Here is a 144,179-nt window from a genome sequence, read left to right on the forward strand (position 1 = left end):
GGCCCCATGGAGGTTTTTCAACTAACTTGCTTTGACATGAATTGGACAGTAGAAAATTCATTGGACCTCAGGCAAAACCATCACTTTTTGAATTGATTAGTTAAGACTATTGCACACACACACAGAGCCCAAAAATTACATTGGATACAAAAGAAAAAAATCCTGAAAGGGTATTTGTTGTAAAATTTAGGTTAGCTACATGTTATGTTCACTAAGCTGTTGCCTTGGAGGAGTCTAAACACAAAAGCCTGCAAAGAGATTTAAGGGACTTATCTGTATGGAGAGAAGGCAAAATCACACTAATAAATCAGAAGAAGATAATGAGGTCTTTGAGAAGCCCTCTATCTTTGACTTAAGTTGCAGTCTGCTGGATGCCAGAAAAAGGGAATATGATTCTTCACTGAAAAAAAAAAAAAAAAAACAAAAAAACAAAACACCAAACAAACAAAACAAACCTCAACAAACTACCTGAAAAACAGAAGGTCTTTATTTGCCATTAAAACAAGCACAAGATGGTGAAACTGAACTGACTCTTATATTATGACTGTAATTTGTTATACGGTCACTAGGCTAATGTCTGAGCCTCAGCAATCTGCTGACTGCTCATAAAAAACATTCTATTTAGCAACAGTTTTGCTGATACTGTATACCAGATTTGCTGTATTTTCTTTTCCTTTCACTTTATTGCAAAGGATCTTTATACAAAAATAGAAAGCTTGCTTCTGAGGAGTTCATCTCTTCCTTCTGGCGTTTCCGCCCCTGTTATCACAAACAGATGATCAACACAGGGTATCATCTGAGAGAGCTGACAAACCCTGCTGAAGCAGAAGGCCTTGCTGATGATTCAGAACAGAATATTCTTGCAGGAGGACTCACAGACCAAGGCTTCTGCACACTGGCCTATGTTTCCCATAGATTTGCTAAGTAATCTGTCACCTCAACCGGTGTATATATGTTTGTGTATACACACACATTCTTTAATCCGTATGTGCCCTACATATAATTATTTCTTCTTATTATTACCACTAACAATAAAAAAAACAAGCAACTGTTTGGCTTATTGCCATTGTCATTAATCCTGCCACAGTGTGGGGGAAAAGGTTACTCAGATCTAGTTCAAATTAGTTGTCGTGGATTTTCCCACATCTATTGCATCAAGCACCCATCCCGCCACTCATCTTCCATTGGGACACCTTCGACATCCGCATCTGTATACTTTTGATTTTACCTGCTGCTGCTAAACAGAGGTCTGGCAATAAAATGGATTCCACCTGATTACAAATACATGCCAGTAACTTCTTCATAGGATATCTTACCACCTTCTTCTTACTGGCTGCCTGTTGTATGGGTGGGAGTTGTAGGTTCTTAAATGATTATTACGTTGCCATAAATTGTCACCATACAGAAATGTTTATCTGGTTTTAAAAGCTGCTGAAGGTACTATTGAAGTAGCTGGACACTCCCTAACCAAATTCAGCTACGTATTTTAAAACAAAGAAACCTGCCTGACTTTGATTGTCACTGGGAAACTGAATTAAGGCAATACAGTGAAGATACCCTCAACCCAATGTAAAAACATGCTCAGTAGAAATTCTGCTGTTACACTAACTGCAATTGCAAAATTGTCTCATGACATAGGCCTTTGGAAAGGTTTTTGCTATAAAAACCTCAGTCCAGGTTCTCAGATAGCAGGGACTGCTGCACAGAACATCCCAGAGCAGTTAGATTAAGGGTAACAGCTGGGTTACTGATGAAAAAAAAGCCTCATTTTACAAACTTGCCAAAATCAAAGCTCCCACTGATGTCTCATTTTCTAAAGACTGTAGTGATTCATCATGGATATTTGACCCACAGTTTTTGCCCTTTTAAGTTGAAAACTGTCTGCTGCAGCCACTGCGTTAGGAGAAGAGCCTGGTTGCTTAAAGCTTGAAGGAAAGGATTAAGCCCTCCACAGAGTTCCAGAAAGAATCCCAGCAGGGGAAAAGCACTATTGGAAAGAAGGAAAGCAGACTGGCAGAGGCCAGACTAAATGTGGTTCCTTTATATCTATGCTTGGCAAAGTTTGGTGGCTTTTTCTGTTAAAATCAGCTACATTTACCAATGAGGGAGCTGTGAAGCTAATAAAAATATAAGACAACCACCTGAAACCCAAACACACCAAATGCCTAAAGGGTAGGTGCCAGCTCAGTCAATGTTGTGATAAAGAAACTTTCTTGAGCAGAAGTTCCCCAAACCTCACTTTTTTTTTAGCAAAGGGAAGAACAAACCTGTTCAGGAAGCATCCTTTCTGTGACAGACTCTGCAGATTTCATTTGTTATTCCACTTCATCCAAAGGAGCTGAAACCCACTAAAGACCATTGCAAGCTGAGGGCCAGCACAGTCCAGTAGCAGCCCCAAATAGCTGTAAAGGCTAGAAAAGAGCCGTGCAAGCAAGAGTATCACTTCCTATTCAACTACCGTTCAACAATAACTCACAGTGGAGTTCTCCCCGGTGGAGAACAATGACTCCTTCTGTCCAGAGGGAGCTGTAGAGGCTCCAGAAAGCCTCATCCCTTCTTACCTATCAAAATCCTCTGAGGCAGCCAACAGACTCCAAGTGGGGCTCATTTGGACAGGAAGAGTAACAACTGACTACTCCAGCAGGTCCCCACCCTTAGAGGAGGCCAGCACACTCTAGTTGAGGGGAAAGGGATAGCGCACAGGTTGTTCAGGCTTTCCAAATTGCTCTGTAGCTTTTCTGCTTTCTTCCTCCTTCAGTAAAAATCTGTTCTCTTATGGTCTTTTATTTAACACGGTGCTGGCAAAGGGGAAAATGCTGCTCCTGGGAAGCCTAGGCTGTCTGATTTTATAGGAAAGGCTTTGGGATTAAGTGAGTGAGCCATAGTAGTTTATGTTTTTTAATTAAACTGAAAAGCTGCTGACCCTGCTGCTCAGTGCCTGGGAGAAGGTTACGGCTTGTCTTTGTCTTTGCATTTTAACAGTTTTCACCAATTGCCTCTTCTACATCTCTCAGTAAAGCTGGTGGAAGTTCACACAACTAAAACAGAAAATATTTCAACAACATTGTGCTTAGCATCCCATTCTTTTCTCCTGCTATATTTGTGGGAAAATAATGGAAATCTAGCATGAGATCTAAAGTTCCAGAAATGTGGTGTGGAGGCCTGACCTCCGGGATTCAAACAGGGACATGACCCTGAGAGAGACCATCAGAAGCCTATTCTGAGAAATGAGGGATATTGTGGTTGAGCTCTGACACATCTGATGACAAATTTCAGAGCCACCAGAGAATCTGACTCAGTTCTCACCACAACTGTCGTGCTTGGATGGGATCCAGCAAAAGAGATTAGCACTTGAAAACTAGTTGCTAGAGATGTAGGTGGGCAGCAGATTACAGTTGCCACCTCAGAAGAAACTTCATATTTGGAAAAGCATTTGTAATTTTATCACAAAATTCCATCTGCATAGTACCCCAAATGTAAACAGTACTGCGTACTGGACCTGCTATATAAGAAATGTGCAACTGCATTGCTAGCACTCTGTCATGAATGCATCACTACAGTCTAGAATTAAGCAACACCAGCACCAGATGACGGCTATACCAAACAGCCAGTCACTGGCTTACACTGTCTTCTTCCATCACCTCAAGACGTGATCTGCTCTCAGAAGGTCCGATAGTTCAGATGTCCAAGGAAAACATAAGAAGAGGTGTGGGTGACTTAATAAGTGTGACTTTTCCTTCTGAGTAATGGTCCAATTCAGTGGTTCTTTCAAAAAGAAGAGTCTTTCCACTGATGTCAACAGAAGTTGACCATCATGCCCTAAGGCAGAGATGGTGAAACTTCTCGGTCTCTGTGGCTATATTTGTTTTAAGAAACAGTCCAGTTTCCTTGTTGATAACTCTAGGCCAACATGCTGTCATAGTTTGCCATGGCTGTTGAGACAGGGACCGGCCCATACTGCAGGTCTAATATATCTTTGAAGGTCCTTGCAAATTTTGTAAACCAGCTTATTGCTGTTTAATGATGCAGTTACAGTCAAGCACAAGAAGGCAAATGCTGTACAGCAATTCAAGGAAAGGAGGCCATGGAAAGAAACAACGGTTCTAAAAAAAGATTAGAAGAAAGTAAAGGGAAGTGGTTGTAAATAGTAGAGAGTTGCTTGATGAAGCCTCTTTAAGCAAAGATGCAACTAAGAGTCTGACCTTTCCCTCACTAAAGCCAACAAGATGCATTCTCATAAACCTGGTGATCAAAGGCTACAACTACACAAGCAAATAGAGCAGAATTGCATTTTCTGGCTCAGAATTTATACCATGGTTTGCATCCCTCTCCCACACCCCATCTGCCTCTCTTTTCTCCCACAAAAGAGTATCCCTGTCCAAACCGCTTATTAGGAATAATCCTGAGCCATGCTGTGCCTGAACCATGTCAAAGCACTACCCAGTCTCATGCTAGTTGCCATTGACCAAAACCATGCCTGGGTGCATGCTAGCAATTAGATGATCAAAGGACAGTGCTCTAACCTGTGCCCCAGCCCTCCCCTCACCTGCTCATATAGGCACTAGCAGAAAAAATGGGACAAAAGCCTTGTGAAGACCAGCTATAGTACTCCTCGCTTCTCATCATTAGGTGTTAAATTGTACTGCTGTCTGCTCCTCAGGAGGCTTCAGGTTTCATCTCAGCTTTGGCTTGAGGCTCCACTTCATTCATTCAGAAGCTGTGTTATTGTGGAATGAGATCACTAAAACAAAACGGTGTGTTCACACCTTTAAAATTTCAATAATAAATAAAATACTACTCAATTAACACATACCCCATAAATAAAAAACGTCAAAAAGGTGCACTTGGCCAAAAGACCCTTTGGGGACATAGATTAAGCTTGGGGTCCCGCTTCTAAGAAACTGTGCGGCAAGGAACAGTGCGGTTACATCCACAAGTCTAAGCTTGCTGGCCAGCATCTTTAACCAGCTGTTTGAGATATTTGAGGAAAAACACAGAAAGCATACTTCTAGAAATTATATACATTATCTTACAACAATAAGTTCTGTTTTGAATTTTAAGCTTTTAGTATTTCTGTGGAAATAAAAAGTAAAGACAAGCATTGTGAAGACAAAACAGCACTGGAGTTTCCATTTCTATGGCACTTTATAAATGCTGCCATTCCATATGGTGACTTTTTGCAAACTGCTTTGAAAGGAAAGGAAAGTTTTCAAAGCAAAAGTAGTGGCCACGTTCCAAGCAGAGGAAGCAAGGAGTTTTCAAGGTATATTTGAGATTTACAGCTCTACACTAAACTTTGGCACAACTCACAGCTGCTTTTTTAATGGAATGATCAGTTTGGAGGTTCTTTGGTTGTTGGTTTGATTTTTTCCTTCATGTGATTCTAGAGCTCCCTCCTGACACAGTAATTTTACCTTTCTATTCCTTTGGAAACAGCTCTGAAAAGCATATGATTGTTATAGAAAATGACAGACCTTAAACTTGATAATTTTGGGAAAAGAATTAAAGACTAGCATCAAGATCAAGTAAATTTTCAGGACAGAAGGAGTCTCTGCTACTGTACATGATTTGCCATGACCTCCTGCTTCCACACTGTTTGGATGTTTGCATTTGTTCAGCTGTGTTTGATCTCTTATCGCAGCTGGCTATCAGCCTGCTGCAGCTGCTCCTTCTTGACCTTTCGCTTGAAGTATATTTTCTTCCCAAAGCCTGCTAGGACGCACAGGGCTGAGTTGCACTTCCTTGGGGATGACAAATGACATTGGCAAGACCTTCAATACCTGCAAGGAGGCTCATCTCTAATGCAATATACGTTAGGAGGAACTGAGTTGCGTACAGCAGAGCAACAGGAGTGCAGAGGAAAAGGGGAAAGATCTACTGTTTCTTACAGCAAACTGGTGAAACGGAGGAATTATATTAGACTAAATACGTATATATTAATACCTTAAAATATTTGTCTATATTAGAACTATGTTTAGGGCTATACTGTGGAAGAGGAGAAGCACAGCTATCAGGCCATCTTATAATAAACTTACCTACAAACAGTCAATGGATCTCCAACCCTTGGACACAATAACAAAAGAAAACTTTGGAAGAGGATCCTGTGGTAACACTAGGGGTATGGGGATCATTTTTCTCTTCTGCAGACAAATGATGCTTTCCAGTTCCTAGTTTTCTACTGTCTGACTCGGAGATTGCTACGCAACACTCAAAGCTGCAGAAACAAAGCGGACCAAATATCCAGTTCTCTGGATTTCATCTACCCAGACTGGTGGGACTGTAAGGGGTCACTTATGTCATTGTGGTGTTGCCTGTAGAGCAGTAGAGGGAATGACAGAGGTCACCAGGAGCAGACAAAGAACCACGCCATTTCTGACAGAGCTACAACCATTCTTTTCCTCAGGCTCCTCCGGAGCCACTTCAGGTCCTGTGGGTGAGAACACACCAACCCTCTCATTGTATCCCTGGTCTCTGCCAGAGGGTGCAGAGATTGAGGAAAGAAGTTGTAGTTCAACACCTTATGATTTTTTTTTTTTAAATGAATTTAAATGTACAATTTAGGCTTTTAGTCCCTGCCTATGCAAAGCAAATAATTTGCATATAGCTGGGGTCAGGCTAGGCAGTCCCTCTAGCAAAAGGATCTGCAAATTTGAATCTTCCCTGGCATTTCCAAATCGGTCAGGGAATAGGGAAGCCCTGAGCTCAGCACGTTTGCAGCTCTGAACTAACAGGTACAAAGCAAGTTCAAGTTACAACACTTCAGCCTGTGACCTGAATGCCCATGTGTGTGCATTTGTGGGGGAGGGAGCAGGCAAGGAGTAAGCATCTCTCCACCCCAGTATGGAAGAGCAGATCAAAGGACAGCAGAGGTGCCAGCCATTGCCTGTGAGGATCTCCTTGTTTATGTATTTAGCTAATAGGCCTGGCTTCCATGTTCAGGACTTTTTCCAGGGCTGTACTTGGTTTTGAAAAAGAATTTTCTCCAGAGGCACACTGGGAAAGCCCTGTACTTCCTCTCTGGCACTTCTCATCCCTCAGGGTCATCTGAGCAGCCTCTGCGTGATGACCTCCCTGCCCAGCTGCAGGGATGCAGGCATTGGTGGCACTGATCTCTGCCAAACTTCCCAAAGTCTGCGCTTCACCAGGTCCTTCAAGCTTCCTCTAGGATAAGACTTAATGTCCCACAAATCAGATGTTCAGATTGCAGCTTTCTCATCTATAAAATCGAGGGACAAGCAACAACTGTCTGGAGAAACGCAGGAAGTAGCTGCTAGGAAACAGCAAGGCACAAGGACAACACTGACACAGGGCCTATGGGAATGTAACGTTTCCCAACAGATGATTAATTTACAACGGCCTAGTAGGATGGAGGGGAGAGGTATTTGGACTGTAATACTACTGGGAACATCTCCCTCTTTTCCTTCTCCTGTTGCTGGCAGTCTCTTCCCTTTCTGCCTGCCAAGAAGGCTCTTCTCTCCCTGGTGACTGCAGGGTAGCTCACAGCAGATGCCTTCTGAAATGTGCTTTTTTACTCATGAAGCTCAAATAATCTCTGCTCTTTTCATTATACCTGGAATCCCGCTCAATGACACTATACAACCAATGGAAACATCATGATTTCTCTATTGGGGAGGGGGAGTAATAATCTGCTCTGAAAACAGCACAGCCACTCATCTGAGCCTTACCAATAACTAAAACCAAAAATCAAGTCAGTCTGCTGAGGGTGATGCAATATTTCTCATTTTGTCTTCCGTAGGGGAATTAAAGCAAATCAATATAGCCCTGCCAGTTCCTGGGCTCCTTGGTTTGGAAGGCTCCTAAGGCAACTCAGTGGCCAGTCTAGCCACAAGTCAGTAACTCGTACACCACACCAAGAATTTTGGCGTGAGCACCAGAGAACACACTTGCGTGCACACATCTGTGTTTTGTAACAGTCTCTGTTAGTCAGTGAACAAATGTTAAATGTTAAACAATCCCTCAATTTCAAAAGCAGAAATTGCTATGACTAGTGGCAGCCTCTTCCACCAGAATAACCACATGTTGAAGAGCTCCTGTTTATTTATCCAGATGGCACCAGACTGCTCACTCGAGGAACAAGCTGTAGATCCCAGTCACATCTCCATCAGGAAGCCCAAGAGCAGACCCACTATGCACCCGTCGGACCAGGATGGGGCTGTAATGGGCTCAGTCCAGACACCGCTGCCACCAGGCCAGTCCATAGCCATGGGGCTGTCCATGGTCAGGCCAGGAAATCCCATCAGTGGGTCAGACTCAGTCAGGGACACGGGGGACACGGACATACCTGTGGGGCAGCTCAGATGACGATGAGGGTGATAGTCACAGCAGAAAGGCAGCTCTCTGAGGAAGGAGGCGGAGCTGCTGAGGCATCCTCAGCTCTCATCAACTCCCAGCTCTTTAATGTTACCCACACAAGGCCTTCACAGCTTTTGGGGAACAATTCTGAATGTTCTCTGTTTGGCTGCTTTTTTCACTGTTTTACATGCTAGAGATACTTCATATGTTTTGAAAAACTAACACACCGTCTAGCCCAGGTCACCAGGCAACAAGAACAGAGGATGCTCAGCTTTGAACTCACAGTAGGGGTATGCCCCTCTGCTTCAGCTCATAGCTGGGGAGACGGACACTGTCATATACATGTACATGGGATGCTTCTGCAGAAAACTGAAATGCAAGCATCACAGTTTGTACTTTTTCTTGACTCCACTTTTCTAAATACAGCCAGCTACCACACTAGGAGAAGCAAATTACTTAATTTTATAAAAATTTTATGGGTTGCAGGGGAGTAAGTGACCAGTGAATCCAGGCAGCAACCTACATATATTTCATTTCTATTGACCCAATCATCAATATCTTGTTCTTGCTGTTTAAGCATTCCTCTAAATATTAGGTGGCTAATGAACTTATGCCTCTTTGGTGACCTCAAAACATTGATGACAGGGAGATTGGAAGTCACTATCGTTTTGCATTTCTCATATAGCTTCCACAATTTGCTCAAGATTACTCAAAATACACACTGAGAGAAGTAGGCTAAGTTTTGGGGGGAAGAAGGCTTAGGGGTGGGTTACATATATGCAAGGGTTTACTTCTGAGCATTCTGACTGTAATTCAGCAAGACATCTAAGCACATTGCAACACAGCAATATGCAGCTACATATATGCGCAGAATTAGATGCAGCTATAAAGAGCTTCCAAAACTGGAACACATAGCACTATAACTCCACTAAACAATGAAATGCAGGAGGTGAAAATGCATTTTATAGTTCAGTTTTTTTCCTGTCAGCATCCCAGGAGCAAAAGGAAAGAATAAAGAATATGTGAAAGATGAAGTGCTAAAAGCCTCTTTAGAAAGGGTGTTTTGTCCTTAAAGAAAAAACGTACATCTTAAAAAAAAAAAAAAAAATTAAAAAAAAAATCCCCATCTCTCCAACATTTCACAGTAGACATTTCTTGATAATTTATGGTTAAATGTAATGTTCTGAAAAGCACAAAGGTTCATATGGCTGGGAGACTGGGAGAAAAAGGCATTTATATGGTTATACAAAAAATTTGCAGTTTATTGTGTATCTTGGGACCACATCCTTGGCAATATCCCATCCCAAGCTTTTTAAGTTCTCTTACTGATTTGATGGAAGTACAGTGCATGTAACAATGACATATATGGTTTATCAAAATTCATATATTTTCACAAGCTGGACACAGGCCTTCAAGATGTAGGAGAACCATATTTCAGAGTAAAGAAAACAGCTGGAAAGATGCTGTTCTGAAATTAGTCAATTTTCGTAACATTTGTAGTTATACAGGAGCCCTAGTTTAATAGGAATACTAAAAAAATAACTCCACCTTAGAAACTGCAAAGGCTTTTTTTTTTTCTTTAATCACTTATTTGAAGTTATCCAATCTGCTACACAAAGTTAAATTTTCAGACCAGTTAATCACAGGGAGGATTTTTTTAAAGAATTTCTACAGGAAATTCAAAGCAAAAGCCTTGTTCCTCTAAGAACGTTACGAGTTTCCTGGCATTTGCTTTGGTGCCAACAGGCGAGCTTAGGAATGCCACTATTTCAAGAGAATTGGATAGAGAGCAACTCATTTTTCCAAGGCAATAAATCCTCTCCAGAATAACAGACAAGAGGCAGGTCTTTTGCTTGACATGCAGACCTATATGTTCTCGTCCAAGAGGTGGGCTGGAAATATCAAACCATCAGTTTGCTCCAGTCCAAAAGCCCATAAAGTTCCAAGAAATCTCTCTGGAGCTCGCCTCAGAAACAGAATCCCAAAGCAGAACAGAAAGGATAATTAGGAATTTCCTTTGCCAACACATACAACATCTCTTTATTCTATAGCTAACACGGCCTCCTTTCCTATTGGCAGTATGTACAGAGTGAGACAACATGAAGGATTACAGATAAACTTTTTGTTTTTTTCCTTTGATTAAACAATGCTTGACAGACTTCCTTTTCTGGAGCCAAACAAATAAGAGCTAGTGGCAATGACCATGGTGGAGCTCTGTTGAACTTTTTTTTTTTTTTTTAAAGGTACTGAATGCACAAGAGAATAACATCACAAAAAATCTCATAAGCAAGCTGGAAACAAATTCAAACTTTCCATAAAGGTGACCAACATCCTGGCTCCTTTAATTTGCCCACACTTAATCATTTCCCCCCTTATTTCTTCTTCTTCAAATTTCCTAGTGTAATTTAGATTTTTTGTAGACCCTTAGCAATAACAGGCTGGTAGAGATTCTGCTCTTTCTTACAGAAAGATGTCCAACAGGTTTACAAACAAAAACTTCCTTGAACTTTGGTCTGAGTCTTGAATTTTCTGTAAGCCCACCATCATGCCCAAGCAATTCATCCATCATGGCCTTACTTGTGCATGGATAGATGACTAGGATTGCCAAGAGCTTACAAGAAGAAGAGGTGAAAGACAAAACTGCTGACAAACACTGGGCAGTTTTGCCCCTGAAAGATATAGCTGGAAAGAAAGGGCAATGCTAAATACAGTCCATCAGGCCTTCTCATTAACTCAGAGCTCTTCTTGTCACGCACTGGTTTTGTCCATCTGAGCTAAATGCACACATTTTACTGTCTTCAAAACTTATATGGTGATTGTTTTTGCAATATCTGGGCTGCTTGCTACTGTTAACGTATGTCTCCTTACAAAACCTCTGTGAGCTAGGAAGTGCTGTTATCCCCATTCTGCAAATATAGGCATAAGCACCAGCAATGCTGAGGGTAAATGGAGCTTGCTCCTAGTTCTAGAGTAGCCACAGCATTGCAATCCTCAGCTTGGGCAAAAATTAAATAGTCGGGTTTGAAGCATACCTCAAATTCCTATAGGAAGCCCGTTAAATTCAATGCTGTCAGGTCTCAGGGTAGTTCCACAACCATCAGGCCAGCCTACCTCGTTTCCTTGAGTTTAAAACCTGGTTTGATTATACTACAAAATCTGCCATGAAAGCCCTTCATTTTATTTGCAGTATCTACGCAGAGGATGGAATACATTTGACTAAACAAACTTTCCAACCAATTTAAACTAGGACAACTCTTTCACGAAGATAAGACTGTCTTCAGAGTCCATCCCAATAAACTCAGCCCCAAAAAAAGTGGATTGTGGATCGTTCATACTATTGGCAGTAACAACGCATTTTGGCTCCAGATGAAGTTATTGCATTTGAATAGTCATTTGAATATCTGTACTGAAATTCAGGAGCCTGCGAACAAGACGACTCTACACAGTTTGGTAGGAAACAATGCTTCACAGTGGGTGCTGCGGAAACACTCAGGAGAGGCAATCCCAGCTCAGCACACACCTAAGGTTACGCACATGGATAGAGTTGTTGAAGTTAGTGGGTTCATTCAAGTGTTTATCTGTTTAACTTTCAGTTGGGTGTGGGTCAGAACAAGAACAAACAGTGAAATCTTGATGTGTTGCAATCACCAAAGGTCCCACTGAAGTCAATGCTGTAAGGATGCCACCTGTGTTAGCAAGAGTCATGCCTGGCAATGCCTGCAGACTCAGGATGCTGTCCTTCATGCTGCTGTCCCAGTCTGTGACAGTAATACTGAATACACACTTTTGTTTCATTACTTACCCCCCACCCCCCACCTCCATGAAATGTTGCAGCTGAGACACACAGTTTAGGTTATTGCATGTCCAGCGATTTTCTGTAGTCCTGCAGAAAGTCGTGCAAGTTATATTAAAAAACCCTTTCTTTAGGTACAATATATTACCTTATGTTTGCCATGCTCTTATAGTACGCACATGAATAGTTACAGCAACTCAGATGCTCACTGTTAACTTGTTATGCCAGTGTGCTGGCAAAGGGCAGATCTCCCAGAATGTATATGATGGTGTTATCCGTCTCCCTGCCCATCACCTACCTGCTGATAACTGACAAATACCTTAGGTGCTACATCCACTTTAACAGGTAGGGAGCGGAGGACTTTTCTAAAAAGCGTCACACAGCATGACAGGATTAGCCAGGGCGCACACCAGGTCCACCAAGTCCAATAGAGACCCTTCAGCATGTGACTTCTTAGTGACCTTTTCTGTTCTTCTTTTCTTACTTACTCCCTGTATAGTGATCGGTTCATGTCACAAATCCACTTTCAGAATCTAGTGAGGCTAGGCACTCTTGCTGGGCAAGGCACTCTTCCATCTTAAGACTCAACAGTCTCAAAAACCAAGTAATGGTGCAGTTGCTAATTAACGAAAATTCCCCAAGTCAACTAGCCATTAGCATGCAAAAAGCATGCAGCTAGCTTGTCTGCAAGGTCCACAACAAGGTCCATGTCCTGGTAGACCATATGTTGCACTCAGGGACATCTCTACAGATATTCGTCTTAAACTGCATTCCAGACACTGGTTGAGTAGCCAAGGAAAACACAGCTTCAGAGCTGATGTTCCTTGTTCACTTGGTTTATTTTAAAATGCACATACATGCATACAAAACTCAGTAGATAGTTCCAACCATATACCCGTTCGTCTCTGATCAAGCAAACAAAGACAAGATCCCTACTGTGCAGAAGGCATAGACTTAAGTATCACATCAAACTTGTCCACTGGAGCAACCATAATCATCCACCATGAGCAACAAATCCACTCCAAATGATAATGCCAAAAGCTTAGAACAGATGCAACTTTCCAAACAGCACAACACTGCATAAATAATGATCTCCTAAACTTACACATTTTCTAATAAGGTAGAAACTATTATTCCATTGTCAGACTCATTCATTGACTTTAAAAGAAAATAGTTGGAAGGGAAATGGTCATCAGCAATTAATGCTTCACAGTAGCTATCCTATGTAAAATCTAAACCCCTGGTTTCGGGTGCTTGTATTTTTCTGCCAATTCCCGATTTTGAATTAAAAAAAAATATTTTCCACGGTGCACAAGCTATATACAGTGTCAAGCCCCAGATACATACATCTGAAACTTATTCCTGCCACATGGTTTTGTTAAACATTTCAACAATCATTTCATCTCTGATTTGTTTCCTTCTGTAGAGGAATGGGGGTCCAGAGCAGCACAAACAACTTTATGCTTACATAGCACTACGAGATGTATGCAACAGTAAACGCAAGAGGAACTAGTATGAACAGTGATACCAGTGCTTGACACATTAAAGCAACACATCTATAACTCGTGTGAAAATATTATCCCACTATAGGCTGAGTTGTCCTCTCTACTTCCACTTCTTCCCAGTGGGAGCTGGGGCTCTCAGGGAGCACACAACACAGCCTTTCAAAGGCTCGAGCGACAACTGCATTGCTCGACCCATTTCTCCTCTCTGGATTTACTCCCTCTTTAATCTGCTGATTCTTGTTTTGACACAGAGTAGTAGTTCACTTCAAACCACATCTCAGTGCTTCAGTCGCCAAAGCATGGTAGTAGATCAACATAAATCAACAGAGATAAGATGATAGTTGTTAAGAGCTACAGCCGGCACCAGTACTCACAATAATTCAACAATCCACACAAACAACAGCTACATTTCCTAGTTTTATGTTTTCATAAGTTAATGAAGAGAGATAGGTTTCCCCTGAGAGGTGCTGAAGCTCCACAAAGCGTTATTTACCCTTCTTTCAAAAGCATAATTTTTGCCAACGGAAATTACTCAGAAAGCAATAAAACATGTTTTTCTAACAAAACGAAGTCCAAATCCTGCTTCCTGGACCAACATGAACTTTTCAATGGAGGACAATAAAGCTACCTCTTAAACCAGGGAAAACATTATTTGGGCCTTTCTTTGAACCTTACAACAGTGGTAAATAAATATATAGAGACACACATTTCACATCATTATGCTTTGGAATCTGCACAAAGATTCCTTAATGATCTCAGTTTGATCCTGCCTGGTACATGCTGAAAAGCTTTCTCTGGTCCACTAATCCCAATCAAGTAATGGCTGTCCCAAATATCTTTCAGCAAAAACACTCACATCTTTGTCAGTGCTTTCAAAGAATTAGCTATAGATCAAACTAGTTTAGATACAGCTTAAAAAAAAAAAAAAAAAAAGAAAATTAAGAAGCCTTTTTTTGTGCCTGTATGTTTTAAAGCTGTGTAAAGAGGTTTTTTTGTGGCTCATACAGGGAAAAGAGTATTTTTATTACTAAAATATCTGCCTCTATACCATGGAGCTGTTTTCCTTTAACTGTATGATCCCAGGTCTGCACTAGAAATTTTTACCAGTTTTGTACTGCAAGGTGTGGGCAGGATGATCTATTTCTTTTTTAAGTGACAAAACCGTAATGACTTTTCAGTTATATCATTAAGGGGAAAGTACTTCTGTTACGTATTGCTTAGTCGTATACTTGCAATGAAGTTCTGCCAGCAAAATTGTTCTTTTGTCATCATAAACTATTTTTACACTAGATGAGTTTAGCATTCTGGTTAGAGACAAAGCTTTTCTAATGAGACTATGAGGCCATTAAAACTTTTCTTATGAATGAATTGCTGCACTGTTTTGAAACAGAAATTTATTTCTGTTCAAATGAGCTCTTCATAGAGCATTTTCCCATGTTATAATCTTAGCTATTTGATCCCAACAAGCAATAAAATACTAAGTATATTTAGTTCTTCTCGTGTATCTTCACAAAGAAAGACACACAAAGTTTTATGTAACTCATTTTTTAAAGTTCAAAATCCTAAGAAACAAATAAAATTATAGGCAGTCTCTAGCAGCAGTAAGGACCACACAGAGGCCCAGGGATGACTTTTTTTTCCTCTGCACAAATATTACCTTTCTTGATTAACAGTCAAAGAATATTAGCCAGATATGGTTGCTGGCTATTTAATAGACAATTATTACAGTTCTTCAGAAAAAAAAAAAAACCCACATAAGAAACAAATACATCTCAATAGGAAGTGTGTCATATTAACGTAATTGCCTGATGTCCCAGATTCACAGGCACCAAAGACCACTGCTACCAGCGGAACTGGGAAAGGCAGAACAAACAGAGCTCTTCCACCACAATAAAAACTGATGATTAAACCAAAATTGTGTGTGACCTTTCACGGGCCGAATGAAGTCTTTTAAGCAGATGACAACTCTGACCTGGATTTCTAGCATCTGAATTGTTTGACTTGTGTTTTAAAAATTTGCACCTAGATGCAGACGGATGCAGCAGCAGGGACAGCTGATTCTACCTAAATAAATACCCACAAGCATTTCTGAAATTATAAACTTTTGAACACTCCAGAGAAAATTTGATTCTCCAAAAATTATGACATCTACTAGACTCATAATTTCACTAAGTCTGTTCAGCCAGCAGCCATGGTGACAAACCAAGTCTTGCCCTTTGCAGGCATTTGCAGTGACTCCTGATGGTTTTTTGGTTACCACCAGGCATTTTTGGTACAATGGGTAAAGTTCTCCAAGCATCAGTAAGAAAGTCCTGGGTACTGTGTGTGCAGATTTTGTGCTGAATGTGGACTGAGATGGGGGCCCACACTGTACGCGATGTAGAGTCCTCTAGCTACGTACAGATGCTGTTCAGTACCACCATGGCCCTGACAGAATCCGAGCTACACTTCACAGGCTCAATGTCTAACATGCTTTCATAAGCAGTCCGGCTGCTCTTCTTTTGCCATGGAACCTTTTGGAGTTTAGAAATTAAAATAAAATTAAAAAAAAAAGAAAAAGAAAAAGAATAATTGTTTACCTTATAGTAACTCTGCAACTTTAAGGTGAATTGTTAACTTGGATTCTACCTTTTGGGGCTTATTCAGCTCAGGTAAGTAAGATTGGGCTGCTTTGGCATTGCCCAAAGGAATGTCCTGCCCCACATGAATACCTTATCTACCCCTATTCCTTCAGGATTGAAGGAGCCCAGAAGCATAAGGATTTAACACCAGGGAAAAGACTTACTAATCTGTGCAAACAAAGCTTCTCAAAAAGCCTGCTTGCTGTAGGTTAAGTAGCCCTTCTGTATTCTTTCAGCAGTTACCCACATGGATCCCACCTACCAGTTATTTTAATGCATAACTCCAAGCGCATGAAGGTTTCCTTAAACATGATCTTCTGAAATGGGCATCCAATCTAGAAGACCAGGCCACCTGAGGAGCGTTCAGAATATGAACCAACACCTGCTCGGGTGCTTCGGAAATTTCAGAAATGTAGTTGTTTCTCAAAACAGGCAACTGATGGTCTACAAAGGATACATCCATTTTTTAATATGTTTGTTCTGCCTGACAAGATTGATTTGCCAAGATGTTCTGAAGACCAAGAAAACACCAGTTTCAGATCCATCCAGCCTCCAAAATGGAGCTCCTCCTCATCTTTGATGCAATGTTTTCCTGTGCCATTGCTTCTCAGTGCTGGTATATCTTCAGATAGACAGGGACGTTCACTTATTAGGCAGAGAGGTTTTAGGTCTCGGATGCTGACAGGAAGACTAGGTGGTTAAAGAAAGTCTATCCCCTTATTTGAAAAACATTTTAAAGAACTCCCCATTTATTACAGAAATTTTTTTTTTTAAATAAGAGATAGATCTAGGTAAAAGTTTTAAAAGTTATGATATGTAGAATGGCAAAATCATCTTGAAAATATCATGATCAAAAGAAAGTTCACATAAATGAGAAGGAATGTACTAACCAGCTAACGCAACTGAACTGTAAACTCTATGAGACCCTGCATAGCACAGTTACATTGAATGGCAGCATAATCTAATTTAAGAATAAAACCAGGGCCAGTCTTCCAGGTTTGGGGTCTCAAGTGGGAGACTGAATATCTTCTATAACAAACACATTGTAACATCTCCAGTAATTGTGTTTAAAAAATTTTCTAATAATAAAATAAGTTTTTTTAAATGTTCTCTATTTTGCTGCAAAGACTTACTAAACATGTTAGAAGAATACAAAGGAACGCACATTAAAATGAGAACAAAATTGAAATAATAAGAGTGAATAAATAAGATCTACTTATTTTTTAAAAAATCCAAATTACAGAAAGAGTCCAATAAATTAAATCATTTACTCCTTGAAAGAGAATTTTACTGTCTCATTGGCACTAACTCTTTCAATGCTCAGTTAGCCATTTCTTCATCAAAATTACAAGTAGAAGAATTACTGGTGTGCTCAGGCTGTCTTCAGATCTCCCATATTTTTTCATTAATGTTAATATGCCATTAGAACATTCTGCACTCGAGTTAGTGACTCACGACATTAGATATAGCCCTAAAGCAATCAAAAGAGTCACAAATATCTCATAGCACACTTTAGTAGCAATGTCCTGTAAAATACCCTTTGCATCTGAAATTCATCACTTCCTAAGCAACCTCATAAAAATGTTAACTTTAGAGATGCCTGCAGCAATGCAGGCTGTACACAAGCCCCTCTTCCACAAGTCACTTCACAGTGCTGTTATTAGCATTCATGAGTGGTAGAGCTGGCTGGTATGGAGCAAAGCATTGACTGTCATCTCGTCATGTTGAATTAGTCACCCCTGATATGAGCTAGTGAATAATGTAGTATAAAGTGAGCACTTCTGCAGGTAATGGCAAAACATCAAACCGACAGTAAGGTCATTACTGAGTGTAAAGTATGATACTCATTTAATAATTCTGACAGTGAATAGGGCCTTTTAAATGCAATAAAAATAACTGTTATTTTGTGGCATCTGATTATGAGGCATTAGAGAAATCCAGCCTTATGAAAAAGGAATCAAACAGCCACATTTAAGATACTTTTGATGGTGGAAGAAGAATGTAAAGATACTTTTGATGGGGGAAGAAGAATGTAAAGATACTTTTGATGGGGGAAGAAGAATGTAAAGATACCTCCCGTTCCATGTTACACTACCAAGTGCTGAATGCTATAATCGACCTGGAAAGGAGATTAGCAGATGTTATCTGTAAATGTCAGCCAATTGCACACCTTTCTGCGGGCTCTACTAGGTTTTTTACATGGAAATCTTATTTTTCCCTCAGTACTCATTCCACTAGCATTATCAACAGTAGTGTTGATCTGTAATTTATCATTGCACACTTTCACACAACTGCAGAGCACCCACTCCATGTACACACAGAGACTTCCCCACATAGCACCAAATCTGATATGGAAATAAAAGAGATTCTTAAATTGTGTGACAGAGACCTAGGAAGAAAGTTCAAAGTATTCTAGGAGCTGTGTATTGTGCAGGAAAAGTAGAAGAACAGATTAATATCTCTGATTACAAAATGGGGATTAGCTTTAAATGTTTCCACTTGGATGGGTAATTAACTGAGATAATGGTTACAAATACATGGCCTGAAGTTTTGTGTTCTTACCTTCCATGTTAAAGTAAGGCTTGTATCCACAAGGAAGAAATGTTCTCAAAGCATACTTACCACATTAATCAAGTCTTTCCATGTGGGAGGACAAATTCTCTCCTATAAATTGTGAAGCTCTTCTTCTGGCTTTTCTCTTCAAGCAGCAGAAATCCTACAGTGATTTCGTGTAGAGAGCTTGATGGCTTGCTACCATATGAGCTTCAGCAAGATTAATCTGACTTCAAAGCAGGCAATGCTGTTTCAATACTCATTTGCATGGAATATTGTAGTGAGGAAAGAAAGTTATGCTGCATAGCTTACTTGAACATTAGTCTTTCATCCGTCAATTGGTAGGGCACTGAAAATAAACTTTGGTTAAGAAATAAAAAAATGCAGTTTATGAACACGACTCCCGTAGGTGGGTATGACTCAGTATTTGTATTTTTTCAGAAACGCACATTTTAATAAAAGCCCACACAAGTGACTGACAGGTTATTACCTTGTTGATGTAAATAGGATAGCTGGACTGGAAACTAGCTAACAGATCCTTACGTGGTAGAGGCAACAGATGAACTCAGAACTGCACATCTCATCTCAGCAGCCCAGGGGAACCAACCAGAACTTCAGACCTGGCCCTTATCTGTGGAATATTTTCTTATTCTGTACTTTTCAGATTCACATGGTTTAAGTCAACACATGGCACACAACATTCCAGAAATTTGACTTTATCTTCAGACCCAAACTTGGCCGCTCCTGCCCAGAGCTAGTGATGAGGGCACTAGGTACATCATGCCAGGGATGTAACAAAGAAAAGTCCATCTTTTCCCTGGGACCTTCCCTGCCCACTCCATGCTTCTGAGAAATGCAGTCATCAGCAGATGCAGAAAGGCTGCTGCTCATCTTGAGTTCGCAGCTGGGGACAAATTGGCATAAACATAATCAGAAGATGTTGTCACTCCATTTGGCAATAAAAGCTAAGAAGGAACATTCCTCCCCCAGACATTCAAACTGCTCCATATGCTCTTCATGGTAAGCTAAGTGGCTGCAAACCCCCACCTATTCACCAGTCAGAAAGTAGCTGAGCAGAGAAAGAGTCATAATGTGCTACGGCTTCCAGCTGCTACCCAACATCCTGACATTTCTGGAGTAGGTGTACATTTGGTGAAATAATACCCTTAGGCGCTCTGCAGAGAATAAGGTTGTTTTCCAGAGCAACTACCATCAGTCTCTGTACACACCACAAAATTGCTGTAATCCTCATTGTTCTAAATGACTGCCTCAGACTTAGTAAAAACACTTTGGTTATATCAAATAAACATGAAGATATTAAACATACCTGCTGAGAGACTGGAAATGCGAGATGTGAGATACAGCAAGCAGAAAAGCAGCAAGGAGGAAGCAAGGAGGGACCTTCAAAAATTACAGGATGTTTTGTGTCTAAAACACATTTCTGAAAACAAAACAAGGAAGAAGCATTTCCTGTAAAGATGACATGACAAGAAATTGTAAGAGAAAAGGCATCACATAGGAAGGAGACAGGAAAAAATACAGCAGGAAGAAAAAGGAGGGAATACGGCAATAACTCAGATTGCAAGCAACTGTGAGAGGTTTAAATTCCAGAGGTAATGTTCATGGTCAGGTTAAAACAGAAATAGATGCAAAATGTATTCGGACTCTGTTCATCCACAATGATCAAAACTATGCTAGTTTTCTTTCCAACAGTTTCTAATACCAGTACACAGCGTCTTACCTCTGTACAAGGCTTGTATGGCTATCCACATCTTAACTACTAGACTGTCTGGGACCTTTCCTTTGCTGATTTAGAGGGTACGACTATGAATTGAGCCTGCACCTTTTACCAATGGCCAGGCATTAACTACAGTGGTGACTTTTGAGGTGCGTGCATGTATGTGTGTGTGGTGGGGAGGAATAATGAGGGAAAGCACAGCAACAAGCTCTTGTTCTGGGCTGGCTTGTCTGAGCCAGTTTCTATTCCAGTTTCCAGACCAAGAACACACTGCTTGTTCGTGGTCTGTGGAGACCTAACTTGTTAAAGGCTTTTTGGCTCTCTTCCTCATTTCCACTTGCTAAATTGCCATAAAAAGCAGTTATGTTATAGCAGGGATTTTCACCTTTGGCATTTCTGAAATGTCTGGCCTTAAGCCTTCTTGTTTTTCATATTACTTCCCTGTGTCAGCAAGTGGTGTAGCTTCAAGCAGCATGCTGTGTAGTCATGATTAGAGGAAAGTCCTATGGCACTGTGAACTGGGAGGCCAAGGAGCAAGTGTGATCCATTTCTGGTTTGAAAAAGTCCCTGCTTAATCATTACGCTTTCAAGGCAACCTTGCTTAAGAGAAAGGGGCCCCTTAAAAGAAAATTCTGATTTCTCGGTCCTGCTGGTGTGTCAGTGGTGCTGGCACAGAGAGACTCAGACCCTTCACTCTCGCCCCAGCCCCAGATTCTTCTTCATCTTATACGGTGGTTTACCTCCAAATTCACAGCTAAAACTCATTGGTAGAAGTTCCTTATTCAGAGGTCTGCTAAATCTCCTCACAAGAACAAGAGGCACAAAGGATATGATGGGGCACCGTAGGAAACCACATCTTGTAACCACTCTTCACAAATATCTTCATCAGATAAATCAGGAAATAAATAAATCTTTCCAGAGTTGGCAATGGGTATAACTCTCACAATAAAGGAAAAAAAAAAAAACAAAAACAGGTCTACAAAGTGCAGGCACGGGAGATGTTCTTAGTGGGAAGATACAAGTTCAAACGTACTGGAGATAAATAGAGTGACCGGGCAAGAGGTCTGAAGGCAGAAAGAGATTTTCCTCAAGGTGGAGAGGATGCTTTTACAGTAGCTTTTGCTTTTTATTCAAAACTGTTTTGCTTTGTGCATGTTGTTTAGCTACTCCTGTTATTCAAAACTTGCCTTGCCCATAGACCAACACAACGTTCCATTGTACCGTAAGAGATCTAAATGTCCTCTCTTTACTGCAACATGAGTATCCCCCCATCCACTTCGAGATCAAGCACAAGTTGATCACATAATGCTGGGCTAATACTAATGGTACATATTGTAAAAACAGCCTATGGCACTAAATTCAGGTGTTGCATACTGTCTCTCTCTAGCCCAAGCAATCTCAAATTGAAACAATGCATTTCTTCAGTGCCTGCTCAGCTTTGCTCTTGCTTTTCTCAAGAAATATCAATTTATTTCCTTCACTTACACTTCATTTCTGCACCTCCTTAATGACATCCAAAAGGGGAAAATGAAATAAAATAAAATAAAATCAGCCAGGCTACAGTTACTTTGACTGAGCTAACCATAACTGCTAACGAGTACAAAAAGTTTTGGGAAACCATCACCACAAGAAATGTAGTTAAACTAAAAATATCGCAATACAGTTTGATTGGGACTTGATCACTGTGTTTTAAACAAAGGTTTTTCTTTTATTGTTTGTTTTCATGCAAAGGTCACTAGAAAGTCAACTATCATGTTCTGTAAGTCTAAACTCTGAAAGATCTTGCAACTTCTTACCAAAACAGTCTCATAACTTCTGTTTTACGTGGGGGAGATTCATTTAACCTGAAATCCACCGTTACTATCCCTAATTAAGAGGTTCGGCACTCCAGAGCACTTTTCATAGAATGGCTTAATTTCTGCTTCTGTAGATGATTTGAGACAAAAGAAGGTCTCCAATAATTAATGTTCAGTAACTGAGGGGGTTAGGGACAGCATATGAAGAAGATCAGGGCTAAAGAGATCATGCAGTTACTATAAACTATGTAAAATAGAGCAGATGCAATCAGTCATTTGCGTCAGCCTGCTTTACTTTTTCATACACACTTGCACATTCATACTGCTATTGTACATCTCCACTAAAAGCCAGGCACTTATGTCCTATACTTATCCTTCTGATTGCCAAGGTAAAAGAACCTAGCTCTCTCTTCAGTTACCAGAATTTCCAAATCACAGTCACGCTTTTTTAAGAATATAATGGGTTTTAAAAATGGATGTTTTACATAAATTCACACAGGCATAGTAGTGTTAGTGCGTTATTTTCATTGAGACAACACTAAGCTCTAGCTGCTTTGAACGGCACTTCAAGTACATAGATGCATATTAAAAGCCACTTGCTGAAATAATCTAAATAAATTCTGATTATGCTTAAAGAAAAGCAATTTCAGAGCAGTAAAAATTGATAGTCAGTCAAATCTTTTTATTCAGCCATGGCACATGAGATTTATGTTTTGATGTCTATTAGTTCTTCAATTGTTTTTCCTTCAAGCATTGATTTGTTGAGATTTGATAGCTCTCTGGGGTTATTATCAATTACTTGAAAATAATTTGTCCTGAAAAAATTGTCAGTGCTCTTAATAACTGGCAAGTCTGAGTGCTTAGCTGCATGATTCATTAATATCAACTGTTAATAAGAACTCCTCACTAAAAATACTAAAAGTTCATTGCAGTAATAACAGCCTATAATGCAGAATCTTTTCTCATAATAACTGTCTTTATATAAAGGTCTCTGTTTCATACAGATGTCAGCAGTGGCAGAAAATGCTTCCTTTTTAGGAGGATGCTGGTCATGATTTCAGTCAAACTGCTAAGCAGGAGGGTATCTGCATGAGCAATGGAAGACATGGCTTGGATTGGTACCTAGTTCACCTTATCTTGAGTTGGGATTAGTTACACCTGCCTTCACCCAGCCTATTCTTAAAGACTTCAGTGACTGAGACAGCCCAAGGAAGTCATGGCAAGGCTTCATCATACTTGTCATTATAATTTTTTGTGTTTAAGCTGAGTCCTTCATGGTCCAGCTTATTTTTTCCTTATTCACCATAGACATCAACAAACAGTGATATTTTTTCCCCTGTGCAGTATATTCCTGTTACTTTGGAAGATCCATTACTATTCTTTTCTTGAGGCTAAGCAACTTTAATCTTTCCAGTCCTTCCTCAGTAGTGAAATTTTCTACATCTGAAATGATTCTCGGTAGGAAACATGTCCATCTCAGCCAGAAACCTGCACAGGGAAGCAAGTCCAGCCAACTTTCATAGGTATCATTTTACTGCAGAGACATAGCGGGAGGTGCTCCAAAAGCCCACTGCGACTTCTGAATGCAACAGGCACCCTGTGTGTAAGCACCTAATACATGACTCCATACATTTATGTAAAAACATACATATAGAGTTAAAAATGAAAGCCACATGTCAGTATGAGAGATTACCCAAGAAAACAGTGATAATGGAAAAGTAGGGATAATGAGATGAACATAAGCACTCAGTATGCAACGAGGGTTACTGTGATTTTTGTGCACGTCAACAAGTCAGATGAGAAAAGCAGGGAAACTTTATATATCTCAGCATTTGGTTCTACTATGACTTCAGCAGAGTGCTGTATCAGATCATGACACCCAAATATTCACATTTCAAAGAGGACTTTAAGAAGAAATTAAAAATCCAGAAAGTTTCAAACAAGAGCTGCTAAAATAACTAAAAGATGAGAAGCATCAAAGAATCCAGCTTATTTAGTTCAGAAAGTTACTCAATTACATCCTTTGGGATTATAAATACATTGAGGTCCTGCAGACAAAGAAGTATTGAGACAAATGATTGGAAGCTGAAGCTAAGGAAATAAGATTCAAAGTCAATTCAACCCACTAGTGTAGGAGACAAGACTGCTCAGAGTATTTCACTGGACCTATAGATCTGCCAGTTGACTTTCAGGTGGTAGACTCTGTGCATTAAATGTCAAGGAGCTACACTTACATGAAGACTTGATTAAGTTAATGTAGCAATTTCCAAACTTTCTGAATTTTGAAATCCTTAATTCACTGGGTTTTTGTCAGTCTATAATTTTTCTTTGTTGAGAACAAAAAAGGAAGGTAAGAATATGAAGTTTTATATTGGAAGAGCCACTTGTCAAGTTGAGAAACTCAATTCCAGTCTTTTTCATCACAAGGAAAGTAGGATTTTCTTCATATGCAAAAATACTGAATAGGTAGAGAATAGTTTAAAAAACAGGGAAGAGAAGAAACAAAGGCATTACAGGATTTGACTCCAGCCTCCACCTATAGCACAAAAAAACCTGACATGAGCCTTGCTGACAACCAATAAAGCTTCATTAGTGCTCCTTTCATTCACCTGTTGCAGTCCTCTGTGCTTCTCTATTTCTTCTCAGACTGGAACAATGTGCTGACATACCACCCAAAGCAGCATTTCTGACCTCCTCTGAAGCATCATACAGCATGTGAGAAAGCCTCTTCTGATGCCACAGTCTTGCAGCCAGGCTCACAAGAAGAGACAACTCAGCAGACACCTTCCCCTGAACTGCTCATTTCTGCACATGGCCTGGCCAGACACCATTCCTGAGACAGAAACGTGCTGTTGTGCTTCCCACAGCAAGCTCTGCACATGCTCCTCCAGCATCTGCTCACAAAAACCCGCATCCCCTTTCTCCAAAATTACATTAGTTTGTACAAGAGTCAGGATGCAGAAATCAGGCTTGGTACTGGCGATTTGCTGCTAGAAGTAGCTGAAAGATTATTTTATTTTCCTGAGCTGGCACAGTTCCTCTATTGTTTTACCTTATCTTACCCAACTCTCATTGACTTCTCTTAATTTGATTTCACAGATATTTAAGCAAGCCACTAACTGCTGAAAACTTATCTATGAGATAGTACTTTAAAGTGTATCAGATAAGGGGGATCTCAGGTGGGTATGAAATGGCTTTGACTGTCCAATGTGCTGGCTAACAATTAGCAAAAGCCTGTGGGAACAGAAAACTGTTTCCAGAGATGTGTCCGACTGCAGTTTTACAGACTTCTGCAGAAGCGCAGAACAGATAGTAAACTTTAACCCAGTTTCTAAATTGTTTTTAAAAAACATTAATATGGGCTAAAAAGTAAAGACAACTGTTCGCATCCAGATCTAATAAAAAGGGTAGAAAAAAACCTGGACAGTGATTCTGGCTTCATGATGAAGCAAAGCTAGAAACAGGTCTAGATACAACATTACAGCATGAAATCAGAGAATATGAATATTGCAAAGGAATATATAAATAAAATATAACCAATGAGAATCTGTTAGTAGATCAGATTCTTGTTTCCAAGCAGATGAGCTTTAAAGGGAAGATCTTTAATAAGTAAAGTTTCCCTAGATAATGAGAGACACTATGAAATTGCAGTAAGAAGAGAGAAAAAGGGCGGGAGGCGGGGAGCCAAATGCAGTGGAACAAGGAGCAGCAATTAAAAAATGCTGCTATATAATGCCAGAGCATTTAAATAAAACAGAGGATTGCAGGGGGTGAGGGAGGGGAATCCTGGGAATTCTCCAAAAGCGGTTTAAATCCACAAAAAAAATAACATGTATGAAAGACATTCTTGAACAGTGTAATCAAGAAGTTGAAGGAACCACACAGTAATATTTCGCCAAGCTACAAAAAACAACAGACTCATGTAACTACGCAGTTTCCAGAGATGAACAGATGGCACTAGTAACAGAAATGGGAAAGGCAATAGCTGAAATGAAAGCACAGAAAGTTGACGCAAACTCTACCAAACAGTAGAGACTCGCACAAACCTGATAAACAAGTTTGTACGCAAACACAAGTCACAAATTAAACAGGGGCAGAGACAACACACCGAGGAGAAAGGGGCAAGCAAGCAACATGGAAAATAAACCAGCACTCAGTCAATAGCAAATGTACAAGGTGCAAAGAGAATACAAAAACAAAACCAGTGACGTTGTGTAGAAAACTTAATGGAAAAAGCTTATACATAAAATAATTATGTCAAGGGTTTCAGAAACAAATTCATCTGTCAGTGACTTCGAAATTTCTCATATAAGACGTTAATGAAATGCAAAAATAAAAATTAAAAGTTTGTCAGCCCCAAGCAAAAAACAAAACAGCAATAAATGAACAGGAAACTAGAAGCCAAAGAGAGAAAATCAACACTTTTTTTTTCCATGCTAAAGTACTAAATAGTGCAAATTAAAACTGTACAATAAGATGAGACCGGGATCTTTATTATAAACAACAGTTAAATACATGAAAAGGTATAAAAGGTTAAAATTTCACAGAGGGTGGAAAAGTCACAGCTTCCAACTAAAAGAAAGTGCATATATTAACTTACTTGCACTTGCACTAAACTTAAGACATACAACAACTATGTCTTAATGTACATTTTACAAATGTAAAATTGAATAGAATAATAGAAAAAAGATGGTTATGAAATCAGTCACAAGTTCAGAACTGAGACATTTATTTACCACTGACCCTGAAGAAGTAAAAATGCCACTGCAGATACCGATCCTTAGCATTGTGAGTGCAATAATCATTAGGATTTTAAACTATCTGATATTTTCTCAAAGACCTCCAAGTATGTTCACCACCTGCGACAACAAATGGAGTAAGCTTCTACAGGATACTGCCTCAGCACACTGTACCCTGACTGTTGATAGGAGCTGGAAGCCAGCTACCACATCCTGAAAAATAAAATGGTGAATGAAAAGGCAAGCAGCATACAGCGTGAGATCAGCCAGGCAGAGCAGAAGTACCACTCCAGCAAAAGGCAGTGAGCTGCTGGATTGCATATCGGCTTCGTTATCAACAGATGGTCAAGAAATACTTGGAAAGAACATCTTAAAACAAATGTCTGCTTGACACAAGTCTAGCCAGAATTTTTAAGAGTGGGTAAAAACTAGTAGCAAAGGATAATAGCCAGTGAGAAGAGGCTCAAGAACATTGAACTCACAAACAAATGGAAAGTGCCAGCCGTCCTGCTTAATTGAGAATTTTAAGGCAGGCACTAGAAGGAAACAGGAAAATAAAGCAGAGGTATCCAAGCGCTCGTATTCGTTTTTCTGTCAGGCTAACGCCGCGGCGGGAAGAATTCTTCTCTGTGCCCATAAAGACAAGAACCGCAGAGACAAGCTGAGCCAGTTTGAAGGCGTTACTTAAAAGGTAGAGTGGATCATCGAGAACAAAAGTGTTGTCAAAAGTCAGAGCCACCATCAGAGAGAAGACTATTTCTGAAAAGCCAGAATTGCCAAATTCAGCCAAGGACACTGGGGTAAGTGGTCATGATACTTGCAGAAGTCAAGCCAGGTGGCAAAGAGATAATGACAGCTCATAGCACTAGCAGCAGGTCATGGAACAAAGCTGAAATGGGATTTTGATGTAAAATTACATGGATCTACCTCTCTATAATATGAAACAATATTCAAAATCGAGAATTTAGAGTATTGCTGATCCCAGATAAATCTTTACATAAATAAAAAGAAAAAAAAAAAGAAAAAACCCAACAGCATTTCAACGGAACAGTATCACAAAACGGCTGTTGTCTTGCAGTGAGTTTGTAGAAATATGTGCATATCACATTACGACCATATCACCATCACATAAGGAGGAAAACCAAATCTTCTATTAAAATCCCACAGAATGCATTTTTTAAATTGAAAGAAAAAAAGTGCACTTTTGGGTTGAGAATCTCTCCCTCAATGACATTAATACCAAACTATTTCAACAGGTGATATCAAGACAAATGGGTATTATCTATGGAGCTCACTGGCTCCAGCATGTCTACAGAAACAACAGTAGGACTGATCATTCAGAAGAGAGATGACTGCAAAGATCATGATCTACAGTGCCCAAGAAGTCCAGGCCTGCTAGAAGTACAAACACCTCTTTGTCAGCATCAGTCTTTCTCACTGGGACAAGTTGCAGCATATGTGGAAGAGCTTCTTTCTAATTTCCCTTTTGCCTAGAACTGAGCACTTCAGTGAAATACCATTAGTTTGGAGAGTGCTGTGTTTCTTTCAGGTTAAAGACTATTATATATTTGTCAATACAAAATTAAGTCAGCTAATCTACCCTAACACAACGTTATTTGGTTTTAAATTTACTGTCTCAAACAAATATGACAGAGGGACAAGTTATGCAGTCTCCCCATACAGGGTGCTATGATCTCACATAAAGAAACTGGAAACAACTTTCAGGACTTTGTACTTGGTGAGGACAGCGCGTGTGCAAGAAGAAACAGGACCAGGACACTGCACTCCTGTGTCTCACTCTTGTTTCACATAGAACAAGAGAGAACTAAAGAGTCTATGGGATAACTTACCTGTTTGATATGCTTTTAATCACAGGAGATCGAGTCAATTTTGCCTGGAATTTACCATGCGCATTTGGAAGCATTTTCTATCATGGATGCGAGTGTGGGGAGGTACATGTGAAGGGAATCGGTTCCTGATTTCAGTCTGCTCTCCATCCTGCTTTTTTATGCTTAGCTGCCTATAACTCCATACCATTACCTAGGAGTTACTGTAACCTCCACGTCAAGTGACCAAGAGCTGGTATAAATAATAAAGTGGAATATGACTTTCCTCTTTCCATTTCTTTGTTTTTAGCTCATTCTAGTTAAATATTCCCTGGCCTTTTGTAAAGTGGATGCACTTACAGAGCTTAAGTAAATATAAAATTGTTTAATGGAAAATAATTGATTTTTTTCCCCTTTCTATTCAAGCAAGCTTTCTGGTACTATATAATTTACACTTACTATCAAAATACCATCAGACAACCTTAATCCAGATCTTGGTATTGTTGTTATTACTGCAAGGCAGTGTTTCAGTCAGTCTTGAGTAATGCATTAAAATACGTGCAACTTGATTTTTTTCTCCCTCTCAGCCTAATCCAAAATGTGTTAAAACGGATCCAAAATATGTTAAACTGATAGAAGAATGCCAGAAATGCTGCAAAGGCTCAAGCTCGACATACTGCACCTACAACCATAGCCCAGCTGAATTGTATCACAGCTGCATCACCACAGAAGAGTACATGAAGAAGCAGCCATACTTTCTGGAGATTTTCAAGGTACAGATACTTTCAGGAAAATAGGATTGGCAAGCTGGTATCTGATTTGAATCTGGGAAGCTGCAAGGGAAATACTCTATGTGCATAGCTCAAGAGGACATAGGACTCTGTGGATTCATTTTTCGCCCCTGCTTCACACTTGAACTTCACAAATCTTAAGCTTTAGCTTCTCTCCCCATGAATTGCTCAATAAGGCTAAAATGAATTTAACATCCAGTAACTGAAATTAATCATCATTACACTGTCAGCAGTAGAATCCAAAAAAGATGTTATTAAAGAAGTTATTAAAAATGTTAGAAATACTTACACAAAAGTCAAAAAGCCAATTTTTGAGTCTGTTGGATGTCAGCATATTGCTCCAGAGTCCAAAGCAGCGTTACAAACATCCAACCCTGAGCCTAGTGATGCCACTTTTAATGAGTTAATTAAAGAAATGTTAAATACCTAATCATAAAATCTTCCTTCTTCCAGAATGAACATTTATTAATTAGTTCTCAATAAATAAAAGATCGTCAGCTTTTATTCTATGATAAATCTTTCAATTGCAATGTGTTTGCACTCTCCTGTGCTACCCGCTACCATAAGCCATTTGTACTGTTTCCAGAATGAAAACATGGAACAGTTTCTGTCTCTTCCCAAATGCCAGAACTGACAAAAATGAAACAGAGTGACATTGCCAACAGTTTTTACCTGATCGCATCATCCTTGCTGAAAATAAGTGTACAAATAATAATAATAATACAAGGCATAACTCAATCCTACTCCTACGTAAGTTAACCAAATTTTTCCTTTGACTGAAAAGTGGGAAGACTCTTCATATGCCAATACACAACCCTAACCAGAGCAGATGTCTCCGTACCTCTCATTTCTCACCTGTAACTTCATTTGGGAGGGAAAGAAAGGGGGCAGGCGGGGGGGGGGGGGGGGGGGGGGGGGGAAGCAACAAAACAAAGCAAAACTAAAAGAAACAAAGAACAGGTCATAAACCCAAAAAAACAAGTCATGATCCATACATCACAGTTCATTGAATGTCAGTGTTCTCTCTGGCCATGATAAACAGTCCACAGTTTACAGGTCCATGTTACACAGCAGAATTTATAAGTTTGTTATTTCCAAATAGCCACATGACTACCATATACGTCTGGGCTGGTCATGATTCTTCCATGCAAAAAGCTTGTGAAGCAGTAGTCTAAAGGAGCTAGGTTTTACAGAGAACTATTTTACCAAAAAAAAAATTGATTTTTCAAAATATTCCTCTACTTTGTAGCCAGAGACTACTAAAGCAAACAGCCTTACAGTCTTTCAGGAGAACCATTAGGCAAAGCCAAAAACCCTACAAAGAAGCAGCGATAAGTGTAAATGTGATAAAGCAAAGCATTGATTTCCAGTCCACTAAATTGCTCCTTTCAAAGGCATCCACCTCCTTACAATGGCTACACGGGGTGATTAAGTTCCTGCGTTTTCCTTGCCTGAAAATAGCTGATGCAGAAATCCTCTTTTCAGAGCTCCTTATCTCCAGTATACCCATCTTACAATAATACTGATAAGTCCTTCCTGAAGTAGATTGCCTTCAATAGCTCATAAATTGATTTCCTTTCCTATTTAACATTCAACACATTTTATGCTAACAACACTTTAAGAGCTTGCTGGACTTTCGTATTTCTGTCTCTGCAGTAAAGGCTTCTGAGAATCTGGTCAAGACCTCACTGCAAGCACAGAATCACAGTAATAGCAATACATATTTTACAAGATTATACAAGTAATGACACAGTTATCTGCTTTAAACTATTGTTTAAGGATCATTCTGACAGTGTCGACATTCCCTAGCCACAACTGCGCTAAGCAGAGCTGAGAAGGACATATAAATGCAGTTTTGGGGGGAGGTGGTGAACAGAGAAAGCTCCTTTCCCACTCATGAAACAGCTGAAACAAGCAAGCAAAGCCACCGGCAGTAAGTGAACTCCGACAGCTTTCCCCCTAACTAACATCTCACTAACACAGAAACACGGAGGCGAGAAGGTCGTGAGGCCTCAGGTGAATACAAACCAGTAAAGACCCATTTGATCCATCAGTGGTGTCCCATCCAAACTGTGGGGAAGGAAAAGACAAGATGGTACATCCCCTAAATGGAGAGGAAAGGGAGCACTCTCCTCAGCAAATGAAAAGGAGTCAGATGAACTAAGACTAACGGTATTAGTTATATTCTACTTACCTCTTCTACTGGTGTATTTCCCCAAATTTAGGACCATTCCCCTTCAAAGATCCCACTGTTTGAATGCAGCCTCTAAGCATTCAAACTGGAAAGCTTGCCCCTTAAAAGTTCCTAGACAGTCCAACGGCATGGACAGCTAATTTTCCTTTGGTGAGATAACTAGTTTGCCGAGAGGGACCCCTAGACTACAGATGTGGCCATTGTGACTGCTAGTACTATGTGACAAAAAGGTAATAGGAGAAGACAGCCCTACACTGACCACTGGCAAAACAAGAGAAGACAAAGAGGCTGGAGGCCTCAGTTCTTGCTAAGATGCAAGCAACAGCATTTTTATTACTCAGCTTACAATAAAAAAAAAAAAAAAATCAAAAATCAATCTCCACAAAGGTCACAGAAATGTTGAACACACCTGGAAAGAGAAGACAAGCGAGAGGTTCACCTTGAGGTTCCCAGATGACGGAGCAGAGTGCACCCTCAGCAAGGTTGCAGATGTCACAAAACTGGGAGGAGTGGCTGACACACCAGAGAGTCGTGCTGCCATCCACAGGGACCTGGACAGGCTGGAGAAATGGGCTGACAGGGACCTCATGAACTTCAACACAGGGAAGTGCAAAGTCCTGCCCCTGGGAAGGGACAACCCCAGGCACCAGGACAGGCAGGGGGCTGACAGACCGGAAAGCGGCTTTGCAGAAAAAGACCTGGAGGCCCTGGTGGACTCCATGTTGAACATAAGCCATCAATGTGCCCTTGTGGCAATGAAGGTTAACAGCCTCTTGGGCTGCATTAGGAAGAGTGTTGCCAGGAGGTCAGGGGAGGTGGTCCTTCCCCTCTACTCAGCACTGGTGAGGCCACACCTGGAGTGCTGTGTCCAGTTCTGGGCTCCTCAGTACAAGAGAGACATGGACCTACTGGAGAGAGTCCAGCCAACGGCCTTCCAACCTCAACCACTCTGTGATTCTGTAATTTTACTCCATACCATTGCAATAGCAGGATGAGTAGCAGCTATCGGTATATCACAAACAACAACAGCATTTTGATACTACCTGTGGTGGCTCTAAGGCTCTATGGCTCTAAGGCTCTATGGCCTGCCCATATCCTCCAACAGCATTTCTAACTGTGGCTCAGCTTACAGCAGGTGGAGATCTCAACTAGAAATTTCATGGTAGGTTTCTGTGTCTGCACGTGTGTGTACGCGCATGTGTGCATGCATGCGCATGCTTATGCATGAAAATAATGCAACAGAGATATAGGAACACAGTACTACACAAACAAGAAGAGAAAAAAAAATTCATTATCAAGCTAATACTAACAAGAGGAAAATATTTGGTTGTTCTATGTTTAAAACCAGAAAAAAGTCCTTGTAACTTGCACTTCTAACCCCCTTTTGTGCTCAGCCCAAGTTGCCGCAGGTGCATCTCAGCAAGATCAGGAGTAGATAATGAAATCTGCACCGAGGGCTACTGCACAGGCACAGAAATACCTAAGCATTCCGTAAGGTGTTAAAGTGTTAGTAAAGATGTATCTATGGTATAACACATTGTAAAAAGTTACTTCATGTTGTAAAAAAGTTTGCACAGTCAGTAGTTACCTTTATTTCACAATGGACTTAAAAGTTTTGTTGTAGTATGCCACCACTACTGCATATCACTTGAGACAGAAGAAGAGAAAAAATATTAGGTTTGTAAAGCTGTGGTGGGGATGGACTCCACTATACCCAAGGTAGGAGCTGCCCCTTGATACACCAGTATGCTTCTTGCTTGATCCCTTTGCCTCAGTCCCGTGAGAATCAGCCAGCACCTCCTGTATTTAAGATTGAAAGCATCATAGCTTTCAGAAGAAAACTACTAAAATATTCACAAATTGACAGAGCCAATTTGAAACATCCGGCACTGCAGCCGTTGTGCCAAGGCTACCAGCACTACAGTCACAAGGAGAACGGCGCGTTTGAGAGCCAGTACATAGTTACGATGCCTCTGATCCGGCCTTTTTTTTGCTACTGTGTTTTCATAAAGCCTTTGCAGTACTTAGTGTAACTCTTACTCCATGTAGCTCCTTTTTGGGAGAATTTTTTAAATCTCATCCCCCTAATGAGCTAAATTTTTATCATCAAAGCAGGAGACTTGCTCAGGCTTTAAGTTGCACGAGGCATAAAAGCACAACGCAGGAGAAATTAAATTCAGCTTCAGAACTACATGAACTTTGACATTACTGAAATTAAGGTGGTACTTTCAGGCTCTGAACAACATAAAAAAATGCACAGCTTAATGACTGGTATGCAGAGAAGTCTTTCATATGGGAACATTATGAATCTTTGGGTGCTGTTTATACCAAGTCCTCTTCAGTAAACAACAAACCACTGCATGCACATTTTGTCATTGCCACTTACGGTGAAAGGCTTACAATTTCTGAAGCAATTGGTGCATTTCTAACATATCCAATAGCACTTCACAGAATAAGTTTGCACTGCACAGTATTACATAAATCTTCACATCCCCTTGTCCACCAAAGCTTTATCAATACCACGCCTTCAGTTACTGCTGCTGCTCAGGAAGCTGCAAAGGAGCAGGGAGAAAAGGACCGAGTAAAACCTGGGTTTATTGTTTCTAGGAAGAAAGAAGTTGGAACTTGTAAGATGAGAATGAATATAGGGCAGCATAAACAATTGCAGCTTGCAACTCACAATGACTTTTCAGAATTCCAGCCAAAACCTCCTTTTTGATGCCATCAGCCAGAAGAGAGCAAGCCCTGGGAGTGCGGTTTCCACCTCTGCCTGCTTGCGTCGCTGCCCAACCCCGATGGAACGCTCTGAAAGCTCACACACATCCAATAACATCACATGCTTTGAAAAGCAGCCATATACCTTTTTTCCCCCCAAGCAATCAAGTTAGGTTCATGCTTTTTTATATGTAATGTACTGTTTTGCCATTTCCCTCTCTCTGCTATTGTCCCCCACCCTCCAGCTTAACTATTGGGAATCATTTTGATTTTATTGCTTCAAATAACAGGAATTTCAGGTCAGAACTTCCCTAGATTTACTAGAAGACATTTTAGAGACTCGAAAGATACTTACTGCTGTTCTTACAGGTTAGCTGAAAGACGTTGCCCATTAAACACCTGGAAGGAAATATCTGTCTTGAGGTTAATACAAGCTGTGATTAAAATCTTCACCTTCTCTTTGCTTTTTTCTTATCTTGATAATACAATATGTTTAACATAGAGATGGACTGAACTTGTAATGCAAAAAAAAAAAAAGCATAGAAATATTTAAAAGATGCACTAGAAACTACTACTATGCCATCAACAAGAAACTGCAGAGGACATGAATTCAATTTTCTTCTCTTTGCAGCTCACCTTTAGACATGTCACAGTCGGCCCACCACTTCTCCAAGCAGGTGGCACAGGCTACTCAGTGCAGCTCCTGCCTCACGTCAGTGTGCCTTCCCCCAAGGAATTCATCACCACCAATTCAACTAGTTAACCTTCCCTATTTAGAGTGAAATCGTCACACTAAAACTCACAGATAACAATCATCACAGACTTGCCAACAGCAGGTCAAGCGCTTTTTACAACATTATTAGTTTACAAAACCAGCAATTGCTCATGAACGTGGAAACAAAACAAAAAGAGAAATATGACCTGACCAGCTTGTGAAGGGCTTGTAACGCCTTCGGAACAGAACAGGCAGCCCCCAGAGGAGCATGTTCTGGCAGCAGAGCTGCTCGCTTCAGAAAGAGGGTAGGAGAAAGGGAGGAACAATCCTGGTTGAAAGGAATTTTTATATAGCTGATCCCAGAAAAGCTACAGGCTCTACATGGGGCTGGAATGGGCAACTGGAAGAAGAGACTTCCAGATTCTGCTCCAGGACATGACCGTAAATTTACTGCTTAACCTTAGACTAACGGACCAATTACTTGTGTATCGATAGCTCCACCTGGAAGTCGGTAACAGTTCACAGTTATTGTACCTCACAAATATAGTGAGACTTAATTGTTAATGTTTGCAGAGCGCAGAGATAAAGTTCAGATGAAAAGGTTCACTACCACTCAGTACATACAGATGGAGAGAAGAGATAACACGTTAACTCTATTTGCTGAAGTGGTGCAATATAATTCAATTCTACAACAGCAAACAAATCAAAAGAAGAGTTAGGGTAACACACACGTGCATGCACACACATTCTCCTTCAGCCCTGATGCTATCAGCTATTTGTGCAATACAAAGATGAGATCCTGAAAACCCCGCTGCGTTCATAGCCTTACAGCTCAATTCCACCTTCGCAGTACGCACCAACGTGGGCAGTGTCTTAAGTGTAAACATCTGAAACTACATACAGTGGGAAAAAGACTAAGATTCTGCATATTTTTCCCTTCTATTGCAATAAACGCAGTATATAGAAGGCAGGATAAACAAAAATATCCGTACTTGTGCATAAGGAAAACACAAGACAACTTCACGCTTAATACATTCTTTGTATTTTTTTCTTTTTGCTAATATATCACCTGTTGTTCAGGCATTGTGTCACCAGATGGCACGAGCACAGCTCTCACAATGAAGTGCTGTGCTGCCATCAATGACATTTAGCAGAAGTGGTAGGGTCCCCTTCAGAACAAACCTACAGCATCAGACAGAAAATAGCTCTAGAAGCTCGGTGACACTGCAGGACAGTCACGGCTGATGAATCACAATGACTGGAGAGAGCTGAGCAGGAGCAGGCAGCTTGTATTCCCCGTGCAGTTCTCACGACCTCTTCACCTACCGTACAGGGATTATAGCCAGGCTCACGTAGCAGATAGAGCTGCTGTGCTTAAAGCAAAGGGCACCTGGCACCCTCCCACCTTGAACCACGTAACCCGTGAGACAGGCAGCTATTTCCTTGTCGTCAGGGTTCACTGGCTGACAAATGTACGTGACATATTCCTGCAGAATTACAGGACGGTGAAATGACTAGATGAGGAAGAAAGACTCATCTTCTACTTTAATGGCGCTTCAGTCTGAGGAGACAGAGATCTATAGGTTACCACTGTGAGAAATTAGTTGAGAATCCAGCTGCAGGTGTTGCATTCTCCGTACCTGCCTAGAATAAACTTTTACGGGATGGGGGGGGGGGGGGGGGGGAAGGCAAGAAATCTTAAAGTATTGAGAATGATAAAAAAAGCCTTTAGGTCAATTTTCCCTGCTTACTTTCTTATTTGAGAATGTTTCATGAAAATGATGATTTTTTTATTAGGAGAGGAGAGAGAGCTGACTCTTGGCTTTCCCCCAGCTGTACATTATTACTTCAGAGCAAATGCAGCGGGCCTGTTTAAGAGTGCTCTTACATAAACTTGCTTTTCTTTGTTTGCTTGCTTATCTGTTTTTCATGCAGGCAATATCCTTTATGCAAATAAAAAAAAAAGCTAGGCTTTTAACAGTTTTATTCCCTTTGCTACTTGAAAACCTCATGCAAGATTTGGAAGAATTGACCCCTAATATTAAAACTATATTGGTCTGTAGAATTGCTTTAAAATACAAAGAACTCATTTAAATCGAGATCAAGGAGGAGAGTGTGATTATCTGTTCTGAACCATCACTAACTCAGACCACATGATCTTCCTGGATCACGTTTCCCCTCAAAACCCTTAGCTGCAGTTGAAGAACACCACTGCTTTCCCTGTTCAAATGCCCTCTCATTGAGATTACTGATCCTATAGAGGGGCCTGATTTTAACTGGATTTTTCCAGTCAAAAGCATCCTCCTAGAAGAGCCACCCAAAAGCAATGTACTTGCAGAAAGCTTACTCGTTTGACAAACTGATGATGTTCCCATAAAAACATTAACCAAGAAGTTCTTCTACCTCTTTGTTAAGGTTGAGACATGCAAATTCAGGCACCTTCATGTGCCAAGTGTCTCCGCTCTGAAACAGAGCTGGTGGAGACCCAGCCAAGGCAGGCACCAGAGCCTCAGGAGAACTGACCAGTGGAGCCCACTCCAGGATCCTCACACTCCCTTGACTCGATTGCCTAATGCTTTACTAACTATAACAGGAGCTTAGTCATCTAGCACCCACCCCGGGGCCCAATTTCACGCTTCAGGCTCTGGTTGAAATCCATACACATTGCATCAAAACAGATAACTATTAGCGTTTCAGTCACTCAAATTACAGGAAACAAAACATGGTTCTAGCAACACCTTGAACAAACTTGGGTAAGTTCTTCAAGGCCGATCTACAGTGCAGAGTTTCAACTTGCATTAGTATTATATATTAGTATTAATTCCTGCTAATCCTTATCTGAAGCCCTTGCAAAAGTTTGCTCAATTTCTTTTCTCATTTTATTCAAGTGATGAGGAAAAAAAGGGGAAAAAAGACAGGCTAAATATTGTTTTTACTGCAAACTCTGAGGTATTGCTTTATGTTCATTAGGACCCGGGAATTCCACCCTGTTTTGGTGCAAGTTAAAGGAGTTAACAAGCCCAGAAACGACAAGACATTGTTAGAGCTAATTGAGCGAAGATGGAATTCATGTTCAGCATTACAAGAAAGGCCACAACCTCGGGCATCTGAGCTAGAAAATGCCAGATTTTTCATGTTGATGCAAAGTTAACATATGCACTAGGTGGTTGAACTTCTGGATGCTATTCCCTAAATTCTGGATTTTCTCCTCATGGAGACCGAATGTAAAAGAGGAGTTGCACAGACAACTAAAATGTGATGTTTCTTTATAAGCAAAGTTTGGGTATGGATACCTGACAATAACAACTTAAACTATGACTTCAGCATATAACTGTTTCACGTAAAAAAAATTTTAGCAAGTTTCAATACCTAGAAAAACCTCCCTGTGGGATTTTTATTTTTCTAGGAAAAATAAGTAGAAGAAATCAAACTCTGAATATTGACTCAGCTGACACATATAAGATCTCTAACCAGGTTAATGGTTATACTTTTATCTCCCTATGCAGTTATTAACAGATATACTTATTTCTTTGGCCTTAAGAATTCTGATAGACTAAAACAAAAAAGTAGGATTGTAAAAAAAAAAATACATAATTTTGAAGAAGGTCATAGGAAAGTCCATTAAGAGAAAAAGAAACATTTTTGTAGATCATTAAAACCAGCACCCACCCAGCATTGAGTGAAGCAAATTGCAAATCTCAACTTATTTCACTAGACAAATAGTGATCTACTTCTATATATTAAACAGGCATGAATAGAAGTGTTTAGGCTTTAAAACTCTTAAAACACCCTTAAATATTTTTTCAGAGGCATCTGGTAAAATAACACTCATGGTGAGCATGGACATACTGGAGAGAGCCCCGCAAAGGACCACAAAGGTAACTGGAGCATTGACATACGAGGAGAGGCTGAGAGGGCTGGGACCGTCCAGCCTGGAGAAGAGAAGCTTCAGGGGGATCTTACAATGCGCGTAAGTACCTGATGGAGAAGCAGGGAAGAAGATGGAGGCAATTTCTTCTCAGTGGTGCCCAGTGACAGGACAACAGGCAAGAGCACAGACTGAAATACAGGAAATTCTGTTAAAATATAAAAACGCCTTTTTACTGTGAGGATGGTCAAGCACTCGAACAGTTGCCCAGACAGCTTGTGGAGCCTCTGTCCTTGGAGATACTCAAAACCTGAGTGGACAGGGCCTAGGAAACCTGCTCTGGCTGAGCCTGCTTGAGCAGGAGGGGTTGATTGGGCAATCTCCAGTGGTTAGATGCAATTGTCAGATCTATACAAAAAATATAGACTGACCTCACATTAATACTGGGAAATGATAGTTTTCAATCAAAGCAAAGTATGCAACTGAAGAAAATTTAAAGTTCTACCACTCCCACAGAAAGACATTTACATCTGTTGATGCAACTGCCTTGTTCCGGATTTTTGTTTGGGTTTTCATGTGTACCATAAGCTATTCCCAGAGTGTATCCAGGGATTTAGAAACTTTTGTTTCTGTTTCTACTATAATTTGAATTTTTTAAGTATTCTTCAGACATTTTAAACTCCGTTAATTTCCAAGTTTTAAGGAAGATAAATAAAAAAGAAATCTGTTAAGTTTACACAGCTTTCTGTGACAGCCTTAACTTTAAGCTGTTCTAACACAACAGTTTAAAAAATGTTCTCAATTTCAGAAGAGTGGTACACTGATCATTCCTCACTTTTGTTTGTGAATATTAAGTATAACCAGTGATGATGCATAAACAAACTGCAACAATAAACACACAACTTAAAAGTAGTCACGCTCCTTGGCACGGTGGAAGCACAAATCCTCTTACAATGTCAGGAGAATGACATTTTGAACAGTATATTCTAATCAATTTTGAAAAAAAAAATCAAAATGCAAATTAGCAACTTTACTTTGAGAACAAATTGGCTTCACATCTGGAAAGGCCCACTGCTTTTACAGCTATTTCTCACAGTAGATAAGCTTTCTTTTAATTCAGAAGAATAGTTTCAGCAGGCCCTAAGGCCTTGCAGTGCATCAAGTAAAGCACTTAATGCAAGTATTCTCATCAGTATAGTGAATGAATCACCAGTAGAATTTAAAATAGAATTAAAAGCTACATCTTCCTATGCCGGTGAGGCTTCAAAATGCCTACAGTTCTTATTTCATACACAACAGAAATACTTCTACATTACTCTGTAGTTACCTAAAGCATTGATTATATATAGACAGCACATAAAAGTATACTAACTTTGTGTAAATCAAGATTTTATGGTTTATTGCATTTGTTTACAATTTTTGTGGGGGATTTTTTGGTGTAGCTTGACCTGAAACCATTAGACATATCTACATAGGTTTTTTCAAGATTCTTTTATCACACAGTGATCAATTCTCTACATTCATTTTCTGTAGCTCTCTCAATTCCAGTTTTCCAGAGTTCGTGAATACTGACACTACTGAAACAATACGAGTTCAAACACACTTATACAAACAGACAAACTAGACAGAATATTGCAGATAAGGCTACTTTTTTTTTTTTTTTTTATATATATATATATATATAAATTTGTTTAAACCAGGCACAGAGAACTTTGGAACACATAATACTGAAAGCCACCTATGATAATCTTTGAAGGTTAGGCGTTTGCAAATTCCACAGTCAAGCAGTTGTCCCTATAGCTTTAACAATGAATACACAGATCTTTTATTCCCTCAGCACTTCAAGTGATTTGTACCTTAAACACAGTGGTTCTAAAACTGTACCATATTTACCAGAATAAGACTACAGATGAGCTAATTAAGTGCCACCACGTTCTATTCAACTGTGTGCTTTACTTCACAACAGAGCTGACTGCTCGAAGGACAGTCTCACAACAGTGAAAAAACGTGCACAACTGAACTGAGAGCAGGCAATGGCAGGGCACTTAGGTACAGTGTAGAGGTTCATCCTGGAGCATGACAGTAAAAAGTACCGGCTGCAACAATCAGAGAACCAGTACTTACACACATAACTTAAGGAAAACTGCATTATCAAACTTTTACATGATGTTCAAGCACAAACTTTTTCCAATATTCCCAATTTGCCAGAAAGCTCTGAAGAACACACCCCCCACAAACTTTAAAGATGTATAATTCTGCACATTCAATTCCACATTAAATCACAAAACAAACACTCGTTTTTCAGCCACCTGTGAATTTAACAAAAAACCCTCACAATTTAAGATTAGCAAATGCATTTCCAATCTACGGCTTCATGTAACATTACTAATAATATGTCTTGTTAAAGAAATTCTCTCAAAACATACACACAATATATAGTGGGTAAAGGACACAGTGAACACATCATTTCCACTCTCTCTAACAAATACCTAGTGATTATGTGCAGTGTTTTAATGCTGATGTTAAAAATTACATGATTCCTGTTCTTCCAGTCCCGTTTTACTTGTAACAAGAACTAGAACTTAGAAGTGCACATCCAACATGGACTGTGAAGAGTACGAATTAGTGCTTGTTCCACATAGGTGCTGCTATAGGTCTCTGCGGAGCCCTTTCAACAGTCACGAATTCATCAGGGTTGTCAAAAGCTTCATAGTGGATTAATAAATCTTGAATAGCACACTCCTCTATCTGGAAGGAAAAAAGAACATGTATGTCAGTGTCAGATCTACGTTTACACCAGTAGCACGGTTACGAACTAGCTTTACTGGTCCTCAATGCATGCGTGCTACAGACCTCCCAATCAGGAAGCAGTAGTAGATGAGGCCTTCTTCAGACAACTTGAAGAAACCTCATGTTTGCAGGCCCTGCTCCTCGTGGGAAACTTGCGCCACCCTGATATCTGCTGGAAAGGCAACACAGCAGGGCACAAGCACTCCAGGAGGTTTGCATTGGTGAAACTTCCTAACACAGATGATCAAGCAGCTGATGAAGGAAGACACTCTGCTGGACCATACTTACAAAGAAAGAAGGACTCATCAGGGATGAGAAGGTCGAGTGCAGCTTTGGCTGCAATGATCATGAGATAGTGGAGCTCGGGATCCCAAGAGATAGGAACAAGACAAATAGCAAGATAACAACCTGGGACTTTGGAAGAGAAGACTATGATCTGTTCAGGGATCTGCTTGGAAAAAATTCATGGGATATGGCCAGGACAGCTGGTTGATTTTAAGGATCACCTCCTCCAAGCTCAAGAATGGTCCATGCCAATAAGCAGGAAGCCAAGCAAGAGTGGCAGGAGGCCTGCATGGACGAAAAAAAGAGCTCGTGACAAAACTCAAACAAAAAGAAAGCATACAAGAGGTGGAAGCAGAGAAAGGTGACCCGGAAGGAAAACAGAGACACTGCCTGAGCACACAGGAACAGAATTAGGAAAGTCAAAGCCCATCTGGAGTTGAACCTGGCAAGGGACATGAAGGGCAACAGGAAAGGCTTCTACAGCAGCAAAAAGAGGACATGGCCTCACTGCTGAATGACAAAGTACGTGGAAAAGGCTGGGGAACTAACAGCCTTCTTCATCTTGGTCTTTAGTGGTAAGATCAGCCTTCCCTGGAAGTATTTAAAAGACGTGTAGATGAGGCCCTTAGGGACATGGTGTAGTGGGCATGGTGTGTTGGGTTGACGGTTGGACACGATGATCTTAGAGGTCTTTTCCAACCTTAATGATTCTATGATTCTATGATTCAATCCCAGGCCCTTGAGATCAGAGCTGGCCAATATGACTGCAAGCCCACTCTCAAAAAAATCTTTGAAAGGTTGTGGCAATAAAGGTTGGTTCCTGAGGACTGGAAGGAAGCAAATGTCATTCCTAACTTCAAGAAGGGCAAGGAGGATCTGGGTGACTACTTACTAGTCACCCTCATCTTGATTCCTAGGAAAGTGGTAGAGCTTAAGTACAGACTAAGAACTTAAGTGGACAAGCTTAAGTATGGACAATATAAATGGACAGCGAGACAGATTGAAAACTGGCTGAACTGGTGATTTCAAAGGGTCATGATCAGTGGCACAAAGCCCAGCTAGAGGCCAGTCACTAGCACCAATGCTGTGCACAAAGCCCAGCTAGAGGCCAGTCACTAGCACCAATGATGAGACTGAGACTAGAGCCAGTACTGTTTAACGTCTTAATTAATTACCCGCATGATGGGACAGAGTGCACCCTCAGCAAGGTTGCAGACAATACAAAATTGGAAGGAGTGGCTGATATGCCGGATGGCTGTGCTGCCACTCAGAGAGACCCAGAAACGCTGGAGAAATGGGCTAAGAGAACGTCATGAAGTTCAACAAAGGGAAATGCGAAGTCCAGCTCCTGGGAAAAATAAACCCAAGCACCAGTACACACTGGGGGCCAACAAGCTGGAAAGCAGCTTAGCATAAAAGGATCTGGGGTCCTGGTGGACAAATTGACTACTAGCCAGCAATGTGCTCATGTGGCATGAGGGTGACAGCCTCCTGTACTCTACGAGGGACAGCATTGCCAGCAGATTAAGAAAGGTGATCCTTCCCCTCTACTCAGCACTGGTGAGACACGCTTGGAGTGCTGGGTCCAATTCTGGACTCCCCAGTACAAGAGAGACATGGACATGCTGGAGACAATCCAGTGAAGGGACACAAAAATGACTAAGAGCTTGGAGCATCTGACATATGAGACGCTGAGCACGCTGCAGTTGTTTAGCATGGAGAAGAGAAGGCTTAGGGAGATCTTACCAAAGGGTACAAATATCTTACGGGAGAGAAAAGAGACAACTGAGCCACGCTCTTCTCAGTGGTGCTCAGTGACAGGAGAAGAGGCAATAGGCACAGACTGAAATACAGAAAATTGCATTTAAATATAAAAATCTTTTTTACTGTGAGAGTGGTTAGGTACTGGAACAGATTTCCCAGAGAGGCGATGGAGTCTCCGTCCTTGCAGATATTCAAAAGCTGCCTGGATCCAGCTTTGAGCAACCTGCTCTAACTGACCCTGCTCTGAGCGGGGGTTTGGATTAGACAATTTCCAGAGGTTCCTTCCAACCTCAACCATTCTCTGATGCTGTGAATGCATTAACCATGGACTCAGTAGTCAATCTGACTTTAATATAGGCCTACCTTATCAAACAGCAATGTGAAGTTATTATTAAATGATATTTAATATCATTATGTAAATGATACTAAGTGTACCAATACATAATTAATCCTGATCTCTGAAACAGCCATTAGAAACTCCTTGTGTTACTTCACAGTTGCAGTAACTTAGCACTTTACCTGGATCAAAGCCAAAGGTTTTTCTCTGCTCCTAATAAGAGCAGCTTCTTGCTGGAGCTCTTCCTCTACAATAGCTGAAAACATGACAGGTGCTATCACAGGAGAGCTAGTTGGTGATGCTGCTAACCAAGGACTGCAAAAAAAACAAATGACATTATGAGGTAACATCAAGAACAAGGTCAGCACAACACACAGAAAACAAGCTCCAGAATCTAAGCCGCTGTCAAACTTACTTATGACTCTCCAGCTGTGGAGAATCCAGGACATGGTCTTCCAGACCTGGGCTACTTCTAGTGGTGCACCTGGAAAAAGGTAGGGAACGAGAGTGAAAGTCACTGACAGAGCATTCTCCTACATCATATCGTGAAGTACAAATTTACAGTAGGCAATTACAAATGCATAGGGTGTTTCCAGAAGAAAGGCATGAGGATGCTGAATTTGTCTTTAAGTGGGATACCATGACTAGAGGAGACACTGATGCTCATTTCTGACTACCAGAACTTAATGGATTTTCAGCATTTTCTAACATTTGAGCATTTGAACAAAGGTGCCTTTTTTTTTTTACATGTAAAATTGAGTTTTTTACATGTAAAATAGTCAACTGAATTATGCACAAACAGCATTGACTATAAATGTTTGCAATTAATATGAAAAGAATATGGCTTCAAGACAAAAAACCAAACAATGGTCCTGTATTCAAATTAAGTGTTTCATGTAAAAGAACCAGGGCTACAATAGCACTAGTGAATTATTTCCTCAAGCATAAGCCCAGAAATTATGGACTTTCAGTACATACCCTGCAACCACCTCCCACATTCATAAGAATAGCATAAAACTGGAAATAACAGAATTGAAAAAAAAAAATCCTGAAATATCACAGAGTTCCCAACAGGAAGATATTTTATTCACTTGCAAAATGATAGTCTCAACAAAAACAAGTCACATTTGGTATACTGTATGCCTTAAGAGACAAGTATATTCGTCAGAAAAATCCTACATCAGTAGGAAGAGAGGGACCTATTCTCATTATTTAATACCTATCTTTGGCAACTTTTGCGATTTCCAGAACTCTAAAAAAATGTTACAGCATACTATGAAATGCTAGCAGGCTTTTTTGAATTATTCTACGGCATTGTAAAAAACTCTAAGGGTGTTGGTATTTCAATAAATCAGTCTCAATTTTCTTTAAGGCTTTGGTAATCCTCTGTAAGTGGCCACAAACTCTTGGAAAAGAGGAAAAATCTATAGAAAGCTAAGAGAATTCCAGTAACTGCTAAGTTCTCTGCCTGGAATATTTTCCCCAGAACACAATTCCAAGGACAACAAGAACCTTGATTCCTACCGCTAAGCAATGAGGGCAAGATCTCAAAAAATCTGAAATTCAACATCCATCATCAAAAATGGCATTTAAATGAACCATGGCCAGCTTTTTGTCACAAAGCATAATTTTGCCCACCAAACAGCCAACTACTCAAAGAACAGAATAAACACATATTTAACTGCTCAGGGAAAAATATATATGTATCTGCAGCAACAGCTGCCAGGGCATAACACTGGACTTCAAAAGAGGCTTTCTACAGTGTTACTCCCTTGAATCAAACCCAGCAGATACACCTTCTGTCATATTGCTTCTCTGTTTCCACCAGGAAAGCACAGTTCATGTTAGTCAAGATGATCCTTCCCCTCCATTTTCAAACCAAAAAGGTGTGGTCCTCTCCAAACTGGACGTTTCTGGATAACCACTATTCCAGAGCTTTGAAAGTATTGACACATGAAACAACAGCTCCATGGCAAAAGTGGTCAAATCTGCTGTATCGTTCTCCACACTGAGTATCTATATAGCTGCAGTTCCTTTACTTTGACCTCATTAATATGCAATGCTTTTTCCATAGGTGTTGAAGAATAGTTTAAAAAGGTAGAAAATCAGTATCTTGTAAATTTTTTTTCTGTTTTATCTTTGGTAAAAGAAAACCAATGGCAGGTTAGAGAATCCTATTTTATTTAAGAAAGGTATTGGGTCATGCCAGATAAGTGTGATAAACGAATATGGGAATTCTGTAAGACACTGTGTCAAGCGCCACATAACCATTTTTTTTTTTTAAACAAGTTTCTCATACCTCTCCTACCTAGCTAATTCCTTACCCACTTTACATCTGGGTTAATAATTATTTTAGAGAATAAGTTAATTAAAAGAAATATAACTAAATTAACTTTGGTGGACACAATAAGCAGCAAGCTCAAACCAGCAGACAATATTAAGAGATGCTATTAATTTAGCAAAGGATAAAAATTAACAGTGTGATTGTGGAACAAAGCAATGGAAAAGGAAATTCAGAAGTATGAAACAAAAGACTCTGTGAAGTGAAGGCGGTAGTAGCTATAAGCTGGGAGTTTTTCAGCTTGAAGAGAAAAAGGAGAATCCAGGGTATACTGATCATGATAACGAGTCAGAAGTATGTGGTGGGGAAAAAAAAAAAAGTTGTTTCCATTCGAAACAAATACTTTTGCCAGCATATACCACACTGGACAAAGCTTATTTGGATGAGCTTTCAGTTTTGGTCTCTTAGGTTCAAGGAAGAATAATCTAAACTGTCATAGATCCAGAGAAGAATAACAGAGTCTTCCACTGATCATCTTCTGAGACAAGACTAAAAATTATCTCTAACCTTGCACAGGAAAGAATGAGAGAGAATGACTACACTTCATATAGACAGTATCTGGACAGATTTCTGATATACAAGGACAGCCTTCTCCAAACAGCACTACTATAAATGAATCCAAGTGGATTGTTATACTCAACAACCCTGCTTCAGTATAGATAAAAAGTTCTTTCCAGAGTAAGGCTTCTAAACAAACCAACCAAAAAACCCAAACAACAACCAAAAAAACCACCACAACAGAAATTTCCAAAAACTGGAATTAATAGTTCCAGTGCCACAGCACACTCTAGTGATCAATTAAAAGATAAGTTTAAATACCTGTGTCATCTCCCTCAAATTAAATGTGGCTTTAAAATGTAGGAAGCAGTTCAGATATTTTGAAGCTGTTTGTACATACGTACATCTGTGTTTCTTGCTGGCAAGACACTCAGTCCAGATATTAAATCAACTGCAGATATTTCAACATGCTAGATTAATTCCTCAGCTGGCATCAAAATAACTAGGAGAAATGGAACAGACGGGAAACGGGAAGCTAGCATATACAGAAAAATGGAAAAAAAAGCCTCAAAAATATAGAACTTGGAAACCTGGAAGTCTTGAAAATTAAAGACTGATGCAGAGACATAAGTGGTTCTGCATGGAAACAAATCAGCCAAGTATTATCAGTACTGAACCAACCTGATTAACTCAGTTGGCTGAACTTGCCATGACTCCTGCAGAGCCACCAAGATGTCCCAGCGCTCAGGTCCCCAGTGTTTCTTGAGGATTTGTTCACTTGAAGCCAGTTCAGGTCCGGTGCCTCCCTGATCTAATGACTGCTCTCAGAAAAGGAACACAAAGCCTGGTCTCCTGCAGAACCTCTTGGGTTTTGCTGTACCATTTGAGTCATGTACTACTTATTAGCTCATTATTACCCATGCCAGAACTAGGCCATTCCCACGCGAAGCCACAAAGACTTGTTTCCACTAAGACTCTTCACTGCTCCCTGGAGTAACACAGTGAAGACAACTCAGGCTGCCACAACAAAGTTAAGTCATGTCAGGCCTATGTTTTTAGCTTGGACTATGAGCTACACATGCACAGCTGCACAGCATAACTCCCAAGGCTGAGCTGTCACTGGAAACAATGCAGCCACATCCACACAGCCCAGCTTTTGGGCTGATCTGCCTCTGGACTGAATCCAGTTCAAATCTCCACATTCATGACATGGTTCATCTACAGAAAGTTCCTGGGTTGCATAAATTGGAAGGTGACGGTATATGGAAGAGCGTTTATGCAGCCACCAAAAAACCCTCCTCCAGAGACTTAAGAAAATTGTCAGTTTAATTACTGCACAGTTTATCCAAAGAAAAGACAAAGCAGGAACAGTAGCCATGCAAGTATCTTCAGTGTCCCATCAGTGAGTCTGACATAAATAGATGAGGATTACTTACGCTCTACGCACATGCAATTTCCCTTCCTTAAAAAGGAAGAGGTAAGGGTGTGGATAATTAATCTCCACAGAAATAGCCCTTGAATGCCTCAGGCAAAAATCAGAGCCTACTGTGACAGGAACTGTGCAATCAAAGAATAAAATTACCTCAAACTAGAAACTCAACTCCTAACTTTCAGATGGATGAACTAGTCACCTAGGCTCTTTATACCTAATAGAGAGAAATAAGCATCTTCAGACACAATTCAAAAATACCTGAAATAGCTCTGGAAGTGCCGTCTTTTCCAGCTGATTATAGTGAATCTAGTCATCTAGGCTCCCACTAGCTTAATGTATCATTTTCAGACAGCTGGAGTATTAGGCCTGGATTCAGCTCAAATAGTTCACTTTGAGAGCGTGCAGACTGGCCAGACTGCACAGACTAGACAGAGCAATGCAAAAGGAAAAGAAATGATTTTATGAAGATCACAGAGCAGGTATGACAAAGCTAATAATAGCATCCAGTGCAAATTCCCTTATCACCAGCCCTTGCCATCTCCCATATGACGAAAAGCTTTATTATTTTGCTAGCAACAAAATTAATGATACCTGTTTTTCTGCAGATTTGTGCATGTCCCTACTCACCACAATAACTTCAGCTTTATCCCTCTGTTCCTGAAGAATGCCCATCCATCACACACACTTTCCAAATCCCTCCTACTTCTCTCCTCTAACATCATCCCACACACAATATTTCTTCCCTCATTTTCTTCTTCATCTACCAATAGGACACATACTACTTCTGTCCTAGGGAAATACCAGTTTCTATACAAGCTGAGCAACCAAAAGGGAGGCCCAGCCCAACTTTCTTCTCCTTATGGAGGGGACAGTTTTTAGAGGGGGATGGAACAGGAGTTCATAAGAAGAACTGGGAGGTAATGGGTGTCAGGGCTCCCTGTGCACCAACAAGCTCTGCAAACTCTTCTCCCTCAGCGCAGCTGTGTAAACTTGAGTCAGGGCTGCTATGAACAGAGTTGAGTTGTAAGGAAGAGTTGTGCGAAGGCTCATGGGCGAAGGCTCCCCCTCGTTACTCAGGAGTTGCATTTAAGCTCAGTCCCTCAGTCTTAGGCCTTTCTTGAGCTACACTGCAGCTATGCCCAACCCCAGCCTTGCTGTTCCTGACCCCGACTTGACTTGCAGGTTTGACCCCAACCCTGCCTCATCCCAACTGCCTGTCTGTGCTCACTCGCTGTGGCTCACCCTGGTTTCCGTCACGGAGCCTGCCCTGCTCACCTCACTCCGGCACAGTGGGGTTGTGCCCTTGCCAGGGAGGCCACTGCCCGGCCGGTCCTGCTGTCACCCTTGGCTCCCCTGCCACCATGGGGCAAGCTGGCCTGTGCTGCTTCCAGACGGTGCGTGGGAAAGTCTAAGATTTTCAGGCTCTCTGTCTCATAAATATATTTGAAATGCATACCATTCAAAGTTACTGATGATCGGGGGAAGAGATGCAGGTGGGTGGGCAACTCTGTCATACAGACCTTCAGGAATAAGGCTGAGATTCCTTTCCTCAGCTTAGACAGTTATTTTAACCCAAAACAGAGGTTTTACTGGAGGTAGCAAGAGGATGCATGGCTAAAACAATTTGACCAAAGAGCAATATTGTCTAATAACTAGACATGTAATTCACGTGCACCTCAGAACAAGTTATTTTTGTCCTCAGAATTGTAGTCCCCCAGTAATTATCACACATAGACATTGCATCGATATTTCAGTAAGCCCTCTTAATCCATGAAAAATTGCACCTAAACAATTAAGTCAGCTTATAAGAAAACTCAGATCAGGTAATGCCAGAACTGTGTTTGAATAAACTGATTTTATCCACTCAGTGGTTACACAGAAATATTCCTAAGCAAACTCTGTTTCATGCATGCCATATTTGAATGCTAAAGACTATCTAATTTCTACAGAAATTAGAAAATATAGGTTTATCATTTTTATACGTACATACACACGTATTTTGTTTGGAGCCTGAAGTGTTTGTGTCCATATATACACACACACACACGCATGTCCATTTGTACGGACACAAACACTTCGAAGCTCAAACAAAATATTAGCAGTGGTATTAAATTGCTTTAGTCTTTAAGCTTCCTATTCATAAGAGTATTCCATTCATAAAATCCTACTAACAGAATCATTAAAAGAATGCTTACAGGATTTTTTTTTTTTTTAAATGACAATTTTATCATTCTTATTTCAGTAGAATTTAAACAGGTTATTGTGGTTCTTGTATAATGGTTGATCAATTAGGAAAAGACTGCTCTCTTACCTTATGGTGTTTTGGGCTGATGAATCCTCAGTTCCTTTATATCTAGCTCTTTTGATACCAGTACCAGATGAATTATTTGCACTCAGGCGTTTTTCTTCTTCCATTACAAGATCACGGAATGACTTTGGCAAAGCAGAATGTAATGAAGATGACCTTTAAAAAAAAAAAAAAAAAAGAACAACTAATTTTATACTTTCCAAGACTCCATATTGTTCCATGATTCAAACAGTAAAGAGGGCCTCTTCCGTTACTAAAAATAAAATACATTCTTACTTAGCTTTTGTATCTCACCATTATGCCTGCTAGACCCTATTTGCTAAAATAAGTCACTTTGGGTCAAACAGGTAATCATCAGAAAATAAATACCTATGAGAACAGAACAAGCCAGTAGTATGGAAATTTCATTAGAAGAAAAAAAAAAACAAAACAGAACAAAACCCCCAAACCACCACTCCATCTATTCCCCCTGCAACCCATCCTCTTAAAAAGCAATTTTATTTTCACAGACATCTTGTCTTAGATAAGCTATACCTTTTCTAACAGTATTATTCCTTGAAAAGTATTCTCATAAATCACACAATGCTCTAGCACTTTCGTTCTAATACTGTTAGTTTACCACGAAACTCAAGTATAGCTGATCTTCTTTCCCCAAGATATTGAATGAGTTACTCATACCTGCTGGAGGCTCTATCAATCACTTAAATCACCACAGTGAAATTCATAAAACTGATATGCTTCGTTTTCTTTTACTTGCCCAAGTATAATGTGCAGTGTTACTGAACTAGAGCCTGCATATTATCTTTCAAAAATAAACCAGTATGAAAATATAGCAATCTAGCATCATAGCTATTCTGAACACTTTCTGATCCAAAAGCCTTTTTATTTACAGAATTCAAGGCAGTTACCATTAGTCTTTCCCTTACCCATCAAGACTTTGGAATTAATTCTTCATACATTTGCTTACATTTAATTTTACTAAGCATACCAGTCCCACTCACTGTCAAATATACAAAATGCATATTGGAAGAATAGCTCTGCTCATTATCTGCTCAAAGAAATAAGAGATCAATTATAAGCACTACTGAAGTAAAACAAGCTTTCTATACAATGCTAATTGTTTGTGCAGCTACCATAAGGGAAGCATTTGAAGCCGAAGACTTTCAAACTACATTTATGTGGTATACAATTTAAGATAACAAACATGAGCGAATTAAAACATTGCAACATTGTATCTGAAATCTTACAACAAAAGCGTCTGAAAGTTATACATGATGTCTGAACTCCATGCTAAACCACCTGTGCTTAAGTTTGGGGTTTTTTTTGTTGTTGGTTTTTTCTTTTTTTTTTTTTAGTATTGCATGAGCAGTGCAGAAGGCATAGAAAGCAGAATGGGAATCTCCAGATGCAGGGGCTCAGAGTAATTTTGCACATCCTCTATTCCTACCACCAGCTGGCACACAAGAGTCCAGGCAAGTGTTTGACCAGAACTTCCCCAAACTTACTATACCGCGTAGGCTAATAGTTCCCTTGGGATCTGCTATCACAGAAGCTTCTTCTGTTACTAACCATTTAAGTAGCCTACCCATTTTCATGAAAATTCTGTACTGCAATCAAATCCACTTGCAACACAGCACCAAAAAAACCCCAACCCTGCATCATTCTCAGCTTGTGAACCTATCCAAAACAATTACCAGTGGCTTAAAATGCTTCGGCTTAAACTGGTACAAATTTTCCTAACAGTAACAACTTTAAATTTCAGCTTGTCCTGCCTGATACATTGTAATTTCTATCTAATTTGTAGCATTAGAAAAACTAATTTATACATCTTTTTTAAAAAAGTGGAATATGACCAAGTTTCTTTAAGCTGTAACTGCAAAACATCAAAGCATGAAGTTCCAAAACAGCTGTTGATGTTTCAGTATAAGCTGGAATACTGACAAACTGACACCCTAGACATAAAAATATACAATTGTTAATTCTCAAGACAGACTTCAAGTTTCTTTATGCCTCCACTCTTGAAAAGACATAGGCTCTCCTGAGCTTAAAAAAAAAAACGAATAAACAACACCCCCCTCCCTCAATCAAAGTAGGTTTGGAGAACTAATAAAGTTAACATCTAGCTTCTTGCATGACATACTCTCAAAGTATTACTAGTGTGATTTTTTTTTCCCCTTCTAATTTCCACTCTTCTTCAAAGGAGGAAACACAGGTTCAGTCCCCCAAAAACTATGACACTGGAGGTTTCTTTTGGTGGAAAAGGTAGGACATTGTGTATGATAGACTCTGTCTTTTAGTCAACCAAGGTCCCACACCCTTCTGGCAAGTGTGCTCACTGCATATCCAAGATGAGTATCTTATTTCATTGGAACACAAGTTCTATGACTTTGACTATATTGCATGCGTGGAAAGCTCAATCTATTGCCAAATGCACTCTAATAGTCCATTCTGAATTTACAGAATATAACTTTGCAAATATAATATTAAAGCAGATGAGGAACACTTACCATTCGACCTTACATACAAAAATACTTTGAACAACAACAGCAGGGACAATCACATAATTGATGGCTTGCCTAAAGCAGCTTAAAGTTTATTCAACAAATGCTCTCTTCCAGCCTCTAGACATAATTTAAATATTCATATATCTTCCACTGGTTCTTTGCTTGAACTCTTGAGCTAACCGGCATTTTCCAGATCAGCAGTCAGAGGTACGCTGCGGAGGAACGTACAGAATCATGCGTGGTGACCACATGAGCATTAAACTGGAATCCATCCTCCTGAAGTATACCCTGGCCTTTCCACTTAAGATGGTTTATGTAACACAGTAGAGCCCAGCTACTTTCAAATACTGTTTAATCAGAACCTTAAAAGCACAATATACTTCTAGAGACAGCTATCTAAGCATATTCAAAAATCAGTCCCTACTTGCTTTTTAAATGCAAGGAACAATTCACAGGCAGTTAATAGTTTAAAATTAAATAACACCCAATAGGTAAAGTATTATCTATCAGAGAGTAGATGAATACCATGACTAGTCAAACTATTCAGATGTCAGATCAAGGAAGTTATGCCCTATATTTTTATATGCCTTTTATCAGAGCTTCTCTTAGTATCTTATTTCCTGTATTAAGTAATAAATCATTTAACTAGAGGCATCTAGCTCATACACTTAAGTCAATCAGTACAAATACTTCTAAAGAGTCATTTATCTTACACTGAAAAACAGGACTTTAGGAACATAAAAAAAACCCCTTCTGAAGAAGCCCAGATAACTAGGTAAGCTACACAATGTCCTCCAAAATCTACTGTATCTAAAAGTTGTGTAGGAAGGGGAGAAAGGAAAGACCAGGCTGGAGAAAGACAGACACCCTATACAAACATCCTCCTGTGGACGAGTTCTCATAGCCCCTTCCCTTGATATCCAAAGCCTGTCAGAGACAAGTATATAAAACTGCAGCTTGAAAATGGTTAGTAAAACAAAGAAGGAAATTAACTGATGATATTTAAGATGACAGGTTGAAAATACCCATGAAATACCTACACCAGTGATCCCTGACATTAGCCCAAGCCACGGCATGGCAGGTATGGGGAAGTTGCTTTGAAGACTCCAGAGAAGACCCACTTGTGACCACTGATCACAGAAAGGCCCCTGACTTTGCTGGGTGCATGAAGGAAAGGACTGACTCACGCAGGCCCCAGTCCACCTCATTAGCAGCACCCCTGGCCAGCTGCAGCTGTCCTCCCACATCAGCATGGGCACCCCTCTGGGTCACTCATCGGGTAGTGCACAAGCGCATGGCTTCCCTGGTGCTGCCACGCCGAGTCACTGATGGGTAGAAAGGTGGTGGGTTTGTAATAACGTGTAAATTAGCGTGTGAATGAGCCCATGTGATCTGTGTATGTAAGACTGCACATCGTCATTGTAGATGTTGAGTTACATATTGTTTATGCATAATTATAACATTAGTAGTAAGATTAAAAATAGTAGATGGATTTTCTTTTTTTAAATGTAATAAAGGATAGCATAACTCCGTATTTCTTGTGTTGGTCACCATCCGATTCAACCGTCAGTCTCTCCCAGCAAATCTTAAGCCTCAGAGCTACAATTGCCCTGTGACACCTCCATTAGCTAACCCAAATAGCTAACTTGCTGCTTGACCTGCAGTATCACCTGTGTAAAGCAGGTAGCGTGTTCTTTGGAGCATTTGAGAGGATCAGTGTTAAGGATTCTGAAATTCACCTGCTCATCAGAATTCAGAAGACAAATCTTGCAAACCTTGTTTCTCCTATTGTGAAGGTCCCAATTACCGTTCAGAGGTCAGGTAGAGTCTGAATCCCTAGGTGCAAAGCAAGTCATTCTATTTCCTCTTTAAGAGAAAATTGTGGGCTTTGCCTAATGTTGTATCAGAATAACTTTTGGGGGCTAGGGGAGTAAATGAGACCCTAAATTTTGGTATGAGGTGTACATGGTTGAAAACAAATTGAGAAGACAGATACTTAAGTCCTGCGTGTACAAATCAAAACAAAAAAATTCAACCTTTTCTTAGATTCACTTGAAATATTGTGTGCTGGGTATTTTTAAAACCAGGTCATCTTAGGCAGTTCTTTTTTGTAAATAACTACTGTAGTAATATAGAGCTGTATAGCTTATAAGCTGGACACTAGAAATACATGACATAGAATCATAGAATCATAGAATCATACAGGTTGGAAAAGACCTCTAAGATCATCGTGTCCAACCGTCAACCCAACACCACCATGCCCACTACACCATGTCCCTAAGGGCCTCATCTACACGTCTTTTAAATACCTCCAGGGATGGTGACTCCACCACTTCCCTGGGCAGCCTCTTCCAAGGCCTGACCACTCTTTCAATAAAGAAATTTTTCCTAATGTTCAATCTAAACCTTCCTTGGCGCAACTTGAGGCCATTTCCTCTTGTCCTATCGCTAGTTACTTGGGAGAAGAGACCAACACCGACCTCGCTACAACCTCCCTTCAGGTAGTTGTAGAGCGCGATGAGGTCTCCCCTCAGCCTCCTCTTCTCCAGGCTAAACAACCCCAGTTCCCTCAGCCGCTTCTCATAAGACTTGTGCTCCAGGCCCTTCACCAGCTTCGTTGCCCTCCTCTGGACACGCTCCAGCACCTCCATGTCCTTCTTGTAGTGAGGGGCCCAAAACTGAACACAGTATTCGAGGTGCGGCCTCACCAGTGCCGAGTACAGGGGCACGATCACCTCCCTGCTCCTGCTGGCCACACTATTTCTGATACAGGCCAGGATGCCGTTGGCCTTCTTGGCCACCTGAGCACACTGCCGGCTCATGTTCAGCCGGCTGTCAACCAGCACCCCCAGGTCGTTTTCCTCTGGGCAGCTTTCCAGCCACTCTTCCCCAAGCCTGTAGCGTTGCATGGGGTTGTTGTGGCCGAAGTGCAGGACCCGGCACTTGGCCTTGTTGAATCTCATACAGTTGGCCTCGGCCCATCGATCCAGCCTGTCCAGGTCCCTCTGCAGAGCCCTCCTATCCTCCAGCAGATCAACACTCCCGCCCAACTTGGTGTCGTCTGCAAACTTACTGAGGGAGCACTCGATCCCCTCGTCCAGATCATTGATGAAGATATGGAACAGGACCGGCCCCAGTACTGAGCCCTGGGGAACACCGCTCGTGACCGGCCGCCAACTGGATTTAACTCCGTTCACCACAACTCTCTGGGCTCGGCCGTCTAGCCAGTTTTTTACCCAGCGAAGAGTGCACCTGTCTAGGCCGTGAGCCGCCAGCTTCTCTAGGAGAATGCTGTGGGAGACAGTGTCAAAGGCCTTACTGAAGTCCAAGTAGACCACATCCACTGCCTTTCCCTCATCCACTAGGCAGGTCACCTGGTCATAGAAGGAGATCAGGTTGGTCAAGCAGGACCTGCCTTCCATGAACTCGTGCTGGCTGGGCCTGATCCCCTGGTTGTCCCGGACATGGCTCGTGAGCGCCCTCAAAATGAAACGCTCCATGATCTTCCCCGGCACCAAGGTCAGGCTGACCGGCCTGTAGTTCCCCGGATCCTCCCTCCGGCCCTTCTTGTAGATGGGAGTCACATTGGCGAGCCTCCAGTCATCCGGGACCTCCCCAGTTAACCAGGACTGCTGGTAAATGATGGAGAGCAGCTCGGCAAGCTCTTCCGCCAGCTCCCTCAGTACCCTCGGGTGGATCCCATCCGGCCCCATAGACTTGTGAACGTCCAGGTGGCATAGCAGGTCATGAACTTCATCCTCTTGAATTATGGGGGGTTTATCCTGCTCGTCGTCCCTGTCTTCCAGCTCAGGGGGCTGAGTACCCTGAGGATAACCACTCTGACTACTAAAGACTGAGGCAAAGAAGGCGTTGAGTACCTCAGCCTTTTCCTCGTCCTTGGTGGCAACGTTCCCCCCTGCATCCAATAGAGGATGGAGATTCTCCTTGGCTCTCCTTTTGTCATTAACATACTTATAAAAGCATTTTTTGTTGTCTCTCACGACAGTGGCCAGGTTGAGTTCTAGCCGGGCTTTTGCCTTTCTAATTTCCTCTCTGCACGACCTAACGCGATCCCTGTACTCTTCCTGAGTTGCCTGACCCTTCCTCCACAAGTGATAAACTCTCCTTTTTTCCCTGAGTCCCAGCCAGAGCTCCCTGTTCAGCCAGGCCGGTCGCCTTCCCCGCCCGTTCTTCTTTCGACACATGGGGACAGCCCGCTCCTGCGCCTTTAAGACTTCCTTCTTGAAGAACGTCCAGCCTTCCTGGACCCCTTTGCCCTTCAGGACTGTCTCCCAAGGGACCCTCTCGACCAGTGTCCTGAGCAGGCCAAAGTCCGCCCGCCGGAAGTCCATGGTAGCGGTTTTGCTGGCCCCCCTCTTTACTTCACCAAGTATCGAAAATTCTACCATTTCATGGTCGCTAAGCCCAAGCCGGCCTCCGACCACCACATCTCCCACCAGCCCTTCTCTGTTCGTGAACAGCAGGTCAAGCGAGGCATCTCCCCTGGTGGGCTCGCTTACCAGCTGCGTCAGGAAGTTATCTTCCACACACTCCAGGAACCTCCTCGACTGTTTCCTCTCTGCCGTGTGGTATTTCCAGCAGACATCCGGAAAGTTGAAGTCCCCCACGAGAACAAGGGCTAGCGACTGGGAGACTTCTGCCAGCCTCTGGTAGAATATTTCGTCTGCCTCCTCTTCCTGGCTAGGTGGTCTATAACAGACCCCCAGCAGGATACCTGCCTTGTTGGCCTTCCCCCTCATCCTTACCCACAAGCACTCGACCTCGTCATCACTACCATCGAGCTCTAGACAGTCGAAGCATTCCCTAACATACAGGGCTACTCCACCGCCTCTCCTTCCTCGCCTGTTCCTTCTGAAAAGCTTATAGCCGTCCATTGCAGCACTCCAATCGTGCGACTCATCCCACCATGTTTCCGTGATGGCGACTAAGTCATAGCTACTCCGCTGCACAATGGCTTCCAGCTCCTCCTGTTTGCCGCCCATGCTGCGTGCATTGGTATAGATGCACTTCAGCTGGGCTGCCGATTTCTCCCCCGACAATGGCGTGCGGTCCCTAAGCTCTTCTAACTATTTTTTTTAGTTATAATCAACCCATGATATACAGATGCCCACAGAAAAGATTTCTTGTCCCTAATTGTCGTGGTTTAACCCGGTAGGCAGTCAAACACCACACAGCCACTCACTCACTCCCCCCCTCTCCAGTGGGATGGGGTAGAGAATCAAAAAAAAAAAAGTAAAATTCATGGAAAGACAGTTTAATAGAACAGAAAAGGAAGGGAAAATAATAATAAAATTAAATAATAATAATAATAATAATAATAATAATAATAATAATAATTAATAGAATATACAAAATGAGTGATGCACAATGCAATTGCTCACCACCCGCCGACTGATGCCCAAGCAGCGATCCCCCTCCTCTACCAGCCCCCAGTTTATGTACTGAGCATGACATCATATGGTATGGAATACCCCATTGGCCAGTTGGGTCAGTTGTCCTGGCTATGCTGCCTCCCAGCTTCTCATGCATCTGGCAGAGTATGGGAAGCTGAAAAGTCCTTGACTATGTAAACATTATTTAGCAACAACTAAAACATCAGTGTGTTATCGACATTATTCTCCTACTAAATCCAAAACACAGCACTACACCAAATAATAGGAAGAAAATTAACTCTACCCCAGCCAAAACCAGGACACCTACTTTCACTGACCCTTGGAGGAATCCCAACCATCACTGTCAGAATCACTACTTGAAGGACAAGTCATGCTACACTACCTTGAATTCACTAAACAAGTGCCCATTTCAGATCAGACTGACATGATCCTTGACAGGCCCTGTAAAATACTAAAGCCCTTTAACCATAAGGCTGAATGTACTGCATGGTGTCCACTAGAGAAGCAAAGCTTGTTCTGGTGTCATAACCAGAAATAGAATACCATTTTAGAATCAATTATTATCTGATTTATAATGCATGATTTTGGGATGATTACAACGTACTCTCACAGTTTTTCCCACACGTTACTGACAAATATTTTGAGCACCAGCTCTATTTTACCATTGTTATGTTCTGGGATATTACCGTTATTACTATAGTCTTAAACTAAGATAATAGCATACCAACAGACCTATGTGGAATCTCCAATAAATCTAAAGGCACTTCAAACTCAAGGTCCTGATCAGAATAGCATCCATCCAAAAAAGAAAGATGAAGTAACAGATACATGAAATGGAGCAAAGCAGTAAGCAGTTCTAGATATTACCCTAAACCTTTGGACACAGAACGCCTCTCAGGAAGCAACTACTGCCAGGAAGCAGCCTACCTTTTCCTCAGCCAGCTAGTGATGTGATTTTTTTTCTCTCCGTACACTCATTAAAGAGCTAGCAGGCTACATGTCTGTTTTGAACTTACAGGAGCATAGCAGAAAGGCAAAGATCCCAGCAGATGCTTACTACCCTTATTTCTGAAAGGAGCAACCAACTCATATAAAGGATCAAAGGAAAGAGAGCCAAAAGACACAAGAGGGAGACAGCTCTAATTGTGGAAAATAAACCTATCCTTTGAAAGACAGACTCCTATTTTACTTTGAAATCTATCCAATACAAAAGAAAAACTACTACAACAGCATTTAAAACAGCTAAATTGTCTAAAAAAGACTTTATTTAAAATAGGGTGACAGTGGTGGGTATGCAGCAAGCTTTGTTCCCACTGAGGCACAAACAGGTAAGCTCTAGAGAGAGGAGACTGACTCACAATTCTTCTAGGGTACCAGTACAGAAGCAAGCTGCAATAGAAGTCTAGACCTTCTTGAACAGGGAAAGGGGGAGAACTGCACAACATTTACTTCAAGTTAAGAGCATGCACATAGGTATTTATTCTGTAGTATAAACACATTAAATTTACATAGCTTGCAATTTTTACAGTTATGCCTTTATGCTTTCATCCAATACCAACTGTAAATGTGATGAATAAAGCATGAATCAGGCTAGCACGTCATTACATTCATTGTTGTAAACCTAGTTCATTGAACAGATGATAAACCATTTTTCTATTTGATACAGTGATATCAACTTAAACATCTAAATTGTGTGTAATCAGCATTAAAAGTAATTTTAAATCCATCATGCATCCTTCCACCATAAGAATTCTTAGCAGCATCTGTCACTCCCTCCAGCTCCTAGACACCTAGATAACTTTGTTATTTATAATTTCAGTTTATTTTTGTCTACTTATTCTAGCCCTTACCCCCAGGAAGGGCTAACATTTTTCTTTATGTTTTTGATAGAGCAAAAACAGCATTCAGAATGGTTTTCAATAACCTCTTCCTGACTAAGTTTCAGAGCTTGTGCTCAACCTTCTTTTTCTATGCTTCACTTTGATACCATCTGCAAATACCACATCACACACAGGCAAGAACCAGATGGGATGCAGTCTTCTGACTCACTACAGCAAAATTTCAAAGAACTGTTAAACTGCAACCATTACATTTCCCTGCCCTCTTTGAATTTCTAGATTACTACCAAATGTAGATACAAATAGTTCAATGCTAGTCTTTTTAATGAACAGAACCTAGGCCATTTTTGTTTAAGAAACTATTTCTAAGAGACTATTCAATGTGAAAACCCTCCAAAGAAAAAGTAGTGATATTTGATTTAAAACATACCATGCATTTCCTAGTTTTGCAACTTTCGTAGGTGGGGGTGGTGTGGTTATTAGTGTAGTAGGTTCCGTGATGTTAGTTACTGATCCATTATCTTTTGCTGCCAGGGCAATCATTTTCCTTTGCTTCTGAGAAAGCTTGATTCCATGAGACGCCATTCTGCTATGAATTGATATTGCAAAGATAGAAGATGTAAGACCAGTGTCTTTTGAGATGACTCACCTTTAATCTTGCAAATTAAACTGAGAAATACTTCTTTCCTAGACCAAAATACTTTGTCTAGAGTGCCAAAAGGGGAGCATAGGTGGGGGGGAGGGGCTGGATGCTGGGGAGCAAAAGGAGGATCAATGAATATCAAGGACATCAGAAAGAAAAGCATCATAAAACTATTCTTCATTTGTATAGATGTCTACAAATGAAAACATGCAGAATAGGAATCATGTCTCCAAAAGAGATGGACTACCACCAGATGAAGACTATTTTCTAATTTTGTGACTTTTTACAGACTGTCAGAAGCTTACTCCCTTAAACCAAAAATATTCATGCATAAGAAATGTATACAACAGCATATAGCCATTTTTTCTATTTGTAATAATTTGTTTTCTAAGTTAATTGGATTCTTCAGTCTTAGCTGTTTTGTTCACAGCTTCTGAATCTACCTAGCCAGCAACCCTTTACTAGGGTCCAAGACTACCGTCCTAACTCTCCTATTCAAGGCGGCCACACTTCAAAGGTCATGAAAGTCATCTCCAGTTCTCTTCCATATGTCGTCAGCTAAAAAACACTAGGTTTAATCCACTGCCTCCAGAAAAAGTACATTTATCTCCCTGTGTCTTTGGGATGCTTCTCCAAGCAAGAACCATCCTTGCTTCTGTCTGAGGAAGAACTGTCAGTATCAACACATGGGTGCCGGGGGAGGTCAGAGAATGCGAGACATGAAACAAACTTCAGGATCAATTACAGTACTGGTCCACAAGTAATTTCCAAAGTGCTAGAGACAAGAATTAATTCTTTTTGGTTGGAAGTAGGAAAGCTCAGCAGAGCAGGCCACTGATTTAAGATACTAGTTTACTAGCTCGCTCTTTCACATTTCAACAGCTAAGACATGCTTTAGCATTGTTGACCAAACAAGACTACAGTAAAATAAAGGGATAAATTTTGTGTGCTCACAGAAAAACACCATAATGAACTGAAGTAAACAAAGCTGTTCAAAAACAAATAGGATAACTTTTCTCCTGCTTTTTTTAAACTCTGAACTGCCTGAACCACTAAGTAAATTCATAATAGCTTGGTCTATCACACTTTTCTTTTATAGATTTTGGTTTTTTACCAACCCTGAATTTGCCTTTGGCATGGTTCCACATTTCTGCATACTTTCTTCAATTTCCATGATGGTTCTTAGATCCATAGCAGGAGGGCTGGCAGGGCTAAATGAAAAATAAAAAGTTACCTTACAAGGCACTCATTTTTACTTACATTCCACAGTTCCAGCCTTCACTGAAATCCTCTAAATCATACATAAGATTGGTAACCGGATGTATAATTTATGTCTGTTTCCTCAATTATGGCAAACCTCAAATAGAATGTTTCTGACAGAACTTTTATAAATATATACATATTTAAAAGCACACTATAAAAATACTTTCAAGACTCATTATACTATGAAACAAAAAGATGTGAACTATGATTACTTTAAAAAAATTAGATACCTAAATTCAGGATACTTATTTAGTAGTCAACTGCTCACGCTAAGTATTAAAGAGGCATTGCTCACAGCTCTTTCATGAAGGTTGAATTAGATCTTTCTTTGAAGAACAGGATTAAAATTCTTTCACATGGCAAACAGAACACTCCGCAAAGTTAGAGCTCTGTATAAACACCAGTAACATTCTCAAACTTTAGGAATCAGTTTCTTGTTCACTAACAACCTAATTTTAAACTTCCACAGAAATGAACGTGAATTAAATCCAGACATTTCAAAGCTTTACATAAAGCTATAAATTAAAACCTGTGTAATTAAAGGCATTTGTAATCTAAGCTGTGTTACAACTACATTCAAGGACAGGCTTTGAAATAAAATATAAGCAGCACTCCCTCTTGTCTCTCCCTACATAAACCCAACTGCCATAGACTAACTAGTGAATTAACCACTAGAAGGTCACACCAAACCCTGTCATCACTGCTCCTCCATAGTAGTTCAACCAAATACACTATAGTATTAATCCTTTAAACATTCTACACAACAGTGCTGCCTGCTTTTTCTTGACATCATACCAGCAACACTAGAAAAAGTGAAGAAAGAGTACAAGAGAAACCCATAAAGGCACAGTGACATTACAACAAAGTCCTACGGTTTTATTTGTTCCCCTTCCAGGCAATCCTCTAAAAAAAGTTCGAAAAGAACTCTAAGATAGCAGATGAAGGTGGAGCTTCTTCCAACCAGTCTAAAGACCAAGGAGTTGGTTGTGGGATGTGTTACCCTCTCTGCATAGACTAGGCTTGCACAAATACATAGCGAAACAAAACAGATTCCTAATGGACCTTGTTCACCAAATGATACACTTCAGAGCGGCAACTTTTAATTTCTACAGCTGTATCACCTGTAATAACAAAGCCCATCAGCCACAAACCAACAGAGCCTGGGAAAACTGTGAGGAATTATCGCTATGTGATTCCCTAAATCTTTAAACTCTTCTCCATTCAACCTTTATGGACAACTGTCAGAGACAGGACACCAGGCAAGACAGAATTTCAGTCTATTACAGTACTGCTCCTTTTTCATATGCAGATACTGCTACAGGTAAAAATTAATAATCAATTTTTTATTATTGTGTCAGTTAAACCTGTGGTGTTGATTTTCACAGACCATTTAAGTCTAAAGACATGGCTTAAAAATGTCAAAGTACAATGGTGCTTCTAATGGCTTCAAGCATGGTCCGATTCTACAAAAAACTGCCAAGTATTTAACAAAGTGTTAATCAAGCAGGCCTTCTAAAAAAAGGAATTAGAAGTTCAGACTGGTAGCACTTAAAAAAAAAAATTATCTAGCAATTATTTTTCTCAAAGAATAATTTAAAAATGTACCAGTTTTATTAAACTACCAAAATCTTTAACTCACATGTCAAGTAATGTATCATTATTTTGAAGAGCAGCTAGCTTTTTAGTCTGAATAGAATATTATTAGCATTCATTACCAAGTGTAGAACAGTGATTATAAGCTAGGTAGGCACCACAACTATTACTCCACCTGAAACTGGCTGCTACCCAATTGGGAGAGCTTGCAGAGTTGTTTCTGGCACTGGGAATGGACTGTGGAACAGACTGTGTCAACGCTGATGATCCCTTGTATGACTTCATCTCCTTGTTAGGTTGAGAGGTTTTCATACCCTGACTGCATGCTTTGTCCTTCATCTAAAAAAAGACAGAAAAATGTTGAATAAATATTCTCACATTTTTTCACTTAGAAAAAAAAGAGTGATGCTACAAACAACATGAATGACATGTGTAAGTGAAAAGATTTTAAAGGATACCTCAAAAACAGCAATAACGTAGCGAGTCCCTGATCAGTCTGCTATTTGTACCTTTTTTTTTCCCCCGCTTCACACTTCATCCTGAATAATTTAAGTCCAAATATGCATCTCGATAGAGGAAAATTCACTCGGAGATGTTCACTTCTAAAGCTATAACACTTAACGTAGGCACAATTCTCTCAAACTTATTTCTCTTTGCCAGTTATGCCTAAGTTATCCTGGACCGTACTTCTGTCCAACTATAGTAGTCAAAGAACAGCAGGATTTTCCTGGAGTTTTCTGGCTTCTGAACTTCAGATTTGCTCTGCGTTTTAAATGAAGTAGATAAAGATTTTACATAATTGCTCTTTCGGTTTGAAATTTTCTGAACACTACAGTGTATAAAAATTCTTATTATGGTACCATGTGAATAAATTACCCTTAGAAGATTTAATAAGGAATACTCATTTTTATTTGTTTTATCAGATGAACAATAACTACTTAAAGTTGTCTACTCCATTTTAAGGACAACAGCTTCTCAGAAACACTCCAAAACACAGTCTGCTTTTGATGGACTAGATAAACACAAACAAATAAATTGCTAGGAACAAAGAAATCCAACCTCAGTCCTCTCTGGATGAAATCCTTTTGTGAAGTCGGGGGACTGCAAGTCTCTGGGGCTACCCACTCCTGCGTAACTACCTTCAGAGTCAGATGTTAAGAGTTCTGGAAGTGATTCTACAGAGTTAGTTTTATCCAGTTTTACTGAGCCTAAGAAATAAGAAAAGAGAGTAGAACTATTAAATCATGAGAGCCGGACTAAACAATGCTTAAAAAAACCAAAAGTTATTCACTCCGTATGATAAATGCAAAATAACCAGAAGTTTACCTAGTCCAGTATACTAGACTGCAATAAGTATAAGCAAATTTAAGACTATCTTAAATATTTTTTCAGAATAAGATTACTCCCAGTTTTCTTTCTCTGTCTCACAATACAAGTTTTAGGAAGTAACACTGACACTTTTCTGTTGAAAATGAAGGCTTCTACCATCTCTTCAATAAACAGTGACTAATTTATGTTTTATATTCCATATAAAAAATACCCCACATTAGCTAACTGTTCCACTTATTAAAACCACATGGGAAAGTGTCCATTAACTTTATTTGATAAAAAACATGCTTTTACAGATTCTGAATTTTGGGCACAAGCTTAATATGACAAACATCCTTTCAAACAAAACTTTATCTTAAGAATCCACTATTCAAGTTCAATTATGGTGTTCGCTAAAAAAGAAATAATCTTTGCAAGATTTACTTGAAATATAGAAATCACATTGCATTGCATGTTAAACTTTATGTTCTTTTTTTATACCTGAAAGGAACCTCTTTCCCACTGACCTGTAGAGGCTGGACTCTGAATAATATCTGATAGATTGTATCCTCCAGAGCTGTCAGACCGTTTTCGTGGTTTCTTTTTTGCCTTAGTTTTTGCTCTTTTGAAAAGGGCTTCCCTTTAAAAACAAACAAACAAAAAAACCCAAGATGGATTAAAGCCAAAGAAATTGAGCATCAGAACTGTCAGTATCAGTGTCAAGTTTTTCAGTCAGCAGCAGCGGTTATACTTCAAGAAGTAATACCTGGTCCCACCAGCTGTCACTAGCAGCTTGTTCTTGCTCTGCTTGTGCACTGGCAGAACTACTTAGTAAATGATTTGGGGGGGGGGGCAGAAATCCAGGAAGAAGAGAAAAAATTCCTTCCAATCTAGATCTAGACTCTGGTCTAGTACACTGTACAAAGACTTCTGCTGAGATAGAAGGTACAGCAGCTGCATAGGCTGGCACTGCCACCTAGGTCAGATTAAACCTGCTACACATCGCAGCAACTGACATAAAGCAAACTACATCCAAGTCTCCACTTTTTCCTCTCTTGATTTCTCCTACATTAGCAAAGTTCAATGAACTCCACAGTTGGTCTCATTTTTCCCCCAAAACAAATATTGCCAAGATAATACTACTTCTACAATAAAGCAGGTATATGGTCATGTTACCAAAATGTCACATTCCTGTATATATCAGGAAGAGTGGAATCAAATAAAAGGCATCTTTCATTTTAGCAAAACTACTAGAAATTCAGAATTATATGAATCACAGCTACAGTAATCCTATTTCTGTGGAATAGATTATGTGGAATAACTATATATGTACTTATTCATTCCTGCATCAATACCGTAACCTTACAATGCTTGCATTTTTTTTGTAATCCTTGAGCTGCCATATTCCCTAAAGGCTATCATCTAGCCTTTAAAAACACTGAAAGGTTTGAAGTCTAATACAAAATAGCTTCTCAGTTCCCTTGATCTACTAGTCCTTATCTGTACTAGTTCATTTAGCATAACTTTTCTTGACACAAGTGGTCAGAACAGGACACAATACCGCAGGTCAGGTCTCATCTGCACCGTGACATCATATTTCACTATTTGGAAGCATGTTACCAAGTCATCCTATCAAATTAACTTTTCATAGTTGTGATGTCATAGTCAATTTCTCCAGTTTAAAAACTGTACCAAAAAAAGCAGTTGTAATTTTATTATTTGCTCGTCAGAGAAAAGCAGCATATTAAGTTAGTCTGACAAGACTTTACAGATTCTATTATTGCTCTCATCTCTATGTCTTCAGAATAAGTGTTCAAAGACAGAATACCAGAAGTCCACAAAACCACCAAGGCCAAACTACCTGATCTACAGTTGTTTGGATCACATTTTCTAACACCTCTTCAACACAGGTTGCTTGTTTTGCTATTCCCCAGCCAGACAGTAGCCACTTTAAACTGACAGATTAAAAACTTATGCTACAAAACTTCCTATTTCACATGACAATGCCGTTAGTATTAAGAAATGTAGATTATCACGATTTTCCAGACAGATCTATAGTACATTAAAGTCTGTTTTTTTCCTCTTTTGATTTCTCCTAATTCAGTGAAGTCCAAATGAACTCCACAGTTGGTCTCATACATACATAGGTACTCTAATCACATGCACAACTCCCAAACATTACTGTGAATGCTTGTTTTGCTACCTTTACTCACATGCTACTTCTAAATTGAAAAAAGTGCTCCACTGCAGTTCTGTAACATTTTAAAATGCTTAAGAGAACTGAGAACAGTCTTTGAAATCTCCATTTCTCCTATTTCTTAATATTTCAATTCTGAACCAAAGGGAGTCAGGCACCATACAAAGGGGGATAAATACCATATAGAGCTCACCTAGTTAAAAATGTTGATGAAAAATACATACTTACTGAGAATTTTGTTCTGTATTCATTCCTTCCCTTAAAAAGACAAAGTTCTCTCCATCTTCAGGCTCAAAAGAACTTATGTCAGGTCCATCTGGATATGGAGTAATTACTCTCCTGACCATAGCCGGAATCTGTAAAAGCCGTTACACTAAGTTTTCCTTAAGTTGTATGCTAGCAAATATATGATCTCTTGTAAGACAACCAAAACTGACTGTCATTTAAAACACTTTTACAGATCAAGTAATTATTTAACCAGCTTATAAACTTAAGTTACATCTTTAAGCAAAACAGAAGAAGAATTATTTAAATGACAGACTCAGAATGTGTATGTTTCAGCTGCCTATAACTCCTGACAAAAAAATGCTTCAAGGTTTTGAAAACATTCATCTTTTACTACTGTACAGTTGAAGAACACTGGATTATAATGTGCCTCGGTTTTCTCCTTTGCATTAAAGTTCAACTTTCACATTATTTTTCTTACTGCTTTTAAGAACTATATGATCACCCTGAACTTTACACTGGAGAAGTCTAATTCACTTTCTTCTCCTTTCTTCTAAGTAACAGATGCTCTTTTCCATATGTTTTGCTTACATTTTTTCATGCAACAATTGTTAATTAGAGAACATTAATATGTTTAATGTGTATAATTAATTAATTTAAAGGACACAATACTGTTGCAGCAGAGGCTACTGAATAATGAAATATGAGCTCCATGAGAGTGGTAATAGCAGCAGCTAACCTTAGCTTTTGAGTCAGATGTTCCACATTTAGCCTGTCATCTACAGACCCTGCAGGTATGTATTACTTATCTGTTCTCATTTTAAACCTAATCAGCTTACACTCAAGTTGTACAACTTACCATTTTCCTGTAATAAACAGAAAGATCCTTTACAACTTCATCACTTAAGACATCCAGAGTCCTAAAAAAAAAAAATACAAATTTATCTTACCAGCTTAAAAAAAAAAAAAAAAATCACATTAATGAAAAATTCAAATGAATGTTTTAGATGAATCTCACCTACAGGCATTATTACCTATTGATGGTGGTCACAGAGTCAGAAGGAAGAAAATGAACACAAAATATAAACTAGGCAACGCCCTTGTTGTAAGGCAGGATTAAACCCACAACCTTTCCAGACAGCCTACCTTTACTTAGGGCCACAGCCAATATAGACATATATAGTTAAGTTACCATGAACTGGTCATTACTTTACCTATTTCTGCATACTTTCAAGTCTTCCTGACATGTATTTAATACTCCAAGTCTATGCAAATTCTTCTGTACAACTCAGCCACAACATCCCTTGACATTTATGCCAAAAAATAATACTACAGCAACAAACTTTACTCAACAGAACTGTCTTGCCCGTGTGAGCAGCTCTCCTTGCACAAAGCTGTCAGGTGTCTCAGATTAAAAGTCTTGCTACACAGTAATGACATTTTCAGATTTTCAATAAAATGCAGATCCAGTCTTAATTGTAGTAAGAATGTTGCATGTCCTTTCCAGGCTTAAGACAAAACAAATCTGAATTCAGAATAATACTTAAGACAATGTTATTAGATTTTTACTCTTCTCTCCAAAATCAAAGGTTGAAATGTTTATACTTTATATAAAGATGTGAAGAGGAAAATTGCGAATATGAATGAATTCCTGTATCTGTGATGCAAGCAGTTCTGTGACATAGCAGTGAAGTGCTGGCATTCTCAACTGGTTCAGATCTCTTAGAACTTCTATAGGTAAAAGGAAGCATGACAAAAAGGCTAGGAGTGGACAGAGTGGACCAATAATAGAGATGGAAGTTTTTTATTTGGTTGGGGTTTTTTTTGAGGGTTTTGGGGGGGGGGTTTAAGTCTTTGCTAGAAAAGAAGTTCAATCAGTGCTTGCTCTGAGAAGATGGTATGTACTCTGGAAGCAACCTGAAGCCCTGTCCAAAAGCATCAAGAGAAGGAAGGCCAGAGCACACCTTCAGCTTCTTAGAACCCTAGCTGAATCATTGTGGAAAGCAAGAGTAATTAATTAATTTGTTCAGCCTCACTGCAGACAGTTAAAGCAAAGAGACTACCAGAAGGCAGGTGCATCCTCTTTGGAAAATGCACCAGCTATAATAAACCTACTTAAAATAAATTCAATTTGCATAGTAACTATCATGTTTAAAAAAAAACAAAACAAAACAAAAAACAAACACCACCACAGTTTTATGCATCTTCAAAAACAATTTAAAAAACCCAAACAAGATTAGGCCTAAATGTCAAAGCCCACTGAATTCAAGAAAGGTTTTTCCCCTTAATCCAGGCTCTTCATGCCAGATTATAACATAGGGATTTGTACTATAGAACTGGTACAGTACATACAGATATTTAACTAGTTTCCCTCTTCCTGTTTGGCAAAAAACGAGCTTCTCTTTAAACTAGCAGCATTCAGTTGCATTTTAACATTTAACTGCTCCTATCAGTTCTTCCAGCTCTTTTGCCTTTTTGGGATGTTTGAATTTAACAGCTAGTACAAGAACACATTTGCATTCCTCCTTACCTTGCTTCAAGCAAAGCTGCCATATTGAGTCCTATGAACTGCAAGCAGGACAGTTTTAACTGTTCAGCATTATACATTGCTGAGAACTCCAACAGCTCGGCAGCATTCTTTAAAGTAACTGCAAAGAAGAAACACAACAAACTAAATTGGATAACGTGCTGCAATACCATGCAGCAGTTTTTAAGACATTGCACAGCATGATCTAGTTATTGGAACATCATATACTTCTCCATTCCTAGAAAAAATGCTAATGCTCAAATGGCCATAAACTACAAGCAAGCTCCACATAACTTTGTAGCAGCTTGAATGTAATGGCTGCTTCACAGAAATAGAAAGGCCCTACCTACAAACCTATCAGTTTCAATATATTGAAACTCAGCAGTCCAAAACAAAGGGGAAAAACAAAGTTAAAAATAGCAAGTTTCATATACAGCATAAAAGTTCTTAAAGCTCCAAATGTTCCTTTAGCAGGGAGAAAGAAAAAAAAGGGGGGTGAAGGGGTAGGGAGCAGGGGAGAGAAAGAAAGAAAAATGGAAGTAACTAAGAAATGCCAAGCAAAAATTGTATGCTGACTTCTTGTATGAAGCTAAGCAACAACACTTAAGTGTTTTCTAGAAGAGACAAACCTTCACAGCCATATAGAAACAGCACTGTGTCAAACAAAGAACCAGTAGAACTAAATACGAGGACAGAAATAGAAACATAGAATTCATTTTATCATGTTTTAAAGACAAGAAGTTTGAATTCAATGAAATAAAGGTTTTACAAAAATTTTGTTTATTTGTTGTAGTGGGTTTGGTTTTTTTTTTTTTGCTTTTTTTTTTTCCTACTTTTTTTTTCTTTTATGAAAGATCATGAGATGAAGACAATGATGCATGGAAGATTATGCTAACCTAGAACATCACCCAGACTAAAGAAGCAACTGTTAACAGCTATGCAATGAACAGCAAAAGGTAATCAGAGCAAAGGAATATAAGCAAATAATTCTGTACTGAAATCAGCAAGAATATTAACATCTAAAAAAAGCGGTTTTTATTCTCTAATCCTTTATAATACAAGTGGAAGAACTCACGTTTTTCTGCAATGGCTACTTCACAGATTTCTTTGAGTCTGGATATAAGAAGTTGGTCTGCTACCACAAGAACATTACATATGAATTCCACATTTTGAGAATCTGGAAAACAAAGCATCATGTAAACACTGTGGGCAAGTCAAAAGTAAGTATAACACATACAGCTTCAATGAGATTTTACCAAAGGACAAATGTAATGGCTTTGCAAATTTTGATGGAATTTTCACAGCACTAGAAATAGCTTAAAAGAACAGAAGCAATCATTTTTTTGAAGCAAGAGAAGGAGGGAAAAGGAAAACTGCAGTTTGACAAACTAAAGAAAAGGTACAAAAAGGCCTGGGGTACAACTATCACCTCAAAATATAAAGCAAGAGTCACAAAAATTTGGATTTTCTACATAAAACTTCAATGCAAGCATATTAAGTATTGAATTTCTATTTTAAAAATATAAAAATTGCAGGAGCTATAGCTGAGTTGAAAATATATTAATGGCACCTTTTATCGCAAGAGCTTCATCTGTATACAGGTAATCTACAATTATCTGTAGTATGTCAGAATGGATTGCCATCTCCAGAGCTGAACAACAGGAAGCCTATAAGGCAAAAGGATTAAAAAAAAAAAACAAACAAAAAGAGTAAAAGAAGCTGACTTCTTGGAATAAAATACAAAACTAAGACAGCAATTATATTTAGCAAATGACTCATACTGAGGGTCACATTTTCAAAGTTAAACAATTATTTAAGCATTTGCACAAAATCTGTTCAAGCTCTTCAATTAAAAATTGATTGTAGCAGAGCAATTAAAATCTGCCCAAACTTCTGAATAAATACTCATGAAACAGTTCAGTTTGAGCATCTTCTCTAACAATCCTCCTTGATTGTATTACTTTTACCCACAATTGCCTAGAAGTAGAACTACAGGAATCCCCTATGCAAATACTGAACTGCTTTCCTTTCAAGGTAAAAGATCTAGTGAAATCACAAGTTCCCATGCAAGAATAAAACAAAAGTAGCCATTACTGTTAACCCCTCAGAAAACAAGGTCCTCAGCAAACCCTCCATTTGAAGAACCATCTTAACCATTGAGGCAAAGCTTTTGTATGACCAAGCATTAGCCATTAAACCATGTAATTGTTACCATTCAAGTTTATGCAACATCACTGCTTAACAACTTTGGTTTATTTCAGGTGGTACTGAAGCAAAGCTTTACACTAAACGATTTCTTTTGCTTTAGAACATGCTACTGGTATTTCCCATCTGAAGTTTAAAAACCTCTTACAGACATTAAGATTTTTATACAACATCTGGTGCACTTGATTCACAAAATATTTACTTACGATTTAGATTTACTTACAAAATAATAGATAACTTACGAACTACATACAACTGATACAGAAATCAATGATACAAATGGACATTCAACACTTAAAAAAAAAAAATCAATCACTTGTCTTACAGTGTTTCGGATATGTTTCCTCAGGGATGACTGAGGGAAAGGCAGTACAGTAACTTAGAGGACAGGTAAAGTTCTGTTATGCAGCAGAAGAGAATTGCCAGTACTTTGCCAGGTTCTTAGATTTACATACTGCCAAAAAGCTATGAAAGTTGGGAAAACTCTTGCACACTGCTTCAGCTTTCACACTCTGAAAAACGCTTCTCCATTTACACCTTTCCTCTCTTTCAACAAGCATTCAGATACTTAAACAGAGGCATTTAGTGAAATTACGATGTCCGGGAACAACCAGGGCATTGACACACAGCTAGCAAATAGGAACCAAGACAAATGAAAGATCTACACCTTTTGAAGCAGCAGCTGGTGACTAAGTGGAATAGTTCTTGATATCGTCTATTTCATTAACAGTAAGTCAACTACAGATTCTACACATTGACTCTTGATTCTGCTGTATCTTTCACTCAGTACATATGAAAAGCTATTCCATACTGCATACTATTTAAATTGTAAGATCTTTTACAGAAAGAAAATGAAAAATGATCCAAAGCAGTACCCCATAATAACAGCCCAGCAGCTTTTATAAATCCATGAACTACCTCAAAATAAATCTCTAAAACAAAAGTAATACTTTAATTTCCTTTTATATACATTATTACATTTATTACTCTCATTTAATAACAACCTCAATAGTACAAATATAGAGTAACCAAAAATGTGTTGGGTTTTTTTTTTCTTGCAAACAGGATCCAAGAATCCAACCTTTCCTTTCCCCCAGAATTTAGGATATGTTATTCTAGTAAAAACTGAAAAGCTGTCACTTATTTGATGCAACAAAACATACCACCACACGTTTATTGGCAAGCTTACCTCAATCCATGAGCTGCTTAACATGCTGTGAAAATAATCTGTAAAGAAAGGCATTTCAGTTCAAGATGTAATAAAATTTCAGTTAAAAAAGACAATATGACTTATATTATACGTATATAAAAATACACACACATACCAAGTCTTGCACAAAGTACACACTTATGGCACGGGAATTCCTTTCCATCTAAAGATTTCAGGGTCACATCGCAGAGGTACGAACTAGAAGATATTTAATAGGATCAGAACTGTGACTGTTCAGAAGAGCTACAAGTTGTAAACTCTATAAATAAATGCTTACTTTAGCAAGTTAGGATTTATCTTTAAAACTAAAACACAACTGAACTTTAACAATGTCATATAAAATGAACCTAAAAGTACAGGCACCATAGTTTCAAGAGAGAAATTTTTTTGACCGAAGTTGAGCTCTCAAAATTCCATCTGAAGTATTTCCTTCAAAACACAGTCAATTTGCTATGACCAAATAATTAATTATGGCTAATTTTAGTAAATCTTAAATGGTCTATGTTAAGTTAGTTTCTTTTACATTAGTAGCTACTATAACCTTTGACAATGCATTTTAAGAGTGAAGTAATCCAAATTCTGTGAAAAAGCTACTTTTATGCAATGTGCTTTTACTACGTTAAGGAGACTATTCAAGCCTTTGGGAGTAAATAACCCAATCACACCAATGGAATTAAAAAACAAACATCACTTTGATAAAAGCATAAGGAATTTTTCTATTGAAAGATATTCCAGAGATTTTTTTAATTAGAAAAAATATTATACATTTGCTTATTTCCAATCCATGCAGTCTTATTGTCACAGCAAGCATATTTGCAAAAGTTAAACTGCTTTTGACTGGATTACCCACAACATTTCTCCTGGCATTAGTATTCTATAAATTAATCCACAAAATACATTAATGTACAGCAAAAAGAAGCAAAAATATACCACACACATTCTATCCCAGATTACTAATTCATAGATCAGTCTATAAGCATCTATAGAGAACTTCCAAACATGAGTTACTGTGAGAGAGACAACTGTACACTAGAAGTTAAAATACAGCTGATCAACCTTAGCCTGCACTTAACAGACAAAGAGATGACATAAAAGGAAGATGGTGGGGGTAGGGGAAGTTGATTTTAAAAGTTTACCATTTCTTCTGATTTAACTTTGGTTTGTTCCCATTCTTCCTGTTGACGACATTAATTTTTCCATTTTCTAACCTGACTCCATCCAACCTGCAAATCATTAACATTAGTAGCAAGTAATACAATTAGTATACAGTTCAAACCATTAAGAAGAACAGTTTCGCAAAGTAACAGCACTTCAGTGGGCTCATACTGTGAATATGAAAAAGGATCAAAATCATTCATCACAGAAAACTAGAAAGGGCCAGTTGTTACTTGAAAGTCTTCACTGCAGATGTAAAATGTAACTGACATTCTTTCCACATCTTAGCTATCTTATCTATTATCTTAGATGAAAGCTACACTGCTACAGTTAAGGCCAAAGTTCAACACCACAGGGTCAAAAATGTAGGAGTTATCTGTACTGCCACCAGTCAGGTATCTGAGCAAAGACAGAGAGATGCATGTTTCAGCACAGGCTTTAGCACCCTAATTCATCAAGGAGGCTTGTGAATGGGCTGGTGAAGACACAGGAGTGCTGCTGGTGGAGTACAAAGCAATACACTTTCAAAGGGAAAGTGCTTTAACATGGAAATTTTACTTGGGAACTCAGTCTTAGCAGCAGCTTCACATCTTCGCTGATTAATTTTAGTGTTTGCGAAAAATACAGTGAAGAAAACTGCCCTGAGAAAGCTCATTCCCTCCTTTGAAAGGAAAACACAAACACAGAAAAAAAAACCCAATTGAGTAATACAGTTCTATAGAGACATTTGGTCTCAATTCCATTAGTTTCACCACGTAGCATTAAAAATGCATCAGTTAAACAAGAATTTAACTTTGCTTTGTGTTGTTTTACGCTAAATAGGTTCACTGTCTATGGAAAAACTGGTAGACTACAGACCACAGCATAGAAATTCATCAATCCAAAACTCAATTAGATCAGCTGTCTCTAACAAAACAAGTATTGATGTTTTATGACAGTCATTCTGGAAAGTCAGATGATTTGCATCAGATGTCAAGTCTCAGAGAGCCCATGCCTTAAAAGGTACACAGGACAGATGTTTTAAATACAAATGTCCAAGAAGTTCTTGGACACAATAAGGGCCAACAGCACATTCTCATCATATAGAAGCCTATTGAAAAATGATGCTTTAAGTACATAATCATGCTACAGAAGTCTGCTTCTGACATTATTCGAAAAGGTCATACATGTTTTCTCTTAGCAGAGAGCATGAGAACAAACTGATGTTGCTTTAAAGAGATGACATGGTGCATGCTGTAAACTTTTATACTTACAAACAATAAAACAAGCAAAAAAAGGCAAACTTATCAACCCCAACTAGCCTTCTACTTTAATAACAACTAAAGTTAGATCAGCTTACATAAAAACACTCTGTGAAGAGCTTGCCAGAATATAAGTGCACTTCCTTTCACCTACCTTCCACTTAAATTGCTGAGTCCAAACTTCTTTGCAGCACTTTGCAACATTTTTATGAGGTTAGCTTCTTCACCAACAACTTTGCCTTTTTTAGATTTGCTCTTCTGTTTTTCATTTATAACTTGCACTTGATTATTTCTATAGATCTCAAATGCAGACTTTTCATTAACATTTTCATCAAAACTCATTTTGCTCAGGTTAGAAATTAAAGTATCTTGATATTCTTCCGATTTTCCTTTATGCAGGATTTTTGGTTTACAACCGTGAGTCAAAAGATCACAAGTATCAGTGTATATGAACTGCAGAAGGTATGCAAACAGATCTGGATGAACTTTGTCTATTACATAAAGATCACATCCAACAGCATCTTCATCTTTACGGTAGACGTCTGGAGTGTCTAGCTGGTCGTCACTGGAAACAAACAGCTTCTTGAAGAAGTCGGAGCGTACAGCCAAGATGTATTTGTGCACGGGGTAAGTTCTTGTGCCAATCCGAAAAGTCACATCATGGATGCTGTCCATTTCATCTGTTTCATCTAACAGTTTGCCAAAATCCTCTCCGAAACTTGATAATGACACACTGGGAATTTCATAGAGACTAGAACAAAACGAAATCCATCAAAAAAAAACACCACTATTTACAAGCTCCATAAAATTTTACATAGTATGTTTAATGAAGAGGGTGAGGTTGTTTCCATTTGGTTTGTTTGGGGTTTTTTTACATTGCTGGACTACTGAACATTTCTTGTCCTATTCTTTACAAAAAGAATTAATAATATGGTATTTAGGCAATTAAACCACATATGTAAGATCTGTCTAGCTTCAGAATATCAAATATAGTGTTTTGTCTTTACAATGTAGCCAGTAAATATGTATTATCAGAACTATCTTATCTTCATCTCATTTTTCCAACAAGAAAACACAGAAATAATTGCTTTATTTCATATTACAATCCAAAGCAATAAGGAAAAAACCCTAATATTTACTTATTTATCAGATATATTGGAAACTATTATAAGAGTGCAAGGAACACGGTTCAGTATTCTATTTATTCATTTTACTTTAAACGTTTTTTCCAAACAAATAAAGATCCACTTTGCACTTTTATTTAAAAGCTGATTATTGGTGATTACTAAAGGGGTGAATTTTCTACAGTATTTAGAGCTCAGTGTGTTAAGAAATACATCGCAAATGCTTGCCTTAAACACTTTAGATAAAACATCAACAGTATCTATACTAATAATGCAAATACATACGCTGAGGTCTTTGGGTAACTTCAACACAGTTGTTTACTAACAAGTGCTATTCTCTAGCAGTATGGACAACCACATTTACCGTGACTTCTGTATGAGCCAGAAAATGGTTTTGAAAAGCAGAATGATTCAATTGCAATCACACACAAAAAAAGAGAAAAAATACAGATGTTGATACTTTAAATATACCTTGTTTTAGGATCTGACTGTAAAACAGCAAAATTGCAACCGTTAGGATCGGTGGCAATACTAACAGCTCGGTGGACAAAAGTAAGCTTCTGAAGTCGAATTCTTTCATACACACTGTTTGTATCATGTTCACAAGACGCATCACATGAAGAATTCTGAAGGCTCGATACAAGTTCTGCTAAAAAAAAAAAAATTGGAAAAAAAGCACAGAAAGGTCCAGCTAATTAAAACACAACTGATAAAACAAAAAGGCAAGATTTATGACTTCTGTAAGTCCATTGATGGAGTCACTGAATAAGGCTAAATTATGCTGAAGATTTCAGCTCGCTTAATTGAAATGCAGGAAGACATTTTAAGAATAAGACTTTACATTACATATAGGAGAGTTTTTATCCAGAACTTCTGTGGAAGTGTTTTGCCACTTCTTCATCTAAGGGAAAACACTCCATCTAACATTCAATGCAACCTCCTGTGGAATGAAATAAGCTATGCATCAGTGTACAGCACTGCAAGATTGTTTTCTTCTCCTGTCATATCAATTATAGCAGATATAATACAATTGCCTTCAGACGTCATCTTATATCTGTTAAATTATACTCAAACTAACAAAATACTACTGAAAAAAACATTATATTCTCCGAATACTGGATTATTTTTCAAGAACTGGATAACCGAATACACATCCATACCATTCACCACGTTCATTAAAACCTCTCAAAAAACCAGAAGCTCTCATTCATTACAAATCAGTGATGAACATCAACTAGACACTCAACTAGTCAACAGGTCTGGATTCTGAAGTTTCCTTGAAGATACTAAAACTACAAAAAGAACAGCAATAAGCAGAAAGAAGAGAGTGCCTACAGACACATACCAGCACCAGGACAAAAAGAGCAAAAAGGAGATGGCGTTTGGTGCCTCTGTAATGAGGGCACTACTATGTGATGTGCAGAATAAAAGAAAGTAGCAACAGAGTAAAACTAGTATGCAACTCTGCATTGAGCAACAGAGGAAAGATTTTTCCTGTGAAAGAATGCAAAAATGGACTAATAAAACTGAAGATGGAATCTTGGTATCAAAGGAAGTAGAACTGCAACATAATGCTATAAAGTTCAAATACATCCCAGGTTGGAAGTAAATCCATTTCTATCCATAGAGTTTTAAGACTCCTACATGAACAGAGCTAACAGTTTCAATTAAAATCTTGTCCTGTAGTAGTCAGGTACCTTCCTCGCAGAAAAACAATCCATCAGGACCTACTCTCAGCAATATGAGCCAAGCTAATAAGGTGGAAATTGCTCTGATGCCTGTATTATGCCCAGATAAGATCTGGGAAACATGATAAGGTTTCACAGACTTAGCAGTCCAAGCAAGTACATGCTCCTTCTTTTGTTCAATGCCAGTCTCTTAGGACTGGTCATCTAATATGTGACAAGATCATTACACCGGAGCCTTGTGCTACTATTACTCTTCAGAAGTACTCTTCTTCCTGGAAATCTCCACCTGAAGGCTAACTGAAGTCTGCAAAGTAAGTAAATCTTGGTATTATTGAGGAAAGAGAAGAGTGTGGTCAATGCTACCAACCATCAGCCACAGAGGAAAGAATGAACTCAGCACATAATACTGTTAGAGACTGTAAAGATTCGATTAAAGCTTTATAGTTATTTGAAGTACTTAAAAACAATTACGAAATCACAGCTAACCTTTCTTTTCTGAGATTTTTTTTCCTTCTTCCAGCCACTTCCCTGTAAAGGCTTCACCATCCTGCGTGACAAACATTATTTCATTCCTATTTAAAGCAACATCAGACATGAAGACTTGCCGGCCATACACCCAACGACACTGCTTCATGGAGTTGTTAGATGACTTCCAGCAAAACACCTATAATATAATTTTTTTCAGAGAAAGGGGAAATCCTCATATCATATAAAAGCAGTTACATATTACACACTACTTTTTTAAACACAATAACATATAATCTCAAAGTTGCATATAAAAGGAGAAAGATATTCCTCAAAATTATACCCTAAAGTGTTATGAGCATCTATTACAACGAACCCACAAGTAAAACAGGGAAAATCTGTTATGATATCAAGATCCACCTGCCCATGAAAGGCATTTGAAAAGCTTCTCTGAATATTCAAACATCTTCACAGCAGTCATCTATATGACAGCTTTTACTGACATTTCAAAAAGGACAGCAAAAGGTGTCATCAAGTCAAGAAACAATTTTAGTCTAGTTCTTAATTTACAGATTTGTCCAACTGGTTTGCTTATAAATCAGATAAAATTCAAAGTTAGCACACCAAAAATTTAAATAATTTCCTCCGTTTTTGTCAGATGATTAGTTTGACAAAAATCTCAAGTTTTTCTGTATCAGCCAAGGTTTTGGAATGGAGATCATGACCAAACACAAACTTCAAAACGTTTAACAGAAATGTGAAGAACTGCATGCACAGCAGGACCCCAACAAGGTATAATGTAGATGTCTGAAAGAAGTGAGCATGAAGCAACAATCCCATGCAAGGTAAAGCCCAGATGTGGCATTAGTGGTGCTAAAGTTGGGCTTTCGTCTTCTCCCACTGAAGAACTTGCACAGGTCTGTTAACACCCACATAAGGAGGGGACAAAAGAATTTGAGTAACCTATTTCCTTTCCCCTCTCTTGAGTCCTACAGAATCACAGAATGGTTGAGGTTGAAAGGGACCTCTGGAGGTTATCTAGTCCAACCCCCCTGCTCAAGCAGGGCTACCCAGAGCCAGTTGCCCAGGACTGGGTCCAGACAGCTTTTGAATATCTCCAAGGATGGAGACTCCACAATCTCCATGGGCAACCTGTGCCAGTACTCGATCACCCTCACAGTAAAAAAGTGCTTCCTGATAATCAGATTGAGCCTCCTTTGTTTCAGTTTGTGCCCATTGCCTCTGGTTCTATCACTGGGCACCACTGAAAAGAGCCTGGCTCCATCTTCTTTACATCTTCCCTTCAAGTATGTATATACATTGATAAGATCTCCCTTGAGCCTTCTCTTTTCTAGGCTAAACAGTACTCTCTTAAAGAGAGTACAGTCCAGTCAGGCCAGGAAGCGTTGATTTGGGAAACAGAAGTATTAAGATTCCATCCCTCCCCTTACTCAATAATTTATAATGCCTAAAAGCACTAAAGATCCCAGTATTTGCCAGTATTCAGCATGGAAAGATATGAAACGTAGGTTGACATAGTTCCACTGATGCAGGAAGACAAAGTAGTTTCTTACTTCTAGAGCAGTGCCCCAAAGATGTTGAAGGGGCACTACCAATACTACGGATGCTAGAGGCTAAACCTCACATGAACAAATACTGAACTGGAAGTTTATAATCTCTGACACAACTAATGACCTAATAAACAGATCAGATCATCCCAAAACATAATTCAGTTAAATGCAAGGAAAGAAAAGGAAATACCCACACTGCTTCCTACTTTGGTATACAAGCTCAGTTTTTAACATTCTTTAAGAAGGCAGCATTTCAGTACCAAAACCTTTTTGTAAACACCACTAGATGGCACTGAAGGTTTAGATCTCCCAGTGAGCAGATCTAGAAAAGGCTGGGGTTTTGAAGGGTCCTATAAACTGTTACTCTATGAAAGAATGAGGGAAGAAAACAATAAATCCGCCATAGAATTCCAGTTTTAAGACAACACAGTGTCTACACTTAACTATAAATACTAAGCCACTCATCAACTTTTCAACAATTGAAGGGACATCTCATCTAAAAAACAGCTGCTTTTCAGCAAAGGCTCTAAAACTTCAAGTCCAGAGACTACTTCTGAAACTATTTCTGGAGGGCGTAAAGATGACTGGGTAGGTGGGGTGAAAGGAGAGATGGGAAAAAAAAAACAAACAAAAAACCAGACCATGTACACTATATAACCACTTATGTATGTAAAAGTAAAGGAGTTTACACCTTCACTGAAAAGCCGCTAGATGTTCAGAGATTTAAAAATAAACTACTGTACATTACTTGGTAGTCTTACCATAGCCCTTTAAAAAAAAAAAAACAAACACCAAAAAAAAAAATCACGAAACCACTAGCAGCTCTACACAAATGAACTGGGTATTTTTTACGCATGATTTTGACCTGTCAACTTCTTATCTTTAAAGTTTGATTAATCAGTAAGCAGCTTGCTATGTAATTATGATTTCTAGGGACACAACTTACTCTTCCAGCTTCATCCAGCACTAGAATGCAAATCTTCTGACCCCCATTTTCTTTAAGATGCTGCGTATCTACCTTATATTCCAAATATCCACCATTAACAAGAACTTTTTTAAGGTTCAGCTGTCTGAAAGAACATAAAAGGTTAAATTAGTACTTCTTCATTGCGTATTGATGTTGCTTCTATGACAGAGTTATCTTTTTCATTTAGAGAAGCAGGAAAAAAAAAATACAGTTGAGGTAGTGACACTGAAAAATTACTTAAGTTTAGTTTCTCCCCACTGGTATTACTAACATAACTGCTAATAAAATACTATTAGTAAATTGTAATTCTTGCTTTGCTTTTAAGTAAGTCACATCATATCCACACGTTCTTCTCAAAATTCCGTAAGTGAAAACCAGTATATGATTTACTTTTGATCTTCAGCATTCCAGAAATTATAGCTGTATAAATTTCATTTAGCTGTTTGTATTGAAAGACCTATCCTACCCCAGTAGGCTGTTTCTCAGGTTTTTGGCGGGTTTTGTTTTTTACCTGATCAAAACCATGCAAGTTATCTCTTTTCAGTTTCTTAGTATAAGAGCACAATACATGGTATTAAGTTTCTCCAAGTGCCAGCACCTTCACTTACAACCATGTAGAAAATGAAGTATAAAATAATCATGAAACTGTAACATGTCAATAAACACTGCTAGAATTTGAAGTGAAGCTGAAAAGCTAACTGGGAGTTAGCTGGGAAAAAATGCTAATTACGCCTTCTAATCTGTTACTGTAAACTAAGTAAGAGAGAATGGGATCAAATAATTTCCTAAATTTATGAGTCATGGGCCCAGTTTCTTCAATAGGTTTTACATCCAGGTTTTAGCACATGGACCAGATGATGTCACAGGGCTCCCCTTGCAACCTAAATTACCCTTTATAACATACTATATCCACACATTAATTATGAAATTCAGACCCCAAATTACTGATTCAAAATCATAACAACATAACTAAATAGAATAGCAGATCTTCAACACCTCTACCAAGATGCATTTATACAAATTCAGGCTAACAGATGAACAAAAAATATCAGTTTCAATATTTTTAAACCAATGGCACAAAATATTTCCTCTCAGTATGGTTTGTTTAAGTATCTTTGGTAAACAGCGAGTGGCACTTTAGCTTCATCTAATAACAAAAACAAATAAACAAACAAACAAAAAACATAGCCGCAATTCATATGAAAGAACTGCAAATGACGAAAACTCTGGGGAGCACCGTATTATCTCTACTTTATGCACAAAAATCTTTAAAATAGCTTGCAAGTATAAGACTACAGTGAAATCTTCACCTATTGCTCTTCATTACAAATTAGAAAAGTAACACATACTTCGAAGCCATCTTTTTGCACTGATAGTCTGCAAGTAAATAAATATCTCCTCTTTCAGTAACGCATACTGTAGCGCCATCGCTTGCAGAGACCAAGGACACAGAGATATCTTTATGGTGTAGAGCTGAAACTTGGCGAGGTGCAGTTACACATTTTTCTCCATTAGGATCCAGCAGATAACCTAGAAAATACAACACACCCCAAAAACATTATTTGCCATTCCACACATTGTGCATTTAAAGGACACTTTACTACTTTGAAGAACCTTTAAATTCTAAAAGATTTTTTAGGTAGTTAGATAATTCATCTTCAAAATAATTAGACAGATAAGAGATCCACCCCACATACTTGTTAGTTCACCACAAACAGCAGAAAACATTCAAGATTTGATACACAAAAAATGAAATAAGGCATATTCTACAGGGAAAGCTATTTAATGTGGTTAGACTCCACAGTGGTACTGCCTTTGATTCCAAAGAACGAACATTTATTTGATCATATTACAGTTCAAGACACTGGAAATACTATCACACTGGCATAAACTATAGATTATTTCAGACATTGGAAGATAGATACCAAACAAGCTTGTCATAAAAATTACTGTAAGTGCACGTAAGCATGAAGGCAGGCAGTTAGGTGAAACAACAGACAAGGTTGGAGCTGTAATGCAAGGTCTCTGAAAACATACTTAAAAAAAAAAAAAAAATCAGGCCACTGCTGCTCTGCTGCATCAAGAAACCTAACACAAAGAATCTCATACATAACATAACCCTGCTCTGTGTGCACTTATGTCTGCACCACAGAGCGGATCAGGGTACAAATATCCAGGAACAAGCAGCAGAGCTACCTCTAAAGCTGGAAGCAACCTTGTCATATGACAGTGCACTGCTATGCCCAAACATCTTAAAGAGGCGAGGTTTATTACCACAGGTCTATCATAGCGCCCAGCTGACACAACTATACCGCTTACGATCCAATTACTGTCTCCATATGGTACTGCAGTGGGCCATGTGCACACCAGAATAATCTCAACAACACAAGCAACCACAAAAAAAACTTATATGATAGGTGCATATACAAAAACCCAAAACCAAACAAAAAAATGCCAAACATTCATTAGTAAGATACTTCTCTGATAAAGACAAGGTTTTTTTCACATACCTTTGCAATCTTAAATAGGAACACAAAAAAGTGTCTGAACCTGATGCCAGAACTGATGCAGATTAACTGTTAAGTACCAGAGCTAGCTAACAGTTTTGTTTGCACACAGATACAGAACTGCGGAAATGCAAATCCAAACCAATATTGCAATACCTGTTTATTAAAAAAGACAAAAGCAATTAAAATATCCCATTCATAAAACAAATCAAGAAGTTCACTAGTTGGTAATACATTTTTGTTAGGTTCTTTCTTGACTTTAGAATAATACTGAGTTAAGTGAAGATTCTGGTAATGGTATTGTTGAAAAAAATTCTAGATATGGGCAAGCATTTCAGTTTTAAAAGTTAGCATGGAAAAAGTTATCAGTAGCATGTTTATAGTGCATGGTGAAAGAAGGACATAGGCAGGAGAGCTGAATGCTAGTTTATAGTTTATTAAGGGCAGTACCAGCCAGACTGCTGGAGGGAGACAAGCAAGCCTTGGGGTAATCTGCAACACAAACAGCAACATTCTGTTTCCTGAAAGTCTTCAGTAGCAGGACCACACAAGATACATGCAAGGCGAAAGAATTATAAAGAGTTCAAATAACAGAGCTAAGTCTGACTAGCTCCCATCATCTCAAAATGTGAAAGTGACTGGCGGTAATGAAAAATATTCTTCAAAAGAAGTGTGAAGGGATGATGTCATCAGACTGGTTTTAAAAAAAAAAAAAAAAGAGAGAGAGTAGAGAAAGCTTTAACCAGGCTTCTGCTATAAGAAGCAGATGACAGCTTTAGTACGAATAACATCTTTTAATGGCTGGGTTTTACTTTCACAATGCTTCTACCTTACCTAGTTGGCCGCCATTCAGCCCCATGGTATACACTGCTTCCTTAGTCCATAGCACTGTATGGAATCTGCCTGCAGCCACTCCAATCACCATTCTACCTTTCAGGTTTTTTGCCTGAACCTAAGCACAAATCCAAAGTACATCTTAATATTAAGCAGCAACAGGTGAATTTCACATGTACAAACTTCTGACAACATTTAACTCCTAAAGTCATTAAGAATGAAGCATTGGTATCAATCCACATACAGTGTAATAAGTCAGGATTATTTCAGAAGTTTGTCAAGTGGGGTACTATTGCACTAGTGACAAAAAGAAGTAAACTTTCTGCATTATCTAATCAGAACCAGAATCAAATCTCCTTAGGCTGTCTTCATATGTAAGATGTTGAACAAGACTGCACAAGACGTGTATAAGACAGCCAAAGAAGACTCAGGTGCTGCAAAAGTGTCAGCTAAAAAGTTTCAGCTTATAAGTCCTAACACCCTAAACACACTGCAGAACACAATACTACTAATTCCACACTTCAAATTTAACTTGATTTTCCAGATCAAGATGATCAAGATCAAAGCAAATACTGTGGATACACAGCTATTATTACACTATTGAAGAGCGTCCCATTGTACCCCCAAACACTATCCTGTTGCGCTTCGGCCAATTATTCTTTCCTATTTTTATAACACTGGTAGTGCAATGTTGTTCTACTCCGGATGTAGCTGCCTTTCAATAAAAGGTAATGTAACTTTTATTTACTTAAAAAAAAAAAAATTAGAAAAAGTTATAGATTGAGCATAGAAATATCATCAAGTTGCTGATGCCCATACCCTCTCTTCCCTGTTGCTATTCTTCCCAAAGCATTATGACTCCAGAATCAACAGTGCTTCCAGCAAAGGACACATCATCAAACCCTGAGATCCGTCATCCAGTGATTCAAAAGGAGTACAGAGCATGAATCTCAAGTAATACACACCTATTACTTTTACATCATTGCAGCTGCAGAACAATTTGGGGAAGAAAAGGGTTTTGGCAATTGTACTTTGTATCATACTTAGCACTACAAACTTTAGTACAGTTCAGGTTACAAACTAAGACATTTATCAGGACACAGGTAAGTATTTAAGACTGAGATGTATGATAACACGAAATCAAGATTTTATCTTGACTCACATTTGACTTTATTGTCCTGAAAAAAGTTTAAAAGTTATTTCCACAATCTTCACTTTTTACTTTCTGTTAAAAAAAACAAACAAACAACTAAGCTTTGAGTGATGCCATTTTTACCTGTCTAGGAACATTGCAATTAGGAGGAGGAGGAAGAATACCCAATTGATGGAAAGTATTTAAACCAAATGTGTAAACATATCCATCTTCTGTTAAAACAACAGTATGATCCTTAGCTGCAGCTATCTGAGAGCACTGATGGCCACCTAAGCCTTCCACAAGTCTTGGAATCTGAACAAGAAAAAAAAAAGTTTGATATTAACCAGTGGCCATCTATGAAACTAAAGTTACACCAACAGAACGTCATGACCAAATATTGAATTACAGATGAAAATGCATTTGAACATACAATACACTCATTAACATAATTACCACATCCAATGCAGTAAGACGAGCTACTTTCATTTGAAATGCATCCTCTGCTATCAGGGGAGATGATTTTTAAACTACCTGCTCTGAAATTAGATTGGAAACTGTATCTTCAGGATAGCTGGACAAATATTAACTATTACCTCTTTTATTTTTCTTTTTAAATTACCATAAATGATAAAGATTTCTCCCCTCCTCCAAAATTTCTCCCTTTCTCCAAAACACAGGATAATCCTAAGAAAATTCCACAGAAAAGGAAGCAGTTCTGTATCTTTGACTCTTCATGCATTCTAATGTGAGCACTCCTTCATTCAACTGCATAACATCCCAATTTCAAAACAGCAATTTGCAAAAAATTCTAATTTCATAGAATTGCATTTTTTAAAAGAAGCGTTAAAAATTGAGCTCTGGTCTTCACTATAACATCCAGCAACATAATATCAAGTTCTACCAGATACTTGATACTAGAAATTCTAAAAAATTATTGTGCTGCAAACTAAATGCCGCTATGAGGTAGTGTGCACAGGATAAGACACTGAAGTCTAAGAATTGTATTGTCATCATATCTTAGTCTTCTCAAATTCTGTTTTTGCATATTGCAGCAATGTACTATTCAAGTGAAAATGATAAGTGAGTTTTCACTTAATAGTTGTGCAAGTCTAGTAAGAAGAAACCCTACTATCACTTTTCATGCCACTACAGCTCCACAGTACTGCTGTTTCCTTTCTGCCAGCCCTGACACTCATCAGACGGCATCACAAACCTATTTAAGAAGCCAGCCCAAGCCAAAAACCAATTGCTTCCACTTATGTGGCATCAGTTAGCCTTTAAAACAACTTGGCCATAACACAGAATTTTGACCGCAGTACCTAGCTGTCTTAAATTAAAATATATTTATATGCACATTCTTCTATTCTCTGCCACTGCTCACTAGTAGTACTAGAGAGGTTTTTTTCCTTTTATTTGGTGGGGGGAGTAAGGGGGTTTGTTTGAAATCAACAGCAAACTGGTTTTGAAAGTACATTCACAGAAACTCTAATTCACTTTTTAGACTTGCTGTTTGAAATAATAGAAATATCACACTAGACCACACGAGATAGCATAAGATAGCATACCAGGCATGTTTGTTCATCACCATGACCCAAGCGTCCTCCTTGTCCGTGTCCACATGTATAAACATGACCTTTGTGGGAAAGGAACACAGAGTGGAATTTGCAGAGTACCACCTGAAAGAAAAAGGGCAAAAAAGGGTGGTGAGGAGGCAGTATAGGACAAGTTAATTTTCTTGGATAAACTGTCAAAACTACTTTATGAAGAAATTCAGCTTTAATAAAGATCTGTTCATGAAAATATGAGTAAGATACTAGTATTAAAGCACAGGACTGCCAAATCAAGTCACAAGGAATACAAAATATTTGCTTTAAGTTTATTATGTACTGCCTTAACCTACTTGAAGAGACCTACAGTTTGTATTTATTAAAATAAGATCAAGCACGGCCCTACAGGCTAACAGAAGCTCAAAAGATTGAGTTTTAAGGGCAACAATACTGCCTCAGAAGAGCTGAAGGAAACATGTTAAGACTGCAGCACAGACTGTCTACGCTGAATGCTTGTTCAAGTTGTACTTTAAACTTCCAAACATTCCTAAACTGAAGTCCCAAGAAGTTACTAGGAACAAAACTACTCTTACCGGAAGAGCGCTTAACAGCACATGCTGCTTTCAACACAAGAAGAATTTTAATTCAACATATATCAAACAGATTCATTGTCCCACTTCAGTTCACTATGGGAGTTGCACAAGAAGTCAGAAACTCAAAACAGTTACAGAAGTATCATGCTTCTGAGTTTATTTAATGATATACAAGCCATATATCCAAGGTAAATAATATCAAAAAACATTCTCCCCACCAAAATAGAGAACCATGATTTAACTGAGGGTGGTTGGGGAGGGGGGAAGCAGCAAGAATGTAATACAGCAGGCCTATTCTAGTACTCCTTAGCTGCTCGCCAGATCAATGGAAACTGCTTGCTGAGAAATAACTAGGAAGAAAGAAAAAGAGAGGGGAAACAACAACAAAAACAAACAAACAAAAAACCCACAGACCCAACTTTTTTTTTTCATGTGAATTTTCAAAACTTGCTAACATCTTCGATAGTTGTTCCCCCACACACCCCCCTCCAAGTTCACTGAGAAACATGCCTATGTAATACTTTCAGAATACCTGTTTGATATACACGCCATTCCGAGGAAAAAGGTCCACCAATTCAGGATGATGTTTACCCTGTTGACCACCATGACCCAAGGTAAAATTTATATTGTTTCCCCAGGTGTAGACTTCCGTGGGATCTGCAATGAAAAAAAATATCTCTGCAGCTTGTAAATTTACCAGTCTTGTGCATAATAATTTTGAAAATCAACTCCTGCTGTTTCTATTTAAAATTTGAAGAAGAAAGCTGTTTTTTACCTAAAATTGAACTTTTAAAAGTTTTATTCTTATGAGAAGAAGGGTGCAATGACAAAGTATTTTAACATCAATGTACAGAAGATGATCAACATTTCTTACATATATTTTGCAGTTCCAGAATATGCAGGCATTCCTCAGCAGCAAATTTACTTGTTACGTTTTCAGAAGACAACTGCTACTACCTTAGAATATACATGCTTTGTTTCAATTTAGTAAAAGGCCTTTCCCAAAAAAAGGTTATGCTGTCATGTATGAAAACCATAAACACTTTCAAATCAGAATTGTGGCCAAAACCTAACATTTTATATTTTTTAAATAACCTCTCAGTTACAATGATATCTGAACACCATTTTCTGATATGTAAGAAACTGAAATCAACGTATATTTGATGATGTTGAGCCACTACAAGATTAAAATAATTTTAAAAGATTAAATAATTTTAACATATTTTACAAGGTAAAATTAAAAATACCCAAAACTCAGGATTTGTATAACCAAAAATACTTAAATTGACTGGAAACAAGCTGAAAAGAACAAACTTCACATAAAACAAGACTGAACTTGGGGACGTGGAGAAAAGGAGAAAGAAGCAGGGTAGAAAAGTATAAAACAGCACAAAAATAAATAAAAGCCACTGGAAGAACTACTCCCCTGTCAAAGAAAAACTTGTGTGCTCAGAGTTATTCTTACATACTCATTTCCTATTTGGAGAAATTGTATTTAGAGTGACTGTAACCAGCTTATATCAAGCTACCTTGCCTAACAATATTTTGAAAATTCAAGAACATATTCCCCCTCTTTTCACAAAAGACACAGAAGTGATCTAAACTACTCTATCAAATTCAAAGGCACTGAAGTCTCTCTGATAAATTGAACTGAGATAAAAGAGAAAAAAATCTCAGAATAGTTGAGGCTGAAAGGCACCTCTGGAGATCATCTAGTCCAACACCTCTGCTCAAGCAGGGTCAGCTAGAGCAGGCTGCCCAGGAGCATGTTCTCTCAGGTTTTGAGTATCTCCAGGGCTGGAGTCTCCTCAACCTCTTTGGGTTACCTATTATATCACTTTTTTTTTTTTTTTTTGCCTCTGTCAGTCATTATTCCTTCATTTTTGCTATACATGTGCAACCTGTGCCTACTGTGAAGATTCTGCACCTGCTGTCTTATGACATTAGTGACTCCACATCTTCAGATATCTCATAACATAAAGTCCTAATTAGAAACAGAAAATACTGTCTATGCTGGTACATACATTAATACATTGTTGAAGCATATCTCCTTGTAAAATACAATTTAAGCTACTTGATTTCCTACCGGTTTTCTTGAAGACCACATGGATTGGCCTATCTTTCATCACAAGATCCAGGGCTGATAAGCCTTCTTTATCCTGAACATACAGACTAACGCCATGCTGAAAGAGAGGGAGAGGAGGGGAAGAGAAAAACAAAGTTAAAATTAAACTTCACAGCTTTAAGTATGGCAGGTAAATGTTTAAGAAGCTAAACAAATCTTTAATTGAAGTTCAATATTGATAAAAGAAAATGTTCAGATTTTTTCAAGTAAATTATAAGCAGATCTGAAAAAAAACATGCAGTTCTGTTCAACTACGTATACATCATGTTGATCTAGTAACTGGGATTTTATTGTATGAATACTGATTGAGAAATAAGATGTAATCAGGGAAACACAAAGGAAACACACTTGAAGAAAAAGCACTGCCATCTAGGAAGGGCAACTATTTATCAAAAATGCATTTACCAGCTCTGAAGAATACAGCTTCTTGTATCAGCATGTTTACAGGATCAGCTTTGACAAGCTGGAGAAGTGAGAAGATCAAAAAAAACTACTATGGCTTTGAAAATAAGCAGGGAACAGTGGTTCATAGTTGCTGAGAAAGGGCAAGAGAACACGAACAGCCAGACAAGACAGCAGCAAAGAAGCTTCAGAAGCACAAAGCATGAACAGGTCATTGCTTTAGAACTTTGAGAGAGGTAGGTATTCTCTGTAAATACCATTTTCTCAATACAAAAAAGTGCTGCTAGACCAGCATTGGTTTTGAGGAAGTCAAGTGTCATCAATCAGATCACTGAAGGGAAGAACTACAGATGTCCTCAAGCAGAACCTAATGCATAATATGGCTGTACCTATGTATCACAACTCATAGCTAATATAAAAGAAAACCTTACAGAATTTCACACTTAAGAGGTAAACACATGAAATACAAAAATCAAAGGAGCACAATCTATTCAAGCATGACAGAAGGACAGCTAGCCACATCTGCAGTAGGGATTTTAACCTGTAACTTCATTTGGAAAAACACTAGCCAGAAGAACATCATACATTCTCCAAAATATAAAGGCAACCCTACTAACAACAGTGCTGGTATTAACTCACTACATGACAGAAAGACTAACCCATTTTTATAATTTAACAGGTAGCTGGATATTCTTCTCTCTGGCAGCTGCCTAGGTCATTTACAAGCAGCACTGTAAATACAAACAGAGGCTGCAGTGATATTCATGTGGCCTGAATTTGTAAAACAAACCACAATTGCTGAGTGGCAAAACTTGTAGTTAGATACAGTCTGAGAATAAGCCATGACTGCCTCCAGCCCACAACAGAAGCCTGTCACCCACACTAGTTGAGTACCCCAGGGGTTGATACTGGGGCCAGTACTGTTTAACATCTTCACTAATGATCTGGATGACAGGACAGAGTGCACCCTCAGCAAGGCTGATGATGATACAAGATGAGGAGGAGTAGCTGGTAAGCCAGAGGGTTGTGCTGCCATTCAGAAGGACCTTGACAGGCTGGAGCAATGGGCTGAGAGGAACCTCATGAAGTTCAACAAAGGGAAATGCAAATCCTGGCCCTAGGGAGGAACAGCCCAGTGTACCAATACAGCTGGAAGCTGACTGGCTAGAAAGCAGCTTGGCAGAAAAGGACCTGGGGCTCCTGGTGGACAACCAGTTGACCACAAGCCAACAATGTGTCCTCGCAGCTAAGAATGGTGAAAGCATCCAGGGTTGCATGAGGGAGTATTGCCAGCAGACTTTACTCAGAACTGGCAAGCCACAGCTGGAGTGCTGGGTTCAGGTCTGGACTCCCCAGTACAAGACAGACATGGACATACAGGAGCAAGTCCAGCAAAAGACCATGAAAATAATGACTGAGGCATCTGACACACAAGGAGAGGCTGAGAAAGCTGGGATGCTTAGCTTAGAGAAGGTTGGGGGGACGGGGGAAGAGGTGTCTTATCAACATGTATAATAAATACCTGATTGGAGGCAGGGGGTGGGGATCCCACTGATATCCACTGGCAGGACAAGTGGCAATGGGCACAAATTGAAATATAAGAAATTCTGTTTAAACCTAAAAACCATTTTTACTGGACTAGTATTAAAACATTGGAACAAAGATGTTTGAGTCTCTGTCCCTGGAGACATTCAAAATCCAACTGGACACAGTCCTGGGCAACCTGCTCTAGCTGACCTTGCTTGAGCACGGGGGTTGGACTAGACAATCTTCAGAGATCTTTTTGTAGCTCAGCTATTTCATAATTCTATTCTATAATTCCTTCCTGTTGTTGCTATAATGCAGTACAGCAGAGAGACTTCAGTTAAGGAACTGGGAGGCAGAGCGCTCTCCATGAGCTGTTTCATTCTGCTTCTCAGAGGAGTATCAGCAGAGCTAGCTATCAGGAAAACCTCACTCATTTATGCAACTGATAGAAAAGTAAAATACGTGTGGGGAAACCTGTTTAGGCCTCCTGTAAGCAAGTATCAAAGATACAGATATACACACACACTAGAGGACTGAACACTTTTTCATATATCACATACACATTTTCCAGTTTTCTAGAGAACAGAATCAGGTACAATTCTCACACAAACACCTATTTTTGTGAAGTTTAATGAAAACCTCCTCACTGTGTAAGGGTACAGCACATGAAATCCATATTTAACAGTTACCAGACTGTCAAGAATTAAAAACTACTCAATCCACAACCATTTTGTTTAAATTGCTTGTTGAAAGCAGAGAGTTTAATGCTTACAAATGGCTAGTCACTGCAATTTAAAAAGACTGAACTTAAAATGGAAAATTCTCTGCCTTAAAAGGTTTGCTTTTAAGGTAAACCTGAACCACAAATATTTCATTTGCTCACGTGGTTAAAGGGACCCTGAACATCTCAACCATATGTAGCTCTTCTTTGCTGTACTTGGGACAGGAGGAACAGAAGAACAATCGAAAAAATATACACAACTTGCTAAGTGGTAGGGAAGAAACAGCAATTGCAAGAAAGGAATGAGGGGGACTGAGCAAAAGCCCTGGTTAAAATATGAATGAAATGGGGATTCACTTAATAAAATGCTCCATATATTGAAGTGGTTCTCTCTCAAATGTAAGAATCATTTCTGATTATAACTCCATTTAAGCTTTTATTATTTTATGTTCTCTAAAAACACTAATTGATATAAGTACTGAAAAGTGTATTTTTAGATTATCTTTAGTCTGATCACTCTCCACTTTTAAGATCCTGACCCTAATATCATCCACAAAAACCAGTCTTCAGGGAAGTCCACAATTAATCAGGGATCCTTACTCAGTGCTGATTCCTGCATGTGCAAAGGCAGACATCTTTTATAAACAAAAAGACAACTTTCAAGTAAATCAATGCGCTGTGATCTAAACGCACTGTTAAGACAACCCTCAAGAGGCTTTCAGGCAAGTTTAAAAACCTGCTTTTACATAACAAATGCAACTCTAAAAATTGTAGATACCAAGGAAAACTACAATTGTAAATCACTCACCTTCAGTAATGACAAAACACAATCAATGTATCCATAAAATATACTTCTGTGCAAAGCTGTCCATCCAGACTCTTTGTCTTTCGCCAAGAGATCTACTCCTTTGGTCTCAGCCAACCAGTCTAGCACACCTTTTTTGCCACAAGATGAAGCAAGATGTATAACGTTTCTACCAAAGGCATCCTTTATAGTTGCAGCATTGTAGCAGTAAGAAGAAAGAAAGGCCTTGATCTGGCCTTCACTTCCTCTGGTTACCACAGAAATAACATCCAAAGCATGCTGTAGAGATCGACACTTTGAAGTGCAGTCTGGCATGACAGAACTCATCTTCACTTCTGAAGCTGCTGCTCTCCTTAAGGGGAACAACCCTTAAGTGTATCAAGGCACTCCAATTCAGTACAAAATACAGTGCCTTAGAAAACTTGTAATTCCAAGGATGTAAATCCAGTTTTATTGAGCTGCCATTAGAAATCTTTGTACTGCTATGTTTGGCACTTGATCCAAATAAATATTTATAAATATATATTTTTAGAAGTCTTATTTCACCATCTTATATAACAAATATTCTCGTCCATAGAAAATTCCAAAAGTGAACTACCTCAAGTGTGGAGAGGGGGATTCCCCCTCCACACTACCTTGTTCTTCTAAAACTCCATAATTGCAAGGGAGACCTGAAAGAGAACAAACCAGAACAGAGTAGTCAACAAAAATTCTTTTCCCCAGCAACTGTACCAATTTAAATGCATACCAAACTAGCGCTTGCAAGTACAGGAGCAATGTGGCAAGGGTTAACTGACCTGCCCCATTCCATCTGAGTTTATACTCAGGCATTCAGCCAGTTTAAAAAGACATGACTCCATTCCCACCCCAGCCTCCAGAGGCACTTTCTCCCTTTCTTTGACATAAATCTTTGAGGTTACACAGTGAAGTGGACCCAAAAAAGTCATCAAAAGAGAAAAAAAATGTTTGCTTTCCCAGCTTTAGGGTCCTTAGGACCCGCATAGTTTACTGTCTAATTATATCATTACTTTGTGATCAGAAAGCAAGAACTGAACTAAAAGACTCCTGGGGAAAAAAAAAAAAAAACACAAAAAACAAAAAATAAAAAAACCCACCCACCAAAAAATCACCACAGCTGTTGAGTAGAACTTGGCTAACAGAAGCTTTGTCAGTCACACCAGAAGGAGTGAAGGACCACCACAGTTTCCCTTAGCCACTGCAAAAAAGGATTTTTTCTTTTTTCACTTTCTCTTCTCTGGCCTGTATGCCTACCCATCTCCCTACTAAGTCTCTCCTGCAGAATCAACAGGAAGGCTCCTCTCCACCACTCCTGGAGCTGCTAGTAAATGTGAAAGGAAGGATGGCAACAGAGAGAAGAAAAAAAACTTGTACAAGAGCTGCGAATTCAGACTGTTAGCACTCATGCAGGGCAAAGGTCTAAAGCTCCTGAAATAGGCAGGAAGAAATGAAGGTCTAGGTTGGAAGGGGTAAGGGAGGAAGAAAAAGGAAAAGGAGGCAAAGATACAAATTCTTGCTCATGAAAATATATTCACAGTCTGGTGCATATGGCATTTTTGCTTATCTGTGCATACTTATCTTTAGCATATCCATCTTTCTCTGGCATCCACTTTCTCAAAAGAAGGCCTGACAGAAGCACTTATCTAGCCTATTAAATGTGTGCAGTTATAGTTAAAAGGGTTACAGTACAAGAAATGCAAACAGCAGTATAAAAATCACACATACACCCATGTAAAACAGAAAAAGTGAAGTATACACATCATTGATACACTGCGTAATTTAATGTGAACTGCTATTCAGTCCCAAAAAACTTCATGCTTCAATCTTTTCAAGCATAAGTTGCAAGCGGAGTGAAGTAGTATTCAATCGTGTTAAACTCCTTGATATTTTTGCTTGCTATGCAAACTGTAGTTTAAAACTGACCTACCAATGAGTAAAATATTCCAAAAGAAGTTGGAAAATGCTACCATGAAAGATGAATAAATAAAACTAAATATGTTAGCAAATCCTCAGGAAAAAAAAACAACCAACCAACCAAAATCTGCTATCTTTCCAGCTCAGCAGTCATTATACACGCAACCATGTGCACACCCCACTCCTTGCCTCCCCCAGCCTGTTAATCTTAGCTTCCATTGCTTTTCAGGCACTGAATGCATAACCATATTTTGTTAATGTCTCTATCTGCAAAGATATGCCAGGGAAAGAGTACTTTCTTTGGAAGACAAAACAGGAATCCCAGTCCTCCTTCTATTTCAAGAATTATCATAAAGATTGCCACCAAGTTGAAAGCAATCAGTTTAGAGCAAACACTAGTAATGGAATCTAAACTTTCAAGAAAAAAAAAAATTCTAATCCAAGAGTATTCATTTAAACATCTCATGACAAAGCCTTCAACAATTATTCTTCTACCTCACTCAGAAGGGATTAAATACTTGGAATGGAAATCTACAGATCAAGGTTGTTCAGTATGCACCTTCAAAACAATTTCAAACAGCAGGCACATGAAAAACAAAAAAGTAGGTTTTTTTCATTCCAATTTAGTCCCTCATCCCTGACCAGGAGCAACATTCAGAAATATTTCAGAGACCAAAATTGACCACAATCGTTTAGCTTACCTTTGTCACAGCAAGCTTGAGTTCATTCTACAGGGCATTTTACAACAAACGTACAAACCTCTGCAGTAACACAAGAAGTTTAACATATACCTGTGTGGACTCTTCTCCTTTCACCTTCTCTAGAGCCTCAGACTATAAAGAAAAGTGAACCACTCTTGCAAGCTTGGAAAAAAGCTGTAACTTCAAGAACACAGCCTGACTTTGCTGCTCCAAGGAATCAACGCGTGACAGGTGACTGCTATCAGCAGACTCAGATTGACAGTACATCAAACACTCCTCTAAATAGTAATAATTTAAGAAATAAATATTTGGAGATCTACAGGAAAAACATCAGAAATGCTATTATCCTCAAATTTGTCACATTTCATCAATATGCCACTACGCAATGAAATTATGCTGCGGAAGTATGAATTTTACATATGTCTCGTAAAGAACATCTGAAATATAATTCATTGTTAAGGTAATGCTACAGGGGAAAAAAAAGTAAAAATAAAAGAACAAAGAAAAATTACTCAGGAGAGTAATAAAATAAAGTTGACTAATCCGTTAGGTAAACTGGTATGAAATGGCACCACCACCCAAAGAAGCAGTCCTGCCGTGCCCCATGCCATACCTTCCCTTGTGCAGTACACACCTATCTAAGACGCTGAATTGTATGAGAAAATGATTCAGAAGAAAGTAAACCCTGGTTCCAAAGAAACTTGTGTCATTACAAGAAAGTAACAGAGAGGCCAGAGAAAGCTTCTTTAAAGTACCTGAGCTCTAGCATCGCCAACCACCAAAATACTGTGGGCAGCAAACCACACATTAAAAGAATAGAAAGTCTGCTACTAGATAGAAATAGAACCCTGCATACCTCACACTAACTTCATTATGGTGACATTTACTGCAGCTATGTGAACTCTGACTCTGCTAAATTATTTCTTTGTAAGTCATTGTAACCCAGCCCTCCTTTACTGTAAACATTACAACACTAGATACTATATTAGTACATTGATATATACACCTTGAGTTTCGAGACAGAAGGCTGTAGATCAAGTTTTCACCCCTCAACTGGCACACCAGTAACACTCAATCATGTTATTACAACATCTGAAAAGGGTTAATAATCAGATCTGACTATTTTTAAATACAAAGTAGGTCCTTAATTAAAACCTTAAAGCTTTACAATTGTGAATTGATGCTCACATCTGTGTGAAAACCTTGTGACTGCTGTCCAAATGCTTATTTCTAGTATATGGAGTCCCAGCTGAATGATCAGCACCTAAAATAAGCACAAAATAGGAACAGCACCAGCTTTTTTTAAACTTTGAATTTAAATGTCTAGAATACAGTGCCCTTTTCATTATGTGCCTCTGCTTTTATTTGCAGATATTTCTGTAGGCTTCTCAGCACTAATTATATTCATGTTATAATACCAGTGTCTTCCTAATGCTGTAATTATTGAAAGACATAAATAGCAAAATAAGATTATCATCTTTTAAACATTTTTATGATACAATAGGTATCATCTGGAATTCAAATTCTTTTTAAAAACTGGTTCCTAATTAACATTTTCATGACAGAAGAAGTCACAAAAAATGGAGGAATTGGAGCAGTATTCAAAGTATCCCAAAGATGTTTTATTTCAGTAGCAAGCAGGTTTCTAAATTTTCCCTTATAGACATGAGCTACTTATTATACATGTTCACAGCCCAGGAAAATTTAAAAGATTACCACCAACTTGGAAGCAATTCCTAAGTAGCAAGAAAGTGTTTGTGGTATCTTGCCTCTTGGAAGTGAGTAGGTAGAGCCCTCTTGCTCAGCTCTTCCCCTCAGAGAGGGCAAAGCACCACCGCACAACAGCTGTCAGATACCCTGCAAGGAGTGTGTCAGATGTGTCATCTGATCTTAGGGTGTCAGAACTCCTACAGCTGAAAAAGAAGCTCTCTGTCTACTGTGGTTGTCTCAAAAAATCTCTGCTTCTTTCAAGAAGTCACTACTACTTGAAGGCAAAGATTTGGCACTTTTTTTGCTAAAAAGTCTAAGATCAAAGCTGTCACACCTCTCTTGAGTATGAAATTAACTAAGATTCTACACATCTGTAAGACTAAGCTAACAAATACCTTAATGACTAAGGATGATGACAGTACATTTCATTTCCTGCAAACAGCGGAGGGCAGATGTGAAATCTTGAGATTCTGTTCAATCACTAGGAAAAATGAACAGAGTTGGCAGAAGCTTCCCACTGTGGAGTTCCAGAAATCTCTCTGCATATCAAAGCTGCTTACAAGGGACTTCTGGTGCATTAGTGGTCTTCAAGTCCAAGGGTTCTGTTTACCTATTTTTGTTATCCAAGATGCTTACCAGAATAGATAAAAAAAAAAAAATCATCAATTGTATTCTGGTAATATGAAATCTCACAAAAATTAAGCCAGAAAAAAGAGGAGATGATACCAAGGCAGCTTTAGGACCCCCTGCTACATATCTGTTTCTTAGTCACTATCTTTCAGAAGACAAATCCAGTGAAGGCAGTGCATATTCAGCACAAATTTTTGTGATGCCTAGAACACTGACATTTAGCACAGAAGCATGACAAGCTACTGGATGAAGGAAAATACCAGACTGCTTGTTTCCATCTGTAGGATCATATTCTCCATCAACACATTCCCAATTTTCTTTTTTTCTAGAAAGTATTTCCACAGAGATTGTGTGCTCTTGGCTCAAAGGTACAAAGGTGCTATCAGAAGAGAAACAGCAACCAACCCTTACCATGCGGTTGGATGCCAGAAACATATATTGAACCTGCCAATCTGGGAGGCACACATTTGATACTAGAATTCGTATCTGTGGCCTTTCAGATTCTTCCTGATGAAAGCCTATTAGATCTAGCAAAATCTGTCTAACATGGATGTGGATACCAGTACCAAGGCAGTGGCTAGTAGCTGCTGTTGTGGTTTTTTTCATCGTCATAGAGACAATGTTCTTGCATGGAAGTGAAGGACAAAACAGAACAGATTCAGATAGTTAGAATACAGTGCCAGTTGAAGACAGATTGCTGGTTTTCAATCTTCCATGTGCACTGCATTAAAGTAACTCAATCGACAAATTAGTGACATGGCCTTGAAATACAGCTTTAGGCTCCTTTACTAAGAACATATTTCTCACGGCCTTACTTGATCTTTAAATTGGCATAACCTCATTCCATTCACTGTTTTTCTGTTAGGTTTTTTTTTTTTTAAGCGGTACTGTTTTTTTTCTAATTACCAGTTGCATCAAGGATACACTTGGTGAAAAACTACCTAGTATTTGGTTATCCTAAAACGGAACTAAATAATGGTTTCTATTTTCCATATAAAAGAAGCCTAGAATTTTCCTTGTCAATCCTCATACCCCTCCTTTAAAACAAAAAATAGTGTAAATAATATGGCTTTTCAGAAGGTGTAAAATTCATTTGCTCTTCCTTTTGATAGTAAGTTCCTAAATGAAAAGAGATATGACTGGCAACATCATACACTTTAGGAAGGTTAAGTCCATCCTTATAAGGGTATTGCAAGTTCTTAAAGATTTCCAAGGTGGAGTGGAAGGGGAGCTTCAGAGAGGGGGTTGTTTTTTAAACAAGCATGCTGGCATTTAATAATATTCTCCAAGTTGGTCCATTCGCACTTGTTTCATAACATCACAAAAGACATGTAACCATAACAGCATGGAAATCCTGAAAATATTTGTACCCAAAACAAACTTCACCATGCAGACTACTTGATTAGTAAGCTAATCAAAAAAACAAATCTAAAGCTTACAGAATTAAAGCCATGGCAATTTGCTACCACGTTACTGATTTTTCCAGGACTTTCTGTTGACTGTAGTCTTACCTAAAGGCAACTTTCACTTATACATATTAAAGTAGTAGTTTAGAATGTGACAAAAGTTACGAGCAAATTGAAGCTGGGTAGTAATATAATAAACGTAGCGCTGGCATTAAGCAACGTATCCTCAAGGAAACACAGATGAATTCCTAGATAAATAACAGCAAACACACCCTTCAGCTATAAGTAGCACATTGTCCAAGGCTTTAAAGAACAGCTAGACTACTAATTTCTACTCAGAAGATTACATATCCACAAATAGTTTAACCTGTTCAGAAACTCCCTGCACATTTGTTGAAGGGCATAAATCTAGGCTTTTCAACCCCTTGAACAATACTATTTGAATACACGATATATTTTATGGGGGGAAAAGTGATTGAATATACAGGGAAAAAAGGGTAAATTAAGCTATGCAGCAGCTTAGAGTGGTCTGGCAGTCAGAAATTCCCACAGAGTCTTTTTAAAAAAGTAGCTTCTTCTCAAATGTATTACAGGAGCATTGCAATATAAGGCACAGAAAGCAAGGGTTCTGCTATTCTGAACACACAAAACTTCAGTTAGAGTGCTGTCTCTAGTTCAGATACCAAGTTTTAAGAGAAGTAGGTAAGTAGAAGAAAACTTTGGAAAAAGCAACTAGAGTTCAGAAGGTTTACAAAACAACATGTGAGTACAGGCTGAGCAAATTAGATCTATTTTCTCCTTCAGCTGCATTTTCTACAGACCACTCAGAGCCTTTGAATAAGGCAGCAGTTACATAAAGAAGAAAAATCAAAACTCTAGTCCATTTTACCCCTGATAGTGGGATAAGTAGTCATTTGTTCAAATTTCATAAAAGATTAAGATTATATGTCAGGAAGCACTTTCAAATGATAAATTGAATGCTAATGAGGCACTCAGAATGGTCTAGACAACAAGCAACCTGTTCAAGTTTTAAATAAATGTGACCTGCCTAGAAGTAAAGTTTTCCTATGGAGGAAAACCAACTTGCTTTAAAAAACACCACGTTCCACCACACCCGCTATGTCCCCTGGGCCATGGCAGATCCAAGCTGCTTCATTTTACTGCGCTGGGGTCTCTGTGCCACTGCTTGGCGCAGGTGACCTTTAGAGGTTCTCTCCAGACTTTCTACAACTTCTGCCTTCACAGCGACAACAGCATAATCCTTATCAGGATGAGACATTCAGTGATCTAGCAACTCTAATCCATTTGCTCCTAACAGTGTTAACAAGCACTACCAATTAAAGGCAGACACATCTGCAAAAAAACACCAAAGTACCATTGGTAGCTAAATTCACCTACAACGTGTCAGAGCGGATCTATTAGTCAGGAATCATAGTACATAAACAGTAAACTGTGAAATACTGTGCTTGGCTTATCTAGAAATAGCCAAAACTACTTACTTTTAATAACTTAACACGATCCAAAAAATTAAAACATACAGAAAGTGGTATAGACAAAAGTACAGTAAGTGCAGTTACAGGCATTTCCACAATACACTGGGACCTTGCTCTAGTCTTTTTATTGAAACAGATAACCTGAAGGCAAGTCAAGAGCAATGAACCACAAATGTGTTCCAGAATTTCAGCACGCTTAAAACTGTATCAGATAAATACATCAACTTTTAGGAAAAGCTGACTTTTCTGAATGAACTCTGAACATTTGGTACTGTATTATTAAAGAATACCCACATCTGAAATTGTTGGGCGATTATTATTTTTTCGTAAACCACAAATTGTGTTCAGTTTCCATGAAGATAGACAACTACACTGACCACGTCAGCAAAAAAACGGCCGGATTTCAGAGATCAAGTGGTTGGCCCCCAAGAAAACTGCATGAAAATATCCTTTTAAGCTAACTGCGAGATTTCAGCTCTCTGGTGCTTGCGCTGCTGCTCAAAGCCAGCAACACTGTGAGCTGCTACCAAAAGCACAGACAAATATCACCAAGAAGGCCAGAAACACGACAAGCTTCCCGGGAATCTCCAGCTAAGGAAACCTGGCAAAGGCTGCTGCCAGTGTCCAGGAGGGGAAGGTCTGAAGTGTTTCAAAGAGCCAGCCACAGGCGAGGGACAGGCAGGGGGAAGGTGGCCGTTTTGACTCTCACTGCACAAGTCCACGTAGCCGGGAAGCGACAGAAAAGACTTATCAAAACAGGCGGCTGAGCCACTTTTCTTCCGCCTCGAAGCCGGTCCCCTCCCATCCTACGTGGCCGGCTGCCCTTTACCTTCCCTGGCTCGGGCTCTCCCCATTCCTACAGCCCCCCCCCCCCGCCGCCGCCGCCGCCGCCCCATACCATCCCCTCCGGCCGGGCCAGCCGTGACACTGCCCTTCCCCCAGCCCCAGCTCCCGCTCCGGACACATCAGCAGGTCGCGGCCCGCCCCTCACCAGTCGCTAGATGAATGGACTCGGGCGGGCAGGGCGGGACGCGCGCTGGGCAGCGCGGGAGCTCATCCTCAGTGACACCGGGGCAGGGCCAGGCTGCTGCGGCTACCGCGACACCTCAGGCGGCGGTGGCGACAGCGACAGCCGGTGCCAGCAGCTCACAGCAGGGCGCAGCGACAGCGGCCACCGCACCCCCGAAGAAGCAAGCAGCCGATTGGCCGCGGTGCCGCCGCACCTCGCACGCCGATTGGTTGCGACTGCCGCCTTGGCTCCCCCCCTCACGGCGGAGCCCGGATTGACTGACAGGCCGGGTCAGGTGGTGGAAAGGGTGCGAGGGGACGGGGCGGGTCTAGTGGGCGGGGCCTGCCGTGACGCGCAATCCCGCAATCCCGCGGTGCAAGCGTTAAATCAAAATGGCCGCCGCAGGTGCGAGGGGCTGGCAATGCCTGTCGTGTCGCGAGCGAGGACCGGGGCTGGAAATCACGGGGAGAGAGGAGGTGAAGGGGGGAAAGCTGAGGTGTTTCAGTGCCTTTTTCTGCCAGTCTTCACGAGAGAAGCAGCGTGGCCAGCTGTGCAGAAGGAGGATGGGTTTCTGGCAAGGCAACACCTCCAGGAGGACTCGAAAGCAAACAGTTAAATAATCAGCCTGCAGGTCTCCAGAAAATAATGGAGAGAAAGCATCGAGAAGCCTGTGTCGAGGCAGATTGTCTTAAGCCAGTGTAATGTCTTTCTCTGCCAGAGAAGTGGCCTAATTTTTGTGAGGTTTTTGATACCAATTCGGGGCAGTCTCACAAGCAAACTTGGTATGTGCACAAGGATTTGAAAAACTGCTCTTGTAAAGTAATTACCTACAGTTTGCTTAATGTGTGTTTCAGGTAAACTCCATGAGGGCTCAATTCAATTCTACTTTTTAATTAATGTCTTGGATGATGTAATAGGTAGTACAGATGACTGATTAATCTGGAACAGGATTAGGGTGTAGCATTTTAGGGTGGGAAGCTAGGAACCGAGACAAGCAGTACCTAACATAAAATACAGAATAAAAAAATCACGCATCACTTTTTCCAACATAGGGCAATATGTTAATCATGTATTAATATTAATAGCAATGGCCAGAGATTCTATGTGTTTCTTTAAAGCCACAGATTTATCCTGTGTGGCACAAGCATTAAAAGACTTTAAAACAACCTCGCTATTTTTTAAACCACGAAACGTGAAGTTGAACAGAATTCTGTGTGTTCTTCAGCAGCAGTTCAGTTTGGGGAAGATTGAGTAGAAGTAGTATGTAGGTGAATCTCAAGCAGTTTTACCTGTGTCATCTGATCCAGTTAATGTGAACTGTGCAATCTGCTTTCTGTATTTCACTGTATAAATGTTTGGTTTGCCAGCAGTCATTCTCCATTGTAACTAACCCTGCATGCTATGTGAGATTTATTTATGCATTCTTTTCTTAGTGATAGCTTCTTTCTGCTTCAGTCATAAGCATACCTCGGAGGTGGCCTTGCTCCAAGTATGCTGCCAGCTGGCCTAAGAACAGTAATGACCATCTGGGGAGATAAGGAGGTCCAAATACAGCTGAAGTCAGTCATAAACAATGCTTTGTTGTACAATAATGAATTCAAGTGAATAGCTGGGACAGGCATTCTTTGGAGGGGTAAACAGCACAGTGGAAAGATCAAGAGCCTTAAAGTAGCACAAGGCCCAAGACAACATAAATAGATTCTATACGAGAAAATAATTTCTAAGAAGCTGGACTGCCCCTCAGGACTTTCATACAAAATACTACTGTAAAGAATAGAAAACTACAGCAAAGGACACAGAAAAGTTGGAAAATAATACTGAGTCATGAATAGGACCCAATGGAGTCCAAGTCAGGCAAAACCTTGACAGAATAACCAAAGGCTTTTAGCAATGGGTTTCTGTGCAAGAGTTTGATCTTCTTTGCAGGATTTTCAATATTTTCATGGAAGAAGTAAGATAACTACTTTCCCTATTGTTTGTTGTTCAGGCTTTTCTAATTGTCCCCAGCTCATAGGTCCGTAATAGAAATTCCTGCTATCTTGTGCTGCCTCTGCAAAAGCAGCGAACTAATGAATACCATTCGCAGAATCAGGATGATACAGTTTGATTTGCAGAGATATGTTGAGGTGATAAGGTAATGTTGTAAAAGAAAGATAGCTCAAACAAGTTGACCTCAGCCTCTGTTTAAATTACTGGTTTCGTTTTGGGGTTTTTTATCAGTGGAAAGTGTCAACTGATTGTTGTGGAAGAATACACTATTTTAAGCCTTTCAGAAGAAATTACAGGCAGGGGAGATGAAAAGCCAGTAACAAGTCACTGAAGAGTCCTTTTAATTAGGTAGTTCAAAAGCCAGATTTGTGAGTTCCTGAAGCATGTAGTACGTGCCTGACAGTTACCTTTTTTTTTTTGAATCTGTGGTTAAAAAGGTCTGAATTATCAAAAATAAACATGTAACTATCTTCTAGGAAAAAAATGTGTCTCTGTCCGCCATTGTTACTTTTTATAGCAGCGCTAGACTTACTTCAAGTCAAAAATCCCTCAAAAAATTGAAAGAGTAGCGCTTAAAAAGGAAAACTAGTATACTCGCTCATCTTCAGAATTTGAGGAAGAACAGCAATTTTGAGAGGCTTAATTAGCCTACAGAGTGTATTTTTTGTCTTAGTATGCATCTCAGTTCATTGACTGTTGAAGGGTTATAGATTGACTGTGCTCCAAATGTGTATACTCATTTAAGGTTAGGGGAGATAGATCTAGGCTATAGGGAGAACACTACCCCATTAGGCAGCTTTCTGGCAACCTATGGATCCTATCCATCCATCCAGAGTAGTCTGCAGAAATACTGAGGTAAAGTTCCATGCCTTGTCTGCTGCACCAGACTTAGGTTAATGGAGGAATTACAGGAGAAGATGTAAGCGACAGTAAGGAAAAAATGTACTCTGCACTTTATGCTATCACTGTAACGATCTCATAACAGATTTCTGAAATTGATTCTGAATGTTGAAAAAAGATGGTAATTACTTTTATCAGCCAGTAACAAAAAGTTCAGTCTATATATCAAAAATGAAAATAATTAATTTTTTCCTTTTCAGCTATACTAAGTGTCGAGTGACAGATTTCCCCCTTCACATTTCTATTTATGTGCCTTAGCTGGCCTAATTATTACCAGTGTCCTCTGGAGCCTTGAGTAATAATTCTTACTGGCAGCAGTAATACTCTCTGATGAAGAAAAAATTAATCTGCTCCAGGCTTACCTTCTGCTGATACTAAATAAGTTCTTCATGATCTTCCTCTTTTATGAACTTGAGAAAAAGATTATAAAATACTGCAAAATTTGTGTTACAGAACTAATAGAGGAAGATTCAGTGTAACACCTCTTAGCAGGGAAGGCTTGCAAAAAAACCCAGACTACTATTTATTTGTCAGATAGCCACACACTCAAAAGAAGCATTTTTATACCAGTAAAGTATCTCCATATTTATTAAAAATATGTGCATCTTGCTTTAAGAAAGCCCGTCCTCTTTCTCAAAGAGACCAGATTACTCAATTCCATATACTAATACCGTCTGAGAAGAATGTGGAGAAGTCATCTGAGGATCAAATAGCATTGAAAGGAGGATGGTGAGGTATGGGGACTCCCTGAAGGCTGCTCAGTCTACTTGACAGTTCCCCTGTGAAGGTAAAGTAGGAAATGGAGATGCGGTGAGCACCCAGGAGCTTTCACTCAACAAACCATGGCTTCAGCAAAGCAGGTTCTTCATCTCACAAAATTGGGAACACTTCTATATAGTCATGTCGTGTTAGATGGTCTGACATCTCTTCTTTACATCTCTTTAACTTACAAGATTTCCAACTTGTCTAATTAGACTTTGGGAGCATTTCCAAAGTGTATTTTCTGTTATTATAGTAGTCCAGATACACAAAAAGGATACTTTGTCACCAGTGATATGAGGTGTATGTGATGAGAAACCATTGTCCCACATTTGTACAGAATTGCCATATTTTTTAAAAAAAAAAAATGTTTTGCAAAAACTTGTGAAAAAAAGCGCAATGTACATAAAACGAAACGGTAGTAAAAGATAATTTGTGGGAACTGTTCAAGGGACAGCTACTTGCAGTGACTGGAGTATAATCTGCAATGCAATCAGAAACTGCAGTACACGTGAAGTGGATGTTATCTGTTGTGGTGTTAAATATTTTGCAGAAAAGTAATTTTAAACAAAGTGTTTCCCTATTCTGTGGGAAGTTTATTGTATAAGTGCAGCAAGAAAATTCAATTTGTAGTCTGTCTTTCCTGCACATCTTCCACCCTGATCTTCCTGAACGGAAGAAGCAAGGCTGCAGGCCACTGTGGAACATCAGCCTCCTTTGGAGGGGAGAGGATGGATGGAAAGACATGAGAATCAAGGATGTTCTCTTGGGCTTCCTAGGGACTTTCCGGTGCACATCTCAGACTCCATAGCCATTGTAAATAACACTGGTGGCTGTCTCATAGATGGAGGAGAGGTAAGACCATGGTGGTTAGGAGGCATGGAGGATCTGTTTATAGCTTTTGAACTTGTGGGGACAGAGAGGAACTGCCTTTCTTGCCTTGTTCTGATGATAGGAAAAAGAGGTGGTTATTTTTAAAAACCTTTTGTAAAGAGTAGGTAAACATCCAGTTTACAGTACAGCTGATCTTTTCTGGCCGTTGCATGCCCAGATGCAGCTATTTGGGCTGTGTTGGTGCTATCCCTGAACAAGGCATCTGACACACTCGTCTGGCACTCTGAGAGCCAGTTGTACTGGCAGCAGCATCCCCAAAGCTGCTGCCAGTGCGGTCCAGCAGTCTGGGTGGCAGAGGGTGGCCACCTACTGCCACGTGTCATGCACAGTGCCGTGGGTCAGGATGCACTTCACGGCCCAGCTAAAGTGGCACCTTGCAGGAGTTCACGGCCCAGCTAAAGTGGCACCTGGGGACCTGGGTTGCCTTGCTCCAGCTCCGTGACCCAGGGATGCCAGGAGCAGCTGGAGTCACCACTCCTGTCCATCTCTGCAGTGACCCACCACTGCTGTGGGAGGTGTTGGTTCCCAAAATTAAATGGTATGCTGGCAAAGATAGCATGGCATTCCCTTTATGTCACCTCTAGACAGGTCTCCTCCAGCCTTACCTTACTTCTTTCTAGGTCTTCTCTGGGTCTTAAAAACCCCTCGCGGTTTTTTAATCTTCGAACACTGATTTCAGAGTGTTTGGGAGATAAAAAACCTCAAAAGAATAAAATCTCCACAGCTAGTAGACACACCTTTGCACTTACCTTGCAGCGCCATCTACAGTCAAAAAACTCCTCTGACACTCGGATGACACCACAGTATTGTTTGGGTAGCAGCTCGCAGGCTTTGCAGAGCAATTCTGCAACAAAAACTATAGCACCACAGTTTTCTTCACCCGCGGAGCTTGTCGAGTGCAGGCTCAGGACTCAAGGCAGTTCGCTTGAGGTAGTCTCAGCTGTGCCAGTGGCTCGCTGAATATTGCGTCAGGCAGTGGGGAGAATATTTGTCCTTCCTCACTCCCAGCATGGTCTGTCTCCATGCAGAATCAGAATAAGCTCCTCTACTAGGACTGCTGGAAACAGGAACTTAACGCTTTAAATTGTCCTTTGTATGAAGCTGTTTCTGACCATTGACTCCCCTGCAAAGTAGGAGGAATAGGGCTATCTAAAGTGTGTTGAAACCCATGAATGAAAGGCTGTATAAGAAATGGTAAATATTTGAGTACTTAAAATTTGACATTCAGTTTTGTTTTAGTGTATGATGAAATTACAAATGAAGATGCAAGTGAAACTATAAAAGGCATGAGTAGAGTCTCTTTTTCTACAATTTTTAAAACAAAGATATGCCAAATTGTAGGGGGAAAAAACCCCATAAAACCAAAAAAGGTTCATTTTTTCTCTCAAGCAATTTGAACGTACCCAGCTATCATTTAGGCCCACTTTAAAAAGATCATGCATATGTACATTGTATTCCAGACAGAATGTATCAGGAAATATAGAATATTTTTTAAAAAGAAAAACTTCAGGGATTTTTGATTAATCGCTTTCAATGTTAATTCTAGCAACTTCGATACATCTGTCTGACTTTCTGCTAAGGATTCTAACAGCAAAAGCCAAGCAGCCGCCTATTTATGAACTGCCATTCTAATGGGTGGGCATAAATACTATTTTTCTACGACCTATCACCATAGAACTGTGGTCATAGCCTTTAAGGATACTGAAGATTTATGAGCATTTTTCCATTATAAAAAATTGCATCTTCATATGCTATTCAAAGTTTATTGAAGATAAAATTAGGTGTAGTGGCTGATTAGCAATCGTGATGGAAATAATCATTTGTATGATTTCTTCTGGTTTCACAAAGAGGCTGCATAATATTTGATGGATTTCCTACACTCTGCCAATTTGTAAGTCTTGATAAAGTAACCCCAAGTTTGATGTAATTGTTTCTGATTAATTATTTATTTTTTTTTACTTCCAGGTATGAAGACTGAAGTCGAATTCTGCCTCCTCTGCCAGCACTGGTTGCTGCAGTGTGAACACCCAGTATCAGACTGCAGGTACAAAGGGGTGTTTTAGTGGAACTGTAGGCCAAAAGATCATAAACGCCTGTGAGACAGCATGGATTGAACAACAGTAGTACAAAAAACACTCAGCTCTCTTCTGCTTTCTTCCCCAAAAGGACAGTAAATTCAATGACTTGGTTCTAGGGCCTGAGACTAAGAACTCCAAAAAAGGGAGCCCAAAGAATACAATTGTAGCATATCCTACTGCACTCATAATTGTATCTCATTTTCATAAATGTTTGCCCTCGAGAATCAAGCCGGTTCCTATACTTTCATTCTAAACTCTTCAGTGCTGCTGGGCAACCATGTGTGCTGTCTATAGGTATGCTCCTCTCTCCTCTTCTGACTGAGAGGATACATCTCATGCTGCCACATGACAAATCAAGATGATGATCCATATCTTCATGACTGGTAGGCTGGATTTTGCAATGTAGTGAACACACCAGAGCACAGTAGCACAAACATAAGCAAAGTGAAACTATTTGGAAAACAGAAAAAGAAAAAACAATTGTGTTTTTTTTTCCTGTCTTTTTAAAAATATCCCGGTGGCTGAATAGTGCGTATTAGCTCTGCTAACTGAGACAACATTCTTCTCCACTCACTCTACCAGTTCCCCACAAAGCACAAATTCATAGTCATTATGCTCATGTAGTTTGACTTTCTGTGTCAGGCTAGCTTAAAGAACACTACTTTGGAAGATACAAATCTCCCTTTATGGTTTCACTACACAGGCAATATTTTTAGGTGTGCAAAGGGCAAATCTTTCTTAGTAACTGAACTAAAAGCATGGACCTCTTCTCCCAGAGCAACATGGATGGCCCCATCATCTCCTGTGCAAACTGCTAGAAGTACTCTCTTATCTGTTCTGGTTGGAAAAAGTCTTCAAGTCGCCTGCAGGGAAGCCTCCCAAAAAAGTCCAAGACTGTGGATCAGTCAATTAATCAGTGTCTACAAGAAGGTCCTGGCTAGCTGTCCAGCTCAGCTCAGCTGCTGCTGCTGCTCTCTCAAGGGCCTCGCACCTATTTTGCCACTAGATGACACTGTCGAGTCATACTGGTTCTCCTTTCATCCTGCTTCTCCAAAGGTATTCAGGAAAACCAAATTAAAAAAATGGCAAGAATCATTTGTTAGTAGCATTTTAAAAAGCCTTATTCTTAAAACATGAGGGGAAAATACAACTGAAGAAGCTAAAATTTCTAACGAATATGGCATTGTTTCCTGAAATAGAACCAGGGAAAAATCTTTTCAGAGTATTGCAAGTAAATGAGTTCATTTTGTATTTATCTGTTTTAAATAGTTATGGTACCAGTTAGAGACAGAGTGAATTTCTTTCACCTAATCACAAGCCTATTCAAATATTATAGAATCAAAATTAGGGAGAGAAGGTGGCGTGTGAGATTTCTATTTAATTTGGCCAGGAAAAAATATTAGTTCTTCCCTAGTTTTGCCAAAGTCCTCTTATGTGGGAACGTATGCTTCCCTCGCTCAGCTGAGAAACCTCTATTCCTTCTCAAATGAAAGACAGCTAATAACCAACAGCCAGGAGAAAAAGAAAGAAACCATTCTTCCCTCTTCTTTTCCCAATAGGGAAGAAAATAAGAAGCCTCCCATTACCCTGAAGGTATTGTGTGGAGTATGAGGACTCCATTCAGCTATTTGACTGGGACTAAAGCAAATGTGCAATCCCATTTCTAGACCTTGAAAACTGAAATTATCCCATAGTCATGTGCAGTTCTCCCTTTGACGCAAAATGTGTCCACACGCTCCCACATTTGTTTGGTCTGGTGGTTATCTGAACAGCTATCCTTGTGCTAAATACTGCTCAGTTCCTGCCAAGGTACCTGCAGGCAGCAGGATCATTTCCAGGCTTGGGCAGGCTAGCAGAACAGGGAGACTGACCTGAAGTGCCGACTGAGAAACAGTGACACTCTGCTGTAATTCCGATGCCGTTTTGAGCAAACGTGAGACTGTTTTAATTTGGCATCATTTGGAAGGGAAATGAAAGGACTTGTGCTCAGAATCTGTAAGTGGCAATTCAGTGAATTTTCAGTACTTCGAAAAATGAAATAAAACCTGTAGTATTTGAAATCCAAAAAGATGTTAAAAATGCAGAGACATTCATTCATTCTTCATTTTTAAGTCTTTTTTCACCGTGCATACATCTTCCCTAGCTGTTGCTGCTTGAGAGTTTGGTCAGCAGTAAATTGCTTCCAGAACATGTGGCTGCTACTTCTTGAAAAACAGTCTTATCAGCTTGGTGCTTTTTTAAAATCTTTTTTAAACAGAATAAACCTGTGAGGGCAGATTACATACAGGATTGGATTAAGTTTTTACCAAGCTGGTAAGTATTTGCTCAGGTCAGTGAAGGTATTGTAGACCCAATCACTAGATCTACACTACATCCTGAAGTGATGTGGATTTCAAAAATACTCCTCTTTTTAACCGAAATCAGACCAGATCTTGTTTTCAGCAGAGCCTCACAAACCTGCTTGAGCACAACTGAGCAAACTGCAGCATGGACATGGGAATAAATGTCTAGGGCAGAGGATATGATGGAGAGGCAGGAATTTCCTGGGCCAGCTTTGCTAACAAAGAAAACATTGCGGACTACACCATAGTCTGTTATACAGCTCACAGCACCCTTCCGACACCTTTCTTATCAGCAATAACACTGGAATACTAGCATAACGCTGCCTACAAATGGATGTTTTAGCAGAGGTATGTAACATTTTCCACATAAGTGGTAAGATACTTCAAAATCACTATGACAGCCAAGAAGCTCCAAGTCAGCTCACCATACTAATTCTATATTTCAGCCACTTCACATAATGACAGTGTAAATGTAATAGGGACCACCAAGAGTACAGACTCCTTGTCCTGCAAAATAGTACAGAAAAAGATTGGGTAAGAAAAATTCACAGGTGAAAATGTTTTAAAAAAAAAAAAGAAAGACCAGAGGCAACTCTCAGCTGTAAGTGCTGGATATCAGTTCACCCACCGATGACGTGGTTATGAAAACCCCAGGGGCCTGCCCTGCTCGCTGGCTGGGGTGGTGGGATCCCTGGCTGCAAGACTCTGCCCACCCCAGGGGAGCCCCTGCCACTTCGGCCCCCAGCCCCACTGTGCCCTGACATTTGCTTTATCTCGAGGAAGGGGTTGGGTAGAGTAGGAAGAGCTTTTTTGCCACTTTTTATTCCCCACTAATGGTCATTTCTCTCTGAACATACCCATTTGTTTGCCAGGTACTCTTCCTTGCTCCCTCAGCTCTATTTTTATAGAAAACAGTAGGAAGAATGAAATAAAGATCATTTTTCATGCCAAAGCTCATTAAGCAAATTTGGTTCAGCTCCCAAAAAAAAAGAGAAAAGGAAAAAAGTAACTCAGGAGCCTGTTTTTCCCTGTACTTCAGTAGCATCCTTAATGAGCTGACCTGTGAGAAATTATTTTTGTCTACCTTTTAGTTACCTTAGTGAAGAGTTTGCAGCAATGTCGCACCTCAGCATTGTCTTATGTCTTGGCTCAGCTATACGGCAGCACAATAAAACCTTTATTATGTTCTTACCAGCGCAGGCACATTTTATACTAAGTGGCATTATGCTATCCTTCCACCAAAGCATGTAAAAACAAGGCTGGGGCAAAAGATACTCAGAGGTGGTATTCTGAGATTGGAGAACCACTAAGGAATTTTCAAGTGACTGGTGTTGCACAGCTGTGAAAGGGATGAGACACAATACACAATTTTCATAATAAACAGGTCCAAATAGATGGGGTTTAATGATCTCATGTAGTCAATGTGATGATTCACTGGTTACTCTGTAGGACATTGCTGTTACAAGCCCTCCACAGGGTCCTTTTCTTTCTGCAGGCTGCTTTTATATGACTTAAAGCTTTGTGCTCAGCCTTTTTCAGCCTGAGCAGATTACAGCCAGCTTTTTTTCAACTCCTTCCAACAAAGAGCACTGTATTACCAGTACAGGCAATATCCTTGCACAACCACATTTTCCCTGTCCTCACACATAGCTAAACACCAAAGCTGGCATAGCTTTATGCAAAGGACAGGCTGGAGGGGAAGAAAATAACAGAAAACTTATTTTATAAAAGCAGCTTCTGAAAAGTAAGAAGCTTAATCTGTCTGCTCCAGTCTCTTAAGGAGTATCTCCTTTTAACAGCTAGTAAATCTCTGATCTGGGACTCAGCTGCTCCTTGCATAAAAATGGCATATGCCGCTGAACCTTCAGATGCCACAGCACCTACACGTATTTTAAACTCATAAGCACTCACAAAAAGTCGTGTCCAGATGGTGTAAGACTTAAACGTAGTTTCTCTCTCTCCCTGGGACTTGATTATCTTCTATCTTGCTCCTTATATATTGCTTGTACTGCTTGTACCTTCTAATTTATATCTCTGTAAAGCATTGCCATTTTGGTAAGCTGATACTATACACACACCTGTAAGTGGCTGCATAGGATATAAAGTAGGAGAAGGTTAGGTCTGTGGTTCCAATCTGTCCTGCAGAAGGAAAAAACAATCTAGAGAGAAAAGGAGAATAGGAATTACCAGCTGCCTAGGACAGCAGAAGATAAACAAAACTATTATTCTCCCATCAGTCAAGGAAGCAGAAAAAAAAATTCCACCGTGAACTCAGACACTTTATCTAGGATTGCTTTTCTAACGTCACAAAATGTAGGTATGTAACGAAAGAAAATCCATAAAAATGTTTTCAGGAGTTTTTCCTGAAAGCATATGAACGAATGTCATCCTGTCACCTTCAACAGAGTGCTCGGTCACTGTAACAAACAGCAATGATTCATTCTACAGCACGCTTACATGGCACTTTTCAGTATTTACTTATGGACAGCAAGCACAGCAATGACTATAACAATATAGCTGAAATGCTAGGTATCTGCCTCATGCACCTGAAAAGCTGGTATGGAGGTAATTTCTTCTCTCAATGCAAGAGAGAATACTCCCAGCGCATCTCTCACGCTGCAAGAAGAATACTGAAAAGATTAACACTTCTGAATAAGGAAGCCAGGCTATCAACAGCTGCCCATGCCGCTTGCGTGAGGAGAGAGGAAAGCGTTCCTTTGCTGTCCTTTGCCTCCTGGGGGACTTAACAGCCTCCTCATAAGACTACAGCTGCTGGAAAAAGTTCAGGTCTGTGACTCTGTAACATGTCTAATTGGTCTTTTTTACCAATACGTGTACTAAAATCATGCAGCAGTAGGTATTTATAGTGTTTGTGCATAGTTCAGACATACATATATATAGCTTATAATATAATCATATACACCAATGCTAGTCAGACTTTCTACATGCAGCTAAGCAAATGGGGCTGACTCAAAGTACTACAGCTATGGCCCCTTCATAAGCCATTTTACCTCAGAATACTTTTGTGTTTCCCATTAGATCTATCCCCCATGCCCAATTATATCAACATTTTAATTCTCTAAAGTAAGATAAACACATAAATCCTAATACTCCTTATGAAGGATTTAGATAAAAATGAAAGAAGGAAAAAAAATTTGCAGAAGGTTATAACTGTCAGCTTGTTCAAAATGTAAGTTTTGAAGCTGTCCTGTGAGAAATGCTGATAATAACAAAAACTGATTCAGCTGGGTTCATAAATCTGTTGATCACTGTGAAACATTAATACTTAATGCATCTGTTACAGTGTCTAGAGGGTGCTCTTTTGGTAAGTTAAAGAAAAGCATTGGACATCTGCAGGACGCTCTACACATCATTACAGAAGCTTTTTAACAGCTGAAGAGCTACTTTGTCCATAAGGGGAGTATCAGAGAGCCATGAAAGTTGTAGACACGTTTAGGATAACAAAGTACCAAAAAGGAACAATGTCAATAATGAAATGGTGTGACCTAAGCAATGCAATCTGGTGAATAGCTTTAATCAGGCTCCCAGAAAAGTCCAGAAATGGAAGGGAGAAACTAGTAAGGGACAGGAATGGGTTAAAAGAGCTCAGTACTAACTCTGCTTGAATGGAAATCAGTGCCTTCCAGAGGAACAAAGCAGGATAGTTTTTTTAAAAAAACAGTACCTGTAGTCCCTTCTTATTCATTATCTGTTTTCCTAAAGAAAAATTTTCTCGTGGAGTGAGAAATAAGCACTGCATTATCCCAAGGATCTAGATTTCTGTTACTCTTACACTGAAAAACAGGCAAGTAGAAATATTTTAGTTGATACAAATGCTAGTACAGGGCTGATCTACTTTCTGTCTCTGTATAGATGGTGCCGAGTTTGGAGTGCAGCTCACTTCATAGGATTCAGCTAGGAACGGAAATGTAACATATGGAGCTGTTTGTAGAATCAGCATTGAAATTTAGTCAAGCAGCTTCTGTAATTTTAAATCCATTCTGACCCAGCAGAGTTATTCCCTTCCTATAATTAAGTCTATCGTAACTGTAACGGGAGCCATATCTGAAGTTGGAGAAATGCTACTTTAGCAAAAAGGATATGATAAAAACTGCCTCATCAGAAGTGGAAAATATTCAAAGATTATTAACTTTTCAAAAAGAAACAGTAAACAAGTCATTTAGGCTGTCAAAATAATCCTTTTCCTTATTTTCACATTATTGTGTTTATACAAAGACCATCTTGTAAGCAAAATAATATATTCTATAATTTGCATTTAACATTGCACCTGAAATAATTTCCATCCATTGCAACAAAAGCAGGTTTTTTACTTCTGCTCCACATAATGCATCTCTGGGATTCTCTGCCAGGTATTTTATAGGACATGATTATAGCAAAAAAGAAAAATTTACACTCCATTCCAACAAAAATGGTGGGTCTCAGCATATTAACGCAGTCAAAGCAATCTGGTATGCAAAAGAAATGAGAACAGCTACAGCAGGTGGATAAGGAACAAACAGTATAGGATACAAAAGAAGCCAACATAAGTGATGAATTTTGAATAAAATGAAAAGTTCTGATTGACTTGAAACCTACAGAGTGTGGTCACCTCTGATTGCCAAAGCTATCTGATAGCGCATGGAACAGTCCAACGTAACTTATAGATAGGAAAAAACATTTCCATGCATCAGGACCAGTTTCAGATAGGCAAATGTCACTGCCAATGAGGAAATGGTTAGTACAAAAAAAGGAACCTGTGTAGTGGCTGAGGTTACAGCTGAAGATATCCACATGCAAAGGCTTTCTGCTATGGATCTCCTCTCTTCCACGTACGATGGAGGTATATACGTGGTCCCATGCTCATTTACACAGAGGTGGCATAGATGCATGAGAAAGTAGTTTTGTACTAATCAAAAAATATAAATGAGCCTGATTGTATAGATATAAGACAGGTTAGTTTTCCAAAACCAGAAATGTTTTATTACTGCGTGTAAACAAGCCAATCATTGAGATACAGAAAGTCAATAGTTGGCTTAACAAACTAAAAATATTCCTCTCAAAAGTCACTTGACATAGAATCGTAGAATGGTTTGAGTTGGAAGGGACCTTGAAGATCATCTAGTTCCAATCCCCCTGTCATGGGCAGGGACAGCTTTCACTAGATCAGGTTGCTCAGAGCCCCATCTAGCCTGACCTTGAACACTTCCAGGGATGGGGCATCCACAACTTCTCTGGGCAACCTGTCCCAGTGCCTCACCACCCTCATAGTGAAGAATTTCTTCCTTGTATCTAATCGAAATCTACCCTCTTTCAGTTTAAAACTGTTACCCTTTGTCCTATCACTACATGCCCTTGTAAAAAGTCCCTCTCCAGCTTTCCTGTAGGCCCTCTTCAGGTACTGGAAGGCTGCTGTAAGGTCTCCCTGGAGCCTTCTTTTCTCTGAACAACCCCAACTCTCTCAGCCTGTCTTCATAGGAGAGGTGCTCCAGCCCTCTGATCATCTTTGTGGTCCTCCTCTGGACTCACTCCAACAGGTCCATGTCCTTCATATGTTGGGGACCCCAGAGCTGGATGCAGCACTCCAGGTGGGGTCTCACAAGAGCAGAGTAGAAGGGGAGAATCATCTCCCTCGACCTGCTGGTCACGCTTCTTTTGATGCAGCCCAGGATAACGGTTGGCTTTCTGGGCTGCAAGCACACATTGCCGGGTCATGCTGAGCTACTTGTCACTGGTCTCCACTTGGACATCAAGCCGTTGACCGCAACTCTTTGAGTGCTATCATCCAACCAATTCCTTATCCACCGAGTAGTCCATCCGTCAAATCCATGTCCCTCCAATTTACAGACAAGGATGTCGTGCAGGACAGTGTCAAATGCTTTTCACGAGTCCAGGTAGATGATGTCAGTTGCTCTTCCCTTATCCACCAACACTGTTACCCTGTTGTAGAAGGCCACCAAATTTGTCAGGCACGATTTGCCCTTAGTGAAGCCATGTTGGCTGTCACCAATCACCTCCTTATTTTCCATGTGCCTTAGCATAGTTTCCAGGAGGATCTGCTCCATGGTCTTGCTGGGCGCAGAGGTGAGACTGTGTGGCCTGTAGTTCCCCGGGTCTTCCTTTTTTACCTTTTTTAAAATGGGGGCTATGTTTCCCCTTTTCCAGTCAGTGGGAACTTCACCGGACTGCCACGACTTCTCAAATACCATGGATAGTGGCTTAGCAACTTCATCCACCAGTTTCCTCAGGACCCACGGATAGATCTCATCAGGTCCCATGGACTTGTGCACCTTCAGGTTCCTTAGATGGTCTCGAACCTGATCTTCTCCTACAGTGGGCAGCTCTTCATTCTCCCAGTCCCCACCTTTGCCTTCTGCGGCTTGGGCAGTGAGGCTCGAGCACCTGCCGGTGAAGACTGAGGCAAAAAAAACATCCCTGCTTAAAAAAAGTTTCAGCCTTTAGCAAACATAATTTAAACAAAGAAAAGATTATTTGTTCAAATCTACTCCAAGCTTTGAGGTAAGGTTATTTTTTTAATTAATTGAATGAAAAACTAGTTCTCTTCCAACTAAAGACCTCTGCTATACACAATTAACATGTGCCTAGACATATTTAGCTCTCTTTTATTCTGAAGCTCAACATTTGACCTTTTCACACACTCAGTATTGCTTTCTACAAATTATCTTTATTTTTAGATTAAATAATTACAGCACTTCTTTTTTTTTCTCCAAGATGAAGCTGCCATTAAAAAGTAATTACGGGATACATTCTCCCCATTCATGTTTCACTATTAAAGGCATTGCCTGAACAATGAATAAACCTTCTTTAAGACTACATTTGGCAAGGTAAGACATGATATTTAATAAGTATAACCCATTTTATATCTTTTTTTTTGCCTTATAGACTGAATAGTAAAATTTAGGCAACAACAAGAAATGCTAATTCTGTTTTTTCCCTATTCCCAAGGGAGATATTTTGATATTATACATAGAACCTTCATTTTTAAGTAGTGCTATTCTACTCATCAGGAGTCTGCAAACAGTATAAATTTACCTTGTAGAGGCACTGGCTGTGAGTATTTGGGACGAGAATATCTCTGTAACCAAGAAATAGTTAGAAGTCCTAAAAAGGGCCCCAACTTGAGAATTTAGTTACTTACAATGAATAAATTAAATGCCTGGAACCACAAGAAGGTTAGCATTTGCTAAAGTGAGGTTTTTTTCCTGAATGAAAGAATTCATCTTCATACAGAATCAGAATCGAATTCACATGCTAATGGTTATTCATTAGCCTATTATCAATTAACCTGAAGGAAATAAACAAAGGCCTTAACTAAGGAAGAAATAATGAGAAGAGTTAACATGCTATTGAGAAAGCTGAAAAAGATTTGAGATAACAAAATGATGTTCTAGCTTTCGTGTTCCGTATCTCTACAGTGTAAATGGCAACTATAAAATCTGGGAATTACTTCATCCTATCTGAATTGGAAAACTATTTAATTCTGAGCCTGCAACATAAGTAATTGTGTAATCAGATTAAAACATTTCTACAGAGCTTTTGCTCCCATTAAAAACATCTGCAGAGTGTCACATTACCTGTGGCTTTCACAACTTTACAGCATTGTTTGTCTCATGTACATCTTGGTTAAAATGCCAGTCCTAGCCTTTCTTGAGAGTTTTTCAACATATGTTTTCCTTCTCTGCTTACACAGGCTCATTTTCTACACCGCTCAGCACTTTGTAAAAATAATCACACATCAGCCAGGGCAAATATGTAAGTAAGTAAGGTTCCATCAGCGGGCACCATACAGCTGGGGTTTATTTGGGTTTTTCAAAGGGATTTAGGAGACACCGAATGAAGTGCTGAGAGTTAAGGCAAAGCACAAGCGTCAGTGATCCATCTGATTTTGGGGAACTGTTACTGCCTACCAAGTCACTAAAATCTTTGGCTCATGAAACTGTGGCCAATAGCCCTGGCAGTCATCCTGTGCTCCTGGAAGGTGGAAACATGCTGTCACTGAAAAGGAGCGTTATTTTAAGAGCATCCTTGAAAATGCTAATCCCTTTGTTCAGCCTGAAAGATAAAAGTAATTAAAGGCACCTCTTATGTGGGTGTGATCACAAGTCAAGCTGTGATCTGAGAAATGTTCATGGGACAGCCGGCACATACACAAGCTAAGGAGTCAGTTATGGCCATGCAGGTCTCCGTAGGTGAAGGAGCAGAAGAAAAAAGAGTTGAACGTCCTGGTGGGAAGCTGAGAGGCACTTTCAGGGGTTGCAAGGGATGGATGTTACATTATGGTTGTCAAATTGCCCAAGGAGCTGCGAGCTTCTCGCAGAGTTAGTGAAACCTCAGAGTTAGTCAACGGGACTGACAAAGGGTTGCAAGCTATGTTTGATCACTGTCACAAATTCACTAAAACAGTCAAGACTTGTCCAGAAAGGTTCAGGATGACATGGTCAACATTTTTTCTCTTTGCTGTAATGAAGAAAGATTTTTGGCTCTGTTGATGATGAGTGATGTTAATGACACTAAATGTTCTTCACTGATTCCAAAAGACTCAAGTTTGATTCTCTGTCTGCTTCTGAAGCCCTTTATTAACTTTAGATAGGGGAAAGAAATTTTTTGAATGATGCCAAGTATCTGCAAAATCATAGAGATGTATGCATGAAGGAGAGTTTTGAAAAGACACGCCCCTGAGAGTGATGGATGTGCTCAGGAAATATCAGTGTATGATTGTATCTTAAGTATTTTCCAAAGCATACATCTTGTATGCATGCTTAAAGATCAGCTAAAAATCAACCTGTCATTTATTTTCCAAAACCATTTTCTCCATCAACTTTCAATCATGTTTGCCCTCAAAAAGTAAGGGGTGGCAAGAGAGGACAGAATGGCCATTAATGTTAATGTATGCATTATTGTCCCAAGTGCCAATACCCTCTGTACAGATTACATACCAACTAACAGGCATGCTTTTTTGGTAGGTTTGCTAGAATATGGGTACAATTTTCAAAAACATCAAAAAGACTTAGAAACCAGGTAACTTGGGCTTCTTAATATCAGTCACTTCTGAAGACAAAACTTAGAAGAGCCTTTATCTTCACCGCAGATTTCACTGTAAGGCTAGAGATACCCGGATTACCTCAGAGCAAGTTAACTGAGATACTTGTAGCTCTAGCCACAAAGAACAGCATCTGGCAGCATGTGCATTATATAATTAGTTTTCCATTGGGTGGCTCCGCTGGGTTTGAGGTATGCTAACATATTATTTCCTGAAGGAAAAGCAGAATACAGGCTTTTGAAACAGTTCTAACCAGCACTAGAGCTCCTAGCAGCATTAAATGAAATCTTGTCCAAGGCCAGTCTTTTTTCTCTTGTATTTTTCCAGCTATTGAATTTGCCTTTGTTCTCTTGCGACTCTAAACTGTGACTTGGCAACGTGAGATTGGCAAAGTGAAGGCATTTTTCAAACTGATACTAGATGCTGGACAAAATGCCAACTGACGGGAAATTCAGCTGCAAAAAAAATTAGCAAGCTACTTTTCTGTCACTGTAGAATGGTAAATTTTTTTAAAAAGTTTTACTTGCAGCATCAAAAATGCCAAGGTATTATGCAGTTCCTATTCAATGGAATAGGAATATATAAATGTAACAAGCCATGTCCCTGTCCCCTGTATTTTTGCAAATACTAAAAATTGGCTTTTTCACATTAAAATTACTATTAAACACTGAAACTGTTTTCCATTCAAGAAAGCACTCACAGCCTAGTATCATTTAGCCCAGCTTAAATGCACCCAAGACCTCCATGCCCACTGTGATCAGTTCCCAGTTATGGTAATAACTATCATCAGCGAATTTGTATTAGAAGCAATAAAACATATCCAGCATTGAAAACTTCAGTGGGATTTTTTTTTCCAGTATGACCTAAAGATGATTTAACCATCTTAACAACTGCTTTCTGCTATTTTCCCTGGCACGATATTAATTTCAAAATGTCATGTTTATTTACTTGGTATCAGCATCCTGAACTTCAGAATATTTTAACCTAGTTATAACAACTTTTGCCAGCCTGGATCTAATTTCATGTCATAAATCTCTTCAAGTAGGAAAGCCTCAGCAAGAACACCTGTGTTACGTGGTCCTGCATCACCTCCTTTGGAGGCTCGGTCGGGCTGGCAATTGTGACACTGCCACTTATTCCCTACTCTGCTGTGTTTCAAGGGATGCATCTGAGGTTTTTTTGTTTAAACATCACATAACAAAAATATTTTAATTCTGTCTTTCAAAAAAGTGTGTAACTTGTAGAATCAGATTTCTTCCACTTAGGGGAACCCCTATATCTATGTGCTTGTATTGCCTTGAGGTTATCAGCAACTGGAAGCTGTTTTTTCAGTTATTTCTTTTACCTTTTACTTTTTTTGTGTATGAATAGTAGCGAAAAGGACGTGGGGACTGAGAGCCTTAGTCTGTGCTGTAGGCTGTGACTGTTCTGTCCCAAATGTGAGTCAGAGCTGTCTCAGTTAGTTTTTGCTCTCCTCAATCCCCATGAAATAAATTGTGGGTATACATGGTTCACCCTGAAACTAGTACGAACCTTCAATGTGCTCCATGTCCATACCGCATTTCCGTGGAGGTCACCTGCACCCAGAGAAGGAAAAGAGCTTCAGAAGGCCATTTTACCCCCTTCAAGGCATTTTTGCTCTGTGAATATGGCACAAGGAGGCCCTAATAAAACAAAGAAATGAGCCAACAACTTCATCTGCGAGACTTTGCAGGACTCATATTATGCAAGTGTGTTTCTAAGAGTTTATTCAACAATATTGAGCATACACTATGGTGCTAAAGCGCATTACAAGTATATCAAAATCTAAAATTAACATGCTTAGCATTAGGGCATCTGTTGAACGTTACGAGTAGGAAGTTTTGAATCCTTTAATAACCATCTTCAATAAATATTTCTTAATAAATGTATTGAGATGACCAGAGAATTTCATTACTACAATTGGTCAAAAAAAATTTCTCCCAGAAAAATATTCAAATACTTCTCCTTGTCACCTGTTAGTTATATTGTAGGAAAAGATAGATCAAAAATAGATTAAAAAAAAAAAAGAAATGTTTTCTGTTTCTCCTTATGTTCAGAAATTACAGATTTAAATATTTTAGAATTTTGTCCCCTTTATTCTCATGTCTCTCCCTCTATTTGGCCACAGAGTGTAACTGATTTAATTAGGTTCACTGCTTCATTTCCATCTTTTCCATTCTTTTGGCCTCCTACAATTGAAATCTTTCAGAACTAGAAAATGAAAAGAGATGCTGTAAACTTTTACCTGTTTTACTTTTTTTTTGAACATTCAAAATACTAAGGATGCATCATTTTGTTTTTAAATTTCAGGTTAAAAAAGAAGAATATTTCAACAAAGGGAGAATCTTTTGATGGGAAAATCTTTCAAGTGAAAAAATTCAGCTAACAGTGCTCATGTTTATGGTACTGAAGTTTTTCTAGCTCTTGCTTGGGAAGTCCCTCAGCCACAAATCACTGGAGTTTGGGAAAAATATTGGAGAGTTCATGTTTGTATGGAATGTAATGTCTTTCTTCGACAACCTGTGTTGGCCACCATAAGAGACAAAATGCTGGACTAGGCAGACTTTTGCTCCAATGCCATAACAAGACTTTGACTCTTTTTCTGGCACTGAAGTTCTTTCCAGTTTATATTCAGGAATAATAAACCTAATGGGGCAGACTTCAAACCATTTATGACATCAAACTGATAATTATAACAGACTTTGTAATGTAAAATGCACATAATACCCACAAAGGACACTAAAATAGTTTGGTAAGCCCAGTAGCATTAACTTTCAATGGCTAGCTGGTAATGACACACATCATGCTCCATTATTGCATTAAATCCTTAAAACGAGCATATTTGTAAGCATGCAAACTTGGACAGAGAAAGCTGAGGTATTTTGATCCTGATATTAATTTTATTAGAAAGAGAGTGCCAGAACAGACTCTTGTTCTACATATAATTGCAGAGGACCTTGTGATTCTTGGCCACGATATCACAGCAACAGAGAAAGGAGAAATTAAGGACATGCTTTCCTTTCAAAACTCTCAATCACTCCATTAACTCCCTTTGCTTTTCCATCTCTCACCATAGTGGACTTATAGATAGATAGTGGACTTCCAAGGGATCCAAAGATTGGACCTGAGTGAGAGGTTCTTGTATTGAAGCAATAGTGAGAAATTGCACAAAACCCCTAAGTGTTGACAACTATGAACTAAGGGAAAGAGATTCCCACAGCTGCAAGAAGCAGTCAGGAAAAGTCAAAGATTTGCCTTTCATACATATAGATTTACATACACCCACCTGCCACTGTCATCCTTTAGACTTTTTTCAAGCATGGCAGAAATATAAGTATGTATTAGAGTCATGTCTTCGCTAGTTTATTCAACTGATTACAGCACAGGGAACATACTATGAATTCTGAAGTACTTTGTTTAACTAGGTACGGTAAACTACCACTAATACAGTATGCTAAGGAGACAGTTCTATAGTGTAGGCAAGCTTATTTTTTGTACCAAGCATGCATTTTTCTTTTCTGCGTTTTATCCCATCATCTCTACTCACCTTGAATTACTACAACCACCTACCCTCTTCACTCAGTTTTACAGTCTGCTTTCAGAGAGCAGTATCTTCTGTGGCTTTTTGCTTGGGCAAGCCATACCTTTTTAAAGCTAATTTCGTCTTTCCATATAAGTCGGTATGTATCTAGTCTCCGAATCACTTTTACTGCTCTTTTCTTTCTCTCTTCTTTCTTTCTTGTCATTTTTCCTAGTCGTAGGATGCCAGAATGGAATGCAGTATTTCAGGTGTAGTCACCGGTGCTAACAGGGAAGGAAAGTATCATCTTCCTCCTTTGCTGATAGAATGTGTGACCCCCACAAAACAATCACTGTCCTCCTTGTTCCTCCCACCCCTTCCAATTTCTAAATACACATTCCTTTCAAAACACTGGGATGTAGTAACCCAGAAAGATACAAAGACTTGAGATAAAGCAGGAGAAGGCTGGGAAGGCAACGCAAAAGAGGAAGAGTTCAGTAGAGGAGGACTATATAAACCTACATGTGTCACGGTAGTCAAAAACAAAGGATCAATGATCATGGAGGAAAAGAAGCAAGGAACAGATTCACCAGGCTTTTTAGTCTTCTGTATTCAATCATACTTGTAACTAAGTGGAGGGCAAATCCTAACCAGGCAGCAAGGTTGCATTTTACATCTGCTTTGTCAGATCGTAAACAACAGCACAACGTGTAAGACAGTGGAGAATCAAACCCCATATGTTCTCAAATCTGCTGAACCTTTTATATGCTCTTTTTTTTTTAAATGGGGAATTCATCAAAATCAACTCTTCCCTACAAAGACTTTCAGTTTCAACAGATGAACATGTTTTCATGAAAAAGGCTTTACATGGTTATACTCCCAACTTGCAGTCCTCTGCGGTTAGAGCTCCCGCAGCCCCGCGTGCTGAAGCCAGCCACTCTTACCCGCCGGGGAAGCAGGGCAAACCGGGAAACACCCTTGGCACCATGAGCAGCTGCGAAACCTCGGCACGGCACAGCCTGCGGAGTGAAGAACGAGTGGGACTGTCGTCTGAAGTGTGAGGAACACATTGGCCCAGATTCCCTGCAGATCTGGGTTTCTGCTTTTCGGAGCCAGCAGGGAAAACAACGTGTTTCATCTCTCCCTTCCTTTCCCCCACCGTAGCTAGGCGACTACCCTAACCTATGCCATCTTTTAAAAGTCCCCTAGATACCAGTAGCAGATGTCAGCTGGACAGCACCTCGATCCAACCAGGTGCCTTCCCCACACACTATAAGACAAAATTGCAAGTTGGGCCAAAAAACAGGATTTTGAGTTCCACGTCCACTGAGAGGGACTGTGTGCAGCAAGGCAGGTCACTATGGCAGAGAACAACACATTATCCAACAAATAATCTGCTTTGCCGACTTCTAGATTGCTGCTCCTTGAAAGGACATCCCAAGTGGACATGAACAAAAAGTTTTCCAGCTGAAGCCTGCTCACACAAGCTGCCCTGCAGTAAGGGTTGGAGGAATAAGGAGTAATAAGAAGGCGAGTCCTTTTGGTCCTTCAGAAAGGACTAAAATCAGAAGCCTTATTTTGCAGAAGGAAGAGTTTTACTGGCTGTAGTGATTTACTCTAATCTAAGTAGAATTTACATGGAACTTAGTCTAGGTCATAGAACTAGACCTTAAATTGTTAAAATTAAACTAATGAAAAAAAAAAAACATTTTAAAATCCATATAGCAGTCTATCAAAGGTAGCTTGAAAGTAAAAGACATGCATCGTTCCTGAGCAAGGAAAGAATAAAAGCAGGATTGAAAGTTTAGCCTGACCTGTTGAAGCATGTCAAATTCTCAATTATATTCTGATGAACTTGTAAGCGGTTATTCAACTTGGCTCCTGTTGCAGATTTTCTACATGTCAGAGCATGCAGAGCTGGAGTATGGACAGAGGGATGCGCACACAACGGCAGCACCTGGAGTACAGCAGGTCCTCTTTCCAAATCATTTTTCCTAGCGTATTCTTGACCCCAGCTCTGGTAGCCAGCTTTGCTGGAGGAAGTCACCATCGTTTCTTTCTCATTTGAGTAACAGGTTTTAACAGTAAACTGCTACCGGGCATAGAGATGGACTTTTTGGAAACAAGGTGAGCAGGTAAACTGTCTTTACAGTTTCACCGGTTTTCAGTTGCTCATATTCAGGTGGGGGCACTTTGTCTCCTATTGTCCCTTCAATCTCCACCTAAGGCATAGGGCAGTCCCCAGAATTCACAACAGCACATTATTACACATAGCCAGTTAAGATATTTTTAAAGACCCAAAAAAAAGGTTACTTTTAGCTAAAATTACTTTCTGTTAGTACTGGGAAAGTTTAATATGTTTCCACAGTATTAAAAATGAACATTCTTTGTATTAGAATGACTTTTGATATTTCATTATGAAAATGGATAGCGTATAAGAAAACACAAACATGGTCTTACCTTGTATAGCAATTAATGGCTGCATGATTTCCATGTAGATGCATAGATAATCAGAGGATTTATCCTGCATTCATCATATAGACAGTGAAAACCGGAACAGACCAGTAGATCATTTGGATAGGGTGTTTTTGTGTCTGGAACAAAGTGCTAAGTTAATAGAAAACAAATTACTTGAAGATTGTCTTCTGTATTGCTTCAATTTATATAAAAATGAGTAACTATATACGTAAGTTCAAGTGCACCTAAAAAGAAAACAGGAACATGAATGTTTATGGGTGTAAGCATGTGAATGCTGAATAAAACATTCAAACAATTCAACGCAGCATCTGGTTGCCTAAGTATTTTTATGGCACCATTTTAAGAATTCTGATGGTGTTTCTTCAAATGAAGCCGAGTCCCGAGGGAAACAGAAGGTGTCCTTTGGAGGACCTGTTGGATCCCTCCATGTGAGGAAGCAGATGGAACTTGCAGCTTGTTCTTCCACTTCTGTGGGAAGATATTTTTGGTAAAAGAGAAGAATTCTGGTCTCTGCGCTACTGCTCACTTGGTGTATAATCTTTAGCACATCATAAATACCCTTCCAGGGCCATTTCCTATGAAGTGCTGAGTACCTTCATGCAATATTGAGACAACGTAGAAACATTTCACAGAAAAAACATAAATTTCCCTGTCAGTAAAGAAAAAAAAATTAAAAGAAGATGAGAGCTATTGCATGGAGCCCTACTCCACACTATTCCAACTCCTTGGACATCAGCTGGAGTCAGGCCACTCAGAATCTCATAAAAGGCATCCAGCATTGTTTAGTATCTGGCCAAGGGGCTTTGTGAAGATTAGTTAGGATGGGATTCATCTCAATTAACTTAACTAACAGCCTTAAATTTCAGTGTCTAAAATAATCTTCCAGGTTTTCCAAAGGACAGTGGAGTGACATGAGCACCTACAAATGCCACTTTATTCCTTGCTAAGGTGAGAGCTTTAAACGGGGTACTCCAAAAATCTCAAGCAGTATAGTTATCACAGGTTGTCCCTATGACTCTCTGCATTTCTTTAGGTAGGTGTCACATTTTCATTTTGGGGGAGCTGAAATACTGGGGTACTGATTTTCAAAAGCAAGCAGTTCTCATCACTGTCACATGAAGCAAGCTTTAATCTTCTGGAGGAGGACAGTCAGAAGTTTCCTTCCAGATGACCAGCACTTCACCCAGCTTCAGCCTGGAGCAGCAGAACCACCAAAAGACTGAAGCATTGCCTCAAACTTCAGCTTCTCAGTCAACCCGTAGGAATACCAGCCACAGGAACAGTTTCCTTACAGTAAATTCTCTTCCAGTTTGAGTCCTTTAGCCAAGACAATATATATTCAAATACTATATTTTAAGTCAGTCAGAAGTTTTGCATAAACTTTATGCAAAAAACTATGAGATGAGATTCTATGGGCTGTGCAATGCAAATTCACAAATCAATCAATCGTAATAGCCAGAATTGACCTGAAAATACCTCAGGCTTTTTTTGTTCATTTTCCTAGTACAGATTACAAACACATCGAGGAAATCCACTCAGTGTAAGTGGATTCACCAGAAAGTACTGTTTCTTTTTTGGACTATGCCTCTGAAAAAAGTTGTTTTATCTAAACAAGAAGAGAAGAGACCAGATTAACAAGTGTTTTTCTTCTTCTTGCAAGCTTTAGCAGGCTTAGCGGGTGCAACTTACTACTGGGGAATAATAGGAAACAATAAGAAAATATTTATTATTTGCAGTACTGCAGCACATGCAAGCACCTGTCAGGGAACACTCCACAAACATGGAACAAACCCATGTTCCCTCCCTAAAGAGCTAATCTGCTGTGCAGGGCAAGAGGCACACACCCACCTAGACAGTCACGGAGAGCCAGGAGCTACTAGGACAACTTTGGTCAGCATGATGAGCAGATCAGAGAAAATGCTCTTAACTGTACTATTCTATTAAAAATGACATTGTATCTAAACATTTCATAAAAAACGGTTATGGGTATGCTCAATAAGTATTTTTTTCTATGATTTATCTCAGATTTTTTGTTAATATTTTCAGTTACCTATTTTTAAAAGCTGTCTCCTTTTGGAAACTACCTCTTACTGGTCACTGAATTTCATGTTGTCTAGTAGGCCAATTTTGAGCATTTTTTTTCTTTGACTTTTTCAAAGAACTTTAATAGATTAGAAGAACATGTCTTTCTCTTACAAAATGCGGGATATCTTTACCCATCTACTTTTCTAAGCATTATACTAAGAAAGGCATGTGCACCTGGAACGCAAATACCTTTTAACAAACTAAAAACTCCTGCAGTATAGTGCCACTGGTTTTCTAACTCAACATCAAAGCAGTAACTTCCCAAACTTCTGGAACTGCTTGCAAGCCCAAGATCTCACTTGTATCACTATTACTTCAGCCACTCCGTATTTCCTTTTCTCCATAATCTTCACGTAAATATCAGCTGGGCAGCCCCTGCCTGCCACCCCAATCCCAGACTTTTCTGCACCATAATACCACTGTCAGGCCAGAGAAGGGAGAACAATCCTACAGAAATCAGTGTTTTAGCTCATTATTTCCCAGATTCTGGGGCCGATTTTCTCAAGACTTCATACTGGATTCATCTGTTCATTTCCCTTATGGCTTTTGACAGCTGTAAGATTTCTGCTGATTTTACCAAAAAAGAACCTAGCTGAGCAGGAAAGCAGAAGGAGCCTAACTCTGACATACAGGGAGAAGGATATCTTGTGTAAGCAGTCATCAGAAGGGTAAGGAAAGCCCAAAGGAGTCACAGACGCAAAGCGCTCGGATTCACATTGCTGAAACTGGTTATTTGAATATACTGGTATGTCTTCTGCATTAATTAGATGTTATTTAACTATCTCAATCATGTCATAGGGACCAGTGGCCCAATACAGCCCCCATGATAGCTCCCACCATTCACCTCTTCCTCAAATACCCCCTCCGTGGAGCAACCCAAGCGAGTTACTCGTCTACAAAACACCATTTCTACCACCCGGATTGTTCAGCCAAAACTTGTAAATATTTTACTTACAGATAGATATTTAGACTTTTTCCTCACCATAATAAAGTTTAAATCTCAGACTTAAGCTGTCAATTTGCGGGTTTTTTTTATTATTATTATTTATTAATAATGATCTACAGATCCCGGCAGGTTTGGGGTTTTTTTGCTTTAGTTTTGGAGCTTGTTCGGTGTATTTTGTTGCTGGTGTTGCTCGCCCCTCCCCCGAAACGCTTTCCCTGGACAGACGGCTCGTGGCAGCGGCCGGTCTCGCCCCCGCCCCGCCCCAAGACCCGCCGGGGCCCGCGGACCCCCCTCGCCTCCTCCCCGCGCCCGGACCCAGAGAGGGCTTCGGGCGGGGGCCGCGCCGGGCGCTCCCGCGCCGCCAGCAGCCGGGACGGCGCCCCCCGGCCTGGAAATCCTTCGGGATTTCCCAATCCTGCCGGCCTGGGCGCGCCGATCGGGGAAACTGCGGAAAACGGCACCCAGCAGCCAGGCTCCGCCGCGTCGGGGCGAGCGCAGGTACGCCGCTGCCAAGGCGGGGAGCGGGGCACGGGGCTCTGGCAGCGCTCGCCGCCGCCGGCTCTCCCCTCGCGGGGCGGCCGGGAGTCGCTCCGTGCCAGCCGAGCCGAGCCGTGCCAGCCGCCCCCTCCGCCGCGCTGAGGGGAGCTCCACATGGAGCGGCTCCGCTCGGCGGCAAGGTGAGCCTCCGGCAGCACCACCTGGGCCGGGGGGGCGAGGAGAACGGGGTGGGTGACCGAGCGGACCCTTCCGGCGGGCACCCTGGCGCGGCCGCCCGGCAGCGGTGGAGCAGGGGCGCAGGAGCGGCGGGCAGGAGCCGCGCGGGGCGCGGGCGGCGGCGGGGCCGCCCCTCGGGGCAGGCGCGGCCGGCGGCTCCCCCCGGCCGGGGCGGCGGTTGGTTTCTCCTGTCAGCGGAGGCAGGGCCAGGCGGGGCGAGGGTGGGCGCGGAGTTGGCGGCGGGGCTGGGGGCAGTCGGCGGCGGCGGCTGGTTCTGGCGGAGTTTGCTCCGGACGTGGGACGGGAGCGGTGGCGGGAGGTGAGGGACGGGGACGGGGACCGGGACCGGACGGAGCTTGGTTCCGCTTCGCGGTGGGTTGTGCGGGCGGGAGTTTGCACCGGTCGTGGCGCGGAGCGGAGAGCCCCGGTGCGGGGGCGGCAGGCGGGGAACTGCGGGACGCGGTGGGGGGCGGCGGGCTGGACCCTTCTCTTCTCTCCGTGCTCCGCCAGCGGGGCCGCCGGCCGGGCGGGGAGGAGGCGGCGGCGTGGACTGGAAGGGGGGAAAAACTTGTTCCTCGGCGGGTTCCTCCGCTCTGCCTCGGGGCCGGGGCCGCCCGGGCGAGCCACGTGTCGGGGGCGGGGGGCGAGGCGCGGGGCCGGGGAAGGCGGCTGGGCGCGGGGGAGCGGAGCCGCGCCGCCCCGCCCCGCCGCTGCCCTCTCCCTTTCCTCCCCTGCCGCAGGTCTCGCTGCGGGAAGCGGAGCGGAGCCAGCCCCGGAGGGGAAGCGCCTGCCCCCGGAGAAGGGGCTGTCCGGTGCGGGCAGCGCCCCGGCGGGAGCCGCCCCCCGCCTCGCCTCGCCGCGCCGCCCAGAGCCGAAGGCGCCCGGAGGGGAAAGTTGTGTGCGGGGCCGGGCCGGGCGCGATGCCGGGGCGCGGCGCGCTCTGCCTGGGGCTGCTGCTGCCCGTCCTGCTGGGCTGCGGCTCGGCGCAGCAGCCCGGCAGCTGCCCGCCCCTCTGCGAGTGCTCGGAGGCGGCCAGGACGGTGAAGTGCGTGAACAGGAACCTGACGGCGGTGCCGCCCGACCTGCCGTCCTACGTGCGCAACCTCTTCATCACCGGCAACCGCCTGGCCCGCCTGCCGGCCGGCGCCTTCCCCGCCCAGCGCCTGCCCGACCTCAGCGCCCTCAACCTCAGCGGCAACCACCTGCGGGCCGTGGAGGCCGGCGCCCTCGCGGCCCTGCCCGCCCTGCGGCAGCTGGACCTCAGCGGCAACCCCCTGGTCTCCCTCAGCCCGCAGGCCTTCGGGGAGGGCGGCAGCCCGCTGGAGGAGCTGGCCCTCCGCGGGGCCCTGCGCGACCACGGCGTTCTCCTCAGCCTGGCAGCCATGCTGCAGTCCGGGGCCCTGCGCAACCTCAGCCGCCTGGAGCTGGCCGACAACGGGCTGCTGCTGCTGCCCGCCGGCATGTTCACGGCCCTGCCCGCCCTGCGGCAGCTGGACCTCAGCAACAACTCCCTGGTGGGCCTGCGAAACGTCTCCTTCCAGGGGCTGGGCCAGCTGCAGAGCCTCAACCTCAGCGACAACTCCCTGGGCGTGCTGAGGAACGGCACCCTGGCCCAGCTCCGCGGCCTGCCCGCCCTCCGGCGCATTGGCCTGGGCCGCAACGCCTGGGTCTGCGACTGCGCCATCGAGGACCTGGTGGCCTGGCTCAAGGAGACCGACCAGGTGGAGGGCAAAGAAGCCCTGACCTGCGCCTACCCCGACAAGATGCTGGGCAAAGCCCTGCTGAAGATCAATGGCTCGGACCTGAACTGCTCCGTGCCTGTAGACCTGCCTTCCCAGCTACAGACTTCGTACGTCTTCCTAGGGATAGTCTTGGCTCTCATCGGGGCCATTTTCCTCCTGGTTTTGTACTTGAACAGAAAAGGAATCAAAAAGTGGATGCACAACATCAGAGATGCCTGTAGGGATCACATGGAGGGCTACCACTACAGATACGAGATCAATGCAGACCCCAGGTTAACAAACCTCAGCTCCAACTCGGATGTCTGACGAGTTGCTGCGGACACGGGGCAGCCCACAGTAGCTATGCATGAAAAGTAGACTTACGCTTTACCCTCGTGCTTGCTTCCCTCTCCCCGGAGAAATCTGACATGCTTGTAACATGAGGGGGATATGCCTCCCTGTGACGTCAAGTTCAATTTTGTTATGAGGCGCTGGGCAGCTGCGCATGGCGTTGGGCTGTATGTAGGAAACAAGCTGCTACTTCTTTTCCTCCTTACCTGTCTGTACTTGTAGGAAATTTTTTTCAAGATCTCAAAAGAAGAAAGGGATTCTCTCTGACGCTCCAAAGCCTCCAGAGTTTATAACAAAATTTACTGATGCAGACACCATTCAACAAAAGCTGCCTCAACTTTTTGGGAAAAAAATGTTATGTTCCTCTGTGCCAGTTTTGATCTTGTATATCCGAATTGTGATGACAACGATTCCTCAGAGACTACCTTGAGATTTAAAAAAACAAAGAAACTCCTTTTAACAACTCCTCTGTTACAAAGAAGGAAATAGAATAGTGAGCATGCACAAATACTTTATAGTTTTACATGTTAGGAAACTTACGATCTCAGTAAGTCTCTTACTATTTTGTAAAGTTATTTTTGATTGCAGTTTACGTGAAAAGAGAGGTTTTTTTATACAAACTGCATCTAAACTCCATCTGAACTGTTAATTCAATAAACAGTCTTACAAGAACTGTTGTGTTGAAGTTTGCTGTTCAATGAGAAATGTATGGACATCTAAGAATGTGGATAGCTTTATAGTTTCTGAAGTAATAGCCCTGCAGTAGTAATCTGAATAAAATTTTATACAGATGTGTAGCTTAGAGACATAAATGTTCGACAATTTTGTGAAATATTGAGGAGAATTACACCGATCAACGACAAGAGCATTTTCACTTGGCACAAAACCCCCAGTCTGCTCTCTCAAAACAACTGTGAAATGTTGAGACAGATGCTAGGGTCCACTTGCTGGGAAGGTACAAGCTGATAGAATTTACATAAGGTCTTCTCTACCAAATTAAAAAAAAAATCACTCAAATTAAGTTGTGGAGTTTGTAGGCTAAAGAAAATCTTACCTGGGCGGAATTGTTTATTATAAAAAACCATACTTTCGTGTTCTGAACTAAATTAAATGCAGCTCAGTTGTGTAGTCGGCGAGCTTCAGGCTTGTAAATCAATGCAGCACTTATTTAATTAAGTGCTTACTGTTTCATTTTAAGCTCTTGGTACTCGTGAAGTTCTGTAGTGATCTACATTGAGTAACTTGATGGAACTTTACATTTATCTTAAAGCTTATAACAGGTGCATTTCAGTATTGTATTTACTCATGCTTACTACTTGCTTGGGAATGCATTTTCTTGTAAACAGATAAAGCATGCAAAGAAAAACTTCAAAAATGTGTCATTTAATATGCAACTCTGATGACATATGAAAAGGTTAGCAAGAACCTTCCAATGGCCACCAATAATTAATGCACTTTTTCTAATCCACTTATAGATTCTTAATGAAAAAAATACACCAACTGTAAAAGTGTGATGTGAATTGGTATCTATCAGTATATCTGTGGAGCTTTTTCCATGGTCACTGTTACTTGAAGCTCTTGAGCATCTCTAAAATTTTATGAATTGCTGGCTGATTCCCTTTGCTTTCAAAAGTGACAGTTCTATCATAGATATACACCTTTGGTAAGAGCTCATAAATGTAAAATAGTCCTTAAGGTAGCAGAAGAAATATAATCTATTTTGGGCGTCAGTATTATTCAAATGCATTTTTCTTTCCTTGCAACTTCAGACAAAACAAGTAGCACAAATTAGTTCAGACTGATTTTCTATTGCTTTAAATTGGCTTTATTTAATGTAGTTATTTTTTTTTAATGTAGTTTTGTACATTTGCCCTCCAAACTAAAAAAAGAATTAAGTACAATTAATGTTTTGATAAATCAGTGTATTTTACAATTAATGTAAGTTAAGTCATAGCCTATTTCTCCTGCTGTAATTTAAATGTGTGAGCAATATCTGGTTAACAGCATATGAATTTAAGTTTGTGGATTCTTAAAAAGCAGCCTGCTGGCCTGAATGTTAGCTGCCCATATTTTAAGAGTAGCATAAAAACCCCAGTGTGAATAACTGTTACTGTGCAACTATGCAAACCGTTCATACTTGGTATACATAAGATAGTTTATGTAAGAAGCTAGAATTTACAATAGCTATGCAGCGTGCTGTGTTGTATTGGTTGTTTCAGAGTTTATCAACTTACACTTATTTGTACAGTGCCAAGAGGACTAGAGCGTCATCCTTGCTTAAGATGCTCCTGTAATATAATAGATAAAATATGTACAAACCAAGCCATTTCCTGGGCAATTTCTTGGTTTTTGTTAACAGATACTTTAAAGGAACTACAGTAAAAGCAATTATCCGTGATGTATTAATGTAACAGCCATGCATTTATAGAGCTGTGTAAGGTTAGGCAACGACTTTAATTGCAGTCTCTCACCAATGGACTGAGTATTTGTATAGTGAGCAAGTGTAACTGTTGTATTACACCTATTATTCTGAAGATTATTATTATTATTTTTGTATCATAGAAAGTCATTGTAATAGAATTTTATTAGAGACCTGGTGACGGCTACTTCAAAATAATTTTTGCCATTTGCTTACATGTGTATTTATTAGGATGTAACAGTTAGCTTGTGTCAGTATTGTGTTGGATAACGTTCTCCTACAGTGTTTGACCAACAGTGAATGCTTCGGTGTTTTGTACAATGCATTATTTGATCTTAAATCCCCTTCCATAAACAGTGCTTGAAATTTGTTTTCCTTTCCTTTTACAAAATAGTTAACAGTGGTACTCAGAAAACATTTAAAAAGTAGCTCCCAAAGTGCTTCAGAACTTGGTTAAAAACTATACATTTAAAATAATATCAGTTTAAGGGTTCTTCTGAAGCACATTTTATAATCTTACTCTGCTTTGACACCTGAAATTCCAATTGATTACCATTTCCGGAGCAGCTTAATTAGCAAGGCTGTTTTATTCATTTGTTCTTCAATAAAACACGTGCAGTACTAAATGCCTCTAAAATGTGTTTTGTATATGTAAACCCCCAAAGTTCCACATGACATGGTTGTCACTGATGTTTCATAGAAAACATCTAGATTAAAGTAGTGGGCAAATCTTCAGGGAAGGCTGCGTAGCTGGGAAGCAGAAAGGATGGTTTGTCCAAGGTTCAACTGCTTTCTTAAAACTAGTTTTGATTGTAATAAGCTTAAAATTTTCTTAGAAGAATAGCACAAGTAATTGACATAGTTTTAATGTATTTTCCTAAAGTACTTTGGATAAGTGCTGTTGCCAGGTAAGAAACAGAAAATTCCCCAAATCTTTCTTTATCCAAGGTAGCTTTACATTAGATCGTCCGACATTTTTTTACTCTCAGCAAGCCATAATATTACCAGTATTTTTGACATCCAAAAAGTGATTTGAAGTTTCGCACAACTGCTTTAAATCTTTTCATTCAGGGTAATTTACCTTTTAAGCACTGGTGACAATCCCCAGTGACATGCCAGCTAGTGAAGCAGTCTCTTCAGACCTGTATTTGGTTGTTGGCTGAGATGTCACTGAAGACAGGCATGGCAAAATATTCAAAATATGACTGTGCTAGGATCCCAACTCTCATTATTCTACCAGCATTTTCCCTGTGGTATACTCTGCTCTTTATGCATCTGCATAATTTCTTCTTCACCTCATTTTCTCAAGAAATCCATTAAAAGGAGTATCATGAATCTGCACAGGTAGAGAAATCAGTCTGACTGCATCTATATTTTGAGGTTTAGCATCTTTGTTTCCCTTTAAGCCTTAATGTGAAAAAGAGCCTTTGTCAAAGTGGACAGAATGAAAATTTGATATGCACTTTTTTTTTCTCTTTAGCAGCTGAATGTTCAAGAAGAACCATTCATTCTCAGCATATGATGAAGGAAAATAGCATTTGGTAAGAAAAACATTTTGGTTTCAAGCTTCCAAATGACATTTATATTCTGTGAGAGAAGGTTGAAAGGAGAAGCTTAAAAAGGAAATGGAGATATCCCTTTGTAATGGGTCAGCGCTGGAAATCACAATGCTAGCAATAGGAACAATTGCTGATTGATTCTGTCGTGTTCTGGTCATATTTTATGGATACAGCTCTAATTTCTTCCTGTTGCTATAAATAGAAACATTTTGCTAACCAGTGGAGTCACGTCCTATAATCCTATAATATTTGTAATGCAGGTGTTTCCACTGTGAAATTTTTGTGGGATATAACAGAAAATTTAATTCAGCGCCTGCTGATCTAATAATGATTAGATCAGGCCCATAACTTAACGCTCCTTTTTTGCAAATGTGCCGCTCACTAGTTGCGAAGACCTTGGCTTGAAATCAAACAATGAAAGCCCAAGAAGAACGAAAGTCCGTTTGGGGAGTGTAACATTTATTAGATATTTCACACATGTTTAAAAAAGAGACATAAGCCGTGTGGGAGCAGAGGATCCTTTGCTGATACAGAAGTGTACTCTGCTAGCTTCCTGAGTCAATACAGCAGTAGCAGAAAAGTGGTACTTTGTACCAATACAAGAAACCTAACAGCACTCCTCTCCCACCTTGGAAAAAAAAAGAACACCGAGCTTTTAGAAGTAAGAATACAGGATTGCAGTATAAGTATGTCCTTAAAAAGGGCTTTTGCTTTCTCAGCGGTGTTAGAATTTACATGCTGTCACATCCTCGGAAAACCTTACTATGCCAGGAGTCATCTGTCACGTAGGCAAAGCTTGAAATCAGGCCTTGCTTTCCCAATGTTAGCCTAAATAGAAAAAGGGAACTATTAAGAAAATTAAAATGGTACTTTAGACAGTGTATTCATGTTGCAGTTAATAATTTAACACTTGCAATTATTTATATTTTTCAAAGTGTTCACTAGATAGCTTTTCCTTTCTGATGATAGACTAACAGAATAACAGATTTGTGTTTTCTAGTAATTATGCATGAAAGCATCTGAATAAATTAGCAATGTTGTTTGAGTACATACAGTGCTGAAAATGTTAGAAATCTCATGTTCTAGAATGTTTCACTATTCTAGAAATTTTAGATGTGCAAGAAACTGCTGTAACTTTTTCAGATTGAAGTTTTATTTCTTAATTAAAAATTATTCTTGAAGAAAACCACAATAAAATATTTACCAGGTTACTTATGAATGTTATATGTTCACCCTGTTGATTTCATTACTGTAAATCCTTGCAGATATTGAGGTCTTTGCTAAGGGTGTAGTTGTATTCTTTATAGCTCAAATTGATGATTGTGCTGTGAATTTGCATGACAGAATAGTGAAAAAGCAACTTCCATCTAGGTAGCCTGATTAATTTCTTTAGAAAGAAATTTCATCAGTGAATATCAGAGATTGTGTTTTAATCATTCTTGTTATTTTGGACATAATTTGATAGCTTTTTGGTTTTTAATATATGCGGTATGATTTTCAAGTTAAGTGCTGATTCCAGATTTAACAGTAATGTATTTTCAGGTTTTTAATGACTAGATCAAACTGTGTGTTTTAAAGTCTCAAATACATATATACATAGTGAAATTGATGGTTGGACTCGATGATCTTAGAGGTCTTTTCCAACCTTAATGATTCTATGATTTTATTCTATGATTCTATGAAATATAGCGGCACTGTTATTACTGATGGTGTGGATTTTCTTACTGTGAAGGAACTATTAAAGAAAAGTACTGCTGAAACAGAGAATGAAGGGTGAACTCCAGATAAAAAAGCATTCTGATGGCAAACTCTTTTATTCTTACAACTTTTTTAATGCAAATACTTGAATTGGAAATTCAAAGGGAAGGATAACATTTCATCTTCTCATAGATATCTAGTGCACATGTCTGAAATTTTAATAGGACAGAGTGATTTTGGGGGGCTGTCCCAGGAGCATAGCTGATAGGATAACTTGATTAGTCTTGTGTCTAAGTTGTTTGTTATTACTGTTTTTTTCACATTCTTAGGACACCTAACACAGAAGGATGTTTGGCTTTACACGTGACAGATTGATCTGTTCTAGATTTTGTCTTAGGACTGATCTGTCTTACTATCTGTCCACAGTCTACTTCACATATTCCGTTTGTTCTAGTGGAAATTTTATCTATGGCATAGCCCAGGGTAGCTTTACATGAAATCATGGGTATTTATGCAATGAAGAACTCATTTGTCAAATTGACATTATCAAATGTCAAATAGACATTTTAACAGAATGCTGTGTATACTTCATGCTAGCAATCTAAAAGCATCAAGTAACAGTAATGAAATATTAAAATAAGAAAAAATACCATTTATTGCAAGAACACTGTAAGCAGTCATGAACTGACACGACTTTGGGGCATTTGAGCAATTTAAGTTCGTTTTGAAGAAGGAAAAGGAAGTAGTCACTACATTGACAGTTTTCTTCTTCAGGTATGTGTCTTCATTCGTTCTCCTTAACAGCTTATGAACAAACAGTAACTGAATCCTGCAGATACATTTAGATTTGAATCCATTTAAATCAGTGGCTTTACCCCAGTGCTTTTATGTTTCCCTGTTTTCAGGAGTGGGTGCTTTTGTTAGCCTGGAGGGGACTAAGAAAGAGCTCTTAAACATCAGAAAACAGTAATTTTTATTTTATATATACATATATGCATTTTACACACACACACGCACGCATGCACACACACACATACACACATATATAATGTAAAATTAGGACGTTGAAGAGGCGTAGAGTCCGAGGCACACCTGTCTCTCCAGTACATTTGGTTGGCTAGCTTAGAAGCCTACTTTTTCTCACACATTGGAAAGGGGACCTCAGTGCCGAAATGGAGGAGATATGCCTCTGAGAAGCACTTAAGACATGCTTCATGTTGCTGGACACCTAGCGTGGCCGTTAGCAGCAAGTTAACACAAATTGGTGCTGAGTGGCCAAGATTTTCCAAAGTGGCCACAATTTGGCGTTCTGCTTTCAAAGTACCTTAAAGGGGCTTCATTTTCAAAAGTTGTTGAACACCTTTTGGAAAATTACACTGTTTTTCTTTTAAGGTGAATTGAACTAAATGTGGAAAAAACAATTTTCAGTGTGGAAAGGCATGTGTCCGGTATATACTTGAGAGAGAATATAAATACCTGTAAGAGGTTTTGAAATCCCCCAGTCTTTGCTCTCTCTGTTGTTTCTCAGATTCATTGAAATCTCTAACAGCATCCATGCAGAATATCCTTCCTCTTCTCCAGCTCACTTATTTAATCATCCATAATCCAGATGCCTTTTTTCCATCACGTTTGTATTGTGACCAAGCTAGATTACTTCACGTTGGTAAGTAAACATAGAATTCCTATGAAACAAGTCATGCATAAAATGTTTCTCACTAGGCAGATTCTCACTAGGTTATATCTGTTGTTAGACTTTCCTTCAGGTTTTCTCTCTTCCTGCTTGTCCCTTTCTGTTTAGTTTTCCAGCATACCAGAAACACCAGTTCTGTGGTAGCCCAGAGGAACCCTCTGATTCCGATTTCCAATAATGAAAAAGGAGATCTTACTTTGAGACGATAAGTCTAGAAAAAAACTTGCAGAAACAATGCGTGAACTTTTCTGACAGGATAGTAAAATGTCACTGAGAATAGCTCTGCTAACATATTCTTCATTTGTCAGAAAAGCTACATATGCAGAAAGAACTGGAATTCTGAATTTGTGATGCTGATATATATGCTGTTAAACGAGACCAGAAGATTTCTATTACAATAGCTTATGGTACCTCCGCTCCGCTTTCTCCTCCCTGCAGCCCTGCACACATCCCAATATGCTTGAAAAGGTCTCAGATGAGTTTAGGACATGCATTCAGCAGGTTGTGGTAATTTGTTTAGATTATTAATTATATGTGAAAGCCATTATTTTCAGGCACATAAAGAAATGCGTTTACTAGTACTTGTAATTTTTAACACAGATACAAACTAGCTGGCTTCAGTCTGGTTTCATAACTTATCTGTAAATACAAAAAACCACTCTGAATTTGAATTCACAAGGAACAGATGTCTTTCAGCAAGCTTGAGTGTAAATTCAGCAGGATTTCCAATTTAATCCAGGAAATGATGACGCTGAAATTTATTGCAAGCAGAGGAATGACTTGTTCTTCATCGTAGTTACGTGGGCTATGCCTTTTCCACAAAGCAATACAAGGTCTTTTATCTGTTAGGTTTCCAGGGAGACAGTCACAATCCAGTAGGGGTTACTGTTGTTCTTAATAAAGCTCTCTAGATTTTGTAGTTTTAGCAATTTTTCTGATGAAAATCACAGAGACAGTAGATAGGATTTGATAAATGACACTGAGTAACGTGAATTGATGTGACCTATTTCAAACATACACAGATGATGCTGTGGTGCACCAGCTTAGAGTAGATGGTACTGGTGCTTTCACCAGCTAGAATTGTTGTTTTAACTGGCAGGAGAAGACTCAAAACTGAGTATTAGTCACTGTAGAGAGCTATACAAACTGTCCTTACCATTTAGCAGTTGATACAGAATATAGGATATCCAAAAGGTTTTGGATATAGGTGTGAAGCACCACCTCCACCACAGCAATTCTAAGTTTGTTCACGTATGAGTTGTGTAATAGTTCACAGAAAACTGTCTTCTCTGTGGTTTAGAGGCAAAATTGGAGCAAACAACAACTGGTTAATGTAAATCAAATTAATAGGCAAAAATCTTATCTCTCAAAATGATAATAGTTACTGATACCATTATTGATGAGAATTCAAGAAATTTTGATCACAGAAATATATTGGCTTCACATATTTCTTCATTATTATACTTTCAACACTGTTGTTATACATTAGACACTGTAAACAGAAATTTGCAGAGGCAGTGTTCAGTGCAAAGAGACTAACAAATAGTATAGAAATGCTACTAAGGACCCTCCCAATCTAATTTTCCATTATTCTGCCATGCGAAGGGGAGAAGTAGAAAAGGGAAGATTTTTGACAGAACAAACTGTTTAAGAAAGAAATGTGGTAGAGCCAAAAATCTCCTGTAATGACAGTTCCTTTTTGCCCTCACGGAAGAATGATGTGGCAACGTTAGTGATGCTGAAGTAGAGGAAGGTATGGTTTCTTTCAGAAGTTTCAGGTTATTTAGGTTTATTCAAGGTTTTGCATTGTTGGAGCCACAGCTAATTCACGCATCAACATTTAATCTAGGTCACCAGAAAATATCAATGCCAGAATGTGCTATACATTTTCTCCCCATAATTTTCACACTGCACTCTGTGCCTTCCAGTAATGCATGAAGCACTTGTTGTTCTCTCCTTCCCTCCTGAGGGAAGCGTGTATGCTGGCTGAGGGACAGTGTGTGCACCGTCTTGCCTTATGTTTCTGAAAGAAGTCATAGCAAGGTAAAGCACCTTGTACTTAGCTTTGTGACATTCCCTAATTCCTGGACAAATAAGTTCCTTTGGAAAGCCTGCTGCTTGCAGAAAGTTTTGTCTCCTGAGCAAAAAACCTTTTGTCGTGCTTCAGGAGAAAATGTTAGGTACATTCTTCTCATCTTTAATTTAATCCTAAATGTTCATCTTTCCAAAGCAATATAATAGTCTTAAAATTTTCTTTTGCATCAGGAAGTAGAACAAAAACTGTGCATAAATTTGGGAGCATGATGAAATCCATAGGAAAATTATTCTTTAGAAACAGTGAAAAAATAAGGAGTAAAGATCCTGCCAATAAAGTAAGTTTTTAAACTACATCACAGTAAATAAACTCCCTCCATAAGCATCCTGCTTAAGCTTACACCATTGCAGACACCCCCATTGCTCCTAGTAATAGGAGCAACACTCCAAGCAGAAATCTCGCTGTTATGATATAGTCAGCTCTCAGGGCAAAGTGTTTCAGCAGCAGAATGAGGTTTGCACTTCTGTATTGGATCTGTTCTGCGAGTTGCTACCATATTGATTTTTGCGAGAGGCCAGACCATGTGCAAAGCTCTCAAATGCAGGTGCCCTAATAACCTAATAGGGTGGTCTCCCCTCCCCTCCCCTCCCCTCCCCTCCCCTCCCCTCCCCTCCCCTCTCCTCTCCTCTCCTCTCCTCTCCTCTCCTCTCCTCTCCTCTCCTCTCCTCTCCTCTCCTCTCCTCTCCTCTCCTCTCCTCTCCTCTCCTCTCCTCTCCTCTCCTCTCCTCTCCTCTCCTCTCCTCTCCTCTCCTCTCCTCTCCTCTCCACAACACTCCCAACCTGCCAAAGCCTTATCTCAGGGTGCAGAAGACAAGAACTCTCTAACCTGAAACTGCCAGTCAGCTATGTCTCGCCCTCATTTCATTGCAGGTACAGTTGCATTGCACACAGAGGGTTTATTCCTGACTGTAATTTCGAGGCAGACGGTACTGCTGTAGCCTGCGTTACCCTGACTGAGCAGTGTCCCACCCTCCAGCTAAAAGGACATGAATTTCATCCTCCTACCTTCCTGGACACACAATATTTGCACCTCAGGGTTGGTTTTAATGTCTTTTCTGCATCAGCCAAAATTTAGCATCTGCTGATCTGGGCTTTGCAGTTTAAGTGCATGAGGAATACGAGGTAAACTGGAGATGTGCAGGCAACTTAGTCATCTTGTGAATTGCTCTCACTACCTTTAAAAGAAAAGGGAAAACATCCCTGTACCCTTTTGTTCTTCATATCTTCACCTCACAATGACACAAATAAATAAAATTCCCTTTATACATTTTCAGTTTATATATGTACGTGTCTGTATATACACACATATTTATATAGTGCATTTTAAAATTTAAAAATTCTCACTGTTTTTATATATGTATGAAAACACATGCTCCCTATATACAGGTGGGGCTGAACATGCAGTTCTTGCTGGAAGCTAGTATTTCAGTTTTACCTCATGTGCAGGCTTTTACAAATAATGCTAATTAAAAGTTATTTACATGCTGGTCACTGTTTTTTTTTTAGATAAAAGAAATAGAGTCTAATGTTTTAGAACTAATTATTGCAGTAAAGTTTTGCAATAAACACTTTTGGTAACAGGAGTGATAGCGCAGGTTAGCATGGCAATTTTTAGCATCTATTAAGTCTTGTGAGTAGCTTTAGAATTCATAACTTGTAAAACAGTGAGACAGAAGCCTATCCTGGATGAATAGTTTAGCACAAAATACTCCCTTGCCTCCACTT

At 39.8% G+C, this 144,179-nt stretch overlaps 2 protein-coding genes across 8 annotated transcripts; one reads left to right on the top strand and one right to left on the bottom strand.

The window, feature by feature from the left end:
* Window positions 1-40,839: 40,839 nt before the first annotated feature.
* IBTK (inhibitor of Bruton tyrosine kinase) lies at window positions 40,840-103,306 on the bottom strand. 7 transcript variants are annotated; one of them, XM_075145379.1, is made up of 30 exons: window positions 98,995-99,204; window positions 98,078-98,153; window positions 94,260-94,927; window positions 90,763-90,859; window positions 89,209-89,333; window positions 88,102-88,212; window positions 86,678-86,848; window positions 85,402-85,519; window positions 83,410-83,590; window positions 82,040-82,163; window positions 79,544-79,721; window positions 77,841-78,018; window positions 76,400-76,996; window positions 74,986-75,072; window positions 73,965-74,047; window positions 73,829-73,866; window positions 72,005-72,101; window positions 71,510-71,611; window positions 70,438-70,555; window positions 68,767-68,827; window positions 67,911-68,038; window positions 66,013-66,125; window positions 65,237-65,385; window positions 64,353-64,516; window positions 62,440-62,532; window positions 61,109-61,267; window positions 50,926-51,078; window positions 44,759-44,827; window positions 44,526-44,658; window positions 40,840-41,915 (listed from the first exon to the last, which is right to left on the bottom strand). In XM_075145379.1, the coding sequence occupies exons 3-30, from the start codon at window positions 94,581-94,583 to the stop codon at window positions 41,790-41,792; spliced, it is 4,077 nt and encodes a 1,358-aa protein (XP_075001480.1). In that variant the 5' UTR covers window positions 94,584-94,927; window positions 98,078-98,153; window positions 98,995-99,204; the 3' UTR covers window positions 40,840-41,789. The 7 variants fall into 7 exon arrangements, 5 of the variants coding, with proteins under 5 accessions (XP_075001480.1, XP_075001481.1, XP_075001482.1 ...); XM_075145380.1 differs by lacking the exons at window positions 98,078-98,153; window positions 98,995-99,204 and adding an exon at window positions 103,120-103,306 and having other exon boundaries at window positions 77,841-78,015; XM_075145381.1 differs by lacking the exons at window positions 98,078-98,153; window positions 98,995-99,204 and adding an exon at window positions 103,120-103,306 and having other exon boundaries at window positions 61,109-61,264.
* A 27,552-nt stretch (window positions 103,307-130,858) lies between these two features.
* Window positions 130,859-132,969, top strand: TPBG (trophoblast glycoprotein). The gene is given in 3 exon segments (XM_075148038.1): window positions 130,859-130,884; window positions 131,662-131,767; window positions 131,770-132,969. Coding segments are annotated over 3 exon segments (1,332 nt in total).
* Window positions 132,970-144,179: the final 11,210 nt, after the last annotated feature.

This window comes from Calonectris borealis, chromosome 3 (genome assembly GCF_964195595.1).
Source record: "Calonectris borealis chromosome 3, bCalBor7.hap1.2, whole genome shotgun sequence".
Classification (NCBI taxonomy): domain Eukaryota; kingdom Metazoa; phylum Chordata; class Aves; order Procellariiformes; family Procellariidae; genus Calonectris; species Calonectris borealis.

Coding starts and splice junctions, on each gene's coding strand:
- IBTK (XM_075145378.1), bottom strand. CDS start 94,583: ATGAGTTCTGTCATGCCAGACTGCACTTCAAAGTGTCGATCTCTACAG. Junction 71,612..72,004: donor TGAAGCTCTTGCGATAAAAG/GTGCCATTAATA, acceptor TTTGTTTTCCAG/ATTCTCAAAATGTGGAATTC. Junction 41,916..44,525: donor AACCTTTGGCTTTGATCCAG/GTAAAGTGCTAA, acceptor TTTTCCTTCCAG/ATAGAGGAGTGTGCTATTCA.